Here is a 144,179-nt window from a genome sequence, read left to right as displayed (position 1 = left end):
ATTCAACGGCTGAATTGCAAGAAAACAGCAGAATTCTGCACGAAATCGTCAAAATTCTTAGAGAAAACCGCATATTTCGATGCAAAACGACGATTTCTCGCCGATTTTCGTTGTTTTCTATCTTGAATTCGCCAAGAAGAGCACGAAATCTACAAAATCATGACTTTTTACCTAGATTCAACGGCTGAATTGCAAGAAAACAGCAGAATTCCGCACGAAATCGCCAAAATTCTTAGAGAAAACCGCATATTTCGATGCAAAACGACGATTTCTCGCCGATTTTCGTTGTTTTCTGGCTTGAATTCGCAAAGAAGAGCACGAAATCTACAAAATCATGACTTTTTACCAAGATTCAACGGCTGAATTGCAAGAAGCAGAATTCTGCACGAAATCATCAAAATTCTTACAGAAAACCGCATATTTCGATGCAAAACAACGATTTCTCGCCGAGTTTCGTTGTTTTCTAGCTTGAATTCGCAAAGACGAGCACGAAATCTACAAAATCATCACTTTTTACCAAGATTCTACGGCTGAATTGCAAGAAAACAGCAGAATTCCGCACGAAATCGCCAAAATTCTTAGAGAAAACCGCATATTTCGATGCAAAACGACGATTTCTCGCCAATTTTCGTTGTTTTCTGGCTTGAATTCGCAAAGAAGAGCACGAAATCTACAAAATCATGACTTTTTACCAAGATTCAACGGCTGAATTGCAAGAAAACAGCAGAATTCTGCACGAAATCATCAAAATTCTTACAGAAAACCGCATATTTCGATGCAAAACGACGATTTCTCGCCGATTTTCGTTGTTTTCTGGCATGAATTCGCAAAGAAGAGCACGAAATCTACAAAATCATGACTTTTTACCAAGATTCAACAGCTGAATTGCAAGAAAACAGCAGAATTCTGCACGAAATCATCAAAATTCTTAGAGAAAACCGCATATTTCGATGCAAAACGACGATTTCTCGCTGATTTTCGTTGTTTTCTATCTTGAATTCGCAAAGAAAAGCACGAAATCTACAAAATCATGACTTTTTACCAAGATTCAACGGCTGAATTGCAAGAAAACAGCAGAATTCTGCACGAAATCATCAAAATTCTTACAGAAAACCGCATATTTCGATGCAAAACGACGATTTCTCGCCGATTTTCGTTGTTTTCTGGCATGAATTCGCAAAGAAGAGCACGAAATCTACAAAATCATGACTTTTTACCAAGATTCAACCGCTGAATTGCAAGAAGCAGAATTCTGCACGAAATCATCAAAATTCTTACAGAAAACCGCATATTTCGATGCACAACAACGATTTCTCGCCGAGTTTCGTTGTTTTCTGGCTTGAAATCGCAAAGAAGAGCACGAAATCTACAAAATCATCACTTTTTACCAAGATTCTACGGCTGAATTGCAAGAAAACAGCAGAATTCCGCACGAAATCGCCAAAATTCTTAGAGAAAACCCCATATTTCGATGCAAAACGACGATTTCTCGCCAATTTTCGTTGTTTTCTGGCTTGAATTCGCAAAGAAGAGCACGAAATCTACAAAATCATGACTTTTTACCAAGATTCAACGGCTGAATTGCAAGAAAACAGCAGAATTCTGCACGAAATCATCAAAATTCTTAGAGAAAACCGCATATTTCGATGCAAAACGACGATTTCTCGCTGATTTTCGTTGTTTTCTACTTGAATTCGCAAAGAAGAGCACGAAATCTACAAAATCATGACTTTTTACCAAGATTCAACGGCTGAATTGCAAGAAAACAGCAGAATTCTGCACGAAATCATCAAAATTCTCACAGAAAACCGCATATTTCGATGCAAAACGACGATTTCTCGCCGATTTTCGTTGTTTTCTGGCATGAATTCGCAAAGAAGAGCACGAAATCTACAAAATCATGACTTTTTACCAAGATTCAATTGCTGAATTGCAAGAAAACAGCAGAATTCTGCACGAAATCGTCAAAATTCTTAGAGAAAACCGCATATTTCGATGCAAAATGACGATTTCTCGCCGATTTTCGTTGTTTTCTGGCTTGAATTCGCAAAGAAGAGCACGAAATCTACAAAATCATCACTTTTTACCAAGATTCAACGGCTGAATTGCAAGAAAACAGCAGAATTCTGCACGAAATCATCAAAATTCTTAGAGAAAACCGCATATTTCGATGCAAAACGACGATTTCTCGCCGATTTTCGTGGTTTTCTGGCTTGAATTCGCAAAGAAGAGCACGAAATCTACAAAATCATGACTTTTTACCAAGATTCAACGGCTGAATTGCAAGAAGCAGAATTCTGCACGAAATCATCAAAATTCTTACAGAAAACCGCATATTTCGATGCAAAACGACGATTTCTCGCCGATTTTCGTTGTTTTCTGGCTTGAATTCGCAAAGAAGAGCACGACATCTACAAAATCATGACTTTTTACCAAGATTCAACGGCTGAATTGCAAGAAAACAGCAGAATTCTGCACGAAATCATCAAAATTCTTAGAGAAAACCGCATATTTCGATGCAAAACGACGATTTCTCGCTGATTTTCGTTGTTTTCTATCTTGAATTTGCAAAGAAGAGCACGAAATCTACAAAATCATGATTTTTTACCAAGATTCAACGGCTGAATTGCAAGAAAACAGCAGAATTCTGCACGAAATCATCAAAATTCTTAGAGAAAACTGCATATTTCGATGCAAAACAACGATTTCTCGCCGATTTTCGTTGTTTTCTATCTTGAATTCACCAAGAAGAGCACGAAATCAACAAAATCATGACTTTTTACCAAGATTCAACGGCTGAATTGCAAGAAAACAGCAGAATTCTGCACGAAATCGTCAAAATTCTTAGAGAAAACCGCATATTTCTATGCAAAACGACGATTTCTCGCCGATTTTCGTTGTTTTCTGGCTTGAATTCGCATAGACGTGCACAAAATCTACAAAATCTTCACTTTTTACCAAGATTCAACGGCTGAATTGCAAGAAAACAGCAGAATTCTGCACGAAATCTTCAAAATTCTTAGAGAAAACCGCATATTTCGATGCAAAACGACGATTTCTCGCCGATTTTCGTTGTTTTCTGGCATGAATTCGCAAAGAAGAGCACGAAATCTACAAAATCATCACTTTTTACCAAGATTCAACAGCTGAATTGCAAGAAAACAGCAGAATTCTGCACGAAATCATCAAAATTCTTAGAGAAAACCGCATATTTCGATGCAAAACGACGATTTCTCGCTGATTTTCGTTGTTTTCTATCTTGAATTCGCAAAGAAGAGCACGGAATCTACAAAATCATGACTTTTTACCAAGATTCAACGGCTGAATTGCAAGAACACAGCAGAATTCTGCACGAACTCATCAAAATTCTTACAGAAAACCGCATATTTCGATGCAAAACGACGATTTCTCGCCGATTTTCGTTGTTTTCTGGCTTGAATTCGCAAAGAAGAGCACGAAATCTACAAAATCATGACTTTTTACCAAGATTCAACATCTGAATTGCAAGAAAACAGCAGAATTCTGCACGAAATCCACAAAATTCTTAGAGAAAACCGTATATTTCGATGCAAAACGACGATTTCTCGCCGATTTTCGTGGTTTTCTGGCTTGAATTCGCAAAGAAGAGCACGAAATCTACAAAATCATGACTTTTTACCAAGATTCAACGGCTGAATTGCGAGAAAACAGCAGAATTCTGCACGAAATCATGAAAATTCTTACAGAAAACCGCATTTTTCGATGCAAAACGACGATTTCTCGCCGATTTTCGTTGTTTTCTGGCTTGAATTCGCAAAGAAGAGCACGAAATCTACAAAATCATCACTTTTAACCAAGATTCTACGGCTGAATTGCAAGAAAACAGCAGAATTCTGCACGAAATCATCAAAATTCTTACAGAAAACCGCATATTTCGATGCAAAACGACGATTTCTCGCCGATTTTCGTTGTTTTCTGGCTTGAATTCGCAAAGAAGAGCACGAAATCTACAAAATCATGACTTTTTACCAAGATTCAACGGCTGAATTGCAAGAAATCAGCAGAATTCTGCACGAAATCATCAAAATTCGTAGAGAAAACTGCATATTTCGATGCAAAACAACGATTTCTCGCCGATTTTCGTTGTTTTCTAAATTGAATTCGCCAAGAAGAGCACGAAATCTACAAAATCATGACTTTTTACCTAGATTCAACGGCTGAATTGCAAGAAAACAGCAAAATTCTGTACGAAATCCTTAAATTTTTACAGAAAACCGCATATTTCGATGCAAAACAACGATTTCTCGCCGATTTTCTTTGTTTTCTATCTTGAATTTGCCAAGAAGAGCACGAAATCTACAAAATCATGACTTTTTACCTAGATTCAACGGCTGAATTGCAAGAAAACAGCAGAATTCTGCACGAAATCATCAAAATTCTTACAGAAAACCGCATATTTCGATGCAAAACGACGATTTCTCGCCGATTTTCGTTGTTTTCTGGCTTGAATTCGCAAAGAAAAGCACGAAATCTACAAAATCATGACTTTTTACCAAGATTCAACGGCTGAATTGCAAGAAAACAGCAGAATTCTGCACGAAATCATCAAAATTCTTAGAGAAAACTGCATATTTCGATGCAAAACAACGAATTCTCGCCGATTTTCGTTGTTTTCTGTCTTGAATTCGCCAAGAAGAGCACGAAATCTACAAAATCATGACTTTTTACCTAGATTCAACGGCTGAATTGCAAGAAAACAGCAGAATTCTGCACGAAATCATCAAAATTCTTACAGAAAACCGCATATTTCGATGCAAAACGACGATTTCTCGCCGATTTTCGTTGTTTTCTGGCTTGAATTCGCAAAGAAGAGCACGAAATCTACAAAATCATGACTTTTTACCAAGATTCAACATCTGAATTGCAAGAAAACAGCAGAATTCTGCACGAAATCCACAAAATTCTTAGAGAAAACCGCATATTTCGATGCAAAACGACGATTTCTCGCCGATTTTCGTGGTTTTCTGGCTTGAATTCGCAAAGAAGAGCACGAAATCTACAAAATCATGACTTTTTACCAAGATTCAACGGCTGAATTGCGAGAAAACAGCAGAATTCTGCACGAAATCATGAAAATTCTTACAGAAAACCGCATTTTTCGATGCAAAACGACGATTTCTCGCCGATTTTAGTTGTTTTCTGGCTTGAATTCGCAAAGAAGAGCACGAAATCTACAAAATCATGACTTTTTACCAAGATTCAACGGCTGAATTGCAAGAAAACAGCAGAATTCTGCACGAAATCATCAAAATTCTTACAGAAAACCGCATATTTCGATGCAAAACAACGATTTCTCGCCGATTTTAGTTGTTTTCTATCTTGAATTCGCCAAGAAGACCACGAAATCTACAAAATCAAGACTTTTTACCTAAATTCAACGGCTGAATTGCAAGAAAACAGCAGAATTCTGCACGAAATCATCAAAATTCTTACAGAAAACCGCATATTTCGATGCAAAACGACGATTTCTCGCCGATTTTCGTTGTTTTCTGGCTTGAATTCGCAAAGAAGAGCACGAAATCTACAAACTCATGACTTTTTACCAAGATTCAACGGCTGAATTGCAAGAAAACAGCAGAAATCTGCACGAAATCATCAAAATTCTTAGAGAAAACTGCATATTTCGATGCAAAACAACGATTTCTCGCCGATTTTCGTTGTTTTCTAAATTGAATTCGCCAAGAAGAGCACGAAATCTACAAAATCATGACTTTTTACCTAGATTCAACGGCTGAATTGCAAGAAAACAGCAGAATTCTGTACGAATTCGTCAAAATTTTTACAGAAAACCGCATTTTCGATGCAAAACAACGATTTCTCGCCGATTTTAGTTGTTTTCTATCTTGAATTCGCCAAGAAGACCACGAAATCTACAAAATCTTGACTTTTTACCGAAATTCAACTGCTGAATTGCAAGAAAACAGCAGAATTCTGCACGAAATCATCAAAATTCTTACAGAAAACCGCATATTTCGATGCAAAACGACGATTTCTCGCCGATTTTCGTTGTTTTCTGGCTTGAATTCGCAAAGAAGAGCACGAAATCTACAAAATCATGACTTTTTACCAAGATTCAACGGCTGAATTGCAAGAAAACAGCAGAATTCTGCACGAAATCATCAAAATTCTTACAGAAAACCGCATATTTCGATGCAAAACAACGATTTCTCGCCGATTTTAGTTGTTTTCTATCTTGAATTCGCCAAGAAGACCACGAAATCTACAAAATCAAGACTTTTTACCTAAATTCAACGGCTGAATTGCAAGAAAACAGCAGAATTCTGCACGAAATCATCAAAATTCTTACAGAAAACCGCATATTTCGATGCAAAACGACGATTTCTCGCCGATTTTCGTTGTTTTCTGGCTTGAATTCGCAAAGAAGAGCACGAAATCTACAAACTCATGACTTTTTACCAAGATTCAACGGCTGAATTGCAAGAAAACAGCAGAAATCTGCACGAAATCATCAAAATTCTTAGAGAAAACTGCATATTTCGATGCAAAACAACGATTTCTCGCCGATTTTCGTTGTTTTCTAAATTGAATTCGCCAAGAAGAGCACGAAATCTACAAAATCATGACTTTTTACCTAGATTCAACGGCTGAATTGCAAGAAAACAGCAGAATTCTGTACGAATTCGTCAAAATTTTTACAGAAAACCGCATTTTCGATGCAAAACAACGATTTCTCGCCGATTTTAGTTGTTTTCTATCTTGAATTCGCCAAGAAGACCACGAAATCTACAAAATCATGACTTTTTACCTAAATTCAACGGCTGAATTGCAAGAAAACAGCAGAATTCTGCACGAAATCATCAAAATTCTTACAGAAAACCGCATATTTCGATGCAAAACGACGATTTCTCGCCGATTTTCGTTGTTTTCTGGCTTGAATTCGCAAAGAAGAGCACGAAATCTACAAAATCATGACTTTTTACCAAGATTCAACGGCTGAATTGCAAGAAAACAGCAGAATTCTGCACGAAATCATCAAAATTCTTACAGAAAACCGCATATTTCGATGCAAAACCACGATTTCTCGCCGATTTTCGTTGTTTTCTATCTTGAATTCGCCAAGAAGAGCACGAAATCTACAAAATCATGACTTTTTACCTAGATTCAACGGCTGAATTGCAAGAAAACAGCAGAATTCTGCACGAAATCATCAAAATTCTTACAGAAAACCGCATATTTCGATGCAAAACGACGATTTCTCGCCGATTTTCGTTGTTTTCTGGCTTGAATTCGCAAAGAAGAGCACGAAATCTACAAAATCATGACTTTTTACCAAGATTCAACGGCTGAATTGCAAGAAAACAGCAGAATTATGCACGAAATCATCAAAATTCTTAGAGAAAACCGCATATTTCGATGCAAAACGACGATTTCTCGCTGATTTTCGTTGTTTTCTATCTTGAATTCGCAAAGAAGAGCACGAAATCTACAAAATCATGACTTTTTACCAAGATTCAACGGCTGAATTGCAAAAAAACAGCAGAATTCTGCACAAAATCATCAAAATTCTTAGAGAAAACCGCATATTTCGATGCAAAACGACGATTTCTCGCCGATTTTCGTGGTTTTCTGGCTTGAATTCGCAAAGAAGAGCACGAAATCTACAAAATCATGACTTTTTACCAAGATTCAACGGCTGAATTGCAAGAAAACAGCAGAATTCTGCGCGAAATCATCAAAATTCTTACAGAAAACCGCATATTTCGATGCAAAACGATTATTTCTCGCCGATTTTCGTTGTTTTCTGGCTTGAATTCGCAAAGAAGAGCACGAAATCTACAAAATCATGACTTTTTACCAAGATTCAACGGCTGAATTGCAAGAAAACAGCAGAATTCTGCACGAAATCATCAAAATTCTTACAGAAAACCGCATATTTCGATGCAAAACCACGATTTCTCGCCGATTTTCGTTGTTTTCTGGCTTGAATTCGCAAAGAAGAGCACGAAATCTACAAAATCATGACTTTTTACCAAGATTCAACGGCTGAATTGCAAGAAAACCGCAGAATTCTGCACGAAATCATCAAAATTCTTAGACAAAACTGCATATTTCGATGCAAAACAACGATTTCTCCCCGATTTTCGTTGTTTTCTATCTTGAATTCGCCAAGAAGAAAACGAAATCTACAAAATCATGACGTTTTACCTAGATTCAACGGCTGAATTGCAAGAAAACAGCAGAATTCTGCACGAAATCATCAAAATTCTTACAGAAAACCGCATATTTCGATGCAAAACGACGATTTCTCGCCGATTTTCGTTGTTTTCTGGCTTGAATTCGCAAAGAAGAGCACGAAATCTACAAAATCATGACTTTTTACCAAGATTCAACGGCTGAATTGCAAGAAAACAGCAGAATTATGCACGAAATCATCAAAATTCTTAGAGAAAACCGCATATTTCGATGCAAAACGACGATTTCTCGCTGATTTTCGTTGTTTTCTATCTTGAATTCGCAAAGAAGAGCACGAAATCTACAAAATCATGACTTTTTACCAAGATTCAACGGCTGAAGTGCAAGAAAACAGCAGAATTCTGCACGAAATCATCAAAATTCTTACAGAAAACCGCATTTTTCGATGCAAAACGACGATTTCTCGCCGATTTTCGTTGTTTTCTGGCTTGAATTCGCAAAGAAGAGCACGAAATCTACAAAATCATGACTTTTTACCAAGATTCAACGGCTGAATTGCAAGAAAACAGCAGAATTCTGCACGAAATCATCAAAATTCTTAGAGAAAACTGCATATTTTGATGCAAATCAACGATTTCTCGCCGATTTTCGTTGTTTTCTAAATTGAATTCGCCAAGAAGAGCACGAAATCTACAAAATCATGACTTTTTACCTAGATTCAACGGCTGAATTGCAAGAAAACAGCAGAATTCTGTACGAATTCGTCAAAATTTTTACAGAAAACCGCATTTTCGATGCAAAACAACGATTTCTCGCCGATTTTCGTTGTTTTCTATCTTGAATTCGCCAAGAAGAGCACGAAATCTACAAAATCATGACTTTTTACCTAGATTCAACGGCTGAATTGCAAGAAAACAGCAGAATTCTGCACGAAATCATCAAAATTCTTACAGAAAACCGCATATTTCGATGCAAAACGACGATTTCTCTCCGATTTTCGTTGTTTTCTGGCTTGAATTCGCAAAGAAGAGCACGAAATCTACAAAATCATGACTTTTTACCAAGATTCAACGGCTGAATTGCAAGAAAACAGCAGAATTCTGCACAAAATCGTCAAAATTCTTAGAGAAAACCGCATATTTCGATGCAAAACGACGATTTCTCGCCGATTTTCGTTGTTTTCTGGCTTGAATTCGCAAAGAAGAGCACGAAATCTACAAAATTATCACTTTTTACCAAGATTCAACGGCTGAATTGCAAGAAAACAGCAGAATTCTGCACAAAATCATCAAAATTCTTAGAGAAAACCGCATATTTCGATGCAAAACGACGATTTCTCGCCGATTTTCGTGGTTTTCTGGCTTGAATTTGCAAAGAAGAGCACGAAATCTACAAAATCATGACTTTTTACCAAGATTCAACGGCTGAATTGCAAGAAAACAGCAGAATTCTGCGCGAAATCATCAAAATTCTTACAGAAAACCGCATATTTCGATGCAAAACGATTATTTCTCGCCGATTTTCGTTGTTTTCTGGCTTGAATTCGCAAAGAAGAGCACGAAATCTACAAAATCATGACTTTTTACCAAGATTCAACGGCTAAATTGCAAGAAAACAGCAGAATTCTGCACGAAATCATCAAAATTCTTAGAGAAAACTGCATATTTCGATGCAAAACAACGATTTCTCGCCGATTTTCGTTGTTTTCTAAATTGAATTCGCCAAGAAGAGCACGAAATCTACAAAATCATGACTTTTTACCTAGATTCAACGGCTGAATTGCAAGAAAACAGCAGAATTCTGTACGAATTCGTCAAAATTTTTACAGAAAACCGCATTTTCGATGCAAAACAACGATTTCTCGCCGATTTTAGTTGTTTTCTATCTTGAATTCGCCAAGAAGACCACGAAATCTACAAAATCTTGACTTTTTACCGAAATTCAACTGCTGAATTGCAAGAAAACAGCAGAATTCTGCACGAAATCATCAAAATTCTTACAGAAAACCGCATATTTCGATGCAAAACGACGATTTCTCGCCGATTTTCGTTGTTTTCTGGCTTGAATTCGCAAAGAAGAGCACGAAATCTACAAAATCATGACTTTTTACCAAGATTCAACGGCTGAATTGCAAGAAAACAGCAGAATTCTGCACGAAATCATCAAAATTCTTACAGAAAACCGCATATTTCGATGCAAAACAACGATTTCTCGCCGATTTTAGTTGTTTTCTATCTTGAATTCGCCAAGAAGACCACGAAATCTACAAAATCAAGACTTTTTACCTAAATTCAACGGCTGAATTGCAAGAAAACAGCAGAATTCTGCACGAAATCATCAAAATTCTTACAGAAAACCGCATATTTCGATGCAAAACGACGATTTCTCGCCGATTTTCGTTGTTTTCTGGCTTGAATTCGCAAAGAAGAGCACGAAATCTACAAACTCATGACTTTTTACCAAGATTCAACGGCTGAATTGCAAGAAAACAGCAGAAATCTGCACGAAATCATCAAAATTCTTAGAGAAAACTGCATATTTCGATGCAAAACAACGATTTCTCGCCGATTTTCGTTGTTTTCTAAATTGAATTCGCCAAGAAGAGCACGAAATCTACAAAATCATGACTTTTTACCTAGATTCAACGGCTGAATTGCAAGAAAACAGCAGAATTCTGTACGAATTCGTCAAAATTTTTACAGAAAACCGCATTTTCGATGCAAAACAACGATTTCTCGCCGATTTTAGTTGTTTTCTATCTTGAATTCGCCAAGAAGACCACGAAATCTACAAAATCATGACTTTTTACCTAAATTCAACGGCTGAATTGCAAGAAAACAGCAGAATTCTGCACGAAATCATCAAAATTCTTACAGAAAACCGCATATTTCGATGCAAAACGACGATTTCTCGCCGATTTTCGTTGTTTTCTGGCTTGAATTCGCAAAGAAGAGCACGAAATCTACAAAATCATGACTTTTTACCAAGATTCAACGGCTGAATTGCAAGAAAACAGCAGAATTCTGCACGAAATCATCAAAATTCTTACAGAAAACCGCATATTTCGATGCAAAACCACGATTTCTCGCCGATTTTCGTTGTTTTCTATCTTGAATTCGCCAAGAAGAGCACGAAATCTACAAAATCATGACTTTTTACCTAGATTCAACGGCTGAATTGCAAGAAAACAGCAGAATTCTGCACGAAATCATCAAAATTCTTACAGAAAACCGCATATTTCGATGCAAAACGACGATTTCTCGCCGATTTTCGTTGTTTTCTGGCTTGAATTCGCAAAGAAGAGCACGAAATCTACAAAATCATGACTTTTTACCAAGATTCAACGGCTGAATTGCAAGAAAACAGCAGAATTATGCACGAAATCATCAAAATTCTTAGAGAAAACCGCATATTTCGATGCAAAACGACGATTTCTCGCTGATTTTCGTTGTTTTCTATCTTGAATTCGCAAAGAAGAGCACGAAATCTACAAAATCATGACTTTTTACCAAGATTCAACGGCTGAATTGCAAAAAAACAGCAGAATTCTGCACAAAATCATCAAAATTCTTAGAGAAAACCGCATATTTCGATGCAAAACGACGATTTCTCGCCGATTTTCGTGGTTTTCTGGCTTGAATTCGCAAAGAAGAGCACGAAATCTACAAAATCATGACTTTTTACCAAGATTCAACGGCTGAATTGCAAGAAAACAGCAGAATTCTGCGCGAAATCATCAAAATTCTTACAGAAAACCGCATATTTCGATGCAAAACGATTATTTCTCGCCGATTTTCGTTGTTTTCTGGCTTGAATTCGCAAAGAAGAGCACGAAATCTACAAAATCATGACTTTTTACCAAGATTCAACGGCTGAATTGCAAGAAAACAGCAGAATTCTGCACGAAATCATCAAAATTCTTACAGAAAACCGCATATTTCGATGCAAAACCACGATTTCTCGCCGATTTTCGTTGTTTTCTGGCTTGAATTCGCAAAGAAGAGCACGAAATCTACAAAATCATGACTTTTTACCAAGATTCAACGGCTGAATTGCAAGAAAACCGCAGAATTCTGCACGAAATCATCAAAATTCTTAGACAAAACTGCATATTTCGATGCAAAACAACGATTTCTCGCCGATTTTCGTTGTTTTCTATCTTGAATTCGCCAAGAAGAAAACGAAATCTACAAAATCATGACGTTTTACCTAGATTCAACGGCTGAATTGCAAGAAAACAGCAGAATTCTGCACGAAATCATCAAAATTCTTACAGAAAACCGCATATTTCGATGCAAAACGACGATTTCTCGCCGATTTTCGTTGTTTTCTGGCTTGAATTCGCAAAGAAGAGCACGAAATCTACAAAATCATGACTTTTTACCAAGATTCAACGGCTGAATTGCAAGAAAACAGCAGAATTATGCACGAAATCATCAAAATTCTTAGAGAAAACCGCATATTTCGATGCAAAACGACGATTTCTCGCTGATTTTCGTTGTTTTCTATCTTGAATTCGCAAAGAAGAGCACGAAATCTACAAAATCATGACTTTTTACCAAGATTCAACGGCTGAAGTGCAAGAAAACAGCAGAATTCTGCACGAAATCATCAAAATTCTTACAGAAAACCGCATTTTTCGATGCAAAACGACGATTTCTCGCCGATTTTCGTTGTTTTCTGGCTTGAATTCGCAAAGAAGAGCACGAAATCTACAAAATCATGACTTTTTACCAAGATTCAACGGCTGAATTGCAAGAAAACAGCAGAATTCTGCACGAAATCATCAAAATTCTTAGAGAAAACTGCATATTTTGATGCAAATCAACGATTTCTCGCCGATTTTCGTTGTTTTCTAAATTGAATTCGCCAAGAAGAGCACGAAATCTACAAAATCATGACTTTTTACCTAGATTCAACGGCTGAATTGCAAGAAAACAGCAGAATTCTGTACGAATTCGTCAAAATTTTTACAGAAAACCGCATTTTCGATGCAAAACAACGATTTCTCGCCGATTTTCGTTGTTTTCTATCTTGAATTCGCCAAGAAGAGCACGAAATCTACAAAATCATGACTTTTTACCTAGATTCAACGGCTGAATTGCAAGAAAACAGCAGAATTCTGCACGAAATCATCAAAATTCTTACAGAAAACCGCATATTTCGATGCAAAACGACGATTTCTCTCCGATTTTCGTTGTTTTCTGGCTTGAATTCGCAAAGAAGAGCACGAAATCTACAAAATCATGACTTTTTACCAAGATTCAACGGCTGAATTGCAAGAAAACAGCAGAATTCTGCACAAAATCGTCAAAATTCTTAGAGAAAACCGCATATTTCGATGCAAAACGACGATTTCTCGCCGATTTTCGTTGTTTTCTGGCTTGAATTCGCAAAGAAGAGCACGAAATCTACAAAATTATCACTTTTTACCAAGATTCAACGGCTGAATTGCAAGAAAACAGCAGAATTCTGCACAAAATCATCAAAATTCTTAGAGAAAACCGCATATTTCGATGCAAAACGACGATTTCTCGCCGATTTTCGTGGTTTTCTGGCTTGAATTTGCAAAGAAGAGCACGAAATCTACAAAATCATGACTTTTTACCAAGATTCAACGGCTGAATTGCAAGAAAACAGCAGAATTCTGCGCGAAATCATCAAAATTCTTACAGAAAACCGCATATTTCGATGCAAAACGATTATTTCTCGCCGATTTTCGTTGTTTTCTGGCTTGAATTCGCAAAGAAGAGCACGAAATCTACAAAATCATGACTTTTTACCAAGATTCAACGGCTAAATTGCAAGAAAACAGCAGAATTCTGCACGAAATCATCAAAATTCTTACAGAAAACCGCATATTTCGATGCAAAACCACGATTTCTCGCCGATTTTCGTTGTTTTCTGGCTTGAATTCGCAAAGAAGAGCACGAAATCTAAAAAATCATGACTTTTTACCAAAATTCAACAGCTGAATTGCAAGAAAACCGCAGAATTCTGCACGAAATCATCAAAATTCTTAGACAAAACTGCATATTTCGATGCAAAACAACGATTTCTCGCCGATTTTCGTTGTTTTCTATCTTGAATTCGCCAAGAAGAGCACGAAATCTACAAAATCATGACTTTTTACCTAGATTCAACGGCTGAATTGCAAGAAAACAGCAGAATTCTGCACGAAATCATCAAAATTCTTACAGAAAACCGCATATTTCGATGCAAAACGACGATTTCTCGCCGATTTTCGTTATTTTCTGGCTTGAATTCGCAAAGACGAGCACGAAATCTACAAAATCATGACTTTTTACCAAGATTCAACGGCTGAATTGCAAGAAAACAGCAGAATTATGCACGAAATCATCAAAATTCTTAGAGAAAACCGCATATTTCGATGCAAAACGACGATTTCTCGCTGATTTTCGTTGTTTTCTATCTTGAATTCGCAAAGAAGAGCACGAAATCTACAAAATCATGACTTTTTACCAAGATTCAACGGCTGAAGTGCAAGAAAACAGCAGAATTCTGCACGAAATCATCAAAATTCTTACAGAAAACCGCATTTTTCGATGCAAAACGACGATTTCTCGCCGATTTTCGTTGTTTTCTGGCTTGAATTCGCAAAGAACAGCACGAAATCTACAAAATCATGACTTTTTACCAAGATTCAACGGCTGAATTGCAAGAAAACAGCAGAATTCTGCACGAAATCATCAAAATTCTTACAGAAAACCGCATATTTCGATGCAAAACAACGATTTCTCGCCGATTTTCGTTGTTTTCTGGCTTGAATTCGCAAAGAAGAGCACGAAATCTACAAAATCATGACTTTTTACCAAGATTCAACGGCTGAATTGCAAGATAACAGCAGAATTCTCCACGAAATCATCAAAATTCTTAGAGAAAACTGCATATTTCGATGCAAAACAACGATTTCTCGCCGATTTTCGTTGTTTTCTATCTTGAATTCGCCAAGAAGAGCACGAAATCTACAAAATCATGACTTTTTACCTAGATTCAACGGCTGAATTGCAAGAAAACAGCAGAATTCTGCACGAAATCATCAAAATCCTCACATAAAACCGCATATTTCGATGCAAAGCAACGATTTCTCGTCGATTTTCGTTGTTTTCTATCTTGAATTCGCAAAGAAGAGCACGAAATCTACAAAATCATGACTTTTTACCAAGATTCAACGGCTGAAGTGCAAGAAAACAGCAGAATTCTGCACGAAATCATCAAAATTCTTACAGAAAACCGCATTTTTCGATGCAAAACGACGATTTCTCGCCGATTTTCGTTGTTTTCTGGCTTGAATTCGCAAAGAAGAGCACGAAATCTACAAAATCATGACTTTTTACCAAGATTCAACGGCTGAATTGCAAGAAAACAGCAGAATTCTGCACGAAATCATCAAAATTCTTAGAGAAAACTGCATATTTTGATGCAAATCAACGATTTCTCGCCGATTTTCGTTGTTTTCTAAATTGAATTCGCCAAGAAGAGCACGAAATCTACAAAATCATGACTTTTTACCTAGATTCAACGGCTGAATTGCAAGAAAACAGCAGAATTCTGTACGAATTCGTCAAAATTTTTACAGAAAACCGCATTTTCGATGCAAAACAACGATTTCTCGCCGATTTTCGTTGTTTTCTATCTTGAATTCGCCAAGAAGAGCACGAAATCTACAAAATCATGACTTTTTACCTAGATTCAACGGCTGAATTGCAAGAAAACAGCAGAATTCTGCACGAAATCATCAAAATTCTTACAGAAAACCGCATATTTCGATGCAAAACGACGATTTCTCTCCGATTTTCGTTGTTTTCTGGCTTGAATTCGCAAAGAAGAGCACGAAATCTACAAAATCATGACTTTTTACCAAGATTCAACGGCTGAATTGCAAGAAAACAGCAGAATTCTGCACAAAATCATCAAAATTCTTACAGAAAACCGCATATTTCGATGCAAAACCACGATTTCTCGCCGATTTTCGTTGTTTTCTATCTTGAATTCGCCAAGAAGAGCACGAAATCTACAAAATCATGACTTTTTACCTAGATTCAACGGCTGAATTGCAAGAAAACAGCAGAATTCTGCACGAAATCATCAAAATTCTTACAGAAAACCGCATATTTCGATGCAAAACGACGATTTCTCGCCGATTTTCGTTGTTTTCTGGCTTGAATTCGCAAAGAAGAGCACGAAATCTACAAAATCATGACTTTTTACCAAGATTCAACGGCTGAATTGCAAGAAAACAGCAGAATTATGCACGAAATCATCAAAATTCTTAGAGAAAACCGCATATTTCGATGCAAAACGACGATTTCTCGCTGATTTTCGTTGTTTTCTATCTTGAATTCGCAAAGAAGAGCACGAAATCTACAAAATCATGACTTTTTACCAAGATTCAACGGCTGAATTGCAAAAAAACAGCAGAATTCTGCACAAAATCATCAAAATTCTTAGAGAAAACCGCATATTTCGATGCAAAACGACGATTTCTCGCCGATTTTCGTGGTTTTCTGGCTTGAATTCGCAAAGAAGAGCACGAAATCTACAAAATCATGACTTTTTACCAAGATTCAACGGCTGAATTGCAAGAAAACAGCAGAATTCTGCGCGAAATCATCAAAATTCTTACAGAAAACCGCATATTTCGATGCAAAACGATTATTTCTCGCCGATTTTCGTTGTTTTCTGGCTTGAATTCGCAAAGAAGAGCACGAAATCTACAAAATCATGACTTTTTACCAAGATTCAACGGCTGAATTGCAAGAAAACAGCAGAATTCTGCACGAAATCATCAAAATTCTTACAGAAAACCGCATATTTCGATGCAAAACCACGATTTCTCGCCGATTTTCGTTGTTTTCTGGCTTGAATTCGCAAAGAAGAGCACGAAATCTACAAAATCATGACTTTTTACCAAGATTCAACGGCTGAATTGCAAGAAAACCGCAGAATTCTGCACGAAATCATCAAAATTCTTAGACAAAACTGCATATTTCGATGCAAAACAACGATTTCTCGCCGATTTTCGTTGTTTTCTATCTTGAATTCGCCAAGAAGAAAACGAAATCTACAAAATCATGACGTTTTACCTAGATTCAACGGCTGAATTGCAAGAAAACAGCAGAATTCTGCACGAAATCATCAAAATTCTTACAGAAAACCGCATATTTCGATGCAAAACGACGATTTCTCGCCGATTTTCGTTGTTTTCTGGCTTGAATTCGCAAAGAAGAGCACGAAATCTACAAAATCATGACTTTTTACCAAGATTCAACGGCTGAATTGCAAGAAAACAGCAGAATTATGCACGAAATCATCAAAATTCTTAGAGAAAACCGCATATTTCGATGCAAAACGACGATTTCTCGCTGATTTTCGTTGTTTTCTATCTTGAATTCGCAAAGAAGAGCACGAAATCTACAAAATCATGACTTTTTACCAAGATTCAACGGCTGAAGTGCAAGAAAACAGCAGAATTCTGCACGAAATCATCAAAATTCTTACAGAAAACCGCATTTTTCGATGCAAAACGACGATTTCTCGCCGATTTTCGTTGTTTTCTGGCTTGAATTCGCAAAGAAGAGCACGAAATCTACAAAATCATGACTTTTTACCAAGATTCAACGGCTGAATTGCAAGAAAACAGCAGAATTCTGCACGAAATCATCAAAATTCTTAGAGAAAACTGCATATTTTGATGCAAATCAACGATTTCTCGCCGATTTTCGTTGTTTTCTAAATTGAATTCGCCAAGAAGAGCACGAAATCTACAAAATCATGACTTTTTACCTAGATTCAACGGCTGAATTGCAAGAAAACAGCAGAATTCTGTACGAATTCGTCAAAATTTTTACAGAAAACCGCATTTTCGATGCAAAACAACGATTTCTCGCCGATTTTCGTTGTTTTCTATCTTGAATTCGCCAAGAAGAGCACGAAATCTACAAAATCATGACTTTTTACCTAGATTCAACGGCTGAATTGCAAGAAAACAGCAGAATTCTGCACGAAATCATCAAAATTCTTACAGAAAACCGCATATTTCGATGCAAAACGACGATTTCTCTCCGATTTTCGTTGTTTTCTGGCTTGAATTCGCAAAGAAGAGCACGAAATCTACAAAATCATGACTTTTTACCAAGATTCAACGGCTGAATTGCAAGAAAACAGCAGAATTCTGCACAAAATCGTCAAAATTCTTAGAGAAAACCGCATATTTCGATGCAAAACGACGATTTCTCGCCGATTTTCGTTGTTTTCTGGCTTGAATTCGCAAAGAAGAGCACGAAATCTACAAAATTATCACTTTTTACCAAGATTCAACGGCTGAATTGCAAGAAAACAGCAGAATTCTGCACAAAATCATCAAAATTCTTAGAGAAAACCGCATATTTCGATGCAAAACGACGATTTCTCGCCGATTTTCGTGGTTTTCTGGCTTGAATTTGCAAAGAAGAGCACGAAATCTACAAAATCATGACTTTTTACCAAGATTCAACGGCTGAATTGCAAGAAAACAGCAGAATTCTGCGCGAAATCATCAAAATTCTTACAGAAAACCGCATATTTCGATGCAAAACGATTATTTCTCGCCGATTTTCGTTGTTTTCTGGCTTGAATTCGCAAAGAAGAGCACGAAATCTACAAAATCATGACTTTTTACCAAGATTCAACGGCTAAATTGCAAGAAAACAGCAGAATTCTGCACGAAATCATCAAAATTCTTACAGAAAACCGCATATTTCGATGCAAAACCACGATTTCTCGCCGATTTTCGTTGTTTTCTGGCTTGAATTCGCAAAGAAGAGCACGAAATCTAAAAAATCATGACTTTTTACCAAAATTCAACAGCTGAATTGCAAGAAAACCGCAGAATTCTGCACGAAATCATCAAAATTCTTAGACAAAACTGCATATTTCGATGCAAAACAACGATTTCTCGCCGATTTTCGTTGTTTTCTATCTTGAATTCGCCAAGAAGAGCACGAAATCTACAAAATCATGACTTTTTACCTAGATTCAACGGCTGAATTGCAAGAAAACAGCAGAATTCTGCACGAAATCATCAAAATTCTTACAGAAAACCGCATATTTCGATGCAAAACGACGATTTCTCGCCGATTTTCGTTATTTTCTGGCTTGAATTCGCAAAGACGAGCACGAAATCTACAAAATCATGACTTTTTACCAAGATTCAACGGCTGAATTGCAAGAAAACAGCAGAATTATGCACGAAATCATCAAAATTCTTAGAGAAAACCGCATATTTCGATGCAAAACGACGATTTCTCGCTGATTTTCGTTGTTTTCTATCTTGAATTCGCAAAGAAGAGCACGAAATCTACAAAATCATGACTTTTTACCAAGATTCAACGGCTGAAGTGCAAGAAAACAGCAGAATTCTGCACGAAATCATCAAAATTCTTACAGAAAACCGCATTTTTCGATGCAAAACGACGATTTCTCGCCGATTTTCGTTGTTTTCTGGCTTGAATTCGCAAAGAACAGCACGAAATCTACAAAATCATGACTTTTTACCAAGATTCAACGGCTGAATTGCAAGAAAACAGCAGAATTCTGCACGAAATCATCAAAATTCTTACAGAAAACCGCATATTTCGATGCAAAACAACGATTTCTCGCCGATTTTCGTTGTTTTCTGGCTTGAATTCGCAAAGAAGAGCACGAAATCTACAAAATCATGACTTTTTACCAAGATTCAACGGCTGAATTGCAAGATAACAGCAGAATTCTCCACGAAATCATCAAAATTCTTAGAGAAAACTGCATATTTCGATGCAAAACAACGATTTCTCGCCGATTTTCGTTGTTTTCTATCTTGAATTCGCCAAGAAGAGCACGAAATCTACAAAATCATGACTTTTTACCTAGATTCAACGGCTGAATTGCAAGAAAACAGCAGAATTCTGCACGAAATCATCAAAATCCTCACATAAAACCGCATATTTCGATGCAAAGCAACGATTTCTCGTCGATTTTCGTTGTTTTCTATCTTGAATTCGCAAAGAAGAGCACGAAATCTACAAAATCATGACTTTTTACCAAGATTCAACGGCTGAAGTGCAAGAAAACAGCAGAATTCTGCACGAAATCATCAAAATTCTTACAGAAAACCGCATTTTTCGATGCAAAACGACGATTTCTCGCCGATTTTCGTTGTTTTCTGGCTTGAATTCGCAAAGAAGAGCACGAAATCTACAAAATCATGACTTTTTACCAAGATTCAACGGCTGAATTGCAAGAAAACAGCAGAATTCTGCACGAAATCATCAAAATTCTTAGAGAAAACTGCATATTTTGATGCAAATCAACGATTTCTCGCCGATTTTCGTTGTTTTCTAAATTGAATTCGCCAAGAAGAGCACGAAATCTACAAAATCATGACTTTTTACCTAGATTCAACGGCTGAATTGCAAGAAAACAGCAGAATTCTGTACGAATTCGTCAAAATTTTTACAGAAAACCGCATTTTCGATGCAAAACAACGATTTCTCGCCGATTTTCGTTGTTTTCTATCTTGAATTCGCCAAGAAGAGCACGAAATCTACAAAATCATGACTTTTTACCTAGATTCAACGGCTGAATTGCAAGAAAACAGCAGAATTCTGCACGAAATCATCAAAATTCTTACAGAAAACCGCATATTTCGATGCAAAACGACGATTTCTCTCCGATTTTCGTTGTTTTCTGGCTTGAATTCGCAAAGAAGAGCACGAAATCTACAAAATCATGACTTTTTACCAAGATTCAACGGCTGAATTGCAAGAAAACAGCAGAATTCTGCACAAAATCGTCAAAATTCTTAGAGAAAACCGCATATTTCGATGCAAAACGACGATTTCTCGCCGATTTTCGTTGTTTTCTGGCTTGAATTCGCAAAGAAGAGCACGAAATCTACAAAATTATCACTTTTTACCAAGATTCAACGGCTGAATTGCAAGAAAACAGCAGAATTCTGCACAAAATCATCAAAATTCTTAGAGAAAACCGCATATTTCGATGCAAAACGACGATTTCTCGCCGATTTTCGTGGTTTTCTGGCTTGAATTTGCAAAGAAGAGCACGAAATCTACAAAATCATGACTTTTTACCAAGATTCAACGGCTAAATTGCAAGAAAACAGCAGAATTCTGCGCGAAATCATCAAAATTCTTACAGAAAACCGCATATTTCGATGCAAAACCACGATTTCTCGCCGATTTTCGTTGTTTTCTGGCTTGAATTCGCAAAGAAGAGCACGAAATCTAAAAAATCATGACTTTTTACCAAAATTCAACAGCTGAATTGCAAGAAAACCGCAGAATTCTGCACGAAATCATCAAAATTCTTAGACAAAACTGCATATTTCGATGCAAAACAACGATTTCTCGCCGATTTTCGTTGTTTTCTATCTTGAATTCGCCAAGAAGAGCACGAAATCTACAAAATCATGACTTTTTACCTAGATTCAACGGCTGAATTGCAAGAAAACAGCAGAATTCTGCACGAAATCATCAAAATTCTTACAGAAAACCGCATATTTCGATGCAAAACGACGATTTCTCGCCGATTTTCGTTATTTTCTGGCTTGAATTCGCAAAGACGAGCACGAAATCTACAAAATCATGACTTTTTACCAAGATTCAACGGCTGAATTGCAAGAAAACAGCAGAATTATGCACGAAATCATCAAAATTCTTAGAGAAAACCGCATATTTCGATGCAAAACGACGATTTCTCGCTGATTTTCGTTGTTTTCTATCTTGAATTCGCAAAGAAGAGCACGAAATCTACAAAATCATGACTTTTTACCAAGATTCAACGGCTGAAGTGCAAGAAAACAGCAGAATTCTGCACGAAATCATCAAAATTCTTACAGAAAACCGCATTTTTCGATGCAAAACGACGATTTCTCGCCGATTTTCGTTGTTTTCTGGCTTGAATTCGCAAAGAACAGCACGAAATCTACAAAATCATGACTTTTTACCAAGATTCAACGGCTGAATTGCAAGAAAACAGCAGAATTCTGCACGAAATCATCAAAATTCTTACAGAAAACCGCATATTTCGATGCAAAACAACGATTTCTCGCCGATTTTCGTTGTTTTCTGGCTTGAATTCGCAAAGAAGAGCACGAAATCTACAAAATCATGACTTTTTACCAAGATTCAACGGCTGAATTGCAAGATAACAGCAGAATTCTCCACGAAATCATCAAAATTCTTAGAGAAAACTGCATATTTCGATGCAAAACAACGATTTCTCGCCGATTTTCGTTGTTTTCTATCTTGAATTCGCCAAGAAGAGCACGAAATCTACAAAATCATGACTTTTTACCTAGATTCAACGGCTGAATTGCAAGAAAACAGCAGAATTCTGCACGAAATCATCAAAATCCTCACATAAAACCGCATATTTCGATGCAAAGCAACGATTTCTCGTCGATTTTCGTTGTTTTCTATCTTGAATTCGCCAAGAAGAGCACGAAATCTACAAAATCATGACTTTTTACCTAGATTCAACGGCTGAATTGCAAGAAAACAGCAGAATTCTGCACGAAATCATCAAAATTCTTACAGAAAACCGCATATTCGATGCAAAACGACGATTTCCCGCCGATTTTCGTTGTTTTCTATCTTGAATTCGCAAAGAAGAGCACGAAATCTACAAAATCATGACTTTTTACCAAGATTCAACGGCTGAAGTGCAAGAAAACAGCAGAATTCTGCACGAAATCATCAAAATTCTTACAGAAAACCGCATTTTTCGATGCAAAACGACGATTTCTCGCCGATTTTCGTTGTTTTCTGGCTTGAATTCGCAAAGAACAGCACGAAATCTACAAAATCATGACTTTTTACCAAGATTCAACGGCTGAATTGCAAGAAAACAGCAGAATTCTGTACGAAATCTACAAAATCATGACTTTTTACCAAGATTCAACGGCTGAATTGCAAGAAAACAGCAGAATTCTGCACGAAATCATCAAAATTCTTTAAGAAAACCGCATATTTCGATGCAAAACGACGATTTCTCGTTGATTTTCGTTGTTTTCTATCTTGAATTCGCACAGAAGAGCACGGAATCTACAAAATCATAACTTTTTACCAAGATTCAACGGCTGAATTGCAAGAAAACAGCAGAATTTTGCACGAAATCATCAAAATTCTTAGAGAAAACCGCATATTTCGATGCAAAACGACGATTTCTCGCTGATTTTCGTTGTTTTCTATCTTGAATTCGCAAAGAAGAGCACGAAATCTACAAAATCATGACTTTTTACCAAGATTCAACGGCTGAATTGCAAGATAACAGCAGAATTCTCCACGAAATCATCAAAATTCTTAGAGAAAACTGCATATTTCGATGCAAAACAACGATTTCTCGCCGATTTTCGTTGTTTTCTATCTTGAATTCGCCAAGAAGAGCACGAAATCTACAAAATCATGACTTTTTACCTAGATTCAACGGCTGAATTGCAAGAAAACAGCAGAATTCTGCACGAAATCATCAAAATTCTTACCGAAAACCGCATATTTCGATGCAAAGCAACGATTTCTCGTCGATTTTCGTTGTTTTCTATCTTGAATTCGCCAAGAAGAGCACGAAATCTACAAAATCATGACTTTTTACCTAGATTCAACGGCTGAATTGCAAGAAAACAGCAGAATTCTGCACGAAATCATCAAAATTCTTACAGAAAACCGCATATTCGATGCAAAACGACGATTTCCCGCCGATTTTCGTTGTTTTCTGGCTTGAATTCGCAAAGAAGAGCACGAAGTCTACAAAATCATGTCTTTTTACCAAGATTCAACGGCTGAATTGCAAGAAAACAGCAGAATTCTGCACGAAATCATCAAAATTCTTAGAGAAAACCGCATATTTCGATGCAAAACGACGATTTCTCGTTGATTTTCGTTGTTTTCTATCTTGAATTCGCAAAGAAGAGCACGGAATCTACAAAATCATGACTTTTTACCAAGATTCAACGGCTGAATTGCAAGAAAACAGCAGAATTCTGCACGAAATCTTCAAAATTCTTACCGAAAACCGCATATTTCGATGCAAAACGACGATTTCTCGTCGATTTTCGTTGTTTTCTGGCTTGAATTCGCAAAGAAGAGCACGAAATCTACAAAATCATGACTTTTTACCAAGATTCAACGGCTGAATTGCAAGAAAACAGCAGAATTCTGCACGAAATCATCAAAATTCTTAGACAAAACTGCATATTTCGATGCAAAACAACGATTTCTCGCCGATTTTCGTTGTTTTCTATCTTGAATTCGCCAAGAAGAGCACGAAATCTACAAAATCATGACTTTTTACCTAGATTCAACGGCTGAATTGCAAGAAAACAGCAGAATTCTGCACGAAATCATCAAAATTCTTACAAAAAACCGCATATTTCGATGCAAAACGACGATTTCTCGCCGATTTTCGTTGTTTTCTGGCTTGAATTCGCAAAGAAGAGCACGAAATCTACAAAATCATGACTTTTTACCAAGATTCAACGGCTGAATTGCAAGAAAACAGCAGAATTTTGCACGAAATCATCAAAATTCTTAGAGAAAACCGCATATTTCGATGCAAAACGACGATTTCTCGCTGATTTTCGTTGTTTTCTATCTTGAGTTCGCAAAGAAGAGCACGAAATCTACAAAATCATGACTTTTTACCAAGATTCAACGGCTGAAGTGCAAGAAAACAGCAGAATTCTGCACGAAATCATCAAAATTCTTACAGAAAACCGCATTTTTCGATGCAAAACGACGATTTCTCGCCGATTTTCGTTGTTTTCTGGCTTGAATTCGCAAAGAACAGCACGAAATCTACAAAATCATGACTTTTTACCAAGATTCAACGGCTGAATTGCAAGAAAACAGCAGAATTCTGTACGAAATCTACAAAATCATGACTTTTTATCAAGATTCAACGGCTGAATTGCAAGAAAACAGCAGAATTCTGCACGAAATCATCAAAATTCTTAGAGAAAACCGCATATTTCGATGCAAAACGACGATTTCTCGTTGATTTTCGTTGTTTTCTATCTTGAATTCGCAAAGAAGAGCACGGAATCTACAAAATCATAACTTTTTACCAAGATTCAACGGCTGAATTGCAAGAAAACAGCAGAATTCTGCACGAAATCATCAAAATTCTTACAGAAAACCGCATATTTCGATGCAAAACGACGATTTCTCGCCGATTTTCGTTGTTTTCTGGCTTGAATTCGCAAAGAAGAGCACGAAATCTACAAAATCATGACTTTTTACCAAGATTCAACGGCTGAATTGCAAGAAAACAGCAGAATTCTGCACGAAATCATCAAAATTCTTAGAGAAAACCGCATATTTCGATGCAAAACGACGATTTCTCGCTGATTTTCGTTGTTTTCTATCTTGAATTCGCAAAGAAGAGCACGAAATCTACAAAATCATGACTTTTTACCAAGATTCAACGGCTGAATTGCAAGAAAACAGCAGAATTCTGCACGAAATCATCAAAATTCTTACAGAAAACCGCATATTTCGATGCAAAACGACGATTTCTCGCCGATTTTCGTTGTTTTCTGGCTTGAATTCGCAAAGAAGAGCACGAAATCTACAAAATCATGACTTTTTACCAAGATTCAACGGCTGAATTGCAAGAAAACAGCAGAATTCTGCACGAAATCATCAAAATTCTTACAGAAAACCGCATATTTCGATGCAAAACGACGATTTCTCGCCGATTTTCGTTGTTTTCTGGCATGAATTTGCAAAGAAGAGCACGAAATCTACAAAATCATGACTTTTTACCAAGATTCAACGGCTGAATTGCAAGAAAACAGCAGAATTCTGCACGAAATCATCAAAATTCTTAGAGAAAACCGCATATTTCGATGCAAAACGACGATTTCTCGCTGATTTTCGTTGTTTTCTATCTTGAATTCGCAAAGAAGAGCACGGAATCTACAAAATCATGACTTTTTACCAAGATTCAACGGCTGAATTGCAAGAATACAGCAGAATTCTGCACGAAATCATCAAAATTCTTACAGAAAACCGCATATTTCGATGCAAAACGACGATTTCTCGCCGATTTTCGTTGTTTTCTGGCTTGAATTCGCAAAGAAGAGCACGAAGTCTACAAAATCATGACTTTTTACCAAGATTCAACGGCTGAATTGCAAGAAAACAGCAGAATTCTGCACGAAATCATCAAAATTCTTAGAGAAAACCGCATATTTCGATGCAAAACGATGATTTCTCGCCGATTTTCGTTGTTTTCTGGCTTGAATTTGCAAAGAAGAGCACGAAATCTACAAAATCATCATTTTTTACCAAGATTCAACGGCTGAATTGCAAGAAAACAGCAGAATTCTGCACGAAATCATCAAAATTCTTAGAGAAAACCGCATATTTCGATGCAAAACGACGATTTCTCGCTGATTTTCGTTGTTTTCATTCTTGAATTCGCAAAGAAGAGCACGAAATCTACAAAATCATGACTTTTTACCAAGATTCAACGGCTAAATTGCAAGAAAACAGCAGAATTCTGCACGAAATCATCAAAATTCTTACAGAAAACCGCATATTTCGATGCAAAACGACGATTTCTCGCCGATTTTCGTTGTTTTCTGGCTTGAATTCGCAAAGAAGAGCACGAAATCTACAATATCATGACTTTTTACCAAGATTCAACGGCTGAATTGCAAGAAAACAGCTGAATTCTGCACGAAATCATCAAAATTCTTACAGAAAACCGCATTTTTCGATGCAAAACGACGATTTCTCGCCGATTTTCGTTGTTTTCTGGCTTGAATTCGCAAAGAAGAGCACGAAATCTACAAAATCATGACTTTTTACCAAGATTCAACTACTGAATTGCAAGAAAACAGCAGAATTCTGCACGAAATCATCAAAATTCTTACAGAAAACCGCATATTTCGATGCAAAACAACGATTTCTCGCCGATTTTCGTTGTTTTCTGGCTTGAATTCGCAAAGAAGAGCACGAAATCTACAAATCCATGACTTTTTACCAAGATTCAACGGCTGAATTGCAAGAAAACAGCAGAATTCTGCACGAAATCATCAAAATTCTTACAGAAAACCGCATATTTCGATGCAAAACAACGATTTCTCGCCGATTTTCGTTGTTTTCTGGCTTGAGTTCGCAAAGAAGAGCACGAAATCTACAAAATCATCAATTTTTACCAAGATTCTACGGCTGAATTGCAAGAAAACAGCAGAATTCTGCACGAAATCATCAAAATTCTTACAGAAAACCGCATATTTCGATGCAAAACGACGATTTCTCGCCGATTTTCGTTGTTTTCTGGCTTGAATTCGCAAAGAAGAGCACGAAATCTACAAAATCATGACTTTTTACCAAGATTCAACGGCTGAATTGCAAGAAAACAGCAGAATTCTGCACGAAATCATCAAAATTCTTAGAGAAAACCGCATATTTCGATGCAAAACGACGATTTCTCGCTGATTTTCGTTGTTTTCTATCTTGAATTCGCAAAGAAGAGCACGAAATCTACAAAATCATGACTTTTTACCAAGATTCAACGGCTGAATTGCAAGAAAACAGCAGAATTCTGCACGAAATCGTCAAAATTCTTAGAGAAAACCGCATATTTCGATGCAAAACGACGATTTCTCGCCGATTTTCGTTGTTTTCTGGCTTGAATTCGCAAAAAAGAGCACGAAATCTACAAAATCATCACTTTTTACCAAGATTCAACGGCTGAATTGCAAGAAAACAGCAGAATTCTGCACGAAATCATCAAAATTCTTACAGAAAACCGCATATTTCGATGCAAAACGATTATTTCTCGCCGATTTTCGTTGTTTTCTGGCTTGAATTCGCAAAGAAAAGCACGAAATCTACAAAATCATGACTTTTTACCAAGATTCAACGGCTGAATTGCAAGAAAACAGCAGAATTCTGCACGAAATCATCAAAATTCTTACAGAAAACCGCATATTTCGATGCAAAACGACGATTTCTCGCCGATCTTCGTTGTTTTCTGGCAAGAATTTGCAAAGAAGAGCACGAAATCTACAAAATCATGACATTTTACCAAGATTCAACGGCTGAATTGCAAGAAAACAGCAGAATTCTGCACGAAATCGTCAAAATTCTTACAGAAAACCGCATATTTCGATGCAAAACAACGATTTCTCGCCGATTTTCGTTGTTTTCTGGCTTGAATTCGCAAAGAAGAGCACGAAATCTACAAAATCATGACTTTTTACCAAGATTCAACGGCTGAATTGCAAGAAAACAGCAGAATTCTGCACGAAATCGTCAAAATTCTTAGAGAAAACCGCATATTTCGATGCAAAACGACGATTTCTCGCCGATTTTCGTTGTTTTCTGGCTTGAATTCGCAAAGAAGAGCACGAAATCTACAAAATCATCACTTTTCACCAAGATTCAACGGCTGAATTGCAAGAAAACAGCAGAATTCTGCACGAAATCATCAAAATTCTCACAGAAAACCGCATTTTTCGATGCAAAACGACGATTTCTCGCCGATTTTCGTTGTTTTCTGGCTTGAATTCGCAAAGAAGAGCACGAAATCTACAAAATCATGACTTTTTACCAAGATTCAACGGCTGAATTGCAAGAAAACAGCAGAATTCTGCACGAAATCATCAAAATTCTTACAGAAAACCGCATATTTCGATGCAAAACAACGATTTCTCGCCGATTTTCGTTGTTTTCTGGCTTGAATTCGCAAAGAAGAGCACGAAATCTACAAAATCATCACTTTTTACCAAGATTCTACGGCTGAATTGCAAGAAAACAGCAGAATTCTGCACGAAATCATCAAAATTCTTACAGAAAACCGCATATTTCGATGCAAAACGACGATTTCTCGCCAATTTTCGTTGTTTTCTGGCTTGAATTCGCCAAGAAGAGCACGAAATCTACAAAATCATGACTTTTTACCTAAATTCAACGGCTGAATTGCAAGAAAACAGCAGAATTCTGCACGAAATCATCAAAATTCTTACAGTAAACCGCATATTTCGATGCAAAACGACGATTTCTCGCCGATTTTCGTTGTTTTCTGGCTTGAATTCGCAAAGAAGAGCACGAAATCTACAAAATCATGACTTTTTACCAAGATTCAACGGCTGAATTGCAAGAAAACAGCAGAATTCTGCACGAAATTATCAAAATTCTTACAGAAAGCCGCATATTTCGATGTAAAACGACGATTTCTCGCCAATTTTCGTTGTTTTCTGGCATGAATTCGCAAATAAGAGCACGAAATCTACAAAATCATGACTTTTTACCAAGATTCAACGGCTGAATTGCAAGAAAACAGCAGAATTCTGCACGAAATTGTCAAAATTCTTAGAGAAAACCGCATATTTCGATGCAAAACGACGATTTCACGCAGATTTTCGTTGTTTTCTGGCTTGAATTCGCAAAGAAGAGCACGAAATCTACAAAATCATCACTTTTTACCAAGATTCAACGGCTGAATTGCAAGAAAACAGCAGAATTCTGCACGAAATCATCAAAATTCTTAGAGAAAACCGCATATTTCGATGCAAAACGACGATTTCTCGCCGATTTTCGTGGTTTTCTGCCTTGAATTCGCAAAGAAGAGCACGAAATCTACAAAATCATGACTTTCTGCACTAAATCATTAAAATTCTTACAGAAAACCGCATTTTTCGTTGCAAAACGACGATTTCTCGCCGATTTTCGTTGTTTTCTGGCTTGAATTCGCAAAGAAGAGCACGAAATCTACAAAATCATGACTTTTTGCCAAGATTCAACGGCTGAATTACAAGAAAACAGCAGAATTCTGCACGAATTCATCAAAATTCTTACAGAAAACCGCATATTTCGATGCAAAACAACGATTTCTCGCCGATTTTCGTTGTTTTCTGGCTTGAATTCGCAAAGAAGAGCACGAAATCTACAAAATCATCACTTTTTACCAAGATTCTACGGCTGAATTGGAAGAAAACAGCAGAATTCTGCACGAAATCATCAAAATTCTTACAGAAAACCGCATATTTCGATGCAAAACGACGATTTCTCGCCGATATTCGTTGTTTTCTGGCTTGAATTCGCAAAGAAGAGCACGAAATCTACAAAATCATGACTTTTTACCAAGATTCAACGGCTGAATTGCAAGAAAACAGCAAAATTCTGCACGAAATCATCAAAATTCTTAGAGAAAACTGCATATTTCGATGCAAAACAACGATTTCTCGCCGATTTTCGTTGTTTTCTATCTTGAATTCGCCAAGAAGAGCGCGAAATCTACAAAATCATGACTTTTTACCAAGATTCAACGGCTGAATTGCAAGAAAACAGCAGAATTCTGCACGAAATCGTCAAAATTCTTAGAGAAAACCGCATATTTCGATGCAAAACGACGATTTCTCGCCGATTTTCGTTGTTTTCTGGCTTGAATTCGCAAAGAAGAGCACGAAATCAACAAAATCATTACTTTTTACCAAGATTCAACGGCTGAATTGCAAGAAAACAGCAGAATTCTGCACGAAATCATCAAAATTCTTAGAGAAAACCGCATATTTCGATGCAAAACGACGATTTCTCGCCGATATTCGTTGTTTTCTGGCTTGAATTCGCAAAGAAGAGCACGAAATCTACAAAATCATGACTTTTTACCAAGATTCAACGGCTGAATTGCAAGAAAACAGCAAAATTCTGCACGAAATCATCAAAATTCTTAGAAAAAACCGCATATTTCGATGCAAAACGACGATTTCTCGCCGATTTTCGATGTTTTCTGGCTTGAATTCGCAAAGAAGAGCACGAAATCTACAAAATCATGCCTTTTTACCAAGATTCAACGGCTGAATTGCAAGAAAACCGCAGAATTCTGCACGAAATTATCAAAATTCTTTCAGAAAACCGCATATTTCATGCAAAACAACGATTTCTCGCTGATTTTCGTTGTTTTCTGGCTTGAATTTGCAAAGAAGAGCACGAAATCTACAAAATCATCACTTTTTACCAAGATTCTACGGCTGAATTGCAAGAAAACAGCAGAATTCTGCACGAAATCATCAAAATTCTTAGAGAAAACTGCATATTTCGATGCAAAACAACGATTTCTCGCCGATTTTCGTTGTTTTCTATCTTGAATTCGCCAAGAAGAGCACGAAATCTACAAAATCATGACTTTTTACCAAGATTCAACGGCTGAATTGCAAGAAAACAGCAGAATTCTGCATGAAATCGTCAAAATTCTTAGAGAAAACCGCATATTTCGATGCAAAACGACGATTTCTCGCCGATTTTCGTTGTTTTCTGGCTTAAATTCGCAAAGAAGAGCATGAAATCAACAAAAATCATTACTTTTTACCAAGATTCAACGGCTGAATTGCAAGAAAACAGCAGAATTCTGCACGAAATCATCAAAATTCTTAGAGAAAACCGCATATTTCGATGCAAAACGACGATTTCTCGCCGATTTTCGATGTTTTCTGGCTTGAATTCGCACAGAAGAGCACGAAATCTACAAAATCATGACTTTTTACCAAGATTCAACTCCTGAATTGCAAGAAAACAGCAGAATTCTGCACGAAATCATCAAAATTCTTAGAGAAAACTGCATATTTCGATGCAAAACAACGATTTCTCGCCGATTTTCGTTGTTTTCTATCTTGAATTCGCCAAGAAGAGCACGAAATCTACAAAATCATGACTTTTTACCTAAATTCAACGGCTGAATTGCAAGAAAACAGCAGAATTCTGCACGAAATCATCAAAATTCTTACAGAAAACCGCATATTTCGATGCAAAACGACGATTTCTCGCCGATTTTCGTTGTTTTCTGGCTTGAATTTGCAAAGAAGAGCACGAAATCTACAAAATCATGACTTTTTACCAAGATTCAACGGCTGAATTGCAAGAAAACAGCAGAATTCTGCACGAAATCATCAATATTCTTAGAGAAAACCGCATATTTCGATGCAAAACGACGATTTCTCGCTGATTTTCGTTGTTTTCTATCTTGAATTCGCCAAGAAGAGCACGAAATCTACAAAATCATGACTTTTTACCTAAATTCAACGGCTGAATTGCAAGAAAACAGCAGAATTCTGCACGAAATCATCAAAATTCTTACAGAAAACCGCATATTTCGATGCAAATCGACGATTTCTCGCCGATTTTCGTTGTTTTCTGGCTTGAATTCGCAAAGAAGAGCACGAAATCTACAAAATCATGACTTTTTACCAAGATTCAACAGCTGAATTGCAAGAAAACAGCAGAATTCTGCACGAAATCATCAAAATTCTTACAGAAAACCGCATATTTCGATGCAAAACGACGATTTCTCGCAGATTTTCGTTGTTTTCTGGCTTGAATTCGCAAAGAAGAGCACGAAATCTACAAAATCATGACTTTTTACCAAGATTCAACAGCTGAATTGCAAGAAAACAGCAGAATTCTGCACGAAATCATCAAAATTCTTACAGAAAGCCGCATATTTCGATGCAAAACGACGATTTCTCGCCAATTTTCGTTGTTTTCTGGCATGAATTCGCAAAGAAGAGCACGAAATCTACAAAATCATGACTTTTTACCAAGATTCAACAGCTGAATTGCAAGAAAACAGCTGAATTCTGCACGAAATTGTCAAAATTCTTAGAGAAAACCGCATATTTCGATGCAAAACGACGATTTCTCGCCGATTTTCGTTGTTTTCTGGCTTGAATTCGCAAAGAAGAGCACGAAATCAACAAAATCATCACTTTTTACCAAGATTCAACAGCTGAATTGCAAGAAAACAGCAGAATTCTGCACGAAATCATCAAAATTCTTAGAGAAAACAGCATATTTCGATGCAAAACGACGATTTCTCGCCGATTTTCGTGGTTTTCTGCCTTGAATTCGCAAAGAAGAGCACGAAATCTACAAAATCATGACTTTCTGCACGAAATCATCAAAATTCTTACAGAAAACCGCATTTTTCGATGCAAAACGACGATTTCTCGCCGATTTTCGTTGTTTTCTAGCTTGAATTCGCAAAGAAGAGCACGAAATCTACAAAATCATGACTTTTTACCAAGATTCAACGGCTGAATTACAAGAAAACAGCAGAATTCTGCACGAAATCATCAAAATTCTTACAGAAAACCGCATATTTCGATGCAAAACAACGATTTCTCGCCGATTTTCGTTGTTTTCTGGCTTGAATTCGCAAAGAAGAGCACGAAATCTACAAAATCATCACTTTTTACCAAGATTCTACGGCTGAATTGGAAGAAAACAGCAGAATTCTGCACGAAATCATCAAAATTCTTACAGAAAACCGCATATTTCGATGCAAAACGACGATTTCTCGCCGATTTTCGTTGTTTTCTGGCTTGAATTCGCAAAGAAGAGCACGAAATCTACAAAATCATGACTTTTTACCAAGATTCAACGGCTGAATTGCAAGAAAACAGCAAAATTCTGCACGAAATCATCAAAATTCTTAGAGAAAACTGCATATTTCGATGCAAAACAACGATTTCTCGCCGATTTTCGTTGTTATCTATCTTGAATTCGCCAAGAAGAGCGCGAAATCTACAAAATCATGACTTTTTACCAAGATTCAACGGCTGAATTGCAAGAAAACAGCAGAATTCTGCACGAAATCATCAAAATTCTTAGAGAAAACCGCATATTTCGATGCAAAACGACGATTTCTCGCCGATTTTCGTTGTTTTCTGGCTTGAATTCGCAAAGAAGAGCACGAAATCAACAAAATCATTACTTTTTACCAAGATTCAACGGCTGAATTGCAAAAAAAAAGCAGAATTCTGCACGAAATCATCAAAATTCTTAGAGAAAACCGCATATTTCGATGCAAAACGACGATTTCTCGCCGATTTTCGATGTTTTCTGGCTTGAATTCGCAAAGAAGAGCACGAAATCTACAAAATCATGCCTTTTTACCAAGATTCAACGGCTGAATTGCAAGAAAACCGCAGAATTCTGCACGAAATTATCAAAATTCTTACAGAAAACCGCATATTTCGATGCAAAACAACGATTTCTCGCTGATTTTCGTTGTTTTCTGGCTTGAATTCGCAAAGAAGAGCACAAAATCTACAAAATCATCACTTTTTACCAAGATTCTACGGCTGAATTGCAAGAAAACAGCAGAATTCTGCACGAAATCATCAAAATTCTTAGAGAAAACTGCATATTTCGATGCAAAACAACGATTTCTCGCCGATTTTCGTTGTTTTCTATCTTGAATTCGCCAAGAAGAGCACGAAATCTACAAAATCATGACTTTTTACCAAGATTGAACGGCTGAATTGCAAGAAAACAGCAGAATTCTGCATGAAATCGTCAAAATTCTTAGAGAAAACCGCATATTTCGATGCAAAACGACGATTTCTCGCCGATTTTCGTTGTTTTCTGGCTTGAATTCGCAAAGAAGAGCACGAAATCAACAAAATCATTACTTTTTACCAAGATTCAACGGCTGAATTGCAAGAAAACAGCAGAATTCTGCACGAAATCATCAAAATTCTTAGAGAAAACCGCATATTTCGATGCAAAACGACGATTTCTCGCCGATTTTCGATGTTTTCTGGCTTGAATTCGCAAAGAAGAGCACGAAATCTACAAAATCATGACTTTTAACCAAGATTCAACGGCTGAATTGCAAGAAAACAGCAGAATTCTGCACGAAATCATCAAAATTCTTAGAGAAAACTGCATATTTCGATGCAAAACAACGATTTCTCGCCGATTTTCGTTGTTTTCTATCTTGAATTCTCCAAGAAGAGCACGAAATCTACAAAATCATCACTTTTAACCAAGATTCAACGGCTGAATTGCAAGAAAACAGCAGAATTCTGCACGAAATCATCAAAATTCTTAGAGAAAACCGCATATTTCGATGCAAATCGACGATTTCTCGCCGATTTTCGTGGTTTTCTGGCTTGAATTCGCAAAGAAGAGCACGAAATCTACAAAATCATGACTTTTTACCAAGATTCAACGGCTGAATTGCAAGAAAACAGCAGAATTCTGCACAAAATCATCAAAATTCTTACAGAAAACCGCATATTTCGATGCAAAACGATTATTTCTCGCCGATTTTCGTTGTTTTCTGGCTTGAATTCGCAAAGAAGAGCACGAAATCTACAAAATCATGACTTTTTACCAAGATTCAACGGCTGAATTGCAAGAAAACAGCAGAATTCTGCACGAAATCATCAAAATTCTTACAGAAAACCGCAGATTTCGATGCAAAACGACGATTTCTCGCCGATTTTCGTTGTTTTCTGGCTAGAATTCGCAAAGAAGAGCACGAAATCTACAAAATCATGACTTTTAACTAAGATTCAACGGCTGAATTGCAAGAAAACCGCAGAATTCTGCACGAAATCATCAAAATTCTTACAGAAAACCGCATTTTTCGATGCAAATCGACGATTTCTCACCGATTTTCGTTGTTTTCTGGCTTGAATTCGCAAAGAAGAGCACGAAATCTACAGAATCATGACTTTTTACCAAGATTCAACGGCTGAATTGCAAGAAAACAGCAGAATTCTGCACGAAATCATCAAAATTCTAACAGAAAACCGCATATTTCGATGCAAAACAACGATTTCTCGCCGATTTTCGTTGTTTTCTGGCTTGAATTCGCAAAGAAGAGCACGAAATCTACAAAATCATCACTTTTTACCAAGATTCAACGGCTGAATTGCAAGAAAACAGCAGAATTCTGCACGAAATCATCAAAATTCTTAGAGAAAACCGCATATTTCGATGCAAAACGACGATTTCTCGCCGATTTTCGTTGTTTTCTGGCTTGAATTCGCAAAGAAGAGCACGAAATCTACAAAATCATCACTTTTTACCAAGATTCAACGGCTGAATTGCGAGAAAACAGCAGAATGCTGCACGAAATCATCAAAATTCTTACAGAAAACCGCATATTTCGATGCAAAACGATTATTTCTCGCCGACTTTCGTTGTTTTCTGGCTTGAATTCGCAAAGAAGAGCACGAAATCTACAAAATCATGACTTTTTACCAAGATTCAACGGCTGAATTGCAAGAAAACAGCAGAATTCTGCACGAAAGCCTCAAAATTCTTAGAGAAAACCGCATATTTCGATGCAAAACGACGATTTCTCGCCGATTTTCGATGTTTTCTGGCTTGAATTCGCAAAGAAGAGCACGAAATCAACAAAATCATTACCTTTTACCAAGATTCAACGGCTGAATTGCAAGAAAACAGCAGAATTCTGCACGAAATCATCAAAATTCTTAGAGAAAACCGCATATTTCGATGCAAAACGACGATTTCTCGCCGATTTTCGATGTTTTCTGGCTTGAATTCGCAAAGAAGAGCACGAAATCTACAAAATCATGCCTTTTTACCAAGATTCAACGGCTGAATTGCAAGAAAACCGCAGAATTCTGCACGAAATTATCAAAATTCTTACAGAAAACCGCATATTTCGATGCAAAACAACGATTTCTCGCTGATTTTTGTTGTTTTCTGGCTTGAATTCGCAAAGAAGAGCACGAAATCTACAAAATCATCACTTTTTACCAAGATTCTACGGCTGAATTGCAAGAAAACAGCAGAATTCTGCACGAAATCATCAAAATTCTTACAGAAAACCGCAGATTTCGATGCAAAACGACGATTTCTCGCCGATTTTCGTTGTTTTCTGGCTAGAATTCGCAAAGAAGAGCACGAAATCTACAAAATCATGACTTTTAACTAAGATTCAACGGCTGAATTGCAAGAAAACCGCAGAATTCTGCACGAAATCATCAAAATTCTTACAGAAAACCGCATTTTTCGATGCAAATCGACGATTTCTCACCGATTTTCGTTGTTTTCTGGCTTGAATTCGCAAAGAAGAGCACGAAATCTACAGAATCATGACTTTTTACCAAGATTCAACGGCTGAATTGCAAGAAAACAGCAGAATTCTGCACGAAATCATCAAAATTCTAACAGAAAACCGCATATTTCGATGCAAAACAACGATTTCTCGCCGATTTTCGTTGTTTTCTGGCTTGAATTCGCAAAGAAGAGCACGAAATCTACAAAATCATCACTTTTTACCAAGATTCAACGGCTGAATTGCAAGAAAACAGCAGAATTCTGCACGAAATCATCAAAATTCTTAGAGAAAACCGCATATTTCGATGCAAAACGACGATTTCTCGCCGATTTTCGTTGTTTTCTGGCTTGAATTCGCAAAGAAGAGCACGAAATCTACAAAATCATCACTTTTTACCAAGATTCAACGGCTGAATTGCGAGAAAACAGCAGAATGCTGCACGAAATCATCAAAATTCTTACAGAAAACCGCATATTTCGATGCAAAACGATTATTTCTCGCCGACTTTCGTTGTTTTCTGGCTTGAATTCGCAAAGAAGAGCACGAAATCTACAAAATCATGACTTTTTACCAAGATTCAACGGCTGAATTGCAAGAAAACAGCAGAATTCTGCACGAAAGCCTCAAAATTCTTAGAGAAAACCGCATATTTCGATGCAAAACGACGATTTCTCGCCGATTTTCGATGTTTTCTGGCTTGAATTCGCAAAGAAGAGCACGAAATCAACAAAATCATTACCTTTTACCAAGATTCAACGGCTGAATTGCAAGAAAACAGCAGAATTCTGCACGAAATCATCAAAATTCTTAGAGAAAACCGCATATTTCGATGCAAAACGACGATTTCTCGCCGATTTTCGATGTTTTCTGGCTTGAATTCGCAAAGAAGAGCACGAAATCTACAAAATCATGCCTTTTTACCAAGATTCAACGGCTGAATTGCAAGAAAACCGCAGAATTCTGCACGAAATTATCAAAATTCTTACAGAAAACCGCATATTTCGATGCAAAACAACGATTTCTCGCTGATTTTTGTTGTTTTCTGGCTTGAATTCGCAAAGAAGAGCACGAAATCTACAAAATCATCACTTTTTACCAAGATTCTACGGCTGAATTGCAAGAAAACAGCAGAATTCTGCACGAAATCATCAAAATTCTTAGAGAAAACTGCATATTTCGATGCAAAACAACGATTTCTCGCCGATTTTCGTTGTTTTCTATCTTGAATTTGCCAAGAAGAGCACGAAATCTACAAAATCATGACTTTTTACCAAGATTGAACGGCTGAATTGCAAGAAAACAGCAGAATTCTGCATGAAATCGTCAAAATTCTTAGAGAAAACCGCATATTTCGATGCAAAACGACGATTTCTCGCCGATTTTCGTTGTTTTCTGGCTTGAATTCGCAAAGAAGAGCACGAAATCAACAAAATCATTACTTTTTACCAAGATTCAACGGCTGAATTGCAGGAAAACAGCAGAATTCTGCACGAAATGATCAAAATTCTTAGAGAAAACCGCATATTTCGATGCAAAACGACGATTTCTCGCCGATTTTCGATGTTATCTGGCTTGAATTCGCAAAGAAGAGCACGAAATCTACAAAACCATGACTTTTTACCAAGATTCAACGGCTGAATTGCAAGAAAACAGCAGAATTCTGCACGAAATCATCAAAATTCTTAGAGAAAACTGCATATTTCGATGCAAAACAACGATTTCTCGCCGATTTTCGTTGTTTTCTATCTTGAATTCGCCAAGAAGAGCACGAAATCTACAAAATCATGACTTTTTACCAAGATTCAACGGCTGAATTGCAAGAAAACAGCAGAATTCTGCACGAAATCATCAAAATTCTTACAGAAAACCGCATATTTCGATGCAAAACGACGATTTCTCGCCGATTTTCGTTGTTTTCTGGCTTGAATTCGCAAAGAAGAGCATGAAATCTACAAAATCATAACTTTTTACTAAGATTCAACGGCTGAATTGCAAGAAAACCGCAGAATTCTGCACGAAATCATCAAAATTCTTACAGAAAACCGCATTTTTCTATGCAAATCGACGATTTTTCTCCGATTTTCGTTGTTTTCTGGCTTGAATTCGCAAAGAAGAGCACGAAATCTACAAAATCATGACTTTTTACCAAGATTCAACGGCTGAATTGCAAGAAAACAGCAGAATTCTGCACGAAATCATCAAAATTCTAACAGAAAACCGCATATTTCGATGCAAAACAACGATTTCTCGCCGATTTTCGTTGTTTTCTGGCTTGAATTCGCAAAGAAGAGCACGAAATCTACAAAATCATCACTTTTTACCAAGATTCAACGGCTGAATGGCAAGAAAACAGCAGAATTCTGCACGAAATCATCAAAATTCTTAGAGAAAACCGCATATTTCGATGCAAAACGATTATTTCTCGCCGATTTTCGTTGTTTTCTGGCTTGAATTCGCAAAGAAGAGCACGAAATCTACAAAATCATCACTTTTTACCAAGATTCAACGGCTGAATTGCGAGAAAACAGCAGAATTCTGCACGAAATCATCAAAATTCTTACAGAGAACCGCATATTTCGATGCAAAACGATTATTTCTCGCCGATTTTCGTTGTTTTCTGGCTTGAATTCGCAAAGAAGAGCACGAAATCTACAAAATCATGACTTTTTACCAAGAGTCAACGGCTGAATTGCAAGAAAACAGCAGAATTCTGCACGAAATCATCAAAATTCTTACAGAAAACCGCATATTTCGATGCAAAACGACGATTTTTCGCCGATTTTCGATGTTTTCTGGCTTGAATTCGCAAAGAAGAGCACGAAATCTACAAAATCATGCCTTTTTACCAAGATTCAACGGCTGAATTGCAAGAAAACCGCAGAATTCTGCACGAAATTATCAAAATTCTTACAGAAAACCGCATATTTCGATGCAAAACAACGATTTTTCGCCGATTTTCGTTGTTTTCTGGCTTGAATTCGCAAAGAAGAGCACGAAATCTACAAAATCATCACTTTTTACCAAGATTCTACGGCTGAATTGCAAGAAAACAGCAGAATTCTGCACGAAATCATCAAAATTCTTACAGAAAACCGCATATTTCGATGCAAAACAACGATTTCTCGCCGATTTTCGTTGTTTTCTGGCTTGAATTCGCAAAGAAGAGCACGAAATCTACAAAATCATCACTTTTTACCAAGATTCAACGGCTGAATTGCAAGAAAACAGCAGAATTCTGCACGAAATCATCAAAATTCTAACAGAAAACCGCATATTTCGATGCAAAACAACGATTTCTCGCCGATTTTCGTTGTTTTCTGGCTTGAATTCGCAAAGAAGAGCACGAAATCTACAAAATCATCACTTTTTACCAAGATTCAACGGCTGAATTGCAAGAAAACAGCAGAATTCTGCACGAAATCATCAAAATTCTTAGAGAAAACCGCATATTTCGATGCAAAACGACGATTTCTCGCCGATTTTCGTTGTTTTCTGGCTTGAATTCGCAAAGAAGAGCACGAAATCTACAAAATCATCACTTTTTACCAAGATTCAACGGCTGAATTGCGAGAAAACAGCAGAATGCTGCACGAAATCATCAAAATTCTTACAGAAAACCGCATATTTCGATGCAAAACGATTATTTCTCGCCGACTTTCGTTGTTTTCTGGCTTGAATTCGCAAAGAAGAGCACGAAATCTACAAAATCATGACTTTTTACCAAGATTCAACGGCTGAATTGCAAGAAAACAGCAGAATTCTGCACGAAAGCCTCAAAATTCTTAGAGAAAACCGCATATTTCGATGCAAAACGACGATTTCTCGCCGATTTTCGATGTTTTCTGGCTTGAATTCGCAAAGAAGAGCACGAAATCAACAAAATCATTACCTTTTACCAAGATTCAACGGCTGAATTGCAAGAAAACAGCAGAATTCTGCACGAAATCATCAAAATTCTTAGAGAAAACCGCATATTTCGATGCAAAACGACGATTTCTCGCCGATTTTCGATGTTTTCTGGCTTGAATTCGCAAAGAAGAGCACGAAATCTACAAAATCATGCCTTTTTACCAAGATTCAACGGCTGAATTGCAAGAAAACCGCAGAATTCTGCACGAAATTATCAAAATTCTTACAGAAAACCGCATATTTCGATGCAAAACAACGATTTCTCGCTGATTTTTGTTGTTTTCTGGCTTGAATTCGCAAAGAAGAGCACGAAATCTACAAAATCATCACTTTTTACCAAGATTCTACGGCTGAATTGCAAGAAAACAGCAGAATTCTGCACGAAATCATCAAAATTCTTAGAGAAAACTGCATATTTCGATGCAAAACAACGATTTCTCGCCGATTTTCGTTGTTTTCTATCTTGAATTCGCCAAGAAGAGCACGAAATCTACAAAATCATGACTTTTTACCAAGATTGAACGGCTGAATTGCAAGAAAACAGCAGAATTCTGCATGAAATCGTCAAAATTCTTAGAGAAAACCGCATATTTCGATGCAAAACGACGATTTCTCGCCGATTTTCGTTGTTTTCTGGCTTGAATTCGCAAAGAAGAGCACGAAATCAACAAAATCATTACTTTTTACCAAGATTCAACGGCTGAATTGCAAGAAAACAGCAGAATTCTGCACGAAATGATCAAAATTCTTAGAGAAAACCGCATATTTCGATGCAAAACGACGATTTCTCGCCGATTTTCGATGTTATCTGGCTTGAATTCGCAAAGAAGAGCACGAAATCTACAAAACCATGACTTTTTACCAAGATTCAACGGCTGAATTGCAAGAAAACAGCAGAATTCTGCACGAAATCATCAAAATTCTTAGAGAAAACTGCATATTTCGATGCAAAACAACGATTTCTCGCCGATTTTCGTTGTTTTCTATCTTGAATTCGCCAAGAAGAGCACGAAATCTACAAAATCATGACTTTTTACCAAGATTCAACGGCTGAATTGCAAGAAAACAGCAGAATTCTGCACGAAATCATCAAAATTCTTAGAGAAAACTGCATATTTCGATGCAAAACAACGATTTCTCGCCGATTTTCGTTGTTTTCTATCTTGAATTCGCCAAGAAGAGCACGAAATCTACAAAATCATGACTTTTTACCAAGATTGAACGGCTGAATTGCAAGAAAACAGCAGAATTCTGCATGAAATCGTCAAAACTCTTAGAGAAAACCGCATATTTCGATGCAAAACGACGATTTCTCGCCGATTTTCGTTGTTTTCTGGCTTGAATTCGCAGAGAAGAGCACGAAATCAACAAAATCATTACTTTTAACCAAGATTCAACGGCTGAATTGCAAGAAAACAGCAGAATTCTGCACGAAATCATCAAAATTCTAACAGAAAACCGCATATTTCGATGCAAAACAACGATTTCTCGCCGATTTTCGTTGTTTTCTGGCTTGAATTCGCAAAGAAGAGCACGAAATCTACAAAATCATCACTTTTTACCAAGATTCAACGGCTGAATGGCAAGAAAACAGCAGAATTCTGCACGAAATCATCAAAATTCTTAGAGAAAACCGCATATTTCGATGCAAAACGATTATTTCTCGCCGATTTTCGTTGTTTTCTGGCTTGAATTCGCAAAGAAGAGCACGAAATCTACAAAATCATGACTTTTTACCAAGAGTCAACGGCTGAATTGCAAGAAAACAGCAGAATTCTGCACGAAATCATCAAAATTCTTACAGAAAACCGCATATTTCGATGCAAAACGACGATTTTTCGCCGATTTTCGATGTTTTCTGGCTTGAATTCGCAAAGAAGAGCACGAAATCTACAAAATCATGCCTTTTTACCAAGATTCAACGGCTGAATTGCAAGAAAACCGCAGAATTCTGCACGAAATTATCAAAATTCTTACAGAAAACCGCATATTTCGATGCAAAACAACGATTTTTCGCCGATTTTCGTTGTTTTCTGGCTTGAATTCGCAAAGAAGAGCACGAAATCTACAAAATCATCACTTTTTACCAAGATTCTACGGCTGAATTGCAAGAAAACAGCAGAATTCTGCACGAAATCATCAAAATTCTTACAGAAAACCGCATATTTCGATGCAAAACAACGATTTCTCGCCGATTTTCGTTGTTTTCTGGCTTGAATTCGCAAAGAAGAGCACGAAATCTACAAAATCATCACTTTTTACCAAGATTCTACGGCTGAATTGCAAGAAAACAGCAGACTTCTGCACGAAATCATCAAAATTTTTACAGAAAACCGCATATTTCGATGCAAAACAACGATTTCTCGCCGATTTTCGTTGTTTTCTATCTTGAATTCGCCAAGAAGAGCACGAAATCTACAAAATCATGACTTTTTACCAAGATTCAACGGCTGAATTGCAAGAAAACAGCAGAATTCTGCACGAAATCATCAAAATTCTTACAGAAAACCGCATATTTCGATGCAAAACGACGATTTTTCGCCGATTTTCGATGTTTTCTGGCTTGAATTCGCAAAGAAGAGCACGAAATCTACAAAATCATGCCTTTTTACCAAGATTCAACGGCTGAATTGCAAGAAAACCGCAGAATTCTGCACGAAATTATCAAAATTCTTACAGAAAACCGCATATTTCGATGCAAAACAACGATTTTTCGCCGATTTTCGTTGTTTTCTGGCTTGAATTCGCAAAGAAGAGCACGAAATCTACAAAATCATCACTTTTTACCAAGATTCTACGGCTGAATTGCAAGAAAACAGCAGAATTCTGCACGAAATCATCAAAATTCTTACAGAAAACCGCATATTTCGATGCAAAACAACGATTTCTCGCCGATTTTCGTTGTTTTCTGGCTTGAATTCGCAAAGAAGAGCACGAAATCTACAAAATCATCACTTTTTACCAAGATTCTACGGCTGAATTGCAAGAAAACAGCAGACTTCTGCACGAAATCATCAAAATTTTTACAGAAAACCGCATATTTCGATGCAAAACAACGATTTCTCGCCGATTTTCGTTGTTTTCTATCTTGAATTCGCCAAGAAGAGCACGAAATCTACAAAATCATGACTTTTTACCAAGATTCAACGGCTGAATTGCAAGAAAACAGCAGAATTCTGCACAAAATCATCAAAATTCTTACAGAAAACCGCATATTTCGATGCAAAACGATTATTTCTCGCCGATTTTCGTTGTTTTCTGGCTTGAATTCGCAAAGAAGAGCACGAAATCTACAAAATCATGACTTTTTGCCAAGATTCAACGGCTGAATTGCAAGAAAACAGCAGAATTCTGCACGAAATCATCAAAATTCTTACAGAAAACCGCATATTTCGATGCAAAACGACGATTTCTCGCCGATTTTCGTTGTTTTCTGGCTTGAATTCGCAAAGAAGAGCACGAAATCTACAAAATCATGACTTTTTACTAAGATTCAACGGCTGAATTGCAAGAAAACCGCAGAATTCTGCACGAAATCATCAAAATTCTTACAGAAAACCGCATTTTTCGATGCAAATCGACGATTTCTCACCGATTTTCGTTGTTTTCTGGCTTGAATTCGCAAAGAAGAGCACGAAATCTACAAAATCATGACTTTTTACCAAGATTCAACGGCTGAATTGCAAGAAAACAGCAGAACTCTGCACGAAATCATCAAAATTTTTACAGGAAACCGCATATTTCGATGCAAAACAACGATTTCTCGCCTATTTTCGTTGTTTTCTGGCTTGAATTCGCAAAGAAGAGCACGATATCTACAAAATCATGACTTTTTACTAAGATTCAACGGCTGAATTGCAAGAAAACAGCAGAATTCTGCACGAAATCATCAAAATTCTTAGAGAAAACTGCATATTTCGATGCATAACAACGATTTCTCGCCGATTTTCGTTGTTTTCTATCTTGAATTTGCCAAGAAGAGCACGAAATCTACAAAATCATGACTTTTTACCAATATTCAACGGCTGAATTGCAAGTAAACAGTAGAATTCTGCACGAAATCGTCAAAATTCTTAGAGAAAACCGCATATTTCGATGCAAAACGACGATTTCTCGCCGATTTTCGTTGTTTTCTGGCTTGAATTCGCAAAAAAGAGCACGAAATCTACAAAATCATCACTTTTTACCAAGATTCAACGGCTGAATTGCAAAAAAACAGCAGAATTCTGCACGAAATCATCAAAATTCTTAGAGAAAACCGCATATTTCGATGCAAAACGACGATTTCTCGCCGATTTTCGTGGTTTTCTGGCTTGAATTCGCAAAGAAGAGCACGAAATCTACAAAAACATGACTTTTTACCAAGATTCAACGGCTGAATCGCAAGAAAACAGCAGAATTCTGCACGAAATCATCAAAATTCTTAGAGAAAACCGCATATTTCGATGCAAAACGACGATTTCTCGCCGATTTTCGTTGTTTTCTGGCTTGAATTCGCAAAGAAGAGCACGAAATCTACAAAATCATCACTTTTTACCAAGATTCAACGGCTGAATTGCGAGAAAACAGCAGAATGCTGCACGAAATCATCAAAATTCTTACAGAAAACCGCATATTTCGATGCAAAACGATTATTTCTCGCCGACTTTCGTTGTTTTCTGGCTTGAATTCGCAAAGAAGAGCACGAAATCTACAAAATCATGACTTTTTACCAAGATTCAACGGCTGAATTGCAAGAAAACAGCAGAATTCTGCACGAAAGCCTCAAAATTCTTAGAGAAAACCGCATATTTCGATGCAAAACGACGATTTCTCGCCGATTTTCGATGTTTTCTGGCTTGAATTCGCAAAGAAGAGCACGAAATCAACAAAATCATTACCTTTTACCAAGATTCAACGGCTGAATTGCAAGAAAACAGCAGAATTCTGCACGAAATCATCAAAATTCTTAGAGAAAACCGCATATTTCGATGCAAAACGACGATTTCTCGCCGATTTTCGATGTTTTCTGGCTTGAATTCGCAAAGAAGAGCACGAAATCTACAAAATCATGCCTTTTTACCAAGATTCAACGGCTGAATTGCAAGAAAACCGCAGAATTCTGCACGAAATTATCAAAATTCTTACAGAAAACCGCATATTTCGATGCAAAACAACGATTTCTCGCTGATTTTTGTTGTTTTCTGGCTTGAATTCGCAAAGAAGAGCACGAAATCTACAAAATCATCACTTTTTACCAAGATTCTACGGCTGAATTGCAAGAAAACAGCAGAATTCTGCACGAAATCATCAAAATTCTTAGAGAAAACTGCATATTTCGATGCAAAACAACGATTTCTCGCCGATTTTCGTTGTTTTCTATCTTGAATTCGCCAAGAAGAGCACGAAATCTACAAAATCATGACTTTTTACCAAGATTCAACGGCTGAATTGCAAGAAAACAGCAGAATTCTGCACGAAATCGTCAAAATTCTTAGAGAAAACCGCATATTTCGATGCAAAACGACGATTTCTCGCCGATTTTCGTTGTTTTCTGGCTTGAATTCGCAAAGAAGAGCACGAAATCAACAAAATCATTACTTTTTACCAAGATTCAACGGCTGAATTGCAAGAAAACAGCAGAATTCTGCACGAAATGATCAAAATTCTTAGAGAAAACCGCATATTTCGATGCAAAACGACGATTTCTCGCCGATTTTCGATGTTATCTGGCTTGAATTCGCAAAGAAGAGCACGAAATCTACAAAACCATGACTTTTTACCAAGATTCAACGGCTGAATTGCAAGAAAACAGCAGAATTCTGCACGAAATCATCAAAATTCTTAGAGAAAACTGCATATTTCGATGCAAAACAACGATTTCTCGCCGATTTTCGTTGTTTTCTATCTTGAATTCGCCAAGAAGAGCACGAAATCTACAAAATCATGACTTTTTACCAAGATTCAACGGCTGAATTGCAAGAAAACAGCAGAATTCTGCACGAAATCATCAAAATTCTTAGAGAAAACTGCATATTTCGATGCAAAACAACGATTTCTCGCCGATTTTCGTTGTTTTCTATCTTGAATTCGCCAAGAAGAGCACGAAATCTACAAAATCATGACTTTTTACCAAGATTGAACGGCTGAATTGCAAGAAAACAGCAGAATTCTGCATGAAATCGTCAAAATTCTTAGAGAAAACCGCATATTTCGATGCAAAACGACGATTTCTCGCCGATTTTCGTTGTTTTCTGGCTTGAATTCGCAAAGAAGAGCACGAAATCAACAAAATCATTACTTTTTACCAAGATTCAACGGCTGAATTGCAAGAAAACAGCAGAATTCTGCACGAAATGATCAAAATTCTTAGAGAAAACCGCATATTTCGATGCAAAACGACGATTTCTCGCCGATTTTCGATGTTATCTGGCTTGAATTCGCAAAGAAGAGCACGAAATCTACAAAACCATGACTTTTTACCAAGATTCAACGGCTGAATTGCAAGAAAACAGCAGAATTCTGCACGAAATCATCAAAATTCTTAGAGAAAACTGCATATTTCGATGCAAAACAACGATTTCTCGCCGATTTTCGTTGTTTTCTATCTTGAATTCGCCAAGAAGAGCACGAAATCTACAAAATCATGACTTTTTACCAAGATTCAACGGCTGAATTGCAAGAAAACAGCAGAATTCTGCACGAAATCATCAAAATTCTTACAGAAAACCGCATATTTCGATGCAAAACGACGATTTCTCGCCGATTTTCGTTGTTTTCTGGCTTGAATTCGCAAAGAAGAGCATGAAATCTACAAAATCATGACTTTTTACTAAGATTCAACGGCTGAATTGCAAGAAAACCGCAGAATTCTGCACGAAATCATCAAAATTCTTACAGAAAACCGCATTTTTCTATGCAAATCGACGATTTTTCTCCGATTTTCGTTGTTTTCTGGCTTGAATTCGCAAAGAAGAGCACGAAATCTACAAAATCATGACTTTTTACCAAGATTCAACGGCTGAATTGCAAGAAAACAGCAGAATTCTGCACGAAATCATCAAAATTCTAACAGAAAACCGCATATTTCGATGCAAAACAACGATTTCTCGCCGATTTTCGTTGTTTTCTGGCTTGAATTCGCAAAGAAGAGCACGAAATCTACAAAATCATCACTTTTTACCAAGATTCAACGGCTGAATGGCAAGAAAACAGCAGAATTCTGCACGAAATCATCAAAATTCTTAGAGAAAACCGCATATTTCGATGCAAAACGATTATTTCTCGCCGATTTTCGTTGTTTTCTGGCTTGAATTCGCAAAGAAGAGCACGAAATCTACAAAATCATGACTTTTTACCAAGAGTCAACGGCTGAATTGCAAGAAAACAGCAGAATTCTGCACGAAATCATCAAAATTCTTACAGAAAACCGCATATTTCGATGCAAAACGACGATTTTTCGCCGATTTTCGATGTTTTCTGGCTTGAATTCGCAAAGAAGAGCACGAAATCTACAAAATCATGCCTTTTTACCAAGATTCAACGGCTGAATTGCAAGAAAACCGCAGAATTCTGCACGAAATTATCAAAATTCTTACAGAAAACCGCATATTTCGATGCAAAACAACGATTTTTCGCCGATTTTCGTTGTTTTCTGGCTTGAATTCGCAAAGAAGAGCACGAAATCTACAAAATCATCACTTTTTACCAAGATTCTACGGCTGAATTGCAAGAAAACAGCAGAATTCTGCACGAAATCATCAAAATTCTTACAGAAAACCGCATATTTCGATGCAAAACAACGATTTCTCGCCGATTTTCGTTGTTTTCTGGCTTGAATTCGCAAAGAAGAGCACGAAATCTACAAAATCATCACTTTTTACCAAGATTCTACGGCTGAATTGCAAGAAAACAGCAGACTTCTGCACGAAATCATCAAAATTTTTACAGAAAACCGCATATTTCGATGCAAAACAACGATTTCTCGCCGATTTTCGTTGTTTTCTATCTTGAATTCGCCAAGAAGAGCACGAAATCTACAAAATCATGACTTTTTACCAAGATTCAACGGCTGAATTGCAAGAAAACAGCAGAATTCTGCACGAAATCATCAAAATTCTTACAGAAAACCGCATATTTCGATGCAAAACGACGATTTTTCGCCGATTTTCGATGTTTTCTGGCTTGAATTCGCAAAGAAGAGCACGAAATCTACAAAATCATGCCTTTTTACCAAGATTCAACGGCTGAATTGCAAGAAAACCGCAGAATTCTGCACGAAATTATCAAAATTCTTACAGAAAACCGCATATTTCGATGCAAAACAACGATTTTTCGCCGATTTTCGTTGTTTTCTGGCTTGAATTCGCAAAGAAGAGCACGAAATCTACAAAATCATCACTTTTTACCAAGATTCTACGGCTGAATTGCAAGAAAACAGCAGAATTCTGCACGAAATCATCAAAATTCTTACAGAAAACCGCATATTTCGATGCAAAACAACGATTTCTCGCCGATTTTCGTTGTTTTCTGGCTTGAATTCGCAAAGAAGAGCACGAAATCTACAAAATCATCACTTTTTACCAAGATTCTACGGCTGAATTGCAAGAAAACAGCAGACTTCTGCACGAAATCATCAAAATTTTTACAGAAAACCGCATATTTCGATGCAAAACAACGATTTCTCGCCGATTTTCGTTGTTTTCTATCTTGAATTCGCCAAGAAGAGCACGAAATCTACAAAATCATGACTTTTTACCAAGATTCAACGGCTGAATTGCAAGAAAACAGCAGAATTCTGCACAAAATCATCAAAATTCTTACAGAAAACCGCATATTTCGATGCAAAACGATTATTTCTCGCCGATTTTCGTTGTTTTCTGGCTTGAATTCGCAAAGAAGAGCACGAAATCTACAAAATCATGACTTTTTGCCAAGATTCAACGGCTGAATTGCAAGAAAACAGCAGAATTCTGCACGAAATCATCAAAATTCTTACAGAAAACCGCATATTTCGATGCAAAACGACGATTTCTCGCCGATTTTCGTTGTTTTCTGGCTTGAATTCGCAAAGAAGAGCACGAAATCTACAAAATCATGACTTTTTACTAAGATTCAACGGCTGAATTGCAAGAAAACCGCAGAATTCTGCACGAAATCATCAAAATTCTTACAGAAAACCGCATTTTTCGATGCAAATCGACGATTTCTCACCGATTTTCGTTGTTTTCTGGCTTGAATTCGCAAAGAAGAGCACGAAATCTACAAAATCATGACTTTTTACCAAGATTCAACGGCTGAATTGCAAGAAAACAGCAGAACTCTGCACGAAATCATCAAAATTTTTACAGGAAACCGCATATTTCGATGCAAAACAACGATTTCTCGCCCATTTTCGTTGTTTTCTGGCTTGAATTCGCAAAGAAGAGCACGATATCTACAAAATCATGACTTTTTACTAAGATTCAACGGCTGAATTGCAAGAAAACAGCAGAATTCTGCACGAAATCATCAAAATTCTTAGAGAAAACTGCATATTTCGATGCATAACAACGATTTCTCGCCGATTTTCGTTGTTTTCTATCTTGAATTTGCCAAGAAGAGCACGAAATCTACAAAATCATGACTTTTTACCAAGATTCAACGGCTGAATTGCAAGTAAACAGCAGAATTCTGCACGAAATCGTCAAAATTCTTAGAGAAAACCGCATATTTCGATGCAAAACGACGATTTCTCGCCGATTTTCGTTGTTTTCTGGCTTGAATTCGCAAAAAAGAGCACGAAATCTACAAAATCATCACTTTTTACCAAGATTCAACGGCTGAATTGCAAAAAAACAGCAGAATTCTGCACGAAATCATCAAAATTCTTAGAGAAAACCGCATATTTCGATGCAAAACGACGATTTCTCGCCGATTTTCGTGGTTTTCTGGCTTGAATTCGCAAAGAAGAGCACGAAATCTACAAAAACATGACTTTTTACCAAGATTCAACGGCTGAATCGCAAGAAAACAGCAGAATTCTGCACGAAATCATCAAAATTCTTACAGAAAACCGCATATTTCGATGCAAAACGACGATTTCTCGCCGATTTTCGTTGTTTTCTGGCTTGAATTCGCAAAGAAGAGCACAAAATCTACAAAATCATGACTTTTTACCAAGATTCAACGGCTGAATTGCAAGAAAACAGCAGAATTCTGCACAAAATCATCAAAATTCTTACAGAAAACCGCATATTTCGATGCAAAACGATTATTTCTCGCCGATTTTCGTTGTTTTCTGGCTTGAATTCGCAAAGAAGAGCACAAAATCTACAAAATCATAACTTTTTACCAAGATTCAACGGCTGAATTGCAAGAAAACAGCAGAATTCTGCACGAAATCATCAAAATTCTTACAGAAAACCGCATATTTCGATGCAAAACAACGATTTCTCACCGATTTTCGTTGTTTTCTGGCTTGAATTCGCAAAGAAGAGCACGAAATCTACAAAATCATCACTTTTCACCAAGATTCTACGGCTGAATTGCAAGAAAACAGCAGAATTCTGCACGAAATCATCAAAATTCTTACAGAAAACCGCATATTTCGATGCAAAACGACGATTTCTCGCCGATTTTCGTTGTTTTCTGGCTTGAATTCGCAAAGAAGAGCACAAAATCTACAAAATCATGACTTTTTACCAAGATTCAACGGCTGAATTGCAAGAAAACAGCAGAATTCTGCACGAAATCATCAAAATTCTTAGAGAAAACTGCATATTTCGATGCAAAACAACGATTTCTCGCCGATTTTCGTTGTTTTCTATCTTGAATTCGCCAAGAAGAGCACGAAATCTACAAAATCATGACTTTTTACCTAGATTCAACGGCTGAATTGCAAGAAAACAGCAGAATTCTGCACGAAATCATCAAAATTCATACAGAAAACCGCATATTTCGATGCAAAACAACGATTTCTCGCCGATTTTCGTTGTTTTCTATCTTGAATTCGCCAAGAAGAGCACGAAATCTATAAAATCATGACTTTTTAAATAGATTCAACGGCTGAATTGCAAGAAAACAGCAGAATTCTGCACGAAATCATCAAAATTCTTACAGAAAACCGCATATTTCGATGCAAAACGACGATTTCTCGCCGATTTTCGTTGTTTTCTCGCTTGAATTCGCAAAGAAGAGCACGAAATCTACAAAATCATGACTTTTTACCATGATTCAACGGCTGAATTGCAAGAAAACAGCAGAATTCTGCACGAAATCATCAAAATTCTTACAGAAAACCGCATATTTCGATGCAAAACGACGATTTCTCGCCGATTTTCGTTGTTTTCTGGCATGAATTTGCAAAGAAGAGCACGAAATCTACAAAATTATGACTTTTTACCAAGATTCAACGGCTGAATTGCAAGAAAACCGCAGAATTCTGCACGAAATCATCAAAATTCTTAGAGAAAACCGCATATTTCGATGCAAAACGACGATTTCTCGCTGATTTTCGTTGTTTTCTATCTTGAATTCGCCAAGAAGAGCGCGAAATCTACAAAATCATGACTTTTTACCAAGATTCAACAGCTGAATTGCAAGAAAACAGCAGAATTCTGCACGAAATCGTCAAAATTCTTAGAGAAAACCGCATATTTCGATGCAAAACGACGATTTCTCGCCGATTTTCGTTGTTTTCTGGCTTGAATTCGCAAAGAAGAGCACGAAATCAACAAAATCATTACTTTTTACCAAGATTCAACGGCTGAGTTGCAAGAAAACAGCAGAATTCAGCACGAAATCATCAAAATTCTTAGGGAAAACCGTATATTTCGATGCAAAACGACGATTTCTCGCCGATTTTCGTGGTTTTCTGGCTTGAATTCGCAAAGAAGAATACGAAATCTACAAAATCATGACATTTTACCAAGATTCAACGGCTGAATGGCAAGAAAACAGCAGAATTCTGCACGAAATCATCAAAATTCTTACAGAAAACCGCATATTTCGATGCAAAACGACGATTTCTCGCCGATTTTCGTTGTTTTCAGGCTTGAATTCGCAAAGAAGAGCACGAAATCTACAAAATCATGACTTTTTACCAAGATTCAACGGCTGAATTGCAAGAAAACAGCAGAATTCTGCACGAAATCATCAAAATTCTTACAGAAAACCGCATATTTCGATGCAAAACAACGATTTCTCGCCGATTTTCGTTGTTTTCTGGCTTGAATTTGCAAAGAAGAGCACGAAATCTACAAAATCATGACTTTTTACTAAGATTCAACGGCTGAATTGCAAGAAAACCGCAGAATTCTGCACGAAATCGTCAAAATTCTTACAGAAAACCGCATTTTTCGATGCAAATCGACGATTTCTCACCGATTTTCGTTGTTTTCTGGCATGAATTTGCAAAGAAGAGCACGAAATCTACAAAATCATCACTTTTTACCAAGATTCAACGGCTGAATTGCAAGAAAACAGCAGAATTCTGCACGAAATCGTCAAAATTCTTAGAGAAAACCGCATATTTCGATGCAAAACGACGATTTCTCGCCGATTTTCGTTGTTTTCTGGCTTGAATTCGCAAAGAAGAGCACGAAATCAACAAAATCATTACTTTTTACCAAGATTCAACGGCTGAATTGCAAGAAAACAGCAGAATTCTGCACGAAATCATCAAAATTCTTACAGAAAACCGCATATTTCGATGCAAAACGATTGTTTCTCGCCGATTTTCGTTGTTTTCTGGCTTGAATTCGCAAAGAAGAGCACGAAATCTACAAAATCATGACTTTTTACCAAGATTCAACGGCTGAATTGCAAGAAAACAGCAGAATTCTGCAGGAAATCATCAAAATTCTAACAGAAAACCGCATATTTCGATGCAAAACGACGATTTCTCGCCGATTTTCGATGTTTTCTGGCTTGAATTCGCAAAGAAGAGCACGAAATCTACAAAATCATGCCTTTTTACCAAGATTCAACGGCTGAATTGCAAGAAAACCGCAGAATTCTGCACGAAATTATCAAAATTCTTACAGAAAACCGCATATTTCGATGCAAAACAACGATTTCTCGCCGATTTTCGTTGTTTTCTGGCTTGAATTCGCAAAGAAGAGCACGAAATCTACAAAATCATCACTTTTTACCAAGATTCTACGGCTGAATTGCAAGAAAACAGCAGAATTCTGCACGAAATCATCAAAATTCTTAGAGAAAACTGCATATTTCGATGCAAAACAACGATTTCTCGCCGATTTTCGTTGTTTTCAATCTTGAATTCGCCAAGAAGAGCACGAAATCTACAAAATCATGACTTTTTACCAAGATTCAACGGCTGAATTGCAAGAAAACAGCAGAATTCTGCACGAAATCGTCAAAATTCTTAGAGAAAACCGCATACTTCGATGCAAAACGACGATTTCTCGCCGATTTTCGTTGTTTTCTGGCTTGAATTCGCAAAGAAGAGCACGAAATCTACAAAATCATCACTTTTTACCAAGATTCAACGGCTGAATTGCAAGAAAACAGCAGAATTCTGCACGAAATCATCAAAATTCTTAGAGAAAACCGCATATTTCGATGCAAAACGACGATTTCTCGCCGATTTTCGTGGTTTTCTGGCTTGAATTCGCAAAGAAGAGCACGAAATCTACAAAATCATGACTTTTTACCAAGATTCAACAGCTGAATTGCAAGAAAACAGCAGAATTCTGCACAAAATCATCAAAATTCTTACAGAAAACCGCATATTTCGATGCAAAACGATTATTTCTCGCCGATTTTCGTGGTTTTCTGGCTTGAATTCGCAAAGAAGAGCACGAAATCTACAAAATCATCACTTTTTACCAAGATTCAACGGCTGAATTGCAAGAAAACAGCAGAATTCTGCACGAAATCATCAAAATTCTTAGAGAAAACCGCTTATTTCGATGCAAAACGACGATTTCTCGCCGATTTTCGTTGTTTTCTGGCTTGAATTTGCAAAGAAGAGCACGAAATCTACAAAATCATCACTTTTTACCAAGATTCAACGGCTGAATTGCAAGAAAACAGCAGAATTCTGCACGAAATCATCAAAATTCTTAGAGAAAACCGCATATTTCGATGCAAAACGACGATTTCTCGCCGATTTTCGTGGTTTTCTGGCTTGAATTCGCAAAGAAGAGCACGAAATCTACAAAATCATCACTTTTTACCAAGATTCAACGGCTGAATTGCAAGAAAACAGCAGAATTCTGCACGAAATCATCAAAATTCTTAGAGAAAACCGCATATTTCGATGCAAAACGACGATTTCTCGCCGATTTTCGTGGTTTTCTGGCTTGAATTCGCAAAGAAGAGCACGAAATCTACAAAATCATGACTTTTTACCAAGATTCAACGGCTGAATTCCAAGAAAACAGCAGAATTCTGCACAAAATCATCCAAATTCTTACAGAAAACCGCATATTTCGATGCAAAACGATTATTTCTCGCCGATTTTCGTTGTTTTCTGGCTTGAATTCGCAAAGAAGAGCACGAAATCTACAAAATCATGACTTTTTACCAAGATTCAACGGCTGAATTGCAAGAAAACAGCAGAATTCTGCACGAAATCATCAAAATTCTTACAGAAAACCGCATATTTCGATGCAAAACGATTATTTCTCGCCGATTTTCGTTGTTTTCTGGCTTGAATTCGCAAAGAAGAGCACGAAATCTACAAAATCATGACTTTTTACCAAGATTCAACGGCTGAATTGCAAGAAAACAGCAGAATTCTGCACGAAATCATCAAAATTCTTACAGAAAACCGCATATTTCGATGCAAAACGACGATTTCTCGCCGATTTTCGATGTTTTTTGGCTTGAATTCGCAAAGAAGAGCACGAAATCTACAAAATCATGCCTTTTTACCAAGATTCAACGGCTGAATTGCAAGAAAACCGCAGAATTCTGCACGAAATTATCAAAATTCTTACAGAAAACCGCATATTTCGATGCAAAACAACGATTTCTCGCCGATTTTCGTTGTTTTCTGGCTTGAATTCGCAAAGAAGAGCACGAAATCTACAAAATCATCACTTTTTACCAAGATTCTACGGCTGAATTGCAAGAAAACAGCAGAATTCTGCACGAAATCATCAAAATTCTTACAGAAAACCGCATATTTCGATGCAAAACGACGATTTCTCGCCGATTTTCGTTGTTTTCTGGCTTGAATTCGCAAAGAAGAGCACGATATCTACAAAATCATGACTTTTTACCAAGATTCAACGGCTGAATTGCAAGAAAACAGCAGAATTCTGCACGAAATCATCAAAATTCTTAGAGAAAACTGCATATTTCGATGCAAAACAACGATTTCTCGCCGATTTTCGTTGTTTTCTATCTTGAATTCGCCAAGAAGAGCACGAAATCTACAAAATCATGACTTTTTACCAAGATTCAACGGCTGAATTGCAAGAAAACAGCAGAATTCTGCACGAAATCGTCAAAATTCTTAGAGAAAACCGCATATTTCGATGCAAAACGACGATTTCTCGCCGATTTTCGTTGTTTTCTGGCTTGAATTCGCAAAGAAGAGCACGAAATCTACAAAATCATGACTTTTTACCAAGATTCAACGGCTGAATTGCAAGAAAACAGCAGAATTCTGCACGAAATCATCAAAATTCTTAGAGAAAACTGCATATTTCGATGCAAAACGACGATTTCTCGCCGATTTTCGTGGTTTTCTGGCTTGAATTCGCAAAGAAGAGCACGAAATCTACAAAATCATCACTTTTTACCAAGATTCAACGGCTGAATTGCAAGAAAACAGCAGAATTCTGCACGAAATCATCAAAATTCTTAGAGAAAACCGCATATTTCGATGCAAAACGACGATTTCTCGCCGATTTTCGTGGTTTTCTGGCTTGAATTCGCAAAGAAGAGCACGAAATCTACAAAATCATGACTTTTTACCAAGATTCAACGGCTGAATTCCAAGAAAACAGCAGAATTCTGCACAAAATCATCCAAATTCTTACAGAAAACCGCATATTTCGATGCAAAACGATTATTTCTCGCCGATTTTCGTTGTTTTCTGGCTTGAATTCGCAAAGAAGAGCACGAAATCTACAAAATCATGACTTTTTACCAAGATTCAACGGCTGAATTGCAAGAAAACAGCAGAATTCTGCACGAAATCATCAAAATTCTTACAGAAAACCGCATATTTCGATGCAAAACGATTATTTCTCGCCGATTTTCGTTGTTTTCTGGCTTGAATTCGCAAAGAAGAGCACGAAATCTACAAAATCATGACTTTTTACCAAGATTCAACGGCTGAATTGCAAGAAAACAGCAGAATTCTGCACGAAATCATCAAAATTCTTACAGAAAACCGCATATTTCGATGCAAAACGACGATTTCTCGCCGATTTTCGATGTTTTTTGGCTTGAATTCGCAAAGAAGAGCACGAAATCTACAAAATCATGCCTTTTTACCAAGATTCAACGGCTGAATTGCAAGAAAACCGCAGAATTCTGCACGAAATTATCAAAATTCTTACAGAAAACCGCATATTTCGATGCAAAACAACGATTTCTCGCCGATTTTCGTTGTTTTCTGGCTTGAATTCGCAAAGAAGAGCACGAAATCTACAAAATCATCACTTTTTACCAAGATTCTACGGCTGAATTGCAAGAAAACAGCAGAATTCTGCACGAAATCATCAAAATTCTTACAGAAAACCGCATATTTCGATGCAAAACGACGATTTCTCGCCGATTTTCGTTGTTTTCTGGCTTGAATTCGCAAAGAAGAGCACGATATCTACAAAATCATGACTTTTTACCAAGATTCAACGGCTGAATTGCAAGAAAACAGCAGAATTCTGCACGAAATCATCAAAATTCTTAGAGAAAACTGCATATTTCGATGCAAAACAACGATTTCTCGCCGATTTTCGTTGTTTTCTATCTTGAATTCGCCAAGAAGAGCACGAAATCTACAAAATCATGACTTTTTACCAAGATTCAACGGCTGAATTGCAAGAAAACAGCAGAATTCTGCACGAAATCGTCAAAATTCTTAGAGAAAACCGCATATTTCGATGCAAAACGACGATTTCTCGCCGATTTTCGTTGTTTTCTGGCTTGAATTCGCAAAGAAGAGCACGAAATCTACAAAATCATGACTTTTTACCAAGATTCAACGGCTGAATTGCAAGAAAACAGCAGAATTCTGCACGAAATCATCAAAATTCTTAGAGAAAACTGCATATTTCGATGCAAAACGACGATTTCTCGCCGATTTTCGTTGTTTTCTGGCTTGAATTCGCAAAGAAGAGCACGAAATCTACAAAATCATCACTTTTTACCAAGATTCTACGGCTGAATTGCAAGAAAACAGCAGAATTCTGCACGAAATCATCAAAATTCTTACAGAAAACCGCATATTTCGATGCAAAACAACGATTTCTCGCCGATTTTCGTTGTTTTCTGGCTTGAATTCGCAAAGAAGAGCACGAAATCTACAAAATCATCACTTTTTACCAAGATTCTACGGCTGAATTGCAAGAAAACAGCAGACTTCTGCACGAAATCATCAAAATTCTTACAGAAAACCGCATATTTCGATGCAAATCGACGATTTCTCGCCGATTTTCGTTGTTTTCTGGCTTGAATTCGTAAAGAAGAGCACGAAATCTACAAAATCATGACTTTTTACCAAGATTCAACGGCTGAATTGCAAGAAAACAGCAGAATTCTGCACGAAATCATCAAAATTCTTAGAGAAAACTGCATATTTCGATGCAAAACAACGATTTCTCGCCGATTTTCGTTGTTTTCTATCTTGAATTCGCCAAGAAGAGCACGAAATCTACAAAATCATAACTTTTTACCAAGATTCAACGGCTGAATTGCAAGAAAACAGCAGAATTCTGCACGAAATCGTCAAAATTTTTAGAGAAAACCGCATACTTCGATGCAAAACGACGATTTCTCGCCGATTTTCGTTGTTTTCTGGCTTGAATTCGCAAAGAAGAGCACGAGATCTACAAAATCATCACTTTTTACCAAGATTCAACGGCTGAATTGCAAGAAAGCAGCAGAATTCTGCACGAAATCATAAAAATTCTTAGAGAAAACCGCATATTTCGATGCAAAACGACGATTTCTCGCCGATTTTCGTGGTTTTCTGGCTTGAATTCGCTAAGAAGAGCACGAAATCTACAAAATCATGACTTTTTACCAAGATTCAACAGCTGAATTGCAAGAAAACAGCAGAATTCTGCACAAAATCATCAAAATTCTTACAGAAAACCGCTTATTTCGATGCAAAACGATTATTTCTCGCCGATTTTCGTGGTTTTCTGGCTTGAATTCGCAAAGAAGAGCACGAAATCTACAAAATCATGACATTTTACCAAGATTCAACGGCTGAATTGCAAGAAAACAGCAGAATTCTGCACGAAATCATCAAAATTCTTACAGAAAACCGCATATTTCGATGCAAAACGACGATTTCTCGCCGATTTTCGTTGTTTTTTGGCTTGAATTCGCAAAGAAGAGCACGAAATCTACAAAATCATGACTTTTTACTAAGATTCAACGGCTGAATTGCAAGAAAACCGCAGAATTCTGCACGAAATCATCAAAATTCTTACAGAAAACCGCATTTTTCGATGCTAATCGACGATTTCTCACCGATTTTCGTTGTTTTCTGGCTTGAATTCGCAAAGAAGAGCACGAAATCTACAAAATCATGACTTTTTACCAAGATTCAACGGCTGAATTGCAAGAAAACAGCAGAATTCTGCACGAAATCATCAAAATTCTTAGAGAAAACTGCATATTTCGATGCAAAACGACGATTTCTCGCCGATTTTCGTTGTTTTCTGGCTTGAATTCGCAAAGAAGAGCACGAAATCTACAAAATCATCACTTTTTACCAAGATTCTACGGCTGAATTGCAAGAAAACAGCAGAATTCTGCACGAAATCATCAAAATTCTTACAGAAAACCGCATATTTCGATGCAAAACAACGATTTCTCGCCGATTTTCGTTGTTTTCTGGCTTGAATTCGCAAAGAAGAGCACGAAATCTACAAAATCATCACTTTTTACCAAGATTCTACGGCTGAATTGCAAGAAAACAGCAGACTTCTGCACGAAATCATCAAAATTCTTACAGAAAACCGCATATTTCGATGCAAATCGACGATTTCTCGCCGATTTTCGTTGTTTTCTGGCTTGAATTCGTAAAGAAGAGCACGAAATCTACAAAATCATGACTTTTTACCAAGATTCAACGGCTGAATTGCAAGAAAACAGGAGAATTCTGCACGAAATCATCAAAATTCTTAGAGAAAACTGCATATTTCGATGCAAAACAACGATTTCTCGCCGATTTTCGTTGTTTTCTATCTTGAATTCGCCAAGAAGAGCACGAAATCTACAAAATCATGACTTTTTACCAAGATTCAACGGCTGAATTGCAAGAAAACAGCAGAATTCTGCACGAAATCGTCAAAATTCTTAGAGAAAACCGCATACTTCGATGCAAAACGACGATTTCTCGCCGATTTTCGTTGTTTTCTGGCTTGAATTCGCAAAGAAGAGCACGAGATCTACAAAATCATCACTTTTTACCAAGATTCAACGGCTGAATTGCAAGAAAGCAGCAGAATTCTGCACGAAATCATCAAAATTCTTAGAGAAAACCGCATATTTCGATGCAAAACGACGATTTCTCGCCGATTTTCGTGGTTTTCTGGCTTGAATTCGCTAAGAAGAGCACGAAATCTACAAAATCATGACTTTTTACCAAGATTCAACAGCTGAATTGCAAGAAAACAGCAGAATTCTGCACAAAATCATCAAAATTCTTACAGAAAACCGCTTATTTCGATGCAAAACGATTATTTCTCGCCGATTTTCGTGGTTTTCTGGCTTGAATTCGCAAAGAAGAGCACGAAATCTACAAAATCATGACATTTTACCAAGATTCAACGGCTGAATTGCAAGAAAACAGCAGAATTCTGCACGAAATCATCAAAATTCTTACAGAAAACCGCATATTTCGATGCAAAACGACGATTTCTCGCCGATTTTCGTTGTTTTTTGGCTTGAATTCGCAAAGAAGAGCACGAAATCTACAAAATCATGACTTTTTACTAAGATTCAACGGCTGAATTGCAAGAAAACCGCAGAATTCTGCACGAAATCATCAAAATTCTTACAGAAAACCGCATTTTTCGATGCTAATCGACGATTTCTCACCGATTTTCGTTGTTTTCTGGCTTGAATTCGCAAAGAAGAGCACGAAATCTACAAAATCATGACTTTTTACCAAGATTCAACGGCTGAATTGCAAGAAAACAGCAGAATTCTGCACGAAATCATCAAAATTCTAACAGAAAACCGCATATTTCGATGCAAAACAACGATTTCTCGCCGATTTTCGTTGTTTTCTGGCTTGAATTCGCAAAGAAGACCACGAAATCTACAAAATCATCACTTTTTACCAAGATTCAACGGCTGAATTGCAAGAAAACAGCAGAATTCTGCACGAAATCATCAAAATTCTTAGAGAAAACCGCTTATTTCGATGCAAAACGACGATTTCTCGCCGATTTTCGTTGTTTTCTGGCTTGAATTTGCAAAGAAGAGCACGAAATCTACAAAATCATCACTTTTTACCAAGATTCAACGGCTGAATTGCAAGAAAACAGCAGAATTCTGCACGAAATCATCAAAATTCTTAGAGAAAACCGCATATTTCGATGCAAAACGACGATTTCTCGCCGATTTTCGTGGTTTTCTGGCTTGAATTCGCAAAGAAGGGCACGAAATCTACAAAATCATGACTTTTTACCAAGATTCAACGGCTGAATTGCAAGAAAACAGCAGAATTCTGCACGAAATCATCAAAATTCTTAGAGAAAACCGCATATTTCGATGCAAAACGACGATTCTCGCCGATTTTCGTAGTTTTCTGGCTTGAATTCGCAAAGAAGAGCACGAAATCTACAAAATCATGACTTTTTACCAAGATTCAACGGCTGAATTGCAAGAAAACAGCAGAATTCTGCACAAAATCATCAAAATTCTTACAGAAAACCGCATATTTCGATGCAAAACGATTATTTCTCGCCGATTTTCGTTGTTTTCTGGCTTGAATTCGCAAAGAAGAGCACGAAATCTACAAAATCATGACTTTTTACCAAGATTCAACGGCTGAATTGCAAGAAAACAGCAGAATTCTGCACGAAATCATCAAAATTCTTACAGAAAACCGCATATTTCGATGCAAAACGATTATTTCTCGCCGATTTTCGTTGTTTTCTGGCTTGAATTCGCAAAGAAGAGCACGAAATCTACAAAATCGTGACTTTTTACCAAGATTCAACGGCTGAATTGCATGAAAACAGCAGAATTCTGCACGAAATCATCAAAATTCTTACAGAAAACCGCATATTTCGATGCAAAACGACGATTTCTCGCCGATTTTCGATGTTTTTTGGCTTGAATTCGCAAAGAAGAGCACGAAATCTACAAAATCATCACTTTTTACCAAGATTCAACGGCTGAATTGCAAGAAAACAGCAGAATTCTGCACAAAATCATCAAAATTCTTAGAGAAAACCGCATATTTCGATGCAAAACGACGATTTCTCGCCGATTTTCGTGGTTTTCTGGCTTGAATTCGCTAAGAAGAGCACGAAATCTACAAAATCATGACTTTTTACCAAGATTCAACAGCTGAATTGCAAGAAAACAGCAGAATTCTGCACAAAATCATCAAAATTCTTACAGAAAACCGCATATTTCGATGCAAAACGATTATTTCTCGCCGATTTTCGTTGTTTTCTGGCTTGAATTCGCAAAGAAGAGCACGAAATCTACAAAATCGTGACTTTTTACCAAGATTCAACGGCTGAATTGCATGAAAACAGCAGAATTCTGCACGAAATCATCAAAATTCTTACAGAAAACCGCATATTTCGATGCAAAACGACGATTTCTCGCCGATTTTCGATGTTTTTTGGCTTGAATTCGCAAAGAAGAGCACGAAATCTACAAAATCATCACTTTTTACCAAGATTCAACGGCTGAATTGCAAGAAAACAGCAGAATTCTGCACAAAATCATCAAAATTCTTAGAGAAAACCGCATATTTCGATGCAAAACGACGATTTCTCGCCGATTTTCGTGGTTTTCTGGCTTGAATTCGCTAAGAAGAGCACGAAATCTACAAAATCATGACTTTTTACCAAGATTCAACAGCTGAATTGCAAGAAAACAGCAGAATTCTGCACAAAATCATCAAAATTCTTACAGAAAACCGCATATTTCGATGCAAAACGATTATTTCTCGCCGATTTTCGTGGTTTTCTGGCTTGAATTCGCAAAGAAGAGCACGAAATCTACAAAATCATCACTTTTTACCAAGATTCTACGGCTGAATTGCAAGAAAACAGCAGAATTCTGCACGAAATCATCAAAATTCTTACAGAAAACCGCATATTTCGATGCAAAACAACGATTTCTCGCCAATTTTCGTTGTTTTTTGGCTTGAATTCGCAAAGAAGAGCACGAAATCAACAAAATCATCACTTTTTATCAAGATTCTACGGCTGAATTGCAAGAAAACAGCAGACTTCTGCACGAAATCATCAAAATTTTTACAGAAAACCGCATATTTCGATGCAAAACGACGATTTCCCGCCGATTTTCGTTGTTTTCTGGCTTGAATTCGCAAAGAAGAGCACGATATCTACAAAATCATGACTTTTTACCAAGATTCAAAGGCTGAATTGCAAGAAAACAGCAGAATTCTGCACGAAATCATCAAAATTCTTAGAGAAAACTGCATATTTCGATGCAAAACAACGATTTTTCGCCGATTTTCGTTGTTTTCTATCTTGAATTTGCCAAGAAGAGCACGAAATCTACAAAATCATGACTTTTTACCAAGATTCAACGGCTGAATTGCAAGAAAACAGCAGAATTCTGCACGAAATCGTCAAAATTCCAAGAGAAAACCGCATATTTCGATGCAAAGCGACGATTTCTCGCCGATTTTCGTTGTTTTCTGGCTTGAATTCGCAAAGAAGAGCACGAAATCTACAAAATCATGACTTTTTACCAAGATTCAACGGCTGAATTGCAAGAAAACAGCAGAATTCTGCACAAAATCATCAAAATTCTTACAGAAAACCGCATATTTCGATGCAAAACGATTATTTCTCGCCGATTTTCGTTGTTTTCTGGCTTGAACTCGCAAAGAAGAGCACGAAATCTACAAAATCATGACTTTTTACCAAGATTCAACGGCTGAATTGCAAGAAAACAGCAGAATTCTGCACGAAATCATCAAAATTCTTACAGAAAACGCATATTTCGATGCAAAACGACGATTTCTCGCCGATTTTCGTTGTTTTCTGGCTTGAATTCGCAAAGAAGAGCACGAAATCTACAAAATCATGACATTTTACTAAGATTCAACGGCTGAATTGCAAGAAAACCGCAGAATTCTGCACGAAATCATCAAAATTCTTAAAGAAAACCGCATTTTTCGAAGCAAATCGACGATTTCTCACCGATTTTCGTTGTTTTCTGGCTTGAATTCGCAAAGAAGAGCACGAAATCTACAAAATCATGACTTTTTACCAAGATTCAACGGCTGAATTGCAAGAAAACAGCAGAACTCTGCACGAAATCATCAAAATTCTTACAGAAAACCGCATATTTCGATGCAAAACAACGATTTCTCGCCGATTTTCGTTGTTTTCTGGCTTGAATTCGCAAAAAAGAGCACGAAATCTACAAAATCATGACTTTTTACTAAGATTCAACGGCTGAATTGCAAGAAAACCGCAGAATTCTGCACGAAATCATCAAAATTCTTACAGAAAACCGCATTTTTCGATGCAAATCGACGATTTCTCACCGATTTTCGTTGTTTTCTGGCTTGAATTCGCAAAAAAGAGCACGAAATCTACAAAATCATGACTTTTTACCAAGATTCAACGGCTGAATTGCAAGAAAACAGCAGAACTCTGCACGAAATCATCAAAATTCTTACAGAAAACCGCATATTTCGAAGCAAAACAACGATTTCTCGCCGATTTTCGTTGTTTTCTGGCTTGAATTCGCAAAGAAGAGCACGAAATCTACAAAATCAACACTTTTTACCAAGATTCAACGGCTGAATTGCAAGAAAACAGCAGAATTCTGCACGAAATCATCAAAATTCTTAGAGAAAACCGCATTTTTCGATGCAAATCGACGATTTCTCACCGATTTTCGTTGTTTTCTGGCTTGAATTCGCAAAGAAGAGCACGAAATCTACAAAATCATGACTTTTTACCAAGATTCAACGGCTGAATTGCAAGAAAACAGCAGAACTCTGCACGAAATCATCAAAATTCTTACAGAAAACCGCATATTTCGATGCAAAACAACGATTTCTTGCCGATTTTCGTTGTTTTCTGGCTTGAATTCGCAAAGAAGAGCACGAAATCTACAAAATCATCACTTTTTACCAAGATTCAACGGCTGAATTGCAAGAAAACAGCAGAATTCTGCACGAAATCATCAAAATTCTTAGAGAAAACCGCATATTTCGATGCAAAACGACGATTTCTCGCCGATTTTCGTTGTTTTCTGGCTTGAATTCGCAAAGAAGAGCACGAAATCTACAAAATCATCAATTTTTACCAAGATTCAACGGCTGAATTGCAAGAAAACAGCAGAATTCTGCACGAAATCATCAAAATTCTTAGAGAAAGCCGCATATTTCGATGCAAAACGACGATTTCTCGCCGATTTTCGTGGTTTTCTGGCTTGAATTCGCAAAGAAGAGCACAAAATCTACAAAATCATGACTTTTTACCAAGATTCAAAGGCTGAATTGCAAGAAAACAGCAGAATTCTGCACAAAATTATCAAAATTCTTACAGAAAACCGCATATTTCGATGCAAAACGATTATTTCTCGCCGATTTTCGTTGTTTTCTGGCTTGAATTCGCAAAGAAGAGCACGAAATCTACAAAATCATGACTTTCTACCAAGATTCAACGGCTGAATTGCAAGAAAACAGCAGAATTCTGCACGAAATCATCAAAATTCTTACAGAAAACCGCATATTTCGATGCAAAACGACGATTTCTCGCCGATTTTCGTTGTTTTCTGGCTTGAATTCGCAAAGAAGAGCACGAAATCTACATAATCATGACTTTTTACCAAGATTCAACGGCTGAATTGCAAGAAAACAGCAGAATTCTGCACGAAATCATAAAATTCTTACAGAAAACCGCATATTTCGATGCAAAACGACGATTTCTCGCCGATTTTCGTTGTTTTTTGGCTTGAATTCGCAAAGAAGAGCACGAAATCTACAAAATCATGACTTTTTACTAAGATTCAACGGCTGAATTGCAAGAAAACCGCAGAATTCTGCACGAAATCATCAAAATTCTTACAGAAAACCGCATTTTTCGATGCAAATCGACGATTTCTCACCGATTTTCGTTGTTTTCTGGCTTGAATTCGCAAAGAAGAGCACGAAATCTACAAAATCATGACTTTTTACCAAGATTCAACGGCTGAATTGCAAGAAAACAGCAGAATTCTGCACGAAATCATCAAAATTCTTACAGAAAACCGCATATTTCGATGCAAAACAACGATTTCTCGCCGATTTTCGTTGTTTTCTGGCTTGAATTCGCAAAGAAAAGCACGAAATCTACAAAATCGTCACTTTTTACCAAGATTCTACGGCTGAATTGCAAGAAAACAGCAGAATTCTGCACGAAATCATCAAAATTCTTACAGAAAACCGCATATTTCGATGCAAAACAACGATTTCTCGCCGATTTTCGTTGTTTTCTGGCTTGAATTCGCAAAGAAAAGCACGAAATCTACAAAATCATCACTTTTTACCAAGATTCTACGGCTGAATTGCAAGAAAACAGCAGATTTCTGCACGAAATCATCAAAATTCTTACAGAAAACCGCATATTTCGATGCAAAACGACGATTTCTCGCCGATTTTCGTTGTTTTCTGGCTTGAATTCGCAAAGAAGAGCACGAAATCTACAAAATCATGACTTTTTACCAAGATTCAACGGCTGAATTGCAAGAAAACAGCAGAATTCTGCACGAAATCATCAAAATTCTTAGAGAAAACTGCATATTTCGATGCAAAACAACGATTTCTCGCCGATTTTCGTTGTTTTCTATCTTGAATTTGCCAAGAAGAGCACGAAATCTACAAAATCATGACTTTTTACCAAGATTCAACGGCTGAATTGCAAGAAAACAGCAGAATTCTGCACGAAATCGTCAAAATTCTTAGAGAAAACCGCATATTTCGATGCAAAACGACGATTTCTCGCCGATTTTCGTTGTTTTCTGGCTTGAATTCGCAAAGAAGAGCACGAAATCTACAAAATCATCACTTTTTACCAAGATTCAACGGCTGAATTGCAAGAAAACAGCAGAATTCTGCACGAAATCGTCAAAATTCTTAGAGAAAACCGCATATTTCGATGCAAAACGACGATTTCTCGCCGATTTTCGTGGTTTTCTGGCTTGAATTCGCAAAGAAGAGCACGAAATCTACAAAATCATGACTTTTTACCAAGATTCAACGGCTGAATTGCAAGAAAACAGCAGAATTCTGCACAAAATCATCAAAATTCTTACAGAAAACCGCATTTTTCGATGCAAATCGACGATTTCTCACCGATTTTCGATGTTTTCTGGCTTGAATTCGCAAAGAAGAGCACGAAATCTACAAAATCATGACTTTTTACCAAGATTCAACGGCTGAATTGCAAGAAAACAGCAGAATTCTGCACGAAATCATCAAAATTCTTAGAGAAAACCGCATATTTCGATGCAAAACGACGATTTCTCGCCGAATTTCGTTGTTTTCTGGCTTAAATTTGCAAAGAAGAGCACGAAATCTACAAAATCATCACTTTTTACCAAGATTCAACGGCTGAATTGCAAGAAAACAGCAGAATTCTGCACGAAATCATCAAAATTCTTAGAGAAAACCGCATATTTCGATGCAAAACGACGATTTCTCGCCGATTTTCGTGGTTTTCTGGCTTGAATTCGCAAAGAAGAGCACGAAATCTACAAAATCATGACTTTTTACCAAGATTCAACGGCTGAATTGCAAGAAAACAGCAGAATTCTGCACGAAATCATCAAAATTCTTAGAGAAAACCGCATATTTCGATGCAAAACGACGATTTCTCGCCAATTTTCGTGGTTTTCTGGCTTGAATTCGCAAAGAAGAGCACGAAATCTACAAAATCATGACTTTTTACCAAGATTCAACGGCTGAATTGCAAGAAAACAGCAGAATTCTGCACAAAATCATCAAAATTCTTACAGAAAACCGCATAATTCGATGCAAAACGATTATTTCTCGCCGATTTTCGTTGTTTTCTGGCTTGAATTCGCAAAGAAGAGCACGAAATCTACAAAATCATGACTTTTTACCAAGATTCAACGGCTGAATTGCAAGAAAACAGCAGAATTCTGCACGAAATCATCAAAATTCTTACAGAAAACCGCATATTTCGATGCAAAACAACGATTTCTCGCCGATTTTCGTTGTTTTCTGGCTTGAATTCGCAAAGAAGAGCACGAAATCTACAAAATCATGACTTTTTACTAAGATTCAACGGCTGAATTGCAAGAAAACCGCAGAATTCTGCACGAAATCATCAAAATTCTTACAGAAAACCGCATTTTTCGTTGCAAATCGACGATTTCTCACCGATTTTCGTTGTTTTCTGGCTTGAATTCGCAAAGAAGAGCACGAAATCTACAAAATCATGACTTTTTACCAAGATTCAACGGCTGAATTGCAAGAAAACAGCAGAATTCTGCACGAAATCATCAAAATTCTTACAGAAAACCGCATATTTCGATGCAAAACAACGATTTCTCGCCGATTTTCGTTGTTTTCTGGCTTGAATTCGCAAAGAAGAGCACGAAATCTACAAAATCATCACTTTTTACCAAGATTCTACGGCTGAATTGCAAGAAAACAGCAGAATTCTGCACGAAATCATCAAAATTCTTACAGAAAACCGCATATTTCGATGCAAAACGACGATTTCTCGCCGATTTTCGTTGTTTTCTGGCTTGAATTCGCAAAGAAGAGCACGAAATCTACAAAATCATCACTTTTTACCAAGATTCTACGGCTGAATTGCAAGAAAACAGCAGAATTCTGCACGAAATCATCAAAATTCTTACAGAAAACCGCATATTTCGATGCAAAACGACGATTTCTCGCCGATTTTCGTTGTTTTCTGGCTTGAATTCGCAAAGAAGAGCACGAAATCTACAAAATCATGACTTTTTACTAAGATTTAACGGCTGAATTGCAAGAAAACAGCAGAATTCTGCACGAAATCATCAAAATTCTTAGAGAAAACTGCATATTTCGATGCAAAACAACGATTTCTCGCCGATTTTCGTTGTTTTCTATCTTGAATTCGCCAAGAAGAGCACGAAATCTATAAAATCATGACTTTTTACCTAGATTCAACGGCTGAATTGCAAGAAAACAGCAGAATTCTGCACGAAATCATCAAAATTCTTACAGAAAACCGCATATTTCGATGCAAAACGACGATTTCTCGCCGATTTTCGTTGTTTTCTGGCTTGAATTCGCAAAGAAGAGCACGAAATCTACAAAATCATCACTTTTTACTAAGATTCAACGGCTGAATTGCAAGAAAACAGCAGAATTCTGCACGAAATCGTCAAAATTCTTAGAGAAAACCGCATATTTCGATGCAAAACGACGATTTCTCGCCGATTTTCGTGGTTTTCTGGCTTGAATTCGCAAAGAAGAGCACGAAATCTACAAAATCATGACTTTTTACCAAGATTCAACGGCTGAATTGCAAGAAAACAGCAGAATTCTGCACAAAATCATCAAAATTCTTACAGAAAACCGCATTTTTCGATGCAAATCGACGATTTCTCACCGATTTTCGATGTTTTCTGGCTTGAATTCGCAAAGAAGAGCACGAAATCTACAAAATCATGACTTTTTACCAAGATTCAACGGCTGAATTGCAGGAAAACAGCAGAATTCTGCACGAAATCATCAAAATTCTTAGAGAAAACCGCATATTTCGATGCAAAACGACGATTTCTCGCCGAATTTCGTTGTTTTCTGGCTTAAATTTGCAAAGAAGAGCACGAAATCTACAAAATCATCACTTTTTACCAAGATTCAACGGCTGAATTGCAAGAAAACAGCAGAATTCTGCACGAAATCATCAAAATTCTTAGAGAAAACCGCATATTTCGATGCAAAACGACGATTTCTCGCCGATTTTCGTGGTTTTCTGGCTTGAATTCGCAAAGAAGAGCACGAAATCTACAAAATCATGACTTTTTACCAAGATTCAACGGCTGAATTGCAAGAAAACAGCAGAATTCTGCACGAAATCATCAAAATTCTTAGAGAAAACCGCATATTTCGATGCAAAACGACGATTTCTCGCCGATTTTCGTGGTTTTCTGGCTTGAATTCGCAAAGAAGAGCACGAAATCTACAAAATCATGACTTTTTACCAAGATTCAACGGCTGAATTGCAAGAAAACAGCAGAATTCTGCACAAAATCATCAAAATTCTTACAGAAAACCGCATAATTCGATGCAAAACGATTATTTCTCGCCGATTTTCGTTGTTTTCTGGCTTGAATTCGCAAAGAAGAGCACGAAATCTACAAAATCATGACTTTTTACCAAGATTCAACGGCTGAATTGCAAGAAAACAGCAGAATTCTGCACGAAATCATCAAAATTCTTACAGAAAACCGCATATTTCGATGCAAAACAACGATTTCTCGCCGATTTTCGTTGTTTTCTGGCTTGAATTCGCAAAGAAGAGCACGAAATCTACAAAATCATGACTTTTTACTAAGATTCAACGGCTGAATTGCAAGAAAACCGCAGAATTCTGCACGAAATCATCAAAATTCTTACAGAAAACCGCATTTTTCGTTGCAAATCGACGATTTCTCACCGATTTTCGTTGTTTTCTGGCTTGAACTCGCAAAGAAGAGCACGAAATCTACAAAATCATGACTTTTTACCAAGATTCAACGGCTGAATTGCAAGAAAACAGCAGAATTCTGCACGAAATCATCAAAATTCTTACAGAAAACCGCATATTTCGGTGCAAAACAACGATTTCTCGCCGATTTTCGTTGTTTTCTGGCTTGAATTCGCAAAGAAGAGCACGAAATCTACAAAATCATCACTTTTTACCAAGATTCTACGGCTGAATTGCAAGAAAACAGCAGAATTCTGCACGAAATCATCAAAATTCTTACAGAAAACCGCATATTTCGATGCAAAACGACGATTTCTCGCCGATTTTCGTTGTTTTCTGGCTCGAATTCGCAAAGAAGAGCACGAAATCTACAAAATCATCACTTTTTACCAAGATTCTACGGCTGAATTGCAAGAAAACAGCAGAATTCTGCACGAAATCATCAAAATTCTTACAGAAAACCGCATATTTCGATGCAAAACGACGATTTCTCGCCGATTTTCGTTGTTTTCTGGCTTGAATTCGCAAAGAAGAGCACGAAATCTACAAAATCATGACTTTTTACTAAGATTCAACGGCTGAATTGCAAGAAAACAGCAGAATTCTGCACGAAATCATCAAAATTCTTAGAGAAAACTGCATATTTCGATGCAAAACAACGATTTCTCGCCGATTTTCGTTGTTTTCTATCTTGAATTCGCCAAGAAGAGCACGAAATCTATAAAATCATGACTTTTTACCTAGATTCAACGGCTGAATTGCAAGAAAACAGCAGAATTCTGCACGAAATCATCAAAATTCTTACAGAAAACCGCATATTTCGATGCAAAACGACGATTTCTCGCCGATTTTCGTTGTTTTCTCGCTTGAATTCGCAAAGAAGAGCACGAAATCTACAAAATCATGCCTTTTTACCAAGATTCAACGGCTGAATTGCAAGAAAACCGCAGAATTCTGCACGAAATTATCAAAATTCTTACAGAAAACCGCATATTTCGATGCAAAACAACGATTTCTCGCCGATTTTCGTTGTTTTCTGGCTTGAATTCGCAAAGAAGAGCACGAAATCTACAAAATCATCACTTTTTACCAAGATTCAACGGCTGAATTGCAAGAAAACAGCAGAATTCTGCACAAAATCATCAAAATTCTTACAGAAAACCGCATAATTCGATGCAAAACAATTATTTCTCGCCGATTTTCGATGTTTTCTGGCTTGAATTCGCAAAGAAGAGCACGAAATCTACAAAATCATGACTTTTTACCAAGATTCAACGGCTGAATTGCAAGAAAACAGCAGAATTCTGCACGAAATCATCAAAATTCTTACAGAAAACCGCATATTTCGATGCAAAACAACGATTTCTCGACGATTTTCGTTGTTTTCTGGCTTGAATTCGCAAAGAAGAGCACGAAATCTACAAAATCATGACTTTTTACTAAGATTCAACGGCTGAATTGCAAGAAAACCGCAGAATTCTGCACGAAATCATCAAAATTCTTACAGAAAACCGCATTTTTCGTTGCAAATCGACGATTTCTCACCGATTTTCGTTGTTTTCTGGCTTGAATTCGCAAAGAAGAGCACGAAATCTACAAAATCATGACTTTTTACCAAGATTCAACGGCTGAATTGCAAGAAAACAGCAGAATTCTGCACGAAATCATCAAAATTCTTACAGAAAACCGCATATTTCGATGCAAAACAACGATTTCTCGCCGATTTTCGTTGTTTTCTGGCTTGAATTCGCAAAGAAGAGCACGAAATCTACAAAATCATCACTTTTTACCAAGATTCTACGGCTGAATTGCAAGAAAACAGCAGAATTCTGCACGAAATCATCAAAATTCTTACAGAAAACCGCATATTTCGATGCAAAACGACGATTTCTCGCCGATTTTCGTTGTTTTCTGGCTTGAATTCGCAAAGAAGTGCACGAAATCTACAAAATCATCACTTTTTACCAAGATTCTACGGCTGAATTGCAAGAAAACAGCAGAATTCTGCACGAAATCATCAAAATTCTTACAGAAAACCGCATATTTCGATGCAAAACGACGATTTCTCGCCGATTTTCGTTGTTTTCTGGCTTGAATTCGCAAAGAAGAGCACGAAATCTACAAAATCATGAGTTTTTACTAAGATTCAACGGCTGAATTGCAAGAAAACAGCAGAATTCTGCACGAAATCATCAAAATTCTTAGAGAAAACTGCATATTTCGATGCAAAACAACGATTTCTCGCCGATTTTCGTTGTTTTCTATCTTGAATTCGCCAAGAAGAGCACGAAATCTATAAAATCATGACTTTTTACCTAGATTCAACGGCTGAATTGCAAGAAAACAGCAGAATTCTGCACGAAATCATCAAAATTCTTACAGAAAACCGCATATTTCGATGCAAAACGACGATTTCTCGCCGATTTTCGTTGTTTTCTCGCTTGAATTCGCAAAGAAGAGCACGAAATCTACAAAATCATGCCTTTTTACCAAGATTCAACGGCTGAATTGCAAGAAAACCGCAGAATTCTGCACGAAATTATCAAAATTCTTACAGAAAACCGCATATTTCGATGCAAAACAACGATTTCTCGCCGATTTTTGTTGTTTTCTGGCTTGAATTCGCAAAGAAGAGCACAAAATCTACAAAATCATCACTTTTTACCAAGATTCTACGGCTGAATTGCAAGAAAACAGCAGATTTCTGCACGAAATCATCAAAATTCTTACAGAAAACCGCATATTTCGATGCAAAACGACGATTTCTCGCCGATTTTCGTTGTTTTCTGGCTTGAATTCGCAAAGAAGAGCACGAAATCTACAAAATCATGACTTTTTACCAAGATTCAACGGCTGAATTGCAAGAAAACAGCAGAATTCTGCACGAAATCATCAAAATTCTTGGAGAAAACTGCATATTTCGATGCAAAACAACGATTTCTCGCCGATTTTCGTTGTTTTCTATCTTGAATTTGCCAAGAAGAGCACGAAATCTACAAAATCATGACTTTTTACCAAGATTCAACGGCTGAATTGCAAGAAAACAGCAGAATTCTGCACAAAATCATCAAAATTCTTACAGAAAACCGCATATTTCGATGCAAAACGATTATTTCTCGCCGATTTTCGTTGTTTTCTGGCTTGAATTCGCAAAGAAGAGCACGAAATCTACAAAATCATGACTTTTTACCAAGATTCAACGGCTGAATTGCAAGAAAACAGCAGAATTCTGCACGAAATCATCAAAATTCTTACAGAAAACCGCATATTTCGATGCAAAACGATTATTTCTCGCCGATTTTCGTTGTTTTCTGGCTTGAATTCGCAAAGAAGAGCACGAAATCTACAAAATCATGACTTTTTACCAAGATTCAACGGCTGAATTGCAAGACAACAGCAGAATTCTGCACGAAATCATCAAAATTCTTACAGAAAACCGCATATTTCGATGCAAAACGACGATTTCTCGCCGATTTTCGATGTTTTTTGGCTTGAATTCGCAAAGAAGAGCACGAAATCTACAAAATCATGCCTTTTTACCAAGATTCAACGGCTGAATTGCAAGAAAACCGCAGAATTCTGCACGAAATTATCAAAATTCTTACAGAAAACCGCATATTTCGATGCAAAACAACGATTTCTCGCCGATTTTCGTTGTTTTCTGGCTTGAATTCGCAAAGAAGAGCACGAAATCTACAAAATCATCACTTTTTACCAAGATTCTACGGCTGAATTGCAAGAAAACAGCAGAATTCTGCACGAAATCATCAAAATTCTTACAGAAAACCGCATATTTCGATGCAAAACAACGATTTCTCGCCGATTTTCGTTGTTTTCTGGCTTGAATTCGCAAAGAAGAGCACGAAATCTACAAAATCATCACTTTTTACCAAGATTCTACGGCTGAATTGCAAGAAAACAGCAGACTTCTGCACGAAATCATCAAGATTTTTACAGAAAACCGCATATTTCGATGCAAAACGACGATTTCTCGCCGATTTTCGTTGTTTTCTGGCTTGAATTCGCAAAGAAGAGCACGATATCTACAAAATCATGACTTTTTACCAAGATTCAACGGCTGAACTGCAAGAAAACAGCAGAATTCTGCACGAAATCATCAAAATTCTTAGAGAAAACTGCATATTTCGATGCAAAACAACGATTTCTCGCCGATTTTCGTTGTTTTCTATCTTGAATTCGCCAAGAAGAGCACGAAATCTACAAATTCATGACTTTTTACCAAGATTCAACGGCTGAATTGCAAGAAAACAGCAGAATTCTGCACGAAATCGTCAAAATTCTTACAGAAAACCGCATATTTCGATGCAAAACGATTATTTCTCGCCGATTTTCGTTGTTTTCTGGCTTGAACTCGCAAAGAAGAGCACGAAATCTACAAAATCATGACTTTTTACCAAGATTCAACCGCTGAATTGCAAGAAAACAGCAGAATTCTGCACGAAATCATCAAAATTCTTACAGAAAACGCATATTTCGATGCAAAACGACGATTTCTCGCCGATTTTCGTTGTTTTCTGGCTTGAATTCGCAAAGAAGAGCACGAAATCTACAAAATCATGACATTTTACTAAGATTCAACAGCTGAATTGCAAGAAAACCGCAGAATTCTGCACGAAATCATCAAAATTCTTAAAGAAAACCGCATTTTTCGAAGCAAATCGACGATTTCTCACCGATTTTCGTTGTTTTCTGGCTTGAATTCGCAAAGAAGAGCACGAAATCTAAAAAATCATGACTTTTTACCAAGATTCAACGGCTGAATTGCAAGAAAACAGCAGAACTCTGCACGAAATCATCAAAATTCTTACAGAAAACCGCATATTTCGATGCAAAACAACGATTTCTCGCCGATTTTCGTTGTTTTCTGGCTTGAATTCGCAAAAAAGAGCACGAAATCTACAAAATCATGACTTTTTACTAAGATTCAACGGCTGAATTGCAAGAAAACCGCAGAATTCTGCACGAAATCATCAAAATTCTTACAGAAAACCACATTTTTCGATGCAAATCGACGATTTCTCACCGATTTTCGTTGTTTTCTGGCTTTAATTCGCAAAAAAGAGCACGAAATCTACAAAATCATGACTTTTTACCAAGATTCAACGGCTGAATTGCAAGAAAACAGCAGAACTCTGCACGAAATCATCAAAATTCTTACAGAAAACCGCATATTTCGAAGCAAAACAACGATTTCTCGCCGATTTTCGTTGTTTTCTGGCTTGAATTCGCAAAGAAGAGCACGAAATCTACAAAATCATCACTTTTTACCAAGATTCAACGGCTGAATTGCAAGAAAACAGCAGAATTCTGCACGAAATCATCAAAATTCTTAGAGAAAACCGCATTTTTCGATGCAAATCGACGATTTCTCACCGATTTTCGTTGTTTTCTGGCTTGAATTCGCAAAGAAGAGCACGAAATCTACAAAATCATGACTTTTTACCAAGATTCAACGGCTGAATTGCAAGAAAACAGCAGAACTCTGCACGAAATCATCAAAATTCTTACAGAAAACCGCATATTTCGATGCAAAACAACGATTTCTTGCCGATTTTCGTTGTTTTCTGGCTTGAATTCGCAAAGAAGAGCACGAAATCTACAAAATCATCACTTTTTACCAAGATTCAACGGCTGAATTGCAAGAAAACAGCAGAATTCTGCACGAAATCATCAAAATTCTTAGAGAAAACCGCATATTTCGATGCAAAACGACGATTTCTCGCCGATTTTCGTTGTTTTCTGGCTTGAATTCGCAAAGAAGAGCACGAAATCTACAAAATCATCAATTTTTACCAAGATTCAACGGCTGAATTGCAAGAAAACAGCAGAATTCTGCACGAAATCATCAAAATTCTTAGAGAAAACCGCATATTTCGATGCAAAACGACGATTTCTCGCCGATTTTCGTGGTTTTCTGGCTTGAATTCGCAAAGAAGAGCACGAAATCTACAAAATCATGACTTTTTACCAAGATTCAACGGCTGAATTGCAAGAAAACAGCAGAATTCTGCACAAAATCATCAAAATTCTTACAGAAAACCGCATATTTCGATGCAAAACGATTATTTCTCGCCGATTTTTGTTGTTTTCTGGCTTGAATTCGAAAAGAAGAGCACGCAATCTACAAAATCATGACTTTTTACCAAGATTCAACGGCTGAATTGCAAGAAAACAGCAGAATTCTGCACGAAATCATCAAAATTCTTACAGAAAACCGCATATTTCGATGCAAAACGACGATTTCTCGCCGATTTTCGTTGTTTTCTGGCTTGAATTCGCAAAGAAGAGCACGAAATCTACATAATCATGACTTTTTACCAAGATTCAACGGCTGAATTGCAAGAAAACAGCAGAATTCTGCACGAAATCATAAAATTCTTACAGAAAACCGCATATTTCGATGCAAAACGACGATTTCTCGCCGATTTTCGTTGTTTACTGGCTTGAATTCGCAAAGAAGAGCACGAAATCTACAAAATCATGACTTTTTACTACGATTCAACGGCTGAATTGCAAGAAAACCGCAGAATTCTGCACGAAATCATCAAAATTCTTACAGAAAACCGCATTTTTCGATGCAAATCGACGATTTCTCACCGATTTTCGTTGTTTTCTGGCTTGAATTCGCAAAGAAGAGCACGAAATCTACAAAATCATGACTTTTTACCAAGATTCAAAGGCTGAATTGCAAGAAAACAGCAGAATTCTGCACGAAATCATCAAAATTCTTACAGAAAACCGCATATTTCGATGCAAAACAACGATTTCTCGCCGATTTTCGTTGTTTTCTGGCTTGAATTCGCAAAGAAAAGCACGAAATCTACAAAATCGTCACTTTTTACCAAGATTCTACGGCTGAATTGCAAGAAAACAGCAGAATTCTGCACGAAATCATCAAAATTCTTACAGAAAACCGCATATTTCCATGCAAAACGATTGTTTCTCGCCGATTTTCGTTGTTTTCTGGCTTGAATTCGCAAAGAAGAGCACGAAATCTACAAAATCATGACTTTTTACCAAGATTCAACGGCTGAATTGCAAGAAAACAGCAGAATTCTGCACGAAATCAACAAAATTCTTACAGAAAACCGCATATTTCGATGCAAAACGACGATTTCTCGCCGATTTTCGATGTTTTCTGGCTTGAATTCGCAAAGAAGAGCACGAAATCTACAAAATCATGCCTTTTTACCAAGATTCAACGGCTGAATTGCAAGAAAACCGCAGAATTCTGCACGAAATTATCAAAATTCTTACAGAAAACCGCATATTTCGATGCAAAACAACGATTTCTCGCCGATTTTCGTTGTTTTCTGGCTTGAATTTGCAAAGAAGAGCACGAAATCTACAAAATCATCACTTTTTACCAAGATTCTACGGCTGAATTGCAAGAAAACAGCAAATTTCTGCACGAAATCATCAAAATTCTTACAGAAAACCGCATATTTCGATGCAAAACGACGATTTCTCGCCGATTTTCGTTGTTTTCTGGCTTGAATTCGCAAAGAAGAGCACGAAATCTACAAAATCATGACTTTTTACCAAGATTCAACGGCTGAATTGCAAGAAAACAGCAGAATTCTGCACAAAATCATCAAAATTCTTACAGAAAACCGCATTTTTCGATGCAAATCGACGATTTCTCACCGATTTTCGATGTTTTCTGGCTTGAATTCGCAAAGAAGAGCACGAAATCTACAAAATCATGACTTTTTACCAAGATTCAACGGCTGAATTGCAAGAAAACAGCAGAATTCTGCACGAAATCATCAAAATTCTTAGAGAAAACCGCATATTTCGATGCAAAACGACGATTTCTCGCCGAATTTCGTTGTTTTCTGGCTTAAATTTGCAAAGAAGAGCACGAAATCTACAAAATCATCACTTTTTACCAAGATTCAACGGCTGAATTGCAAGAAAACAGCAGAATTCTGCACGAAATCATCAAAATTCTTAGAGAAAACCGCATATTTCGATGCAAAACGACGATTTCTCGCCGATTTTCGTGGTTTTCTGGCTTGAATTCGCAAAGAAGAGCACGAAATCTACAAAATCATGACTTTTTACCAAGATTCAACGGCTGAATTGCAAGAAAACAGCAGAATTCTGCACGAAATCATCAAAATTCTTAGAGAAAACCGCATATTTCGATGCAAAACGACGATTTCTCGCCGATTTTCGTGGTTTTCTGGCTTGAATTCGCAAAGAAGAGCACGAAATCTACAAAATCATGACTTTTTACCAAGATTCAACGGCTGAATTGCAAGAAAACAGCAGAATTCTGCACAAAATCATCAAAATTCTTACAGAAAACCGCATAATTCGATGCAAAACGATTATTTCTCGCCGATTTTCGTTGTTTTCTGGCTTGAATTCGCAAAGAAGAGCACGAAATCTACAAAATCATGACTTTTTACCAAGATTCAACGGCTGAATTGCAAGAAAACAGCAGAACTCTGCACGAAATCATCAAAATTCTTACAGAAAACTGCATATTTCGATGCAAAACAACGATTTCTCGCTGATTTTCGTTGTTTTCTGGCTTGAATTCGCAAAAAAGAGCACGAAATCTACAAAATCATGACTTTTTACTAAGATTCAACGGCTGAATTGCAAGAAAACCGCAGAATTCTGCACGAAATCATCAAAATTCTTACAGAAAACCGCATTTTTCGATGCAAATCGACGATTTCTCACCGATTTTCGTTGTTTTCTGGCTTGAATTCGCAAAAAAGAGCACGAAATCTACAAAATCATGACTTTTTACCAAGATTCAACGGCTGAATTGCAAGAAAACAGCAGAACTCTGCACGAAATCATCAAAATTCTTACAGAAAACCGCATATTTCGAAGCAAAACAACGATTTCTCGCCGATTTTCGTTGTTTTCTGGCTTGAATTCGCAAAGAAGAGCACGAAATCTACAAAATCATCACTTTTTACCAAGATTCAACGGCTGAATTGCAAGAAAACAGCAGAATTCTGCACGAAATCATCAAAATTCTTAGAGAAAACCGCATTTTTCGATGCAAATCGACGATTTCTCACCGATTTTCGTTGTTTTCTGGCTTGAATTCGCAAAGAAGAGCACGAAATCTACAAAATCATGACTTTTTACCAAGATTCAACGGCTGAATTGCAAGAAAACAGCAGAACTCTGCACGAAATCATCAAAATTCTTACAGAAAACCGCATATTTCGATGCAAAACAACGATTTCTTGCCGATTTTCGTTGTTTTCTGGCTTGAATTCGCAAAGAAGAGCACGAAATCTACAAAATCATCACTTTTTACCAAGATTCAACGGCTGAATTGCAAGAAAACAGCAGAATTCTGCACGAAATCATCAAAACTCTTAGAGAAAACCGCATATTTCGATGCAAAACGACGATTTCTCGCCGATTTTTGTTGTTTTCTGGCTTGAATTCGCAAAGAAGAGCACGAAATCTACAAAATCATCAATTTTTACCAAGATTCAACGGCTGAATTGCAAGAAAACAGCAGAATTCTGCACGAAATCATCAAAATTCTTAGAGAAAACCGCATATTTCGATGCAAAACGACGATTTCTCGCCGATTTTCGTGGTTTTCTGGCTTGAATTCGCAAAGAAGAGCACGAAATCTACAAAATCATGACTTTTTACCAAGATTCAACGGCTGAATTGCAAGAAAACAGCAGAATTCTGCACAAAATCATCAAAATTCTTACAGAAAACCGCATATTTCGATGCAAAACGATTATTTCTCGCCGATTTTCGTTGTTTTCTGGCTTGAATTCGCAAAGAAGAGCACGAAATCAACAAAATCATGACTTTTTACCAAGATTCAACGGCTGAATTGCAAGAAAACAGCAGAATTCTGCACGAAATCATCAAAATTCTTACAGAAAACCGCATATTTCGATGCAAAACGACGATTTCTCGCCGATTTTCGTTGTTTTCTGGCTTGAATTCGCAAAGAAGAGCACGAAATCTACATAATCATGACTTTTTACCAAGATTCAACGGCTGAATTGCAAGAAAACAGCAGAATTCTGCACGAAATCATAAAATTCTTACAGAAAACCGCATATTTCGATGCAAAACGACGATTTCTCGCCGATTTTCGTTGTTTTCTGGCTTGAATTCGCAAAGAAGAGCACGAAATCTACAAAATCATGACTTTTTACTACGATTCAACGGCTGAATTGCAAGAATACCGCAGAATTCTGCACGAAATCATCAAAATTCTTACAGAAAACCGCATTTTTCGATGCAAATCGACGATTTCTCACCGATTTTCGTTGTTTTCTGGCTTGAATTCGCAAAGAAGAGCACGAAATCTACAAAATCATGACTTTTTACCAAGATTCAACGGCTGAATTGCAAGAAAACAGCAGAATTCTGCACGAAATCATCAAAATTCTTACAGAAAACCGCATATTTCGATGCAAAACAACGATTTCTCGCCGATTTTCGTTGTTTTCTGGCTTGAATTCGCAAAGAAAAGCACGAAATCTACAAAATCGTCACTTTTTACCAAGATTCTACGGCTGAATTGCAAGAAAACAGCAGAATTCTGCACGAAATCATCAAAATTCTTACAGAAAACCGCATATTTCCATGCAAAACGATTGTTTCTCGCCGATTTTCGTTGTTTTCTGGCTTGAATTCGCAAAGAAGAGCATGAAATCTACAAAATCATGACTTTTTACCAAGATTCAACGGCTGAATTGCAAGAAAACAGCAGAATTCTGCACGAAATCATCAAAATTCTTACAGAAAACCGCATATTTCGATGCAAAACGACGATTTCTCGCCGATTTTCGATGTTTTCTGGCTTGAATTCGCAAAGAAGAGCACGAAATCTACAAAATCATGCCTTTTTACCAAGATTCAACGGCTGAATTGCAAGAAAACCGCAGAATTCTGCACGAAATTATCAAAATTTTTACAGAAAACCGCATATTTCGATGCAAAACAACGATTTCTCGCCGATTTTCGTTGTTTTCTGGCTTGAATTCGCAAAGAAGAGCACGAAATCTACAAAATCATGACTTTTTACCAAGATTCAACGGCTGAATTGCAAGAAAACAGCAGAATTCTGCACGAAATCATCAAAATTCTTACAGAAAACCGCATATTTCGATGCAAAACGACGATTTCTCGCCGATTTTCGTTGTTTTCTGGCTTGAATTCGCAAAGAAGAGCACGAAATCTACAAAATCATGACTTTTTACCAAGATTCAACGGCTGAATTGCAAGAAAACAGCAGAATTCTGCACGAAATCATCAAAATTCTTAGAGAAAACTGCATATTTCGATGCAAAACAACGATTTCTCGCCGATTTTCGTTGTTTTCTATCTTGAATTTGCCAAGAAGAGCACGAAATCTACAAAATCATGACTTTTTACCAAGATTCAACGGCTGAATTGCAAGAAAACAGCAGAATTCTGCACGAAATCGTCAAAATTCTTTAAGAAAACCGCATATTTCGATGCAAAACGACGATTTCTCGCCGATTTTCGTTGTTTTCTGGCTTGAATTCGTAAAGAAGAGCACGAAATCTACAAAATCATCACTTTTTACCAAGATTCAACGGCTGAATTGCAAGAAAACAGCAGAATTCTGCACGAAATCGTCAAAATTCTTAGAGAAAACCGCATATTTCGATGCAAAACGACGATTTCTCGCCGATTTTCGTGGTTTTCTGGCTTGAATTTGCAAAGAAGAGCACGAAATCTACAAAATCATGACTTTTTACCAAGATTCAACGGCTGAATTGCAAGAAAACAGCAGAATTCTGCACAAAATCATCAAAATTCTTACAGAAAACCGCATTTTTCGATGCAAATCGACGATTTCTCACCGATTTTCGATGTTTTCTGGCTTGAATTCGCAAAGAAGAGCACGAAATCTACAAAATCATGACTTTTTACCAAGATTCAACGGCTGAATTGCAAGAAAACAGCAGAATTCTGCACGAAATCATCAAAATTCTTAGAGAAAACCGCATATTTCGATGCAAAACGACGATTTCTCGCCGAATTTCGTTGTTTTCTGGCTTAAATTTGCAAAGAAGAGCACGAAATCTACAAAATCATCACTTTTTACCAAGATTCAACGGCTGAATTGCAAGAAAACAGCAGAATTCTGCACGAAATCATCAAAATTCTTAGAGAAAACCGCATATTTCGATGCAAAACGACGATTTCTCGCCGATTTTCGTGGTTTTCTGGCTTGAATTCGCAAAGAAGAGCCCGAAATCTACAAAATCATGACTTTTTACCAAGATTCAACGGCTGAATTGCAAGAAAACAGCAGAATTCTGCACGAAATCATCAAAATTCTTACAGAAAACCGCATATTTCGATGCAAAACGACGATTTCTCGCCGATTTTCGTTGTTTTCTGGCTTGAATTCGCAAAGAAGAGCACGAAATCTACAAAATCATCACTTTTTACCAAGATTCTACGGCTGAATTGCAAGAAAACAGCAGAATTCTGCACGAAATCATCAAAATTCTTACAGAAAACCGCATATTTCGATGCAAAACGACGATTTCTCGCCGATTTTCGTTGTTTTCTGGCTTGAATTCGCAAAGAAGAGCACGAAATCTACAAAATCATGACTTTTTACTAAGATTCAACGGCTGAATTGCAAGAAAACAGCAGAATTCTGCACGAAATCATCAAAATTCTTAGAGAAAACTGCATATTTCGATGCAAAACAACGATTTCTCGCCGATTTTCGTTGTTTTCTATCTTGAATTCGCCAAGAAGAGCACGAAATCTATAAAATCATGACTTTTTACCTAGATTCAACGGCTGAATTGCAAGAAAACAGCAGAATTCTGCACGAAATCATCAAAATTCTTACAGAAAACCGCATATTTCGATGCAAAACGACGATTTCTCGCCGATTTTCGTTGTTTTCTCGCTTGAATTCGCAAAGAAGAGCACGAAATCTACAAAATCATGCCTTTTTATCAAGATTCAACGGCTGAATTGCAAGAAAACCGCAGAATTCTGCACGAAATTATCAAAATTCTTACAGAAAACCGCATATTTCGATGCATAACAACGATTTCTCGCCGATTTTCGTTGTTTTCTGGCTTGAATTCGCAAAGAAGAGCACGAAATCTACAAAATCATGACTTTTTACCAAGATTCAACGGCTGAATTGCAAGAAAACAGCAGAATTCTGCACGAAATCATCAAAATACTTGGAGAAAACTGCATATTTCGATGCAAAACAACGATTTCTCGCCGATTTTCGTTGTTTTCTGGCTTGAATTTGCAAAGAAGAACACAAAATCTACAAAATCATAACTTTTTACCAAGATTCAACGCTGAATTGCAAGAAAACAGCAGAATTCTGCACAAAATCATCAAAATTCTTACAGAAAACCGCATATTTCTATGCAAAACGACGATTTCACGCCGATTTTCGCTGTTTTCTGGCTTGAATTCGCAAAGAAGAGCACGAAATCTACAAAATCAACACTTTTTACCAAGATTCAACGGCTGAATTGCAAGAAAACAGCAGAATTCTGCACGAAATCATCAAAATTCTTAGAGAAAACCGCATATTTCGATGCAAAACGACGATTTCTCGCCGATTTTCGTTGTTTTCTGGCTTGAATTCGCAAAGAAGAGCTCAAAATCTACAAGATCATCACTTTTTACCAAGATTCTACGGCTGAATTGCAAGAAAACAGCAGAATTCTGCACGAAATCATCAAAATTCTTACAGAAAACCGCATATTTCGATGCAAAACGACGATTTCTCGCCGATTTTCGTTGTTTTCTGGCTTGAATTCGCAAAGAAGAGCACGAAATCTACAAAATCATCACTTTTTACCAAGATTCTACTGCTGAATTGCAAGAAAACAGCAGAATCCTGCACGAAATCATCAAAATTCTTACAGAAAACCGCATATTTTGACGCATAACAACGATTTCTCGCCGATTTTCGTTGTTTTCTGGCTTGAATTCGCAAAGAAGAGCACGAAATCTACAAAATCATCAATTTTACCAAGATTCTACGGCTGAATTGCAAGAAAACAGCAGAATTCTGCACGAAATCATCAAAATTCTTACTGAAAACCGCATATTTCGATGCAAAACGACGATTTCTCGCCGATTTTCGTTGTTTTCTGGCTTGAATTCGCAAAGAAGAGCACGAAATCAACAAAATCATGACTTTTTACCAAGATTCAACGGCTGAATTGCAAGAAAACCGCAGAATTCTGCATGAAATCATCAAAATTCTTACAGAAAACCGCATTTTTCGATGCAAATCGACGATTTCTCGCCGATTTTCGTTGTTTTCTGGCTTGAATTCGCAAAGAAGAGCACGAAATCTACAAAATCATCACTTTTTACCAAGATTCAACAGCTGAATTGCAAGAAAACAGCAGAATTCTGCACGAAATCATCAAAATTCTTAGAGAAAACTGCATATTTCGATGCAAAACAACGATTTCTCGCTGATTTTCGTTGTTTTCTATCTTGATTTCGCCAAGAAGAGCACGAAATCTACAAAATCATGATTTTTTACCAAGATTCAACGGCTGAATTGCAAGAAAACAGCAGAATTCTGCACGAAATCGTCAAAATTCTTAGAGAAAACCGCATATTTCGATGCAAAACGACGATTTCTCGCCGATTTTCGTTGTTTTCTGGCTTGAATTCGCAAAGAAGAGCACGAAATCTACAAAATCATCACTTTTTACCAAGATTCAACGGCTGAATTGCAAGAAAACAGCAGAATTCTGCACGAAATCATCAAAATTCTTAGTGAAAACCGCATATTTCGATGCAAAACGACGATTTCTCGCCGATTTTCGTGGTTTTCTGGCTTGAATTCGCAAAGAAGAGCACGAAATCTACAAAATCATGACTTTTTACCAAGATTCAACGGCTGAATTGCAAGAAAACAGCAGAATTCTGCACAAAATCATCAAAATTCTTACAGAAAACCGCATTTTTCGATGCAAATCGACGATTTCTCTCCGATTTTCGTTGTTTTCTGGCTTGAATTCGCAAAGAAGAGCACGAAATCTACAAAATCATGACTTTTTACTAAGATTCAACGGCTGAATTGCAAGAAAACCGCAGAATTCTGCACGAAATCATCAAAATTCTTACAGAAAACCGCATTTTTCGTTGCAAATCGACGATTTCTCACCGATTTTCGTTGTTTTCTATCTTGAATTCGCAAAGAAGAGCACGAAATCTACAAAATCATGACTTTTTACCAAGATTCAACGGCTGAATTGCAAGAAAACAGCAGAATTCTGCACGAAATCATCAAAATTCTTACAGAAAACCGCATATTTCGATGCAAAACAACGATTTCTCGCCGATTTTCGTTGTTTTCTGGCTTGAATTCGCAAAGAAGAGCACGAAATCTACAAAATCATCACATTTTACCAAGATTCTACGGCTGAATTGCAAGAAAACAGCAGAATTCTGCACGAAATCATCAAAATTCTTACAGAAAACCGCATATTTCGATGCAAAACGACGATTTCTCGCCGATTTTCGTTGTTTTCTGGCTTGAATTCGCAAAGAAGAGCACGAAATCTACAAAATCATCACTTTTTACCAAGATTCTACGGCTGAATTGCAAGAAAACAGCAGAATTCTGCACGAAATCATCAAAATTCTTACAGAAAACCGCATATTTCGATGCAAAACGACGATTTCTCGCCGATTTTCGTTGTTTTCTGGCTTGAATTCGCAAAGAAGAGCACAAAATCTACAAAATCATGACTTTTTACTAAGATTCAACGGCTGAATTGCAAGAAAACAGCAGAATTCTGCACGAAATCATCAAAATTCTTAGAGAAAACTGCATATTTCGATGCAAAACAACGATTTCTCGCCGATTTTCGTTGTTTTCTATCTTGAATTCGCCAAGAAGAGCACGAAATCTATAAAATCATGACTTTTTACCTAGATTCAACGGCTGAATTGCAAGAAAACAGCAGAATTCTGCACGAAATCATCAAAATTCTTACAGAAAACCGCATTTTTCGTTGCAAATCGACGATTTCTCACCGATTTTCGTTGTTTTCTATCTTGAATTCGCAAAGAAGAGCACGAAATCTACAAAATCATGACTTTTTACCAAGATTCAACGGCTGAATTGCAAGAAAACAGCAGAATTCTGCACGAAATCATCAAAATTCTTACAGAAAACCGCATATTTCGATGCAAAACAACGATTTCTCGCCGATTTTCGTTGTTTTCTGGCTTGAATTCGCAAAGAAGAGCACGAAATCTACAAAATCATCACATTTTACCAAGATTCTACGGCTGAATTGCAAGAAAACAGCAGAATTCTGCACGAAATCATCAAAATTCTTACAGAAAACCGCATATTTCGATGCAAAACGACGATTTCTCGCCGATTTTCGTTGTTTTCTGGCTTGAATTCGCAAAGAAGAGCACGAAATCTACAAAATCATCACTTTTTACCAAGATTCTACGGCTGAATTGCAAGAAAACAGCAGAATTCTGCACGAAATCATCAAAATTCTTACAGAAAACCGCATATTTCGATGCAAAACGACGATTTCTCGCCGATTTTCGTTGTTTTCTGGCTTGAATTCGCAAAGAAGAGCACAAAATCTACAAAATCATGACTTTTTACTAAGATTCAACGGCTGAATTGCAAGAAAACAGCAGAATTCTGCACGAAATCATCAAAATTCTTAGAGAAAACTGCATATTTCAATGCAAAACAACGATTTCTCGCCGATTTTCGTTGTTTTCTATCTTGAATTCGCCAAGAAGAGCACGAAATCTATAAAATCATGACTTTTTACCTAGATTCAACGGCTGAATTGCAAGAAAACAGCAAAATTCTGCACGAAATCATCAAAATTCTTACAGAAAACCGCATATTTCGATGCAAAACGACGATTTCTCGCCGATTTTCGTTGTTTTCTCGCTTGAATTCGCAAAGAAGAGCACGAAATCTACAAAATCATCACTTTTTACCAAGATTCAACGGCTGAATTGCAAGAAAACAGCAGAATTCTGAACGAAATCATCAAAATTCTTACAGAAAACCGCATATTTCGATGCAAAACGACGATTTCTCGCCGATTTTCGTTGTTTTCTGGCATGAATTTGCAAAGAAGAGCACGAAATCTACAAAATCATGACTTTTTACCAAGATTCAACGGCTGAATTGCAAGAAAACAGCAGAATTCTGCACGAAATCATCAAAATTCTTAGAGAAAACCGCATATTTCGATGCAAAACGACCATTTCTCGCCGATTTTCGTTGTTTTCTGGCTTGAATTCGCAAAGAAGAGCACGAAATCTACAAAATCATCACTTTTTACCAAGATTCAACGGCTGAGTTGCAAGAAAACAGCAGAATTCTGCACGAAATCATCAAAATTCTTACAGAAAACCGCATATTTCGATGCAAAACGACGATTTCTCGCCGATTTTCGTTGTTTTCTGGCTTGAATTCGCAAAGAAGAGCACGAAATCTACAAAATCATGACTTTTACTAAGATTCAACGGCTGAATTGCAAGAAAACCGCAGAATTCTGCACGAAATCATCAAAATTCTTACAGAAAACCGCATTTTTCGTTGCAAATCGACGATTTCTCACCGATTTTCGTTGTTTTCTATCTTGAATTCGCAAAGAAGAGCACGAAATCTACAAAATCATGACTTTTTACCAAGATTCAACGGCTGAATTGCAAGAAAACAGCAGAATTCTGCACGAAATCATCAAAATTCTTACAGAAAACCGCATATTTCGATGCAAAACAACGATTTCTCGCCGATTTTCGTTGTTTTCTGGCTTGAATTCGCAAAGAAGAGCACGAAATCTACAAAATCATCACTTTTTACCAAGATTCTACGGCTGAATTGCAAGAAAACAGCAGAATTCTGCACGAAATCATCAAAATTCTTACAGAAAACCGCATATTTCGATGCAAAACGACGATTTCTCGCCGATTTTCGTTGTTTTCTGGCTTGAATTCGCAAAGAAGAGCACGAAATCTACAAAATCATCACTTTTTACCAAGATTCTACGGCTGAATTGCAAGAAAACAGCAGAAATCTGCACGAAATCATCAAAATTCTTACAGAAAACCGCATATTTCGATGCAAAACGACGATTTCTCGCCGATTTTCGTTGTTTTCTGGCTTGAATTCGCAAAGAAGAGCACGAAATCTACAAAATCATGACTTTTTACTAAGTTTCAACGGCTGAATTGCAAGAAAACAGCAGAATTCTGCACGAAATCATCAAAATTCTTAGAGAAAACTGCATATTTCGATGCAAAACAACGATTTCTCGCCGATTTTCGTTGTTTTCTATCTTGAATTCGCCAAGAAGAGCACGAAATCTATAAAATCATGACTTTTTACCTAGATTCAACGGCTGAATTGCAAGAAAACAGCAGAATTCTGCACGAAATCATCAAAATTCTTACAGAAAACCGCATATTTCGATGCAAAACGACGATTTCTCGCCGATTTTCGTTGTTTTCTCGCTTGAATTCGCAAAGAAGAGCACGAAATCTACAAAATCATGACTTTTTACCAAGATTCAACATCTGAATTGCAAGAAAACAGCAGAATTCTGCACGAAATCATCAAAATTCTTACAGAAAACCGCATATTTCGATGCAAAACGACGATTTCTCGCCGATTTTCGTTGTTTTCTGGCATGAATTTGCAAAGAAGAGCACGAAATCTACAAAATCATGACTTTTTACCAAGATTCAACGGCTGAATTGCAAGAAAACAGCAGAATTCTGCACGAAATCATCAAAATTCTTACAGAAAACCGCATATTTCGACGCATAACAACGATTTCTCGCCGATTTTCGTTGTTTTCTGGCTTGAATTCGCAAAGAAGAGCACGAAATCTACAAAATCATCACTTTTTACCAAGATTCTACGGCTGAATTGCAAGAAAACAGCAGAATTCTGCACGAAATCATCAAAATTCTTAGAGAAAACCGCATATTTCGATGCAAAACGACCATTTCTCGCCGATTTTCGTTGTTTTCTGGCTTGAATTCGCAAAGAAGAGCACGAAATCTACAAAATCATCACTTTTTACCAAGATTCAACGGCTGAGTTGCAAGAAAACAGCAGAATTCTGCGCGAAATCATCAAAATTCTTAGAGAAAAACCGCATATTTCGATGCAAAACGACGATTTCTCGCCGATTTTCGTTGTTTTCTGGCTTGAATTCGCAAAGAAGAGCACGAAATCTACAAAATCATCACTTTTTACTAAGATTCAACGGCTGAATTGCAAGAAAACAGCAGAATTCTGCACGAAATCATCAAAATTCTTAGAGAAAACTGCATATTTCGATGCAAAACAAGGATTTCTCGCCGATTTTCGTTGTTTTCTATCTTGAATTCGCCAAGAAGAGCACGAAATCTATAAAATCATGACTTTTTACCTAGATTCAACGGCTGAATTGCAAGAAAACAGCAGAATTCTGCACGAAATCATCAAAATTCTTACAGAAAACCGCATATTTCGATGCAAAACGACGATTTCTCGCCGATTTTCGTTGTTTTCTCGCTTGAATTCGCAAAGAAGAGCACGAAATCTACAAAATCATCACTTTTTACCAAGATTCAACGGCTGAATTGCAAGAAAACAGCAGAATTCTGAACGAAATCATCAAAATTCTTACAGAAAACCGCATATTTCGATGCAAAACGACGATTTCTCGCCGATTTTCGTTGTTTTCTGGCATGAATTTGCAAAGAAGAGCACGAAATCTACAAAATCATGACTTTTTACCAAGATTCGACGGCTGAATTGCAAGAAAACAGCAGAATTCTGCACGAAATCATCAAAATTCTTAGAGAAAACCGCATATTTCGATGCAAAACGACCATTTCTCGCCGATTTTCGTTGTTTTCTGGCTTGAATTCGCAAAGAAGAGCACGAAATCTACAAAATCATCACTTTTTACCAAGATTCAACGGCTGAGTTGCAAGAAAACAGCAGAATTCTGCACGAAATCATCAAAATTCTTACAGAAAACCGCATATTTCGATGCAAAACGACGATTTCTCGCCGATTTTCGTTGTTTTCTGGCTTGAATTCGCAAAGAAGAGCACGAAATCTACAAAATCATGACTTTTTACTAAGATTCAACGGCTGAATTGCAAGAAAACCGCAGAATTCTGTACGAAATCATCAAAATTCTCACAGAAAACCGCATTTTTCGTTGCAAATCGACGATTTCTCACCGATTTTCGTTGTTTTCTATCTTGAATTCGCAAAGAAGAGCACGAAATCTACAAAATCATGACTTTTTACCAAGATTCAACGGCTGAATTGCAAGAAAACAGCAGAATTCTGCACGAAATCATCAAAATTCTTACAGAAAACCGCATATTTCGATGCAAAACAACGATTTCTCGCCGATTTTCGTTGTTTTCTGGCTTGAATTCGCAAAGAAGAGCACGAAATCTACAAAATCATCACTTTTTACCAAGATTCTACGGCTGAATTGCAAGAAAACAGCAGAATTCTGCACGAAATCATCAAAATTCTTACAGAAAACCGCATTTTTCGATGCAAAACGACGATTTCTCGCCGATTTTCGTTGTTTTCTGGCATGAATTTGCAAAGAAGAGCACGAAATCTACAAAATCATGACTTTTTACCAAGATTCAACGGCTGAATTGCAAGAAAACAGCAGAATTCTGCACGAAATCATCAAAATTCTTAGAGAAAACCGCATATTTCGATGCAAAACGACCATTTCTCGCCGATTTTCGTTGTTTTCTGGCTTGAATTCGCAAAGAAGAGCACGAAATCTACAAAATCATCACTTTTTACCAAGATTCAACGGCTGAGTTGCAAGAAAACAGCAGAATTCTGCACGAAATCATCAAAATTCTTACAGAAAACCGCATATTTCGATGCAAAACGACGATTTCTCGCCGATTTTCGTTGTTTTCTGGCTTGAATTCGCAAAGAAGAGCACGAAATCTACAAAATCATGACTTTTACTAAGATTCAACGGCTGAATTGCAAGAAAACCGCAGAATTCTGCACGAAATCATCAAAATTCTTACAGAAAACCGCATTTTTCGTTGCAAATCGACGATTTCTCACCGATTTTCGTTGTTTTCTATCTTGAATTCGCAAAGAAGAGCACGAAATCTACAAAATCATGACTTTTTACCAAGATTCAACGGCTGAATTGCAAGAAAACAGCAGAATTCTGCACGAAATCATCAAAATTCTTACAGAAAACCGCATATTTCGATGCAAAACAACGATTTCTCGCCGATTTTCGTTGTTTTCTGGCTTGAATTCGCAAAGAAGAGCACGAAATCTACAAAATCATCACTTTTTACCAAGATTCTACGGCTGAATTGCAAGAAAACAGCAGAATTCTGCACGAAATCATCAAAATTCTTACAGAAAACCGCATATTTCGATGCAAAACGACGATTTCTCGCCGATTTTCGTTGTTTTCTGGCTTGAATTCGCAAAGAAGAGCACAAAATCTACAAAATCATGACTTTTTACTAAGTTTCAACGGCTGAATTGCAAGAAAACAGCAGAATTCTGCACGAAATCATCAAAATTCTTAGAGAAAACTGCATATTTCGATGCAAAACAACGATTTCTCGCCGATTTTCGTTGTTTTCTATCTTGAATTCGCCAAGAAGAGCACGAAATCTATAAAATCATGACTTTTTACCTAGATTCAACGGCTGAATTGCAAGAAAACAGCAGAATTCTGCACGAAATCATCAAAATTCTTACAGAAAACCGCATATTTCGATGCAAAACGACGATTTCTCGCCGATTTTCGTTGTTTTCTCGCTTGAATTCGCAAAGAAGAGCACGAAATCTACAAAATCATGACTTTTTACCAAGATTCAACATCTGAATTGCAAGAAAACAGCAGAATTCTGCACGAAATCATCAAAATTCTTACAGAAAACCGCATATTTCGATGCAAAACGACGATTTCTCGCCGATTTTCGTTGTTTTCTGGCATGAATTTGCAAAGAAGAGCACGAAATCTACAAAATCATGACTTTTTACCAAGATTCAACGGCTGAATTGCAAGAAAACAGCAGAATTCTGCACGAAATCATCAAAATTCTTACAGAAAACCGCATATTTCGACGCATAACAACGATTTCTCGCCGATTTTCGTTGTTTTCTGGCTTGAATTCGCAAAGAAGAGCACGAAATCTACAAAATCATCACTTTTTACCAAGATTCTACGGCTGAATTGCAAGAAAACAGCAGAATTCTGCACGAAATCATCAAAATTCGTAGAGAAAACCGCATATTTCGATGCAAAACGACCATTTCTCGCCGATTTTCGTTGTTTTCTGGCTTGAATTCGCAAAGAAGAGCACGAAATCTACAAAATCATCACTTTTTACCAAGATTCAACGGCTGAGTTGCAAGAAAACAGCAGAATTCTGCACGAAATCATCAAAATTCTTAGAGAAAAACCGCATATTTCGATGCAAAACGACGATTTCTCGCCGATTTTCGTTGTTTTCTGGCTTGAATTCGCAAAGAAGAGCACGAAATCTACAAAATCATCACTTTTTACCAAGATTCAACGGCTGAATTGCAAGAAAACAGCAGAATTCTGCACGAAATCATCAAAATTCTTAGAGAAAACCGCATATTTCGATGCAAAACGACGATTTCTCGCCGATTTTCGTTGTTTTCTGGCTTGAATTCGCAAAGAAGAGCACGAAATCTACAAAATCATGACTTTTTACCAAGATTCAACGCTGAATTGCAAGAAAACAGCAGAATTCTGCACAAAATCATCAAAATTCTTACAGAAAACCGCATATTTCGATGCAAAACAACGATTTCTCGCCGATTTTCGTTGTTTTCTGGCTTGAATTCGCAAAGAAGAGCACGAAATCTACAAAATCATGACTTTTTACTAAGATTCAACGGCTGAATTGCAAGAAAACCGCAGAATTCTGCACGAAATCATCAAAATTCTTACAGAAAACCGCATTTTTCGTTGCAAATCGACGATTTCTCACCGATTTTCGTTGTTTTCTATCTTGAATTCGCAAAGAAGAGCACGAAATCTACAAAATCATCACTTTTTACCAAGATTCTACGGCTGAATTGCAAGAAAACAGCAGAATTCTGCACGAAATCATCAAAATTCTTACAGAAAACCGCATATTTCGATGCAAAACGACGATTTCTCGCCGATTTTCGTTGTTTTCTGGCTTGAATTCGCAAAGAAGAGCACGAAATCTACAAAATCATCACTTTTTACCAAGATTCTACGGCTGAATTGCAAGAAAACAGCAGAAATCTGCACGAAATCATCAAAATTCTTACAGAAAACCGCATATTTCGATGCAAAACGACGATTTCTCGCCGATTTTCGTTGTTTTCTGGCTTGAATTCGCAAAGAAGAGCACGAAATCTACAAAATCATGACTTTTTACTAAGTTTCAACGGCTGAATTGCAAGAAAACAGCAGAATTCTGCACGAAATCATCAAAATTCTTAGAGAAAACTGCATATTTCGATGCAAAACAACGATTTCTCGCCGATGTTCGTTGTTTTCTATCTTGAATTCGCCAAGAAGAGCACGAAATCTATAAAATCATGACTTTTTACCTAGATTCAACGGCTGAATTGCAAGAAAACAGCAGAATTCTGCACGAAATCATCAAAATTCTTACAGAAAACCGCATATTTCGATGCAAAACGACGATTTCTCGCCGATTTTCGTTGTTTTCTCGCTTGAATTCGCAAAGAAGAGCACGAAATCTACAAAATCATGACTTTTTACCAAGATTCAACGGCTGAATTGCAAGAAAACAGCAGAATTCTGCACGAAATCATCAAAATTCTTACAGAAAACCGCATATTTCGATGCAAAACGACGATTTCTCGCCGATTTTCGTTGTTTTCTGGCATGAATTTGCAAAGAAGAGCACGAAATCTACAAAATCATGACTTTTTACCAAGATTCAACGGCTGAATTGCAAGAAAACAGCAGAATTCTGCACGAAATCATCAAAATTCTTACAGAAAACCGCATATTTCGACGCATAACAACGATTTCTCGCCGATTTTCGTTGTTTTCTGGCTTGAATTCGCAAAGAAGAGCACGAAATCTACAAAATCATCACTTTTTACCAAGATTCTACGGCTGAATTGCAAGAAAACAGCAGAATTCTGCACGAAATCATCAAAATTCTTAGAGAAAACCGCATATTTCGATGCAAAACGACCATTTCTCGCCGATTTTCGTTGTTTTCTGGCTTGAATTCGCAAAGAAGAGCACGAAATCTACAAAATCATCACTTTTTACCAAGATTCAACGGCTGAGTTGCAAGAAAACAGCAGAATTCTGCACGAAATCATCAAAATTCTTAGAGAAAAACCGCATATTTCGATGCAAAACAACGATTTCTCGCCGATTTTCGTTGTTTTCTGGCTTGAATTCGCAAAGAAGAGCACGAAATCTACAAAATCATCACTTTTTACCAAGATTCAACGGCTGAATTGCAAGAAAACAGCAGAATTCTGCACGAAATCATCAAAATTCTCAGAGAAAACCGCATATTTCGATGCAAAACGACGATTTCTCGCCGATTTTCGTTGTTTTCTGGCTTGAATTCGCAAAGAAGAACACGAAATCTACAAAATCATGACTTTTTACCAAGATTCAACGGCTGAATTGCAAGAAAACAGCAGAATTCTGCACGAAATCATCACAATTCTTACAGAAAACCGCATTTTTCGATGCAAAACGACGATTTCTCGCCGATTTTCGTTGTTTTCTGGCTTGAATTTGCAAAGAAGAACACGAAATCTACAAAATCATAACTTTTTACCAAGATTCAACGCTGAATTGCAAGAAAACAGCAGAATTCTGCACAAAATCATCAAAATTCTTACAGAAAACCGCATATTTCGATGCAAAACAACGATTTCTCGCCGATTTTCGTTGTTTTCTGGCTTGAATTCGCAAAGAAGAGCTCGAAATCTACAAAATCATCACTTTTTACCAAGATTCTACGGCTGAATTGCAAGAAAACAGCAGAATTCTGCACGAAATCATCAAAATTCTTACAGAAAACCGCATATTTCGATGCAAAACGACGATTTCTCGCCGATTTTCGTTGTTTTCTGGCTTGAATTCGCAAAGATGAGCACGAAATCTACAAAATCATCACTTTTTACCAAGATTCTACGGCTGAATTGCAAGAAAACAGCAGAATTCTGCACGAAATCATCAAAATTCTTACTGAAAACCGCATATTTCGATGCAAAACGACGATTTCTCGCCGATTTTCGTTGTTTTCTGGCTTGAATTCGCAAAGAAGAGCACGAAATCTACAAAATCATCACTTTTTACTAAGATTCAACGGCTGAATTGCAAGAAAACAGCAGAATTCTGCACGAAATCATCAAAATTCTTAGAGAAAACTGCATATTTCGATGCAAAACAACGATTTCTCGCCGATTTTCGTTGTTTTCTATCTTGAATTCGCCAAGAAGAGCACGAAATCTATAAAATCATGACTTTTTACCTAGATTCAACGGCTGAATTGCAAGAAAACAGCAGAATTCTGCACGAAATTATCAAAATTCTTACAGAAAACCGCATATTTCGATGCAAAACGACGATTTCTCGCCGATTTTCGTTGTTTTCTCGCTTGAATTCGCAAAGAAGAGCACGAAATCTACAAAATCATGACTTTTTACCAAGATTCAACGGCTGAATTGCAAGAAAACAGCAGAATTCTGCACGAAATCATCAAAATTCTTACAGAAAACCGCATATTTCGATGCAAAACGACGATTTCTCGCCGATTTTCGTTGTTTTCTGGCATGAATTTGCAAAGAAGAGCACGAAATCTACAAAATCATGACTTTCTACCAAGATTCAACGGCTGAATTGCAAGAAAACAGCAGAATTCTGCACGACATCATCAAAATTCTTAGAGAAAACCGCATATTTCGATGCAAAACGACCATTTCTCGCCGATTTTCGTTGTTTTCTGGCTTGAATTCGCAAAGAAGAGCACGAAATCTACAAAATCATCACTTTTTACCAAGATTCAACGGCTGAGTTGCAAGAAAACAGCAGAATTCTGCACGAAATCATCAAAATTCTTAGAGAAAAACCGCATATTTCGATGCAAAACGACGATTTCTCGCCGATTTTCGTTGTTTTCTGGCTTGAATTCGCAAAGATGAGCACGAAATCTACAAAATCATCACTTTTTACCAAGATTCAACGGCTGAATTGCAAGAAAACAGCAGAATTCTGCACGAAATCATCAAAATTCTTAGAGAAAACCGCATATTTCGATGCAAAACGACGATTTCTCGCCGATTTTCGTTGTTTTCTGGCTTGAATTCGCAAAGAAGAGCACGAAATCTACAAAATCATGACTTTTTACCAAGATTCAACGGCTGAATTGCAAGAAAACAGCAGAATTCTGCACGAAATCATCACAATTCTTACAGAAAACCGCATTTTTCGATGCAAAACGACGATTTCTCGCCGATTTTCGTTGTTTTCTGGCTTGAATTTGCAAAGAAGAACACGAAATTTACAAAATCATAACTTTTTACCAAGATTCAACGCTGAATTGCAAGAAAACAGCAGAATTCTGCACAAAATAATCAAAATTCTTACAGAAAACCGCATATTTCGATGCAAAACAACGATTTCTCGCCGATTTTCGTTGTTTTCTGGCTTGAATTCGCAAAGAAGAGCTCGAAATCTACAAAATCATCACTTTTTACCAAGATTCTACGGCTGAATTGCAAGAAAACAGCAGAATTCTGCACGAAATCATCAAAATTCGTAGAGAAAACCGCATATTTCGATGCAAAACGACCATTTCTCGCCGATTTTCGTTGTTTTCTGGCTTGAATTCGCAAAGAAGAGCACGAAATCTACAAAATCATCACTTTTTACCAAGATTCAACGGCTGAGTTGCAAGAAAACAGCAGAATTCTGCACGAAATCATCAAAATTCTTAGAGAAAACCGCATTTTTCGATGCAAAACGACGATTTCTCGCCGATTTTTGTTGTTTTCTGGCTTGAATTCGCAAAGAAGAGCACGAAATCTACAAAATCATCACTTTTTACCAAGATTCAACGGCTGAGTTGCAAGAAAACAGCAGAATTCTGCACGAAATCATCAAAATTCTTAGAGAAAAACCGCATATTTCGATGCAAAACAACGATTTCTCGCCGATTTTCGTTGTTTTCTGGCTTGAATTCGCAAAGAAGAGCACGAAATCTACAAAATCATCACTTTTTACCAAGATTCAACGGCTGAATTGCAAGAAAACAGCAGAATTCTGCACGAAATCATCAAAATTCTTAGAGAAAACCGCATATTTCGATGCAAAACGACGATTTCTCGCCGATTTTCGTTGTTTTCTGGCTTGAATTCGCAAAGAAGAACACGAAATCTACAAAATCATGACTTTTTACCAAGATTCAACGGCTGAATTGCAAGAAAACAGCAGAATTCTGCACGAAATCATCACAATTCTTACAGAAAACCGCATTTTTCGATGCAAAACGACGATTTCTCGCCGATTTTTGTTGTTTTCTGGCTTGAATTTGCAAAGAAGAACACGAAATCTACAAAATCATAACTTTTTACCAAGATTCAACGCTGAATTGCAAAAAAACAGCAGAATTCTGCACAAAATCATCAAAATTCTTACAGAAAACCGCATATTTCGATGCAAAACAACGATTTCTCGCCGATTTTCGTTGTTTTCTGGCTTGAATTCGCAAAGAAGAGCTCGAAATCTACAAAATCATCACTTTTTACCAAGATTCTACGGCTGAATTGCAAGAAAACAGCAGAATTCTGCACGAAATCATCAAAATTCTTACAGAAAACCGCATATTTCGATGCAAAACGACGATTTCTCGCCGATTTTCGTTGTTTTCTGGCTTGAATTCGCAAAGATGAGCACGAAATCTACAAAATCATCACTTTTTACCAAGATTCTACGGCTGAATTGCAAGAAAACAGCAGAATTCTGCACGAAATCATCAAAATTCTTACTGAAAACCGCATATTTCGATGCAAAACGACGATTTCTCGCCGATTTTCGTTGTTTTCTGGCTTGAATTCGCAAAGAAGAGCACGAAATCTACAAAATCATCACTTTTTACTAAGATTCAACGGCTGAATTGCAAGAAAACAGCAGAATTCTGCACGAAATCATCAAAATTCTTAGAGAAAACTGCATATTTCGATGCAAAACAACGATTTCTCGCCGATTTTCGTTGTTTTCTATCTTGAATTCGCCAAGAAGAGCACGAAATCTATAAAATCATGACTTTTTACCTAGATTCAACGGCTGAATTGCAAGAAAACAGCAGAATTCTGCACGAAATTATCAAAATTCTTACAGAAAACCGCATATTTCGATGCAAAACGACGATTTCTCGCCGATTTTCGTTGTTTTCTCGCTTGAATTCGCAAAGAAGAGCACGAAATCTACAAAATCATGACTTTTTACCAAGATTCAACGGCTGAATTGCAAGAAAACAGCAGAATTCTGCACGAAATCATCAAAATTCTTACAGAAAACCGCATATTTCGATGCAAAACGACGATTTCTCGCCGATTTTCGTTGTTTTCTGGCTTGAATTTGCAAAGAAGAGCACGAAATCTACAAAATCATGACTTTTTACCAAGATTCAACGGCTGAATTGCAAGAAAACAGCAGAATTCTGCACGAAATCATCAAAATTCTTACAGAAAACCGCATATTTCGACGCATAACAACGATTTCTCGCCGATTTTCGTTGTTTTCTGGCTTGAATTCGCAAAGAAGAGCACGAAATCTACAAAATCATCACTTTTTACCAAGATTCTACGGCTGAATTGCAAGAAAACAGCAGAATTCTGCACGAAATCATCAAAATTCTTACAGAAAACCGCATTTTTCGATGCAAAACGACGATTTCTCGCCGATTTTCGTTGTTTTCTGGCATGAATTTGCAAAGAAGAGCACGAAATCTACAAAATCATGACTTTTTACCAAGATTCAACGGCTGAATTGCAAGAAAACAGCAGAATTCTGCACGAAATCATCAAAATTCTTAGAGAAAACCGCATATTTCGATGCAAAACGACCATTTCTCGCCGATTTTCGTTGTTTTCTGGCTTGAATTCGCAAAGAAGAGCACGAAATCTACAAAATCATCACTTTTTACCAAGATTCAACGGCTGAGTTGCAAGAAAACAGCAGAATTCTGCACGAAATCATCAAAATTCTTAGAGAAAAACCGCATATTTCGATGCAAAACGACGATTTCTCGCCGATTTTCGTTGTTTTCTGGCTTGAATTCGCAAAGAAGAGCACGAAATCTACAAAATCATGACTTTTTACCAAGATTCAACGGCTGAATTGCAAGAAAACAGCAGAATTCTGCACGAAATCATCACAATTCTTACAGAAAACCGCATTTTTCGATGCAAAACGACGATTTCTCGCCGATTTTCGTTGTTTTCTGGCTTGAATTTGCAAAGAAGAACACGAAATCTACAAAATCATAACTTTTTACCAAGATTCAACGCTGAATTGCAAGAAAACAGCAGAATTCTGCACAAAATAATCAAAATTCTTACAGAAAACCGCATATTTCGATGCAAAACAACGATTTCTCGCCGATTTTCGTTGTTTTCTGGCTTGAATTCGCAAAGAAGAGCTCGAAATCTACAAAATCATCACTTTTTACCAATATTCTACGGCTGAATTGCAAGAAAACAGCAGAATTCTGCACGAAATCATCAAAATTCTTACAGAAAACCGCATATTTCGATGCAAAACGACGATTTCTCGCCGATTTTCGTTGTTTTCTGGCTTGAATTCGCAAAGAAGAGCACGAAATCTACAAAATCATCACTTTTTACCAAGATTCTACGGCTGAATTGCAAGAAAACAGCAGAGTTCTGCACGAAATCATCAAAATTCTTACAGAAAACCGCATATTTTGACGCATAACAACGATTTCTCGCCGATTTTTGTTGTTTTCTGGCTTGAATTCGCAAAGAAGAGCACGAAATCTACAAAATCATCACTTTTTACCAAGATTCTACGGCTGAATTGCAAGAAAACAGCAGAATTCTGCACGAAATCATCAAAATTCTTACTGAAAACCGCATATTTCGATGCAAAACGACGATTTCTCGCCGATTTTCGTTGTTTTCTGGCTTGAATTCGCAAAGAAAAGCACGAAATCTACAAAATCATGACTTTTTACCAAGATTCAACGGCTGAATTGCAAGAAAACAGCAGAATTCTGCACGAAATCATCAAAATTCTTACAGAAAACCGCATATTTCGATGCAAAACGACGATTTCTCGCCGATTTTCGTTGTTTTCTGGCTCGAATTCGCAAAGAAGAGCACGAAATCTACAAAATCATGACATTTTACCAAGATTCAACGGCAGAATTGCAAGAAAACCGCAGAATTCTGCACGAAATCATCAAAATTCTTACAGAAAACCGCATTTTTCGATGCAAATCGACGATTTCTCGCCGATTTTTGTTGTTTTCTGGCTTAAATTCGCAAAGAAGAGCACGAAATCTACAAAATCATCACTTTTTACCAAGATTCAACGGCTGAATTGCAAGAAAACAGCAGAATTCTGCACGAAATCATCAAAATTCTTAGAGAAAACCGCATATTTCGATGCAAAACGACGATTTCTCGCCGATTTTCGTAGTTTTCTGGCTTAAATTTGCAAAGAAGAGCACGAAATCTAAAAAATCATGACTTTTTACCAAGATTCAACGGCTGAATTGCAAGAAAACAGCAGAATTCTGCAGGAAATCATCAAAATTCTTACAGAAAACCGCATATTTCGATGCAAAACGACGATTTCTCGCCGATTTTCGTTGTTTTCTGGCTTGAATTCGCAAAGAAGAGCACGAAATCTACAAAATCATGACTTTTTACCAAGATTCAACGGCTGAGTTGCAAGAAAACCGCAGAATTCTGCACGAAATCATCAAAATTCTTACAGAAAAGCGCATTTTTCGATGCAAATCGACGATTTCTCGCCGATTTTCGTTGTTTTCTGGCTTGAATTCGCAAAGAAGAGCACGAAATCTACAAAATCATGACTTTTTACCAAGATTCAACGGCTGAATTGCAAGAAAACAGCAGAATTCTGCACAAAATCATCAAAATTCTTACAGAAAACCCCATATTTCGATGCAAAACGACGATTTCTCGGCGATTTTCGTTGTTTTCTGGCATGAATTTGCAAAGAAGAGCACGAAATCTACAAAATCATGACTTTTTACCAAGATTCAACTGCTGAATTGCAAGAAAACAGCAGAATTCTGCACGAAATCATCAAAATTCTTAGAGAAAACCGCATTTTTCGATGCAAAACGACGATTTCTCGCTAATTTTCGTTGTTTTCTGTCTAGAATTCGCAAAGAAGAGCACGAAATCTACAAAATCATGACTTTTTACCAAGATTCAACGGCTGAATTGCAAGTAAACAGCAGAATTCTGCACGAAATCGTCAAAATTCTTAGAGAAAACCGCATATTTCGATGCAAAACGACGATTTCTCGCCGATTTTCGTTGTTTTCTGGCTTGAATTTGCAAAGAAGAGCACGAAATCTACAAAATCATGACTTTTTACCAAGATTCAACGGCTGAATTGCAAGAAAACAGCAGAATTCTGCACGAAATCATCAAAATTCCTACAGAAAACCGCATATTTCGATGAAAAACGACGATTTCTCGCCGATTTTCGTGGTTTTCTGGCTTGAATTCGCAAAGAAGAGCACGAAATCTACAAAATCATGACTTTTTACCAAGATTCAACGGCTGAATTGCAAGAAAACAGCAGAATTCTGCACGAAATCATCAAAATTCTTAAAGAAAACCGCATATTTCGATGCAAAACGACGATTTCTCGCCGATTTTCGTAGTTTTCTGGCTTAAATTCGCAAAGAAGAGCACGAAATCTAAAAAATCATGACTTTTTACCAAGATTCAACGGCTGAATTGCAAGAAAACAGCAGAATTCTGCACGAAATCATCAAAATTCTTACAGAAAACCGCATATTTCGATGCAAAACGACGATTTCTCGCCGATTTTCGTTGTTTTCTGGCTTGAATTCGCAAAGAAGAGCACGAAATCTACAAAATCATGACTTTTTACCAAGATTCAACGGCTGAGTTGCAAGAAAACCGCAGAATTCTGCACGAAATCATCAAAATTCTTACAGAAAACCGCATTTTTCGATGCAAATCGACGATTTCTCGCCGATTTTCGTTGTTTTCTGGCTTGAATTCGCAAAGAAGAGCACGAAATCTACAAAATCATGACTTTTTACCAAGATTCAACGGCTGAATTGCAAGAAAACAGCAGAATTCTGCACAAAATCATCAAAATTCTTACAGAAAACCCCATATTTCGATGCAAAACGACGATTTCTCGGCGATTTTCGTTGTTTTCTGGCATGAATTTGCAAAGAAGAGCACGAAATCTACAAAATCATGACTTTTTACCAAGATTCAACTGCTGAATTGCAAGAAAACAGCAGAATTCTGCACGAAATCATCAAAATTCTTAGAGAAAACCGCATATTTCGATGCAAAACGACGATTTCTCGCTAATTTTCGTTGTTTTCTGTCTAGAATTCGCAAAGAAGAGCACGAAATCTACAAAATCATGACTTTTTACCAAGATTCAACGGCTGAATTGCAAGTAAACAGCAGAATTCTGCACAAAATCGTCAAAATTCTTAGAGAAAACCGCATATTTCGATGCAAAACGACGATTTCTCGCCGATTTTCGTTGTTTTCTGGCTTGAATTCGCAAAGAAGAGCACGAAATCTACAAAATCATGACTTTTTACCAAGATTCAACGGCTGAATTGCAAGAAAACAGCAGAATTCTGCACGAAATCATCAAAATTCCTACAGAAAACCGCATATTTCGATGAAAAACGACGATTTCTCGCCGATTTTCGTGGTTTTCTGGCTTGAATTCGCAAAGAAGAGCACGAAATCTACAAAATCATGACTTTTTACCAAGATTCAACGGCTGAATTGCAAGAAAACAGCAGAATTCTGCACGAAATCATCAAAATTCTTAGAGAAAACTGCATATTTCGATCCAAACAACGATTTCTCGCCGATTTTCGTTGTTTTCTATCTTGAATTCGCCAAGAAGAGCACGAAATCTACAAAATCATGACTTTTTACCTAGATTCAACGGCTGAATTGCAAGAAAACAGCAGAATTCTGCACGAAATCATCAAAATTCTTAGGGAAAACTGCATATTTCGATGCAAAACAACGATTTCTCGCCGATTTTCGTTGTTTTCTGGCTTGAATTCGCAAAGAAGAGCACGAAATCTACAAAATCATGACTTTTTACCAAGATTCAACGGCTGAATTGCAAGAAAACAGCAAAATTCTGCACGAAATCATCAAAATTCTTACAGAAAACCGCATATTTCGACGCAAAACAACGATTTCTTGCCGATTTTCGTTGTTTTCTGGCTTGAATTCGCAAAGAAGAGCACGAAATCTACAAAATCATCACTTTTTACCAAGATTCTACGGCTGAATTGCAAGAAAACAGCAGAATTCTGCACGAAATCATCAAAATTCTAACAGAAAACCGTATATTTCGATGCAAAACGATGATTTTTCGCCGATTTTCGTTGTTTTCTGGCTTGAATTCGCAAAGAAAAGCACGAAATCTACAAAATCATGACTTTTTACCAAGATTCAACGGCTGAATTGCAAGAAAACAGCAGAATTCTGCACGAAATCATCAAAATTCTTAGAGAAAACCGCATATTTCGATGCAAAACGACGATTTCTCGCTGATTTTCGTTGTTTTCTATCTTGAATTCGCAAAGAAGAGCACGAAATCTACAAAATCATGACTTTTTACCAAGATTCAACGGCTGAATTGCAAGTAAACAGCAGAATTCTGCACGAAATCGTCAAAATTCTTTGAGAAAACCGCATATTTCGATGCAAAACGACGATTTCTCGCCGATTTTCGTTGTTTTCTGGCTTGAATTCGCAAAAAAGAGCACGAAATCTACAAAATCATCACTTTTTACCAAGATTCAACGGCTGAATTGCAAGAAAACAGCAGAATTCTGCACGAAATCATCAAAATTCTTAAAGAAAACCGCATATTTCGATGCAAAACGACGATTTCTCGCCGATTTTCGTTGTGTTCTGGCTTGAATTCGCAAAGAAGAGCACGAAATCTACAAAATCATCACTTTTTACCAAGATTCAACGGCTGAATTGCAAGAAAACAGCAGAATTCTGCACGAAATCATCAAAATTCTTAGAGAAAACCGCATATTTCGATGCAAAACGACGATTTCTCGCTGATTTTCGTTGTTTTCTATCTTGAATTCGCAAAGAAGAGCACGTAATCTACAAAATCATGATTTTTACCAAGATTCAACGGCTGAATTGCAAGAAAACAGCAGAATTCTGCACGAAATCATCAAAATTCTTACAGAAAACCGCATATTTCGATGCAAAACGACGATTTCTCGCCGATTTTCGTTGTTTTCGGGCTTGAATTCGCAAAGAAGAGCACGAAATCTACAAAATCATGACTTTTTACCAAGATTCAACGGCTGAATTGCAAGAAAACAGCAGAATTCTGCACGAAATCATCAAAATTCTTACAGAAAACCGCATTTTTCGATGCAAAACGACGATTTCTCGCCGATTTTCGTTGTTTTCTGGCTTGAATTCGCAAAGAAGAGCACGAAATCTACAAAATCATGACTTTTTACCAAGATTCAACGGCTGAATTGCAAGAAAACAGCAAAATTCTGCACGAAATCATCAAAATTCTTACAGAAAACCGCATATTTCGATGCAAAACAACGATTTCTTGCCGATTTTCGTTGTTTTCTGGCTTGAATTCGCAAAGAAGAGCACGAAATCTACAAAATCATCACTTTTTACCAAGATTCTACGGCTGAATTGCAAGAAAACAGCAGAATTCTGCACGAAATCATCAAAATTCTTACAGAAAACCGCATATTTCGATGCAAAACGATGATTTTTCGCCGATTTTCGTTGTTTTCTGGCTTGAATTCGCAAAGAAGAGCACGAAATCTACAAAATCATCACTTTTTACCAAGATTCTACGGCTGAATTGCAAGAAAACAGCAGAATTCTGCACGAAATCATCAAAATTCTTTCAGAAAACCGCATATTTCGATGCAAAACAACGATTTCTCGCCGATTTTCGTTGTTTTCTGGCTTGAATTCGCAAAGAAGAGCACGAAATCTACAAAATCATCACTTTTTACCAAGATTCTACGGCTGAATTGCAAGAAAACAGCAGAATTCTGCACGAAATCATCAAAATTCTTACAGAAAACCGCATATTTCGATGCAAAACGACGATTTCTCGCCGATTTTCGTTGTTTTCTGGCTTGAATTCGCAAAGAAGAGCACGAAATCTACAAAATCATGACTTTTTACCAAGATTCAACGGCTGAATTGCAAGAAAACAGCAGAATTCTGCACGAAATCATCAAAATTCTTAGAGAAAACTGCATATTTCGATGCAAAACAACGATTTCTCGCCGATTTTCGTTGTTTTCTATCTTGAATTCGCCAAGAAGAGCACGAGATCTACAAAATCATGACTTTTTACCAAGATTCAACGGCTGAATTGCAAGAAAACAGCAGAATTTTGCACGAAATCGTCAAAATTCTTAGAGAAAACCGCATATTTCGATGCAAAACGACGATTTCTCGCCGATTTTCGTTGTTTTCTGGCTTGAATTCGCAAAGAAGAGCACGAAATCTACAAAATCATCACTTTTTACCAAGATTCAACGGCTGAATTGCAAGAAAACAGCAGAATTCTGCACGAAATCATCAAAATTCTTAGAGAAAACCGCATATTTCGATGCAAAACGACGATTTCTCGCCGATTTTTGTGGTTTTCTGGCTTGAATTCGCAAAAAAGAGCACGAAATCTACAAAATTATGACTTTTTGCCAAGATTCAACGGCTGAATTGCAAGAAAACAGCAGAATTCTGCACGAAATCATCAAAATTCTTAGAGAAAACCGCATTTTTCAATGCAAAACGACGATTTCTCGCCGATTTTCGTTGTTTTCTGGCTTGAATTCGCAAAGAAGAGCACGAAATCTACAAAATCATGACTTTTTACCAAAATTCAACGGCTGAATTGCAAGAAAACAGCAAAATTCTGCACGAAATCATCAAAATTCTTACAGAAAACCGCATATTTCGATGCAAAACAACGATTTCTTGCCGATTTTCGTTGTTTTCTGGCTTGAATTTGCAAAGAAGAGCACGAAATCTACAAAATCATCACTTTTTACCAAGATTCTACAGCTGAATGCAAGAAAACAGCAGAATTCTGCACGAAATCATCAAAATTCTTACAGAAAACCGCATATTTCGATGCAAAACGACGATTTTTCGCCGATTTTCGTTGTTTTCTGGCTTGAATTCGCAAAGAAGAGCACGAAATCTACAAAATCATCACTTTTTACCAAGATTCTACGGCTGAATTGCAAGAAAACAGCAGAATTCTGCACGAAATCATCAAAATTCTTACAGAAAACCGCATATTTCGATGCAAAACAACGATTTCTCGCCGATTTTCGTTGTTTTCTGGCTTGAATTCGCAAAGAAGAGCACGAAATCTACAAAATCATCACTTTTTACCAAGATTCTACGGCTGAATTGCAAGAAAACAGCAGAATTCTGCACGAAATCATCAAAATTCTTACAGAAAACCGCATATTTCGATGCAAAACGACGATTTCTCGCCGATTTTCGTTGTTTTCTGGCTTGAATTCGCAAAGAAGAGCACGAAATCTACTAAATCATGACTTTTTACCAAGATTCAACGGCTGAATTGCAAGAAAACAGCAGAATTCTGCACGAAATCATCAAAATTCTTAGAGAAAGCTGCATATTTCGATGCAAAACAACGATTTCTCGCCGATTTTTGTTGTTTTCTATCTTGAATTCGCCAAGAAGAGCACGAAATCTACAAAATCATGACTTTTTACCAAGATTCAACAGCTGAATTGCAAGAAAACAGCAGAATTCTGCACGAAATCGTCAAAATTCTTAGAGAAAACCGCATATTTCGATGCAAAACGACGATTTCTCGCCGATTTTCGTTGTTTTCTGGCTTGAATTCGCAAAGAAGAGCACGAAATCTACAAAATCATCACTTTTTACCAAGATTCAACGGCTGAATTGCAAGAAAACAGCAGAATTCTGCACGAAATCATCAAAATTCTTAGAGAAAACCGCATATTTCGATGCAAAACGACGATTTCTCGCCGATTTTTGTGGTTTTCTGGCTTGAATTCGCAAAGAAGAGCACGAAATCTACAAAATCATGACTTTTTACCAAGATTCATCGGCTGAATTGCAAGAAAACAGCAGAATTCTGCACGAAATCATCAAAATTCTTACAGAAAACCGCATATTTCGAATGGCTTGTATTCGCAAAGAAGAGCACGAAATCTACAAAATCATCACTTTTTACCAAGATTTAACGGCTGAATTGCAAGTAAACAGCAGAATTCTGCACGAAATCGTCAAAATTCTTAGAGAAAACCGCATATTTCGATGCAAAACGACGATTTCTCGCCGATTTTCGTTGTTTTCTGGCTTGAATTCGCAAAGAAGAGCACGAAATCTACAAAATAATCATTTTTTACCAAGATTCAACGGCTGAATTGCAAGAAAACAGCAGAATTCTGCACGAAATCATAAAAATTCTTAGAGAAAACTGCATATTTCGATGCAAAACAACGATTTCTCGCCGATTTTCGTTGTTTTCTATCTTGAATTCGCCAAGAAGAGCACGAAATCTACAAAATCATGACTTTTTACCTAGATTCAACGGCTGAATTGCAAGAAAACAGCAGAATTCTGCACGAAATCATCAAAATTCTTACAGCAAACCGCATATTTCGATGAAAAACGACGATTTCTCGCCGATTTTCGTTGTTTTCTGGCTTGAATTCGCAAAGAAGAGCACGAAATCTACAAAATCATGACTTTTTACCAAGATTCAACGGCTGAATTGCAAGAAAACAGCAGAATTCTGCACGAAATCATCAAAATTCTTACAGAAAACCGCATATTTCGATGCAAAACGACGTTTTCTCGCTGATTTTCGTTGTTTTCTATCTTGAATTCGCAAAGAAGAGCACGAAATCTACAAAATCATGACTTTTTACCAAGATTCAACGGCTGAATTGCAAGAAAACAGCAGAATTCTGCACGAAATCATCAAAATTCTTACAGAAAACCGCATATTTCGATGCAAAACGACGATTTCTCGCCGATTTTCGTTGTTTTCTGGCTTGAATTCGCAAAGAAGAGCACGAAATCTACAAAATCATCACTTTTTACCAAGATTCAACGGCTGAATTGCAAGAAAACAGCAGAATTCTGCACGAAATCATCAAAATTCGTAGAGAAAACCGCATATTTCGATGCAAAACGACGATTTCTCGCCGATTTTCGTTGTTTTCTGGCTTGAATTCGCAAAGAAGAGCACGAAATCTACAAAATCATCACTTTTTACCAAGATTTAACGGCTGAATTGCAAGTTAACAGCAGAATTCTGCACGAAATCGTCAAAATTCTTAGAGAAAACCGCATATTTCGATGCAAAACGATGATTTCTCGCCGATTTTCGTTGTTTTCTGGCTTGAATTCGCAAAGAAGAGCACGAATTCTACAAAATCATCACTTTTTACCAAGATTCAACGGCTGAATTGCAAGAAAACAGCAGAATTCTGGACGAAATCATCAAAATTCTTACAGAAAACCGCATATTTCGATGCAAAACGACGATTTCTCGCCGATTTTCGTTGTTTTCTGGCTTGAATTCGCAAAGAAGAGCACGAAATCTACAAAATCATGACTTTTTACCAAGATTTATCGGCTGAATTGCAAGAAAACTGCAGAATTCTGCACGAAATCATCAAAATTCTTACAGAAAACCGCATATTTCGAATGGCTTGAATTCGCAAAGAAGAGCACGAAATCTACAAAATCATCACTTTTTACCAAGATTTAACGGCTGAATTGCAAGTAAACAGCAGAATTCTGCACGAAATCGTCAAAATTCTTAGAGAAAACCGCATATTTCGATGCAAAACGACGATTTCTCGCCGATTTTCGTTGTTTTCTGGCTTGAATTCGCAAAGAAGAGCATGAAATCTACAAAATCATCACTTTTTACCAAGATTCTGCACGAAATCATCAAAATTCTTACAGAAAACCGCATATTTCGATGCAAAACGACGATTTCTCGCCGATTTTCGTTGTTTTCTGGCTTGAATTCGCAAAGAAGAGCACGAAATCTACAAAATCATGACTTTTTACAAAGATTCAACGGCTGAATTGCAAGAAAACAGCAGAATTCTGCACGAAATCATCAAAATTCTTACAGAAAACCGCATTTTTCGATGCAAAACGACGATTTCTCGCCGATTTTCGTTGTTTTCTGGCTTGAATTCGCAAAGAGGAGCACGAAATCTACAAAATCATGACTTTTTACCAAGATTCAACGGCTGAATTGCAAGAAAACAGCAGAATTCTGCACGAAATCATCAAAATTCTTACAGAAAACCGCATATTTCGATGCAAAACGACGTTTTCTCGCTGATTTTCGTTGTTTTCTATCTTGAATTCGCAAAGAAGAGCACGAAATCTACAAAATCATGACTTTTTACCAAGATTCAACGGCTGAATTGCAAGAAAACAGCAGAATTCTGCACGAAATCATCAAAATTCTTACAGAAAACCGCATATTTCGATGCAAAACGACGATTTCTCGCCGATTTTCGTTGTTTTCTGGCTTGAATTCGCAAAGAAGAGCACGAAATCTACAAAATCATCACTTTTTACCAAGATTCAACGGCTGAATTGCAAGAAAACAGCAGAATTCTGCACGAAATCATCAAAATTCTTACAGAAAACCGCATATTTCGATGCAAAACGACGATTTCTCGCCGATTTTCGTTGTTTTCTGGCTTGAATTCGCAAAGAAGAGCACGAAATCTACTAAATCATGACTTTTTACCAAGATTCAACGGCTGAATTGCAAGAAAACAGCAGAATTCTGCACGAAATCATCAAAATTCTTAGAGAAAGCTGCATATTTCGATGCAAAACAACGATTTCTCGCCGATTTTTGTTGTTTTCTATCTTGAATTCGCCAAGAAGAGCACGAAATCTACAAAATCATGACTTTTTACCAAGATTCAACAGCTGAATTGCAAGAAAACAGCAGAATTCTGCACGAAATCGTCAAAATTCTTAGAGAAAACCGCATATTTCGATGCAAAACGACGATTTCTCGCCGATTTTCGTTGTTTTCTGGCTTGAATTCGCAAAGAAGAGCACGAAATCTACAAAATCATCACTTTTTACCAAGATTCAACGGCTGAATTGCAAGAAAACAGCAGAATTCTGCACGAAATCATCAAAATTCTTAGAGAAAACCGCATATTTCGATGCAAAACGACGATTTCTCGCCGATTTTTGTGGTTTTCTGGCTTGAATTCGCAAAGAAGAGCACGAAATCTACAAAATCATGACTTTTTACCAAGATTCATCGGCTGAATTGCAAGAAAACAGCAGAATTCTGCACGAAATCATCAAAATTCTTACAGAAAACCGCATATTTCGAATGGCTTGTATTCGCAAAGAAGAGCACGAAATCTACAAAATCATCACTTTTTACCAAGATTTAACGGCTGAATTGCAAGTAAACAGCAGAATTCTGCACGAAATCGTCAAAATTCTTAGAGAAAACCGCATATTTCGATGCAAAACGACGATTTCTCGCCGATTTTCGTTGTTTTCTGGCTTGAATTCGCAAAGAAGAGCACGAAATCTACAAAATAATCATTTTTTACCAAGATTCAACGGCTGAATTGCAAGAAAACAGCAGAATTCTGCACGAAATCATAAAAATTCTTAGAGAAAACTGCATATTTCGATGCAAAACAACGATTTCTCGCCGATTTTCGTTGTTTTCTATCTTGAATTCGCCAAGAAGAGCACGAAATCTACAAAATCATGACTTTTTACCTAGATTCAACGGCTGAATTGCAAGAAAACAGCAGAATTCTGCACGAAATCATCAAAATTCTTACAGCAAACCGCATATTTCGATGAAAAACGACGATTTCTCGCCGATTTTCGTTGTTTTCTGGCTTGAATTCGCAAAGAAGAGCACGAAATCTACAAAATCATGACTTTTTACCAAGATTCAACGGCTGAATTGCAAGAAAACAGCAGAATTCTGCACGAAATCATCAAAATTCTTACAGAAAACCGCATATTTCGATGCAAAACGACGTTTTCTCGCTGATTTTCGTTGTTTTCTATCTTGAATTCGCAAAGAAGAGCACGAAATCTACAAAATCATGACTTTTTACCAAGATTCAACGGCTGAATTGCAAGAAAACAGCAGAATTCTGCACGAAATCATCAAAATTCTTACAGAAAACCGCATATTTCGATGCAAAACGACGATTTCTCGCCGATTTTCGTTGTTTTCTGGCTTGAATTCGCAAAGAAGAGCACGAAATCTACAAAATCATCACTTTTTACCAAGATTCAACGGCTGAATTGCAAGAAAACAGCAGAATTCTGCACGAAATCATCAAAATTCGTAGAGAAAACCGCATATTTCGATGCAAAACGACGATTTCTCGCCGATTTTCGTTGTTTTCTGGCTTGAATTCGCAAAGAAGAGCACGAAATCTACAAAATCATCACTTTTTACCAAGATTTAACGGCTGAATTGCAAGTTAACAGCAGAATTCTGCACGAAATCGTCAAAATTCTTAGAGAAAACCGCATATTTCGATGCAAAACGACGATTTCTCGCCGATTTTCGTTGTTTTCTGGCTTGAATTCGCAAAGAAGAGCACGAATTCTACAAAATCATCACTTTTTACCAAGATTCAACGGCTGAATTGCAAGAAAACAGCAGAATTCTGGACGAAATCATCAAAATTCTTACAGAAAACCGCATATTTCGATGCAAAACGACGATTTCTCGCCGATTTTCGTTGTTTTCTGGCTTGAATTCGCAAAGAAGAGCACGAAATCTACAAAATCATGACTTTTTACCAAGATTTATCGGCTGAATTGCAAGAAAACTGCAGAATTCTGCACGAAATCATCAAAATTCTTACAGAAAACCGCATATTTCGAATGGCTTGAATTCGCAAAGAAGAGCACGAAATCTACAAAATCATCACTTTTTACCAAGATTTAACGGCTGAATTGCAAGTAAACAGCAGAATTCTGCACGAAATCGTCAAAATTCTTAGAGAAAACCGCATATTTCGATGCAAAACGACGATTTCTCGCCGATTTTCGTTGTTTTCTGGCTTGAATTCGCAAAGAAGAGCATGAAATCTACAAAATCATCACTTTTTACCAAGATTCTGCACGAAATCATCAAAATTCTTACAGAAAACCGCATATTTCGATGCAAAACGACGATTTCTCGCCGATTTTCGTTGTTTTCTGGCTTGAATTCGCAAAGAAGAGCACGAAATCTACAAAATCATGACTTTTTACAAAGATTCAACGGCTGAATTGCAAGAAAACAGCAGAATTCTGCACGAAATCATCAAAATTCTTACAGAAAACCGCATTTTTCGATGCAAAACGACGATTTCTCGCCGATTTTCGTTGTTTTCTGGCTTGAATTCGCAAAGAGGAGCACGAAATCTACAAAATCATGACTTTTTACCAAGATTCAACGGCTGAATTGCAAGAAAACAGCAGAATTCTGCACGAAATCATCAAAATTCTTACAGAAAACCGCATATTTCGATGCAAAACGACGTTTTCTCGCTGATTTTCGTTGTTTTCTATCTTGAATTCGCAAAGAAGAGCACGAAATCTACAAAATCATGACTTTTTACCAAGATTCAACGGCTGAATTGCAAGAAAACAGCAGAATTCTGCACGAAATCATCAAAATTCTTACAGAAAACCGCATATTTCGATGCAAAACGACGATTTCTCGCCGATTTTCGTTGTTTTCTGGCTTGAATTCGCAAAGAAGAGCACGAAATCTACAAAATCATCACTTTTTACCAAGATTCAACGGCTGAATTGCAAGAAAACAGCAGAATTCTGCACGAAATCATCAAAATTCGTAGATAAAACCGCATATTTCGATGCAAAACGACGATTTCTCGCCGATTTTCGTTGTTTTCTGGCTTGAATTCGCAAAGAAGAGCACGAAATCTACAAAATCATCACTTTTTACCAAGATTTAACGGCTGAATTGCAAGTTAACAGCAGAATTCTGCACGAAATCGTCAAAATTCTCAGAGAAAACCGCATATTTCGATGCAAAACGACGATTTCTCGCCGATTTTCGTTGTTTTCTGGCTTGAATTCGCAAAGAAGAGCACGAAATCTACAAAATCATCACTTTTTACCAAGATTCAACGGCTGAATTGCAAGAAAACAGCAGAATTCTGCACGAAATCATCAAAATTTTTACAGAAAACCGCATTTTTCGATGCAAAACGACGATTTCTCGCCGATTTTCGTTGTTTTCTGGCTTGAATTCGCAAAGAAGAGCACGAAATCTACAAAATCATGACTTTTTACCAAGATTCAACGGCTGAATTGCAAGAAAACAGCAGAATTCTGCACGAAATCATCAAAATTCTTACAGAAAACCGCATATTTCGATGCAAAACAACGATTTCTCGCCGATATTCGTTGTTTTCTGGCTTGAATTCGCAAAGAAGAGCACGAAATCTACAAAATCATCACTTTTTACCAAGATTCAACGGCTGAATTGCAAGAAAACGGCAGAATTCTGCACGAAATCATCAAAATTCTTAGAGAAAACTGCATATTTCGATGCAAAACAACGATTTCTCGCCGATTTTCGTTGTTTCCTATCTTGAATTCGCCAAGAAGAGCACGAAATCTACAAAATCATGACTTTTTACCTAGATTCAACGGCTGAATTGCAAGAAAACAGCAGAATTCTGCACGAAATCATCAAAATTCTTACAGAAAACCGCATATTTCGATGCAAAACGACGATTTCTCGCCGATTTTCGTTGTTTTCTGGCTTGAATTCGCAAAGAAGAGCACAAAATCTACAAAATCATGACTTTTTACCAAGATTCAACGGCTGAATTGCAAGAAAACAGCAGAATTCTGCACGAAATCATCAAAATTCTTACAGAAAACCGCATATTTCGATGCAAAACGACGATTTCTCGCCGATTTTCGTTGTTTTCTATCTTGAATTCGCCAAGAAGAGCACGAAATCTACAAAATCATGACTTTTTACCTAGATTCAACGGCTGAATTGCAAGAAAACAGCAGAATTCTGCACGAAATCATCAAAATTCTTACAGAAAACCGCATATTTTGATGCAAAACGACGATTTCTCGCCGATTTTCGTTGTTTTCTGGCTTGAATTCGCAAAGAAGAGCATGAAATCTACAAAATCACGACTTTTTACCAAGATTCAACGGCTGAATTGCAAGAAAACAGCAGAATTCTGCACGAAATCATCAAAATTCTTACAGAAAACCGCATATTTCGATTCAAAACGACGATTTCTCGCCGATTTTCGTTGTTTTCTAGCATGAATTTGCAAAGAAGAGCACGAAATCTACAAAATCATGACTTTTTACCAAGATTCAACGGCTGAATTGCAAGAAAACAGCAGAATTCTGCACGAAATCATCAAAATTCTTAGAGAAAACCGCATATTTCGATGCAAAACGACGATTTCTCGCTGATTTTCGTTGTTTTCTATCTTTAATTCGCAAAGAAGAGCACGGAATCTACAAAATCATCACTTTTTACCAAGATTCTACGGCTGAATTGCAAGAAAACAGCAGAATTCTGCACGAAATCATCAAAATTCTTACAGAAAACCGCATATTTCGAGGCAAAGCGACTATTTCTCGCCGATTTTCGTTGTTTTCTGGCTTGAATTCGCAAAGAAGAGCACGAAATCTACAAAATCATGACTTTTTACCAAGATTCACCGGCTGAATTGCAAGAAAACAGCAGAATTCTGCACGAAATCATCAAAATTCTTAGAGAAAACTGCATATTTCGATGCAAAACAACGATTTCTCGCCGATTTTCGTTGTTTTCTATCTTGAACTCGCCAAGAAGAGCACGAAATCTACAAAATCATGACTTTTTACATAGATTCAACGGCTGAATTGCAAGAAAACAGCAGAATTCTGCACGAAATCATCAAAATTCTTACAGAAAACCGCATATTTCGATGCAAAACAACGATTTCTCGCCGATTTTCGTTGTTTTCTATCTTGAATTCGCCAAGAAGAGCACGAAATCTACAAAATCATGACTTTTTACCTAGATTCAACGGCTGAATTGCAAGAAAACAGCAGAATTCTGCACGAAATCATCAAAATTCCAACAGAAAACCGCATATTTCGATGCAAAACGACGATTTCTCGCCGATTTTCGTTGTTTTCTGGCTTAAATTCGCAAAGAAGAGCACGAAATCTACAAAATCATGACTTTTTACCAAGATTCAACGGCTGAATTGCAAGAAAACAGCAGAATTCTGCACGAAATCATCAAAATTCTTACAGAAAACCGCATATTTCGATGCAAAACGACGATTTCTCGCCGATTTTCGTTGTTTTCTGGCTTGAATTCGCAAAGAAGAGCACGAAATCTACAAAATCATGACTTTTTACCAAGATTCAACGCCTAAATTGCAAGAAAACAGCAGAATTCTGCACGAAATCATCAAAATTCTAAGAGAAAACTGCATATTTCGATGCAAAACAACGATTTCTCGCCGATTTTCGTTGTTTTCTATCTTGAATTTGCCAAGAAGAGCACGAAATCTACAAAATCACGACTTTTTACATAGATTCAACGGCTGAATTGCAAGAAAACAGCAGAATTCTGCACGAAATCATCAAAATTCTTACAGAAAACCGCATATTTCGATGCAAAACAACGATTTCTCGCCGATTTTCGTTGTTTTCTATCTTGAATTCGCCAAGAAGAGCACGAAATCTACAAAATCATGACTTTTTACCTAGATTCAACGGCTGAATTGCAAGAAAACAGCAGAATTCTGCACGAAATCATCAAAATTCTTACAGAAAACCGCATATTTTGATGCAAAACGACGATTTCTCGCCGATTTTCGTTGTTTTCTGGCTTAAATTCGCAAAGAAGAGCACGAAATCTACAAAATCACGACTTTTTACATAGATTCAACGGCTGAATTGCAAGAAAACAGCAGAATTCTGCACGAAATCATCAAAATTCTTAGAGAAAACCGCATATTTCGATGCAAAACGACGATTTCTCGCTGATTTTCGTTGTTTTCTATCTTGAATTCGCAAAGAAGAGCACGGAATCTACAAAATCATGACTTTTTACCAAGATTCAATGGCTGAATTGCAAGAAAACAGCAGAATTCTGCACGAAATCATCAAAATTCTTACAGAAAACCGCATATTTCGATGCAAAACGACGATTTCTCGCCGATTTTCGTTGTTTTCTGGCTTGAATTCGCAAAGAAGAACACGAAATCTACAAAATCATAACTTTTTACCAAGATTCAACGGCTGAATTGCAATAAAACAGCAGAATTCTGCACGAAATCATCAAAATTCTTAGAGAAAACTGCATATTTCGATGCAAAATAACGATTTCTCGCCGATTTTCGTTGTTTTCTATCTTGAATTCGCCAAGAAGAGCACGAAATTTACAAAATCATGACTTTTTACATAGATTCAACGGCTGAATTGCAAGAAAACAGCAGAATTCTGCACGAAATCATCAAAATTCTTACAGAAAACCGCATATTTCGATGCAAAACAACGATTTCTCGCCGATTTTCGTTGTTTTCTATCTTGAATTCGCCAAGAAGAGCACGAAATCTACAAAATCATGACTTTTTGCCAAGATTCAACGGCTGAATTGCAAGAAAACAGCAGAATTCTGCACGAAATCGTCAAAATTCTTAGAGAAAACCGCATATTTCGATGCAAAACGACGATTTCTCGCCGATTTTCGTTGTTTTCTGGCTTGAATTCGCAAAGAAGAGCACGAAGTCTACAAAATCATTACTTTTTACCAAGATTCAACGGCTGAATTGCAAGAAAACAGCAGAATTCTGCACGAAATCATCAAAATTCTTAGAGAAAACCGCATATTTCGATGCAAAACGACGATTTCTCGCTGATTTTCGTTGTTTTGTATCTTGAATTTGCAAAGAAGAGCACGGAATCTACAAAATCATCACTTTTTACCAAGATTCTACGGCTGAATTGCAAGAAAACAGCAGAATTCTGCACGAAATCATCAAAATTCTTACAGAAAACCGCATATTTCGATGCAAAACGACTATTTCTCGCCGATTTTCGTTGTTTTCTGGCTTGAATTCGGAAAGAAGAGCACGCAATCTACAAAATCATGACTTTTTACCAAGATTCAACGGCTGAATTGCATGAAAACAGCAGAATTCTGCACGAAATCATCAAAATTCTTAGAGAAAACTGCATATTTCGATGCAAAACAACGATTTCTCGCCGATTTTCGTTGTTCTCTATCTTGAATTCGCCAAGAAGAGCACGAAATCTACAAAATCATGACTTTTTACCTAGATTCAACGGCTGAATTGCAAGAAAACAGCAGAATTCTGCACGAAATCATCAAGATTCTTACAGAAAACCGCATATTTCGATGCAAAACGACGATTTCTCGCCGATTTTCGTTGTTTTCTATCTTGAATTTGCCAAGAAGAGCACGAAATCTACAAAATCACGACTTTTTACATAGATTCAACGGCTGAATTGCAAGAAAACAGCAGAATTCTGCACGAAATCATCAAAATTCTTACAGAAAACCGCATATTTCCATGCAAAACAACGATTTCTCGCCGATTTTCGTTGTTTTCTATCTTGAATTTGCCAAGAAGAGCACGAAATCTACAAAATCACGACTTTTTACATAGATTCAACGGCTGAATTGCAAGAAAACAGCAGAATTCTGCACGAAATCATCAAAATTCTTACAGAAAACCGCATATTTCCATGCAAAACAACGATTTCTCGCCGATTTTCGTTGTTTTCTATCTTGAATTCGCCAAAAAGAGCACGAAATCTACAAAATCATGACTTTTTACATAGATTCAACGGCTGAATTGCAAGAAAACAGCAGAATTCTGCACGAAATCATCAAAATTCTTACAGAAAACCGCATATTTCGATGCAAAACAACGATTTCTCGCCGATTTTCGTTGTTTTCTATCTTGAATTCGCCAAGAAGAGCACGAAATCTACAAAATCATGACTTTTTACCTAGATTCAACGGCTGAATTGCAAGAAAACAGCAGAATTCTGCACGAAATCATCAAAATTCTTACAGAAAACCGCATATCTCGATGCAAAACGACGATTTCTCGCCGATTCTCGTTGTTTTCTGGCTTGAATTCGCAAAGAAGAGCACGAAATCTACAAAATCATGACTTTTTACCAAGATTCAACGGCTGAATTGCAAGAAAACAGCAGAATTCTGCACGAAATCATCAAAATTCTTACAGAAAACCGCATATTTCGATGCAAAACGACGATTTCTCGCCGATCTTCGCTGTTTTCTGGCATGAATTTGCAAAGAAGAGCACGAAATTGCAAGAAAACAGCAGAATTCTGCACGAAATCATCAAAATTCTTAGAGAAAACCGCATATTTCGATGCAAAACGACGATTTCTCGCTGATTTTCGTTGTTTTCTATCTTGAATTCGCTAAGAAGAGCACGAAATCTACAAAATCATGACTTTTTACCAAGATTCAACGGCTGAATTGCAAGAAAACAGCAGAATTCTGCACAAAATCGTCAAAATTCTTAGAGAAAACCGCATATTTCGATGCAAAACAACGATTTCTCGCCGATTTTCGTTATTTTCTATCTTGAATTTGCCAAGAAGAGCACGAAATCTACAAAATCATGACTTTTTACCAAGATTCAACGGCTGAATTGCAAGAAAACAGCAGAATTCTGCACGAAATCATCAAAATTCTTAGAGAAAACCGCATTTTTCGATGCAAAACCACGATTTCTCGCCGATTTTCGTTGTTTTCTGGCTTGAATTCGCAAAGAAGAGCACGAAATCTACAAAATCATGACTTTTTACCAAGATTCAACGGCTGAATTGCAAGAAAACAGCAGAATTCTGCACGACATCATCAAAATTCTTACAGAAAACCGCATATTTCGATGCAAAACGACGATTTCTCGCCGATTTTCGTTGTTTTCTGGCTTGAATTCGCAAAGAAGAGCACGAAATCTACAAAATCATGACTTTTTACCAAGATTCAACGGCTAAATTGCAAGAAAACAGCAGAATTCTGCACGAAATCATCAAAATTCTTAGAGAAAACTGCATATTTCGATGCAAATCAACGATTTCTCGCCGATTTTCGTTGTTTTCTATCTTGAATTTGCCAAGAAGAGCACGAAATCTACAAAATCACGACTTTTTACATAGATTCAACGGCTGAATTGCAAGAAAACAGCAGAATTCTGCACGAAATCATCAAAATTCTTACAGAAAACCGCATATTTCGATGCAAAACAACGAATTCTCGCCGATTTTCGTTGTTTTCTATCTTGAATTCGCCATGAAGAGCACGAAATCTACAAAATCATGACTTTTTACATAGATTCAACGGCTGAATTGCAAGAAAACAGCAGAATTCTGCACGAAATCATCAAAATTCTTAGAGAAAACCGCATATTTCGATGCAAAACGACGATTTCTCGCCGATTTTCGTTGTTTTCTGGCTTGAATTCGCAAAGAAGAGAACGAAATCTACAAAATCATGACTTTTTACCAAGATTCAACGGCTGAATTGCAAGAAAACAGCAGAATTCTGCACGAAATCATCAAAATTCTTAGAGAAAACCGCATATTTCGATGCAAAACGACGATTTCTCGCTGATTTTCGTTGTTTTCTATCTTGAATTCGCAAAGAAGAGCACGGAATCTACAAAATCATGACTTTTTACCAAGATTCAACGGCTGAATTGCAAGAAAACAGCAGAATTCTGCACGAAATCATCAAAATTCTTACAGAAAACCGCATATTTCGATGCAAAACGACGATTTCTCGCCGATTTTCGTTGTTTTCTGGCTTGAATTCGCAAAGAAGAACACGAAATCTACAAAATCATGACTTTTTACCAAAATTCAACGGCTGAATTGCAAGAAAACAGCAGAATTCTGCACGAAATCATCAAAATTCTTAGAGAAAACTGCATATTTCGATGCAAAACAACGATTTCTCGCCGATTTTCGTTGTTTTCTATCTTGAATTTGCCAAGAAGAGCACGAAATCTACAAAATCACGACTTTTTACATAGATTCAACGGCTGAATTGCAAGAAAACAGCAGAATTCTGCACGAAATCATCAAAATTCTTACAGAAAACCGCATATTTCGATGCAAAACAACGATTTCTCGCCGATTTTCGTTGTTTTCTATCTTGAATTCGCCAAGAAGAGCACGAAATCTACAAAATCATGACTTTTTACCTAGATTCAACGGCTGAATTGCAAGAAAACAGCAGAATTCTGCACGAAATCATCAAAATTCTTAGAGAAAACCGCATATTTCGATGCAAAACGACGATTTCTCGCTGATTTTCGTTGTTTTCTATCTTGAATTCGCAAAGAAGAGCACGGAATCTACAAAATCATGACTTTTTACCAAGATTCAATGGCTGAATTGCAAGAAAACAGCAGAATTCTGCACGAAATCATCAAAATTCTTACAGAAAACCGCATATTTCGATGCAGAACGACGATTTCTCGCCGATTTTCGTTGTTTTCTGGCTTGAATTCGCAAAGAAGAACACGAAATCTACAAAATCATGACTTTTTACCAAGATTCAACGGCTGAATTGCAAGAAAACAGCAGAATTCTGCACGAAATCATCAAAATTCTTAGAGAAAACTGAATATTTCGATGCAAAATAACGATTTCTCGCCGATTTTCGTTGTTTTCTATCTTGAATTCGCCAAGAAGAGCACGAAATCTACAAAATCATGACTTTTTACATAGATTCAACGGCTGAATTGCAAGAAAACAGCAGAATTCTGCACGAAATCATCAAAATTCTTACAGAAAACCGCATATTTCGATGCAAACAACGATTTCTCGCCGATTTTCGTTGTTTTCTATCTTGAATTCGCCAAGAAGAGCACGAAATCTACAAAATCATGACTTTTTGCCAAGATTCAACGGCTGAATTGCAAGAAAACAGCAGAATTCTGCACGAAATCGTCAAAATTCTTAGAGAAAACCGCATATTTCGATGCAAAACAACGATTTCTCGCCGATTTTCGTTATTTTCTATCTTGAATTTGCCAAGAAGAGCACGAAATCTACAAAATCATGACTTTTTACCAAGATTCAACGGCTGAATTGCAAGAAAACAGCAGAATTCTGCACGAAATCATCAAAATTCTTAGAGAAAACCGCATTTTTCGATGCAAAACCACGATTTCTCGCCGATTTTCGTTGTTTTCTGGCTTGAATTCGCAAAGAAGAGCACGAAATCTACAAAATCATGACTTTTTACCAAGATTCAACGGCTGAATTGCAAGAAAACAGCAGAATTCTGCACGAAATCATCAAAATTCCTACAGAAAACCGCATATTTCGATGAAAAACGACGATTTCTCGCCGATTTTCGTGGTTTTCTGGCTTGAATTCGCAAAGAAGAGCACGAAATCTACAAAATCATGACTTTTTACCAAGATTCAACGGCTGAATTGCAAGAAAACAGCAGAATTCTGCACGAAATCATCAAAATTCTTAGAGAAAACTGCATATTTCGATCCAAACAACGATTTCTCGCCGATTTTCGTTGTTTTCTATCTTGAATTCGCCAAGAAGAGCACGAAATCTACAAAATCATGACTTTTTACCTAGATTCAACGGCTGAATTGCAAGAAAACAGCAGAATTCTGCACGAAATCATCAAAATTCTTAGGGAAAACTGCATATTTCGATGCAAAACAACGATTTCTCGCCGATTTTCGTTGTTTTCTGGCTTGAATTCGCAAAGAAGAGCACGAAATCTACAAAATCATGACTTTTTACCAAGATTCAACGGCTGAATTGCAAGAAAACAGCAAAATTCTGCACGAAATCATCAAAATTCTTACAGAAAACCGCATATTTCGATGCAAAACAACGATTTCTTGCCGATTTTCGTTGTTTTCTGGCTTGAATTCGCAAAGAAGAGCACGAAATCTACAAAATCATCACTTTTTACCAAGATTCTACGGCTGAATTGCAAGAAAACAGCAGAATTCTGCACGAAATCATCAAAATTCTAACAGAAAACCGTATATTTCGATGCAAAACGATGATTTTTCGCCGATTTTCGTTGTTTTCTGGCTTGAATTCGCAAAGAAAAGCACGAAATCTACAAAATCATGACTTTTTACCAAGATTCAACGGCTGAATTGCAAGAAAACAGCAGAATTCTGCACGAAATCATCAAAATTCTTAGAGAAAACCGCATATTTCGATGCAAAACGACGATTTCTCGCTGATTTTCGTTGTTTTCTATCTTGAATTCGCAAAGAAGAGCACGAAATCTACAAAATCATGACTTTTTACCAAGATTCAACGGCTGAATTGCAAGTAAACAGCAGAATTCTGCACGAAATCGTCAAAATTCTTTGAGAAAACCGCATATTTCGATGCAAAACGACGATTTCTCGCCGATTTTCGTTGTTTTCTGGCTTGAATTCGCAAAAAAGAGCACGAAATCTACAAAATCATCACTTTTTACCAAGATTCAACGGCTGAATTGCAAGAAAACAGCAGAATTCTGCACGAAATCATCAAAATTCTTAAAGAAAACCGCATATTTCGATGCAAAACGACGATTTCTCGCCGATTTTCGTTGTGTTCTGGCTTGAATTCGCAAAGAAGAGCACGAAATCTACAAAATCATCACTTTTTACCAAGATTCAACGGCTGAATTGCAAGAAAACAGCAGAATTCTGCACGAAATCATCAAAATTCTTAGAGAAAACCGCATATTTCGATGCAAAACGACGATTTCTCGCTGATTTTCGTTGTTTTCTATCTTGAATTCGCAAAGAAGAGCACGTAATCTACAAAATCATGATTTTTACCAAGATTCAACGGCTGAATTGCAAGAAAACAGCAGAATTCTGCACGAAATCATCAAAATTCTTACAGAAAACCGCATATTTCGATGCAAAACGACGATTTCTCGCCGATTTTCGTTGTTTTCGGGCTTGAATTCGCAAAGAAGAGCACGAAATCTACAAAATCATGACTTTTTACCAAGATTCAACGGCTGAATTGCAAGAAAACAGCAGAATTCTGCACGAAATCATCAAAATTCTTAGAGAAAACCGCATTTTTCGATGCAAAACCACGATTTCTCGCCGATTTTCGTTGTTTTCTGGCTTGAATTCGCAAAGAAGAGCACGAAATCTACAAAATCATGACTTTTTACCAAGATTCAACGGCTGAATTGCAAGAAAACAGCAGAATTCTGCACGACATCATCAAAATTCTTACAGAAAACCGCATATTTCGATGCAAAACGACGATTTCTCGCCGATTTTCGTTGTTTTCTGGCTTGAATTCGCAAAGAAGAGCACGAAATCTACAAAATCATGACTTTTTACCAAGATTCAACGGCTAAATTGCAAGAAAACAGCAGAATTCTGCACGAAATCATCAAAATTCTTAGAGAAAACTGCATATTTCGATGCAAATCAACGATTTCTCGCCGATTTTCGTTGTTTTCTATCTTGAATTTGCCAAGAAGAGCACGAAATCTACAAAATCATGACTTTTTACCTAGATTCAACGGCTGAATTGCAAGAAAACAGCAGAATTCTGCACGAAATCATCAAAATTCTTAGAGAAAACCGCATATTTCGATGCAAAACGACGATTTCTCGCTGATTTTCGTTGTTTTCTATCTTGAATTCGCAAAGAAGAGCACGGAATCTACAAAATCATGACTTTTTACCAAGATTCAATGGCTGAATTGCAAGAAAACAGCAGAATTCTGCACGAAATCATCAAAATTCTTACAGAAAACCGCATATTTCGATGCAAAACGACGATTTCTCGCCGATTTTCGTTGTTTTCGGGCTTGAATTCGCAAAGAAGAGCACGAAATCTACAAAATCATGACTTTTTACCAAGATTCAACGGCTGAATTGCAAGAAAACAGCAGAATTCTGCACGAAATCATCAAAATTCTTAGAGAAAACCGCATATTTCGATGCAAAACGACGATTTCTCGCCGATTTTCGTTGTTTTCTGGCTTGAATTCGCAAAGAAGAGAACGAAATCTACAAAATCATGACTTTTTACCAAAATTCAACGGCTGAATTGCAAGAAAACAGCAGAATTCTGCACGAAATCATCAAAATTCTTAGAGAAAACTGCATATTTCGATGCAAAACAACGATTTCTCGCCGATTTTCGTTGTTTTCTATCTTGAATTTGCCAAGAAGAGCAGGAAATCTACAAAATCACGACTTTTTACATAGATTCAACGGCTGAATTGCAAGAAAACAGCAGAATTCTGCACGAAATCATCAAAATTCTTACAGAAAACCGCATATTTCGATGCAAAACAACGATTTCTCGCCGATTTTCGTTGTTTTCTATCTTGAATTCGCCAAGAAGAGCACGAAATCTACAAAATCATGACTTTTTACCTAGATTCAACGGCTGAATTGCAAGAAAACAGCAGAATTCTGCACGAAATCATCAAAATTCTTAGAGAAAACCGCATATTTCGATGCAAAACGACGATTTCTCGCTGATTTTCGTTGTTTTCTATCTTGAATTCGCAAAGAAGAGCACGGAATCTACAAAATCATGACTTTTTACCAAGATTCAATGGCTGAATTGCAAGAAAACAGCAGAATTCTGCACGAAATCATCAAAATTCTTACAGAAAACCGCATATTTCGATGCAGAACGACGATTTCTCGCCGATTTTCGTTGTTTTCTGGCTTGAATTCGCAAAGAAGAACACGAAATCTACAAAATCATGACTTTTTACCAAGATTCAACGGCTGAATTGCAAGAAAACAGCAGAATTCTGCACGAAATCATCAAAATTCTTAGAGAAAACTGAATATTTCGATGCAAAATAACGATTTCTCGCCGATTTTCGTTGTTTTCTATCTTGAATTCGCCAAGAAGAGCACGAAATCTACAAAATCATGACTTTTTACATAGATTCAACGGCTGAATTGCAAGAAAACAGCAGAATTCTGCACGAAATCATCAAAATTCTTACAGAAAACCGCATATTTCGATGCAAACAACGATTTCTCGCCGATTTTCGTTGTTTTCTATCTTGAATTCGCCAAGAAGAGCACGAAATCTACAAAATCATGACTTTTTGCCAAGATTCAACGGCTGAATTGCAAGAAAACAGCAGAATTCTGCACGAAATCGTCAAAATTCTTAGAGAAAACCGCATATTTCGATGCAAAACAACGATTTCTCGCCGATTTTCGTTATTTTCTATCTTGAATTTGCCAAGAAGAGCACGAAATCTACAAAATCATGACTTTTTACCAAGATTCAACGGCTGAATTGCAAGAAAACAGCAGAATTCTGCACGAAATCATCAAAATTCTTAGAGAAAACCGCATTTTTCGATGCAAAACCACGATTTCTCGCCGATTTTCGTTGTTTTCTGGCTTGAATTCGCAAAGAAGAGCACGAAATCTACAAAATCATGACTTTTTACCAAGATTCAACGGCTGAATTGCAAGAAAACAGCAGAATTCTGCACGAAATCATCAAAATTCCTACAGAAAACCGCATATTTCGATGAAAAACGACGATTTCTCGCCGATTTTCGTGGTTTTCTGGCTTGAATTCGCAAAGAAGAGCACGAAATCTACAAAATCATGACTTTTTACCAAGATTCAACGGCTGAATTGCAAGAAAACAGCAGAATTCTGCACGAAATCATCAAAATTCTTAGAGAAAACTGCATATTTCGATCCAAACAACGATTTCTCGCCGATTTTCGTTGTTTTCTATCTTGAATTCGCCAAGAAGAGCACGAAATCTACAAAATCATGACTTTTTACCTAGATTCAACGGCTGAATTGCAAGAAAACAGCAGAATTCTGCACGAAATCATCAAAATTCTTAGGGAAAACTGCATATTTCGATGCAAAACAACGATTTCTCGCCGATTTTCGTTGTTTTCTGGCTTGAATTCGCAAAGAAGAGCACGAAATCTACAAAATCATGACTTTTTACCAAGATTCAACGGCTGAATTGCAAGAAAACAGCAAAATTCTGCACGAAATCATCAAAATTCTTACAGAAAACCGCATATTTCGATGCAAAACAACGATTTCTTGCCGATTTTCGTTGTTTTCTGGCTTGAATTCGCAAAGAAGAGCACGAAATCCACAAAATCATCACTTTTTACCAAGATTCTACGGCTGAATTGCAAGAAAACAGCAGAATTCTGCACGAAATCATCAAAATTCTAACAGAAAACCGTATATTTCGATGCAAAACGATGATTTTTCGCCGATTTTCGTTGTTTTCTGGCTTGAATTCGCAAAGAAAAGCACGAAATCTACAAAATCATGACTTTTTACCAAGATTCAACGGCTGAATTGCAAGAAAACAGCAGAATTCTGCACGAAATCATCAAAATTCTTAGAGAAAACCGCATATTTCGATGCAAAACGACGATTTCTCGCTGATTTTCGTTGTTTTCTATCTTGAATTCGCAAAGAAGAGCACGAAATCTACAAAATCATGACTTTTTACCAAGATTCAACGGCTGAATTGCAAGTAAACAGCAGAATTCTGCACGAAATCGTCAAAATTCTTTGAGAAAACCGCATATTTCGATGCAAAACGACGATTTCTCGCCGATTTTCGTTGTTTTCTGGCTTGAATTCGCAAAAAAGAGCACGAAATCTACAAAATCATCACTTTTTACCAAGATTCAACGGCTGAATTGCAAGAAAACAGCAGAATTCTGCACGAAATCATCAAAATTCTTAAAGAAAACCGCATATTTCGATGCAAAACGACGATTTCTCGCCGATTTTCGTTGTGTTCTGGCTTGAATTCGCAAAGAAGAGCACGAAATCTACAAAATCATCACTTTTTACCAAGATTCAACGGCTGAATTGCAAGAAAACAGCAGAATTCTGCACGAAATCATCAAAATTCTTAGAGAAAACCGCATATTTCGATGCAAAACGACGATTTCTCGCTGATTTTCGTTGTTTTCTATCTTGAATTCGCAAAGAAGAGCACGTAATCTACAAAATCATGATTTTTACCAAGATTCAACGGCTGAATTGCAAGAAAACAGCAGAATTCTGCACGAAATCATCAAAATTCTTACAGAAAACCGCATATTTCGATGCAAAACGACGATTTCTCGCCGATTTTCGTTGTTTTCGGGCTTGAATTCGCAAAGAAGAGCACGAAATCTACAAAATCATGACTTTTTACCAAGATTCAACGGCTGAATTGCAAGAAAACAGCAGAATTCTGCACGAAATCATCAAAATTCTTACAGAAAACCGCATTTTTCGATGCAAAACGACGATTTCTCGCCGATTTTCGTTGTTTTCTGGCTTGAATTCGCAAAGAAGAGCACGAAATCTACAAAATCATGACTTTTTACCAAGATTCAACGGCTGAATTGCAAGAAAACAGCAAAATTCTGCACGAAATCATCAAAATTCTTACAGAAAACCGCATATTTCGATGCAAAACAACGATTTCTTGCCGATTTTCGTTGTTTTCTGGCTTGAATTCGCAAAGAAGAGCACGAAATCTACAAAATCATCACTTTTTACCAAGATTCTACGGCTGAATTGCAAGAAAACAGCAGAATTCTGCACGAAATCATCAAAATTCTTACAGAAAACCGCATATTTCGATGCAAAACGATGATTTTTCGCCGATTTTCGTTGTTTTCTGGCTTGAATTCGCAAAGAAGAGCACGAAATCTACAAAATCATCACTTTTTACCAAGATTCTACGGCTGAATTGCAAGAAAACAGCAGAATTCTGCACGAAATCATCAAAATTCTTTCAGAAAACCGCATATTTCGATGCAAAACAACGATTTCTCGCCGATTTTCGTTGTTTTCTGGCTTGAATTCGCAAAGAAGAGCACGAAATCTACAAAATCATCACTTTTTACCAAGATTCTACGGCTGAATTGCAAGAAAACAGCAGAATTCTGCACGAAATCATCAAAATTCTTACAGAAAACCGCATATTTCGATGCAAAACGACGATTTCTCGCCGATTTTCGTTGTTTTCTGGCTTGAATTCGCAAAGAAGAGCACGAAATCTACAAAATCATGACTTTTTACCAAGATTCAACGGCTGAATTGCAAGAAAACAGCAGAATTCTGCACGAAATCATCAAAATTCTTAGAGAAAACTGCATATTTCGATGCAAAACAACGATTTCTCGCCGATTTTCGTTGTTTTCTATCTTGAATTCGCCAAGAAGAGCACGAGATCTACAAAATCATGACTTTTTACCAAGATTCAACGGCTGAATTGCAAGAAAACAGCAGAATTTTGCACGAAATCGTCAAAATTCTTAGAGAAAACCGCATATTTCGATGCAAAACGACGATTTCTCGCCGATTTTCGTTGTTTTCTGGCTTGAATTCGCAAAGAAGAGCACGAAATCTACAAAATCATCACTTTTTACCAAGATTCAACGGCTGAATTGCAAGAAAACAGCAGAATTCTGCACGAAATCATCAAAATTCTTAGAGAAAACCGCATATTTCGATGCAAAACGACGATTTCTCGCCGATTTTTGTGGTTTTCTGGCTTGAATTCGCAAAAAAGAGCACGAAATCTACAAAATTATGACTTTTTGCCAAGATTCAACGGCTGAATTGCAAGAAAACAGCAGAATTCTGCACGAAATCATCAAAATTCTTAGAGAAAACCGCATTTTTCAATGCAAAACGACGATTTCTCGCCGATTTTCGTTGTTTTCTGGCTTGAATTCGCAAAGAAGAGCACGAAATCTACAAAATCATGACTTTTTACCAAAATTCAACGGCTGAATTGCAAGAAAACAGCAAAATTCTGCACGAAATCATCAAAATTCTTACAGAAAACCGCATATTTCGATGCAAAACAACGATTTCTTGCCGATTTTCGTTGTTTTCTGGCTTGAATTTGCAAAGAAGAGCACGAAATCTACAAAATCATCACTTTTTACCAAGATTCTACAGCTGAATGCAAGAAAACAGCAGAATTCTGCACGAAATCATCAAAATTCTTACAGAAAACCGCATATTTCGATGCAAAACGACGATTTTTCGCCGATTTTCGTTGTTTTCTGGCTTGAATTCGCAAAGAAGAGCACGAAATCTACAAAATCATCACTTTTTACCAAGATTCTACGGCTGAATTGCAAGAAAACAGCAGAATTCTGCACGAAATCATCAAAATTCTTACAGAAAACCGCATATTTCGATGCAAAACAACGATTTCTCGCCGATTTTCGTTGTTTTCTGGCTTGAATTCGCAAAGAAGAGCACGAAATCTACAAAATCATCACTTTTTACCAAGATTCTACGGCTGAATTGCAAGAAAACAGCAGAATTCTGCACGAAATCATCAAAATTCTTACAGAAAACCGCATATTTCGATGCAAAACGACGATTTCTCGCCGATTTTCGTTGTTTTCTGGCTTGAATTCGCAAAGAAGAGCACGAAATCTACTAAATCATGACTTTTTACCAAGATTCAACGGCTTAATTGCAAGAAAACAGCAGAATTCTGCACGAAATCATCAAAATTCTTAGAGAAAGCTGCATATTTCGATGCAAAACAACGATTTCTCGCCGATTTTTGTTGTTTTCTATCTTGAATTCGCCAAGAAGAGCACGAAATCTACAAAATCATGACTTTTTACCAAGATTCAACAGCTGAATTGCAAGAAAACAGCAGAATTCTGCACGAAATCGTCAAAATTCTTAGAGAAAACCGCATATTTCGATGCAAAACGACGATTTCTCGCCGATTTTCGTTGTTTTCTGGCTTGAATTCGCAAAGAAGAGCACGAAATCTACAAAATCATCACTTTTTACCAAGATTCAACGGCTGAATTGCAAGAAAACAGCAGAATTCTGCACGAAATCATCAAAATTCTTAGAGAAAACCGCATATTTCGATGCAAAACGACGATTTCTCGCCGATTTTTGTGGTTTTCTGGCTTGAATTCGCAAAGAAGAGCACGAAATCTACAAAATCATGACTTTTTACCAAGATTCATCGGCTGAATTGCAAGAAAACAGCAGAATTCTGCACGAAATCATCAAAATTCTTACAGAAAACCGCATATTTCGAATGGCTTGTATTCGCAAAGAAGAGCACGAAATCTACAAAATCATCACTTTTTACCAAGATTTAACGGCTGAATTGCAAGTAAACAGCAGAATTCTGCACGAAATCGTCAAAATTCTTAGAGAAAACCGCATATTTCGATGCAAAACGACGATTTCTCGCCGATTTTCGTTGTTTTCTGGCTTGAATTCGCAAAGAAGAGCACGAAATCTACAAAATAATCATTTTTTACCAAGATTCAACGGCTGAATTGCAAGAAAACAGCAGAATTCTGCACGAAATCATAAAAATTCTTAGAGAAAACTGCATATTTCGATGCAAAACAACGATTTCTCGCCGATTTTCGTTGTTTTCTATCTTGAATTCGCCAAGAAGAGCACGAAATCTACAAAATCATGACTTTTTACCTAGATTCAACGGCTGAATTGCAAGAAAACAGCAGAATTCTGCACGAAATCATCAAAATTCTTACAGCAAACCGCATATTTCGATGAAAAACGACGATTTCTCGCCGATTTTCGTTGTTTTCTGGCTTGAATTCGCAAAGAAGAGCACGAAATCTACAAAATCATGACTTTTTACCAAGATTCAACGGCTGAATTGCAAGAAAACAGCAGAATTCTGCACGAAATCATCAAAATTCTTACAGAAAACCGCATATTTCGATGCAAAACGACGTTTTCTCGCTGATTTTCGTTGTTTTCTATCTTGAATTCGCAAAGAAGAGCACGAAATCTACAAAATCATGACTTTTTACCAAGATTCAACGGCTGAATTGCAAGAAAACAGCAGAATTCTGCACGAAATCATCAAAATTCTTACAGAAAACCGCATATTTCGATGCAAAACGACGATTTCTCGCCGATTTTCGTTGTTTTCTGGCTTGAATTCGCAAAGAAGAGCACGAAATCTACAAAATCATCACTTTTTACCAAGATTCAACGGCTGAATTGCAAGAAAACAGCAGAATTCTGCACGAAATCATCAAAATTCGTAGAGAAAACCGCATATTTCGATGCAAAACGACAATTTCTCGCCGATTTTCGTTGTTTTCTGGCTTGAATTCGCAAAGAAGAGCACGAAATCTACAAAATCATCACTTTTTACCAAGATTTAACGGCTGAATTGCAAGTTAACAGCAGAATTCTGCACGAAATCGTCAAAATTCTTAGAGAAAACCGCATATTTCGATGCAAAACGACGATTTCTCGCCGATTTTCGTTGTTTTCTGGCTTGAATTCGCAAAGAAGAGCACGAATTCTACAAAATCATCACTTTTTACCAAGATTCAACGGCTGAATTGCAAGAAAACAGCAGAATTCTGGACGAAATCATCAAAATTCTTACAGAAAACCGCATATTTCGATGCAAAACGACGATTTCTCGCCGATTTTCGTTGTTTTCTGGCTTGAATTCGCAAAGAAGAGCACGAAATCTACAAAATCATGACTTTTTACCAAGATTTATCGGCTGAATTGCAAGAAAACTGCAGAATTCTGCACGAAATCATCAAAATTCTTACAGAAAACCGCATATTTCGAATGGCTTGAATTCGCAAAGAAGAGCACGAAATCTACAAAATCATCACTTTTTACCAAGATTTAACGGCTGAATTGCAAGTAAACAGCAGAATTCTGCACGAAATCGTCAAAATTCTTAGAGAAAACCGCATATTTCGATGCAAAACGACGATTTCTCGCCGATTTTCGTTGTTTTCTGGCTTGAATTCGCAAAGAAGAGCATGAAATCTACAAAATCATCACTTTTTACCAAGATTCTGCACGAAATCATCAAAATTCTTACAGAAAACCGCATATTTCGATGCAAAACGACGATTTCTCGCCGATTTTCGTTGTTTTCTGGCTTGAATTCGCAAAGAAGAGCACGAAATCTACAAAATCATGACTTTTTACAAAGATTCAACGGCTGAATTGCAAGAAAACAGCAGAATTCTGCACGAAATCATCAAAATTCTTACAGAAAACCGCATTTTTCGATGCAAAACGACGATTTCTCGCCGATTTTCGTTGTTTTCTGGCTTGAATTCGCAAAGAGGAGCACGAAATCTACAAAATCATGACTTTTTACCAAGATTCAACGGCTGAATTGCAAGAAAACAGCAGAATTCTGCACGAAATCATCAAAATTCTTACAGAAAACCGCATATTTCGATGCAAAACGACGTTTTCTCGCTGATTTTCGTTGTTTTCTATCTTGAATTCGCAAAGAAGAGCACGAAATCTACAAAATCATGACTTTTTACCAAGATTCAACGGCTGAATTGCAAGAAAACAGCAGAATTCTGCACGAAATCATCAAAATTCTTACAGAAAACCGCATATTTCGATGCAAAACGACGATTTCTCGCCGATTTTCGTTGTTTTCTGGCTTGAATTCGCAAAGAAGAGCACGAAATCTACAAAATCATCACTTTTTACCAAGATTCAACGGCTGAATTGCAAGAAAACAGCAGAATTCTGCACGAAATCATCAAAATTCTTACAGAAAACCGCATATTTCGATGCAAAACAACGATTTCTCGCCGATTTTCGTTGTTTTCTGGCTTGAATTCGCAAAGAAGAGCACGAAATCTACAAAATCATCACTTTTTACCAAGATTCTACGGCTGAATTGCAAGAAAACAGCAGAATTCTGCACGAAATCATCAAAATTCTTACAGAAAACCGCATATTTCGATGCAAAACGACGATTTCTCGCCGATTTTCGTTGTTTTCTGGCTTGAATTCGCAAAGAAGAGCACGAAATCTACTAAATCATGACTTTTTACCAAGATTCAACGGCTGAATTGCAAGAAAACAGCAGAATTCTGCACGAAATCATCAAAATTCTTAGAGAAAGCTGCATATTTCGATGCAAAACAACGATTTCTCGCCGATTTTTGTTGTTTTCTATCTTGAATTCGCCAAGAAGAGCACGAAATCTACAAAATCATGACTTTTTACCAAGATTCAACAGCTGAATTGCAAGAAAACAGCAGAATTCTGCACGAAATCGTCAAAATTCTTAGAGAAAACCGCATATTTCGATGCAAAACGACGATTTCTCGCCGATTTTCGTTGTTTTCTGGCTTGAATTCGCAAAGAAGAGCACGAAATCTACAAAATCATCACTTTTTACCAAGATTCAACGGCTGAATTGCAAGAAAACAGCAGAATTCTGCACGAAATCATCAAAATTCTTAGAGAAAACCGCATATTTCGATGCAAAACGACGATTTCTCGCCGATTTTTGTGGTTTTCTGGCTTGAATTCGCAAAGAAGAGCACGAAATCTACAAAATCATGACTTTTTACCAAGATTCATCGGCTGAATTGCAAGAAAACAGCAGAATTCTGCACGAAATCATCAAAATTCTTACAGAAAACCGCATATTTCGAATGGCTTGTATTCGCAAAGAAGAGCACGAAATCTACAAAATCATCACTTTTTACCAAGATTTAACGGCTGAATTGCAAGTAAACAGCAGAATTCTGCACGAAATCGTCAAAATTCTTAGAGAAAACCGCATATTTCGATGCAAAACGACGATTTCTCGCCGATTTTCGTTGTTTTCTGGCTTGAATTCGCAAAGAAGAGCACGAAATCTACAAAATAATCATTTTTTACCAAGATTCAACGGCTGAATTGCAAGAAAACAGCAGAATTCTGCACGAAATCATAAAAATTCTTAGAGAAAACTGCATATTTCGATGCAAAACAACGATTTCTCGCCGATTTTCGTTGTTTTCTATCTTGAATTCGCCAAGAAGAGCACGAAATCTACAAAATCATGACTTTTTACCTAGATTCAACGGCTGAATTGCAAGAAAACAGCAGAATTCTGCACGAAATCATCAAAATTCTTACAGCAAACCGCATATTTCGATGAAAAACGACGATTTCTCGCCGATTTTCGTTGTTTTCTGGCTTGAATTCGCAAAGAAGAGCACGAAATCTACAAAATCATGACTTTTTACCAAGATTCAACGGCTGAATTGCAAGAAAACAGCAGAATTCTGCACGAAATCATCAAAATTCTTACAGAAAACCGCATATTTCGATGCAAAACGACGTTTTCTCGCTGATTTTCGTTGTTTTCTATCTTGAATTCGCAAAGAAGAGCACGAAATCTACAAAATCATGACTTTTTACCAAGATTCAACGGCTGAATTGCAAGAAAACAGCAGAATTCTGCACGAAATCATCAAAATTCTTACAGAAAACCGCATATTTCGATGCAAAACGACGATTTCTCGCCGATTTTCGTTGTTTTCTGGCTTGAATTCGCAAAGAAGAGCACGAAATCTACAAAATCATCACTTTTTACCAAGATTCAACGGCTGAATTGCAAGAAAACAGCAGAATTCTGCACGAAATCATCAAAATTCGTAGAGAAAACCGCATATTTCGATGCAAAACGACGATTTCTCGCCGATTTTCGTTGTTTTCTGGCTTGAATTCGCAAAGAAGAGCACGAAATCTACAAAATCATCACTTTTTACCAAGATTTAACGGCTGAATTGCAAGTTAACAGCAGAATTCTGCACGAAATCGTCAAAATTCTTAGAGAAAACCGCATATTTCGATGCAAAACGACGATTTCTCGCCGATTTTCGTTGTTTTCTGGCTTGAATTCGCAAAGAAGAGCACGAATTCTACAAAATCATCACTTTTTACCAAGATTCAACGGCTGAATTGCAAGAAAACAGCAGAATTCTGGACGAAATCATCAAAATTCTTACAGAAAACCGCATATTTCGATGCAAAACGACGATTTCTCGCCGATTTTCGTTGTTTTCTGGCTTGAATTCGCAAAGAAGAGCACGAAATCTACAAAATCATGACTTTTTACCAAGATTTATCGGCTGAATTGCAAGAAAACTGCAGAATTCTGCACGAAATCATCAAAATTCTTACAGAAAACCGCATATTTCGAATGGCTTGAATTCGCAAAGAAGAGCACGAAATCTACAAAATCATCACTTTTTACCAAGATTTAACGGCTGAATTGCAAGTAAACAGCAGAATTCTGCACGAAATCGTCAAAATTCTTAGAGAAAACCGCATATTTCGATGCAAAACGACGATTTCTCGCCGATTTTCGTTGTTTTCTGGCTTGAATTCGCAAAGAAGAGCATGAAATCTACAAAATCATCACTTTTTACCAAGATTCTGCACGAAATCATCAAAATTCTTACAGAAAACCGCATATTTCGATGCAAAACGACGATTTCTCGCCGATTTTCGTTGTTTTCTGGCTTGAATTCGCAAAGAAGAGCACGAAATCTACAAAATCATGACTTTTTACAAAGATTCAACGGCTGAATTGCAAGAAAACAGCAGAATTCTGCACGAAATCATCAAAATTCTTACAGAAAACCGCATTTTTCGATGCAAAACGACGATTTCTCGCCGATTTTCGTTGTTTTCTGGCTTGAATTCGCAAAGAGGAGCACGAAATCTACAAAATCATGACTTTTTACCAAGATTCAACGGCTGAATTGCAAGAAAACAGCAGAATTCTGCACGAAATCATCAAAATTCTTACAGAAAACCGCATATTTCGATGCAAAACGACGTTTTCTCGCTGATTTTCGTTGTTTTCTATCTTGAATTCGCAAAGAAGAGCACGAAATCTACAAAATCATGACTTTTTACCAAGATTCAACGGCTGAATTGCAAGAAAACAGCAGAATTCTGCACGAAATCATCAAAATTCTTACAGAAAACCGCATATTTCGATGCAAAACGACGATTTCTCGCCGATTTTCGTTGTTTTCTGGCTTGAATTCGCAAAGAAGAGCACGAAATCTACAAAATCATCACTTTTTACCAAGATTCAACGGCTGAATTGCAAGAAAACAGCAGAATTCTGCACGAAATCATCAAAATTCGTAGATAAAACCGCATATTTCGATGCAAAACGACGATTTCTCGCCGATTTTCGTTGTTTTCTGGCTTGAATTCGCAAAGAAGAGCACGAAATCTACAAAATCATCACTTTTTACCAAGATTTAACGGCTGAATTGCAAGTTAACAGCAGAATTCTGCACGAAATCGTCAAAATTCTTAGAGAAAACCGCATATTTCGATGCAAAACGACGATTTCTCGCCGATTTTCGTTGTTTTCTGGCTTGAATTCGCAAAGAAGAGCACGAAATCTACAAAATCATCACTTTTTACCAAGATTCAACGGCTGAATTGCAAGAAAACAGCAGAATTCTGGACGAAATCATCAAAATTCTTACAGAAAACCGCATATTTCGATGCAAAACGACGATTTCTGGCTTGAATTCGCAAAGAAGAGCACGAAATCTACAAAATCATGACTTTTTACCAAGATTCAACGGCTGAATTGCAAGAAAACAGCAGAATTCTGCACGAAATCATCAAAATTCTTACAGAAAACCGCATTTTTCGATGCAAAACGACGATTTCTCGCCGATTTTCGTTGTTTTCTGGCTTGAATTCGCAAAGAAGAGCACGAAATCTACAAAATCATGACTTTTTACCAAGATTCAACGGCTGAATTGCAAGAAAACAGCAGAATTCTGCACGAAATCATCAAAATTTTTACAGAAAACCGCATTTTTCGATGCAAAACGACGATTTCTCGCCGATTTTCGTTGTTTTCTGGCTTGAATTCGCAAAGAAGAGCACGAAATCTACAAAATCATGACTTTTTACCAAGATTCAACGGCTGAATTGCAAGAAAACAGCAGAATTCTGCACGAAATCATCAAAATTCTTACAGAAAACCGCATATTTCGATGCAAAACAACGATTTCTCGCCGATATTCGTTGTTTTCTGGCTTGAATTCGCAAAGAAGAGCACGAAATCTACAAAATCATCACTTTTTACCAAGATTCAACGGCTGAATTGCAAGAAAACGGCAGAATTCTGCACGAAATCATCAAAATTCTTAGAGAAAACTGCATATTTCGATGCAAAACAACGATTTCTCGCCGATTTTCGTTGTTTCCTATCTTGAATTCGCCAAGAAGAGCACGAAATCTACAAAATCATGACTTTTTACCTAGATTCAACGGCTGAATTGCAAGAAAACAGCAGAATTCTGCACGAAATCATCAAAATTCTTACAGAAAACCGCATATTTCGATGCAAAACGACGATTTCTCGCCGATTTTCGTTGTTTTCTGGCTTGAATTCGCAAAGAAGAGCACAAAATCTACAAAATCATGACTTTTTACCAAGATTCAACGGCTGAATTGCAAGAAAACAGCAGAATTCTGCACGAAATCATCAAAATTCTTACAGAAAACCGCATATTTCGATGCAAAACGACGATTTCTCGCCGATTTTCGTTGTTTTCTATCTTGAATTCGCCAAGAAGAGCACGAAATCTACAAAATCATGACTTTTTACCTAGATTCAACGGCTGAATTGCAAGAAAACAGCAGAATTCTGCACGAAATCATCAAAATTCTTACAGAAAACCGCATATTTTGATGCAAAACGACGATTTCTCGCCGATTTTCGTTGTTTTCTGGCTTGAATTCGCAAAGAAGAGCATGAAATCTACAAAATCACGACTTTTTACCAAGATTCAACGGCTGAATTGCAAGAAAACAGCAGAATTCTGCACGAAATCATCAAAATTCTTACAGAAAACCGCATATTTCGATTCAAAACGACGATTTCTCGCCGATTTTCGTTGTTTTCTAGCATGAATTTGCAAAGAAGAGCACGAAATCTACAAAATCATGACTTTTTACCAAGATTCAACGGCTGAATTGCAAGAAAACAGCAGAATTCTGCACGAAATCATCAAAATTCTTAGAGAAAACCGCATATTTCGATGCAAAACGACGATTTCTCGCTGATTTTCGTTGTTTTCTATCTTTAATTCGCAAAGAAGAGCACGGAATCTACAAAATCATCACTTTTTACCAAGATTCTACGGCTGAATTGCAAGAAAACAGCAGAATTCTGCACGAAATCATCAAAATTCTTACAGAAAACCGCATATTTCGATGCAAAGCGACTATTTCTCGCCGATTTTCGTTGTTTTCTGGCTTGAATTCGCAAAGAAGAGCACGAAATCTACAAAATCATGACTTTTTACCAAGATTCACCGGCTGAATTGCAAGAAAACAGCAGAATTCTGCACGAAATCATCAAAATTCTTAGAGAAAACTGCATATTTCGATGCAAAACAACGATTTCTCGCCGATTTTCGTTGTTTTCTATCTTGAATTCGCCAAGAAGAGCACGAAATCTACAAAATCATGACTTTTTACATAGATTCAACGGCTGAATTGCAAGAAAACAGCAGAATTCTGCACGAAATCATCAAAATTCTTACAGAAAACCGCATATTTCGATGCAAAACAACGATTTCTCGCCGATTTTCGTTGTTTTCTATCTTGAATTCGCCAAGAAGAGCACGAAATCTACAAAATCATGACTTTTTACCTAGATTCAACGGCTGAATTGCAAGAAAACAGCAGAATTCTGCACGAAATCATCAAAATTCCAACAGAAAACCGCATATTTCGATGCAAAACGACGATTTCTCGCCGATTTTCGTTGTTTTCTGGCTTAAATTCGCAAAGAAGAGCACGAAATCTACAAAATCATGACTTTTTACCAAGATTCAACGGCTGAATTGCAAGAAAACAGCAGAATTCTGCACGAAATCATCAAAATTCTTACAGAAAACCGCATATTTCGATGCAAAACGACGATTTCTCGCCGATTTTCGTTGTTTTCTGGCTTGAATTCGCAAAGAAGAGCACGAAATCTACAAAATCATGACTTTTTACCAAGATTCAACGCCTAAATTGTAAGAAAACAGCAGAATTCTGCACGAAATCATCAAAATTCTAAGAGAAAACTGCATATTTCGATGCAAAACAACGATTTCTCGCCGATTTTCGTTGTTTTCTATCTTGAATTTGCCAAGAAGAGCACGAAATCTACAAAATCACGACTTTTTACATAGATTCAACGGCTGAATTGCAAGAAAACAGCAGAATTCTGCACGAAATCATCAAAATTCTTACAGAAAACCGCATATTTCGATGCAAAACAACGATTTCTCGCCGATTTTCGTTGTTTTCTATCTTGAATTCGCCAAGAAGAGCACGAAATCTACAAAATCATGACTTTTTACCTAGATTCAACGGCTGAATTGCAAGAAAACAGCAGAATTCTGCACGAAATCATCAAAATTCTTAGAGAAAACCGCATATTTCGATGCAAAACGACGATTTCTCGCTGATTTTCGTTGTTTTCTATCTTGAATTCGCAAAGAAGAGCACGGAATCTACAAAATCATGACTTTTTACCAAGATTCAATGGCTGAATTGCAAGAAAACAGCAGAATTCTGCACGAAATCATCAAAATTCTTACAGAAAACCGCATATTTCGATGCAAAACGACGATTTCTCGCCGATTTTCGTTGTTTTCTGGCTTGAATTCGCAAAGAAGAACACGAAATCTACAAAATCATAACTTTTTACCAAGATTCAACGGCTGAATTGCAATAAAACAGCAGAATTCTGCACGAAATCATCAAAATTCTTAGAGAAAACTGCATATTTCGATGCAAAATAACGATTTCTCGCCGATTTTCGTTGTTTTCTATCTTGAATTCGCCAAGAAGAGCACGAAATTTACAAAATCATGACTTTTTACATAGATTCAACGGCTGAATTGCAAGAAAACAGCAGAATTCTGCACGAAATCATCAAAATTCTTACAGAAAACCGCATATTTCGATGCAAAACAACGATTTCTCGCCGATTTTCGTTGTTTTCTATCTTGAATTCGCCAAGAAGAGCACGAAATCTACAAAATCATGACTTTTTGCCAAGATTCAACGGCTGAATTGCAAGAAAACAGCAGAATTCTGCACGAAATCGTCAAAATTCTTAGAGAAAACCGCATATTTCGATGCAAAACGACGATTTCTCGCCGATTTTCGTTGTTTTCTGGCTTGAATTCGCAAAGAAGAGCACGAAGTCTACAAAATCATTACTTTTTACCAAGATTCAACGGCTGAATTGCAAGAAAACAGCAGAATTCTGCACGAAATCATCAAAATTCTTAGAGAAAACCGCATATTTCGATGCAAAACGACGATTTCTCGCTGATTTTCGTTGTTTTGTATCTTGAATTTGCAAAGAAGAGCACGGAATCTACAAAATCATCACTTTTTACCAAGATTCTACGGCTGAATTGCAAGAAAACAGCAGAATTCTGCACGAAATCATCAAAATTCTTACAGAAAACCGCATATTTCGATGCAAAACGACTATTTCTCGCCGATTTTCGTTGTTTTCTGGCTTGAATTCGGAAAGAAGAGCACGCAATCTACAAAATCATGACTTTTTACCAAGACTCAACGGCTGAATTGCATGAAAACAGCAGAATTCTGCACGAAATCATCAAAATTCTTAGAGAAAACTGCATATTTCGATGCAAAACAACGATTTCTCGCCGATTTTCGTTGTTCTCTATCTTGAATTCGCCAAGAAGAGCACGAAATCTACAAAATCATGACTTTTTACCTAGATTCAACGGCTGAATTGCAAGAAAACAGCAGAATTCTGCACGAAATCATCAAGATTCTTACAGAAAACCGCATATTTCGATGCAAAACGACGATTTCTCGCCGATTTTCGTTGTTTTCTATCTTGAATTTGCCAAGAAGAGCACGAAATCTACAAAATCACGACTTTTTACATAGATTCAACGGCTGAATTGCAAGAAAACAGCAGAATTCTGCACGAAATCATCAAAATTCTTACAGAAAACCGCATATTTCCATGCAAAACAACGATTTCTCGCCGATTTTCGTTGTTTTCTATCTTGAATTTGCCAAGAAGAGCACGAAATCTACAAAATCACGACTTTTTACATAGATTCAACGGCTGAATTGCAAGAAAACAGCAGAATTCTGCACGAAATCATCAAAATTCTTACAGAAAACCGCATATTTCCATGCAAAACAACGATTTCTCGCCGATTTTCGTTGTTTTCTATCTTGAATTCGCCAAGAAGAGCACGAAATCTACAAAATCATGACTTTTTACCTAGATTCAACGGCTGAATTGCAAGAAAACAGCAGAATTCTGCACGAAATCATCAAGATTCTTACAGAAAACCGCATATTTCGATGCAAAACGACGATTTCTCGCCGATTTTCGTTGTTTTCTGGCTTGAATTCGCAAAGAAGAACACGAAATCTACAAAATCATGACTTTTTACCAAGATTCAACGGCTGAATTGCTAGAAAACAGCAGAATTCTGCACGAAATCATCAAAATTCTTAGAGAAAACTGCATATTTCGATGCAAAACAACGATTTCTCGCCGATTTTCGTTGTTTTCTATCTTGAATTCGCCAAAAAGAGCACGAAATCTACAAAATCATGACTTTTTACATAGATTCAACGGCTGAATTGCAAGAAAACAGCAGAATTCTGCACGAAATCATCAAAATTCTTACAGAAAACCGCATATTTCGATGCAAAACAACGATTTCTCGCCGATTTTCGTTGTTTTCTATCTTGAATTCGCCAAGAAGAGCACGAAATCTACAAAATCATGACTTTTTACCTAGATTCAACGGCTGAATTGCAAGAAAACAGCAGAATTCTGCACGAAATCATCAAAATTCTTACAGAAAACCGCATATCTCGATGCAAAACGACGATTTCTCGCCGATTCTCGTTGTTTTCTGGCTTGAATTCGCAAAGAAGAGCACGAAATCTACAAAATCATGACTTTTTACCAAGATTCAACGGCTGAATTGCAAGAAAACAGCAGAATTCTGCACGAAATCATCAAAATTCTTACAGAAAACCGCATATTTCGATGCAAAACGACGATTTCTCGCCGATCTTCGCTGTTTTCTGGCATGAATTTGCAAAGAAGAGCACGAAATTGCAAGAAAACAGCAGAATTCTGCACGAAATCATCAAAATTCTTAGAGAAAACCGCATATTTCGATGCAAAACGACGATTTCTCGCTGATTTTCGTTGTTTTCTATCTTGAATTCGCTAAGAAGAGCACGAAATCTACAAAATCATGACTTTTTACCAAGATTCAACGGCTGAATTGCAAGAAAACAGCAGAATTCTGCACAAAATCGTCAAAATTCTTAGAGAAAACCGCATATTTCGATGCAAAACAACGATTTCTCGCCGATTTTCGTTATTTTCTATCTTGAATTTGCCAAGAAGAGCACGAAATCTACAAAATCATGACTTTTTACCAAGATTCAACGGCTGAATTGCAAGAAAACAGCAGAATTCTGCACGAAATCATCAAAATTCTTAGAGAAAACCGCATTTTTCGATGCAAAACCACGATTTCTCGCCGATTTTCGTTGTTTTCTGGCTTGAATTCGCAAAGAAGAGCACGAAATCTACAAAATCATGACTTTTTACCAAGATTCAACGGCTGAATTGCAAGAAAACAGCAGAATTCTGCACGACATCATCAAAATTCTTACAGAAAACCGCATATTTCGATGCAAAACGACGATTTCTCGCCGATTTTCGTTGTTTTCTGGCTTGAATTCGCAAAGAAGAGC

This window comes from Gnatocerus cornutus, chromosome 5, assembly GCF_029298725.1.
Source record: "Gnatocerus cornutus isolate USDA-ARS CGAHR chromosome 5, icGnaCorn1.1, whole genome shotgun sequence".
Taxonomy (NCBI): domain Eukaryota; kingdom Metazoa; phylum Arthropoda; class Insecta; order Coleoptera; family Tenebrionidae; genus Gnatocerus; species Gnatocerus cornutus.
This window is presented reverse-complemented; position numbering follows the sequence as displayed.